Genomic DNA, 144,179 nt, shown 5'->3' with positions numbered 1-144,179 from the left:
TTTGGGAGTGACTCGTAGTCTACTCTTTTTGACTTTGCCCGTGCCGGAGAGGCGACCGGGTCTTAAGTAGTAATGTAGCCCGTAGGCTTTGGGAGTGACTCGTAGTCTACTCTTTTCTGAATTTGCCCATGCCGGAGATGCGATCGGGTCTTAAGTAGTAATGTGGCCCATAGGCTTTGCCTGTGAGGTGTTGAGATATGATTGTGCTGCATCAGCTTCGTAATGCCGGTCACCCACTCCTACAAGAAGCTACTAGGAGCTCGACCTTCGGGGGCAACACTACTAACTTTAGGTTGCCAGCTCACACGGGAGCCTTGGAAGGCTTGACCGGTAAGGGCACCTATGTAGTCTGTTGGCCGCCAACTCCTGTGGAAGCCACAAAGAGCTCATCTTTGTAGAAGGGACCTTGCGGAGAGGACTGATGAGGCATTATCTGAATTGAAAGTAAGGTTGGTAGAGCTACTTAGTCCGTTAGCTCCCTATATAGTCTTTGAGCTCAGAAAAAATGTAAACTATAAAGTGATAGCTTCAATTTCTAAAAAGTGAGGACTTAGCTTTGGTAAGATGAGAACTTAGCTTTTATAGGATGAGAACTTAGCTTTTTGTAGCGTGTTCCCACAGACGGCGCCAATTGATGTAACTGTTTTCGGCCACGTACCAATGTTTTGTGATGTAAAAAATTTTTTGGCTAAGTACCTCATTATTTGACCTAGTGGTGACATGCCTTAGTGATGAGCTACTTGGTGACGAACTGCCTAGTGGCGAATTGTCTGGTGGAGAACTGCCTGGTGGCGAGCTCCCTAGTGGCGAGCTCCCTGGTGGCGAACTGCTTGGGGGCGAACTGCCTGGTGGCGAGCTCCCTGGTGGCGAGCTGCCTGGTGACGAACTGCCTGGTGGCGAACTCCCTGGTGGTGAACTGCCTGGTGGCGAACTGCCTGGTGGAGAGCTACCACATGGCAAATTCCCTACTAGGCGGCCTGTGACTTAGAGGATGGTGGAGCTCCCTGGTGCAGCGCAATCCGACTACCCTCAACATGAGGTGTTCTTTCCTTTGTAGGCAGTGGGAGCTGAGGGACCTGCGAGAACTGAATCAGAGGACCCAGGGGTATTTTCCCGACGGGGGTTCTCCGACACTTAAGTTAACACTCTATTTGTAGAGTGCTTTGAAGATAATATTGGAGGAACGAGAGAGCTAGAGAGCAAGGATTACCTCCACCTTTTTTTCCCCCTCTCCCCTTTGGGGGGTGAGGTCTTTATATACCGGAGTCCTCGCGGGTTAGGTGGGTGAAAAGCTTCCAAACGGTAAGACTCGTCACATCCCGTCAGAACCGGGGTACGGTGGTGAACTCCTCGAGGTCATCAAGCTGGCGCTTGTGTTAGGTGGCCAGGTCGGCGCCTGGGCCAGGTTGTCAGGGCGGTTCCCGTGTCAGTCGGTGGGTCAGTGTCTGGGCCAGGTCGTTAGGCAGGAGATTTTCCTGCGATACGCCAAACTACTCTTGTACCGAGCTTCTCTATAAATGACGAACTGCCTGTGGAGAGCTGCCTGTGGCAAGCTGCCTATGGCGAGCTGCTTGGAGGCCATACTTAGTTGGCACGAGGTGCCACGTGTCACAATTTCACTAGAGGGCCAAATCTGCCCTCATCACTATCAATGAATTATTATTTATTTTGTCAATAAATCTTCAGTTAATTTATTTTGTCGATAGTTTATCTGTTAACATTAAAAATCTAAAAATTAATTTTAATGAAATATTATATAGTATTTGTTAAGACAAAATAAATTAATTAATTATACAAAAATAATAAAAAATTATACATATTGTTAACTACTGAGTATTATGGAATTTACTGTTAATTATGGATTTAATTATATTAGTTTCTATTCATTAACAATAATTGTAGGTTGAGTCAATTTTATTACCTTGAAATTTAACAGTAAATATAAATAATATTATTTAAAAGGGACATCAGTAATTAATAGAAATTACTGATAAATTACCAGTGAATTGATATCAATAAATTAACAGTAAATTCTATAATTAATTAATATCGGTAAATATGGAATTTACTCAATTTTGAATATTACTGTTAATTACTGATTAATATGAAATTATTGATAATTAATGATTTAATTTACTGTGATTTACTGCTTTAATCTTATTGTTAATTAGTGACTTAATTATATTAGTTTCTATTTATCAACAATAATTGTGGGTTGTTGGATCAATTTAAATACCTTTCAATTTAACGATAAATTTATTTGCTGTTATTTAACAGGAATATTAGTAATTAACAGTAACTTTACTAATTTGTGCATTTATTATTATTTATGCATTTACTGATAATAATAAGCGCTTTAAAAAGCGACTCAAAGGCTGAACCATTTTTGCCTTTGGGTTGAGAGCCAACAGTTCAACCATCCATATCGAATGGGTTAAACCATGATACATTAACAGCATGTATAATCAATTGCTCTATCTATTATAAGATTCCTTTTTCCTTCAATTTCCCTTAACAATGCCTATGCATTGCATTGGTCCCAACTAGTAAATGAATAAAGCATTATTTGCTAAATAAGTATGAATATTGCAATATGAACAAAACTCCCTTTGGATAAAAGTCATCACTTAGGGACTGTTTGTTTCATCTTAACTCTTATCTCTTAATAAGAACTTTTTAATTTTAAGAAAAAAAATGGATGTTCATTTCCTCTTATCTTTTATTTCTTAAAGTGTAATCATACAACTTTTTGTTTTCCAATGATACCCCCAAAAAAGACAAACAAAAACTACACACACACACCCCACTTATATATATATTTATATATATATATATAATGCATATTTGATAATTTTCAAAATTCAAAACAACATTATCTGCATTTAGAGTTTAGAGGAAAGAAAAGTTCATCAATACCAATATACCTCTTAATGTAATTATTGCACTTTTAGACCCAAAACAAAACAATTCTTTATCCAAGAGGTGGCTAAGCAATTCAATCATTCAAATCAAATTGATCAACCTATGAAATCATAATTAGGTAATAAAATTTTTAAAATATAAATAACTATAACAAATTAAACACATTTCTGATATTTTTATTAATCAAATTAAAAATAAGTGTAATAAAAAAGAATTATTTTTATTGATAATAAAAATGAAATTCATAATTTAGAACTGACAAAAATAAAATTATTTTACTATTTAGCAAAGATCAATAGTTCAACTTTTGGGTCAAATCATTTAACATTTAACGTCATAAAAAAATAATAAAAATCAATAAAATATAAAATATAAAAATAAGAAAATACATAAATTTTGCAAAAAAAAAGCACATGTCTAATATCATATAATTATCATATTAAACAAAAAGTAAGTGTGACATATCAAAATTATTTTTATACACAGAAAATACAAAAAAAAAATTATAGAAAAAAATGAACACATCTATAATTTTATATTTACACTACTATTAAAAATATGAATAAGATTGTGTAATTTTATTTTGACTAAAATATTCATTTTTTTTTTATTTTTTGTCCCTATTTAATTGTGAGGTTTAAATTATAAATCAAGTTATTACTTTTCACCTCATTCAATTTTTTTCTATTTAAATCTTATATTTCTTTGATAAATGAACAAAAAAAAAACAACAAAAAGATAAAACATTACAAAAAGAAGAATGTAGTTAAGCAAGTAGACCTGCCAATGATGGTTGAAACTTAACAACTTGATCTAATTATCACATATTTGGATGAGGTGTTTATGTAATCAGATTTGAATTATTCAATTTGCATATGATTAGTAATAATAAACAAAAGATAAAAAATACATATTTATAGAAAATTTTTGATACATTCTTCTTCTTCTTCCTCCTCTTCTTCTTCTTCTTCTTCTTCTTCTTATTATTATTATTATTATTATTATTATTATTATTATTATTATTATTATTATTATTATTATCCATCATCATCTAAAATTACCATATACATGCTTACTAATCTAATAAAAAATGAAATAAATTAACATAGGATAGCCCCTAACAACAGGGGACAGTCCTCCAACAGTTCATTAACAGCACTAACAATCAATAAACTTCAATTGAGGTTTGGAAATTGGCTTTGTCAAAGCCATGCATTATAATGATGGGTAGATCATGCATGAATGAACCATAGACAACCCCTGGCCAAAACCACTCCTAGTTGATTCTCAATCTTAAGATCAAAGGGGGATCCACATTCTCAAACTCTAACATTCTCGGAATACAATGATTGGAGGCTCTAATTTGTAATTCACCACAACCCTTGAATGATTGACCAAAATCAACGGTTTTGGCCAAAAAACAGTTTTAGGGAGAAACGGAACTGATTATCTGACCAGTTCCCAATTTTTCAGGTCTAGTCCGATTTTAAAAATTATGCTAAAAGGAAAAATAAACCAAACCGATGAAATTGAGCCAAAAATTCTAGCTATTTCAGTTAATGAATATGAAAAACTGACGATTAATCAAATCAAATCGATCGATATATTTAGATATATTATGTTATATTATAGTATATATACACACATTATATATAACTATATATTTATAACATAAAATAAAATATTATATATATATATATATATAATTCTAGTGTTTATTTATAACATATTTTCTAAATATCAAAAACCGGACCAAGCTGATGGAAAATGGAATCGATCAACCAATTAGCTGGTTGGTTTTGATTCACGACTTCTCAAATACCAATCGTATTTAGAAAATAAGGCCACGATTACCGAACCATGAGCACCCCCAAATATATTTGGTTAACCCAAACCAAGTTGAGGGCATCATAATTCACGGTAGACTTCAAAAATGGAGATTAGTTGGGCCAGCACTCACACCCACCCGGAAATATGATGATATGGTGCATGATCTTTTAGGTGGAAACCATCTAAAAGCGGTCCCGATCCTCTGAACCAAGGACCCATGACACTCCATTATTTCCAGTCTCTACAGAACTTTGCCTTAGATCAATAAATCAATGTTATTCCATCTATGATTTGTTTTTTTTTAGGCCCATAAACACAATTAGTAATCATCACAGACAGCCGCACCATATTTGTCCAATCTTTCCTCCACATTCCTTTGAATTGGTGAACTGTAGTGCTGTTTCTCATTGATTGGCTTCTTTTCTTGGCCAATCCTCTTCAAACTTCCTTGCTGGGCCAACCATGAAAGCTTGGTCCAAACTGTTTGGACAAGTTAGGAATATTTGCTCTCAAAGCAAGCTTTTACTAATCGCATTTCCATTAATAACAAAGAAAGCAATAAACTCCCGGCTTTTCTTTATTTTATCACACAATCCATCAAAGGTTTCAAAATTTCCACCTTTATTTTTTATTTATCACATCACAATTTATTACTTACTATTTAATTCTTTTTCGGTGAGTGTTGGTAACTTTTGATCTGGTGTTTGTGTGTGTTTCATGGCTTGGGTTGGGCTAATGTTGGGCTTGAATTGGCTGTCATGGACCAGCAGCCTATTATGTCGTGGGTCCCAACATTATTAGTATCTACGGAAAATGGGCCTTAAAGGTAGACTTTTACTGGTTCCCTATCATCATCAAGATAATGTTGGTGTCACAAATTAATGAAATTGGTATGATCACAACCATTTGATTTTTTATTAGGGGTGTAAAGGTAGCGAATTCAAAGCGAATTAGGTCATATAGGGTTCTTAGAAAGGTTGAATTCGAACTTGACTAATTAATTTGAATACTTAAATCTGAATCAGATCGAATTGATTTTTGCACCATTATACCCTTTATTAAGTGAAGAAATAATTAGGTAGAGTTAAAGGGTCTTTAAGTTTTATTATCTTGAATATGTGAATGTTGCAATGATTTAGATATTTATGGAATCGAATCAGATTATATTCAAATTTGATTTGATAAATTAAACTATATTATTTCATATCTACCATTACTATATTATCCGAATTCAATACATTAATGCCAAAATCTCGAATACAAATTCAGATACCATTTACACTCCTACATTTGATTTCTTCCATCTGATAATTAGATTAGAAAGCTAGCAAATTGTTTTAATGGAGTAGAGATTCATTCTTAATGCCTATCAAACGGTGGATCATGACCATTCCAATATTACATATACAGTTGCGGTTCCAGACAGTTATTTCCATCTGTATAATGAATCTGGAGTTGTACCAAGTTCCGCATCGTGATGCTTCATTATCAGGAAGATCATGTGAACTTTTAAACTAACTGAGCCGGTGGGAGCCTGCGAGCCTGCGACCATTTGTGGCGTTTTCCGTAAATATTAACAAATTGGGGGACAAAGTTGTATTATAGAAAGTAAAAACAAATCAGCCGAAACCAAAAGTATAAGCAGCAGAAAATGAGAAAAGGGCATGCAAATCACGTCCACGTCATCACTCATCAGGGCATTTACGACATTACGTAACAAGTCAAGGACATTCCCGTCAAAACAAAGAAAAAGAAAGCTGACCAGTGACCACTTTTCCTTCTCGTCGACTGCTTCGCTTTGCCTCCCTCCCCTCTCTCTCTGCTACTTTGCGTCTCTGCAACTACGTCTAAAGAATCTCTCTCAGAATAAACGAAGGAAGATTGAAGAAAGAAGAAACCCTAATCCTAATAATAAATGAATAAGGAGATGACAAGAAACGGGGACCGATGAGGAGTCACGATGGGGAATCGGATTTGCAGGAAGAGTACGGTGGAGGAGCGGTTCACGAGGCCGCAGCGACTCGTTCGGAACCCGTCCATTCTCGACTACAAGAAGCTCCGGAAGCTCATTCTCTCCCAGAAGCTAGCACCTTGCTTTGATGGCGTCGAGGATTCTGATAATAATCCTGATCTCGAAGAATGCCCGATTTGTTTCTTCGTAATAACTCTCCTATACTGGTTCTCTGTCTTTGTAATATCATGCTTTTCAGTCTCTTTTTTCTTGGTTTTTTGATGTTTGTTCTTGGGTTTCCTCAGTATTATCCGAGTTTGAATCGGTCGAGATGTTGTATGAAGGGTATTTGCACCGGTATGCTACATTAGTTTTTCTTTTTTCCGATTTTTGTGAACCAGAGGTTTCGAGCTCCAAATGAATTTTATTTCTAATTGGGTTGTTTCTTTAATTGGTTTCATTGCAGAATGTTTTTTGCAGATTTGGCCTTACAATGCTATGAATTCAGCTCAGTATCCTCTTTAAGACGCGATTACTTGGACTATATTTATTTATCTATCAATTGATATTCTGTGGATTGGGGTTGGTTCTTTCATATACATCATTTATTTGATTCTCTTGGTTCTTTCTTCCTTAATTGAACTGTTTCTGTATTTCAAATACTGTATTTTTCCTTTTTTTTCCCCATTTCTTTTCTTCTCTAATAGTCGTGAAAGATTCTTATTTTTTTTAAGATAAAGTAAAAATTTTATTAAACAAAAGAAGGTACAAGGAAAGGTGATAAACAATCACCCGAGGAAAGGTGAAAGGTTCTTATTGGATTTAGTTATTATGAAAATAGGGGCTGATACTCCTATGCTGATTGCTGAATAAGCTGGAAATTTGCAGAAAATCTAGCAGAACTGAAAAGCTAGGGAATTGAGGGATTCCAAGTAAATTTCCATGGACTGTATTACCATTTTCTTGGACCATGAGTTTAAATAAGTAGTTAGTAACCATAAGAAACTCTGAATTTACTCATATATGACCATTATTACATCAATTTCAATACTAAAAGCAATGAATAGCAAAATGAGCTGGGATGAACATGACCCTATTTTCATAAAAGCATTATCAAATACAAATATGTCTTCTTTCACCTCCTACTTTGAAGTTTTCAGTCTGAGAGCACATTGAATCATTTCTACTCAACGAGTCAATGTAGCATCCTCATGCCCAATTTGCCCATTAACATCTAGTAATGATTGTAACTGTCTTTCTTTTATTCATTTTATCTTTTCAATGTTAGGAAGATACATCTTTCTTCTATCAAAAAAAAAAAAAAAAACAAATAATTCATTAAGCTCTTTTAAATTGTAACCTTAGCTAATAAAAGGTGCCCATTTTGTAAAACTCCAAGCTATGCTGTTGAGTACCGAGGTGCCAGGACACAGGAAGAAATAGACCTAGAGCAAGCTGTATGGCTCCTTAACTCTGATTGGTGTTTTTCTCGCTCTCTCTCTCTCTTTTTTTTTTCATGCTGTAGATAGTTATAACTCACTTTGAGGGGTTGGGGTATATGCATTGGGATGCTATAAATCTTATGTGGTTAATTTTTGGTGGTTCAGGAAGAACAGAGGGTAATTGAGGCCAAAATAAGAATACAGTTGCGTGAATCACAAAATACTGAACGACTTATCCTGGGCAACCAAAATTCTTCTTTGGAAATCCAACCTTCAGCCATAGGCTCCCAGCAATTGTGCAATGTTGCATCTGCTGATATTGACTTACAATGTTTTGGTATATATTTAAGTTGTAGTTCTTAAAGGTTTATTGATATTGGTTTAGTTCTTGTTATTTTCTCCATATCTTATTTTAGCTAATATTTGTTTGATGGAATGAGCAGGTGGATTGCAGGACATAAACAACACAGGTCTATCTTTTGTGGGTGGAGGAATCCAAGTTGTTGGATCTCCTGGAAATGCATGGAGTGGAAGGTTTGTGATATTCTTTTCCTTCTATTTTATACCACCTTGTCCTCATAAAATGAAATTTTCTATATGAAATGGTTAATAGTGTTTTAGAGATGCCAAAATCTCTGTTACAATTTACTTGAGAAAATCACCTAATACTAATAGCCTTGATCACCTAATACTAAAACCTCAGGCTGACAAGCATGTGAACATTGGCTTGAGTGTTCAAGTGATCTTTTTTTTTTGATCAGCAAAAAACTTTCATTAATAACAGAGAAATTAAGTTACAATAGATAAAGATTGCAGAGGGACAAACTGCAATCTCCAGCAATTAGTTACAATTCTGCCCAGTACAATGAAGATCTATTTGCCCCTTGTTTTGCTAGGGTATCTGCCATCCCATTTGCATCCCGTTTGACCCAACCAAACTGAGAGTTGAACTTCCTTGCAAGTATGTCAATTTCTCTGAAGATAAATTTGAGCTTCCAAGGTATTGATGTGATGCTTTTGGCCCAAGAGATGACCAATAGTGAGTCTCCTTCTATTTCTAAGTTTGTTGTTCCTATCTGCTCAGCCATCTTTAGACCTTCGAAGTAGGGCTAGAGATTCAGCCTGTATTGAGTCACCAAAACCTATTGGTCCTGAGTAGAGTGCCACCACCACACCTAGATGATTTCTAAACACACCCCCTATGCCTGCACTTCCTGGGTTGCCAAGAGAACTCCCATCAAAGTTCAGTTTTAGTTTGTTCAGTGCTGGTGGCTTCCATTCCATACTTACAAGTACTTTGGGTACATCTGTTTGTGCTACTTCAGCCCAATTTCTTAGGATCTCATTCGTGGAGTAGTTTCTGTGTATCTCCATGATCTTCGCCCAATGTGCAGTTCTGATTTTTATGGCTTCAATAACTTCCTCCTTTGTTTTGCTTTTTCCAGAAAAGATTCTTAGGTTTCTTTCCTCCCATATAGTCCATACTGTAGCCTACTCTTACCGCCTTCCATAAGCACTTTCCTCTTTTCTTTTGTTGACAAGGAAAGAGGGCTGAATAAACTTGCCACATCCTGTGGGGGAACCCATCTGCATCCAAAGAGAGAACAAACAACATTCCAAATACCAGAAGCAACAGAGCAGGATAAAAGTAAGTGGGTTAGGGTTTCACCACATCCCAAACAAAGGACACACATATGAGGAGAGAGGCAATTGTTTGGCCTCCTTTTCTATAGCACATCACAAGTGTTTACCTTCTCTAGAACACTTCCCAACAGAAAGCTTGTACTTTTGGAGCGATCGGTTTAGACCAGATTTCTCTCACTGGGAAGTTCAGCCCCCTAGAATCAATGTGAGTGAGCAAACCAAAGAAAGATGCACAGGAAAAAGCAGATGGGTTCCACTCTTCCAACATAGGTTCATATCTATTATACTTTACCTTTTGCTAAAAAGAAAAAAGATCCTGGATAGCCCAAACCAACATTGGGCAATGTCCCCTTTTAAGCTTAGGCATGGCTTTCTAATGTTAGCCCCATTAAACTAGAATGGGCTATCAGCTCCTATTCTATCTAATTAATTAGGTCATGTTCGCTTGCAGGGGCAAAGCCAGGATTTTTCTATTATTATTATTTTTGGAAATTTGGGTAAATTTCTTAAACTACCCTTATGGTTTAGGTAATTGACTAAGTGTACCCTTACTGTTTGAAAATTGACTAACACTACCCCTACTGATTCTGACAATTGACTAATACTTCCCTTACCGTTAACGTTCCATCATAAACCACTCAAATGTGCATCATGTTACTGTTGTAACTTTCAAAACTACCCAACTTACCCTTGTGATAACTTCCAGCACTGACACCGGCATCTGCGAAACCCTAACCTTTCAAAGCCTTCCACATTTGAGGAACCGAAGAAAGAGGGAGACGAGAGGTGGTGAAGAGGGAAGTACCAAATTAGAGTTAGTCATCTTCTAATCCGTCATCTACTTGTAGAATCATCGATTTAATGTTTCATTTGAATCTAGAGCTTTCTTGTAGAGTCATCGAACTAGACAAAATTTGATGATGGGTTGAAAGCTTTTGGAACAGAAATTGAGGAGTGATTCCTGCACCTGAAAACCCCTTTGAGAATGTCGGCAAAAAACCCCTCTACCACCATTAACCGCCCACCACTTCGGGACGAGGAGTCACGTCAAGTTCAGCGGGTTGTGGAAACACTCACCTTAGCTCACATAAGATGACGTAGCTGAAGAGGAAGGTACGGTGGGATCTGTATTACCGAGGTTATCTCACAATAAAGTGAAGGAGGAAGGAGGAGGTTGGAGCTCTGTTTTTCCGAGGTTATCTCACTGCAAGTGTGAGATATCGTCTTCGGCTTAGCTCGCATAAGACATGTACTCTCTCTCCCCTTTTCTGTCTCCGACGGAGCTCTGTTTTATCGATAGCTCTGTAAGACGTCGATAATGGCTTCATCTGACATACTCAACTCCTTCGGCTGTAACATACTTGACTCCGTCGCCTCCAATGCTTTGATCCCTTGGTATGTAGGAATAGGACAAATTTCTTTTTCAGATCTTCTCTTGGTTGGTCTCCGGTAGTTGCAGCTGGGAAGAAAAAGTATTAGTGGAACCAAAGAGTGATTTCAATACTGTGAAAACCAGAGAGAGGTAGAAGGCGGTATTTGGACATGTACTCTCTCTCTTTCCCCCCTTTTCCCTGATTTATTTTGAAAATTTGAAGAAGAGTAAACGGTAAATATAGTCTTTTTTGTCTTGTTGTTAATGAATATTAAGGGGTGTTAGCGATATGGGAAGTATTAATCAATTGTTAGAAACAATAGGGGTAGCGTTAGTCAATTTTCAAACAGTAAGGGTACAATTAGTCAATTAGTTAAACCATAAGGGTAGTTTAAGAAATTTACCCTTATTTTTTTTGGGGCGGGGGGAAGCTAATACGATGAAATAAACATGGATGGAGCTTTGAGGCATAGGGGGAGACCAACTCTCCCCCAGGACCCCCCTCTCTACACCTCTGTTCACTTGTCGCTTCTTCTTGTTGGGATTGGCCTATATCATAAGCAACACTTAACATGTGGTTGAGTGGTCAATTTAAGATGCTGGACTTGTGATTATGAGGCATTTATTATATGGTTTTAGTGACAATTTTACTAGAAAGTCCTTAAGGTAATATTATAGGGCTATGTGATAAGTGGAATCCATTACAAGGACATCTAATGACCTAGTTTCTTATAAACATGAAACATCCCAACTAAGGGTGAGTATGGGCAACAAACTTATATGGTTTGTCATTGGATGTGGTGGTGATATCCTAGCTACTTGAGTTGAGTGATACTCTACACCTAACATGTGGGCATATTTAGGATATTTTTTTTTATCAATAACTGTCAAATTTTATTATTATAAAGCAATGAAGTCTAATATTTGTATTTGATTAATTTATTAACTATCCCATGAATTGTTCAGATGTAAAAGTAATTATAGCCCTTAAGACTTGAAAAGATTTTAAAGTCTTACAGTTATGTCTACTCATTTTATTATACTAAGGATGAGGTTACAATATGACCAACATTCTTCATGTTTCAGGTAATAAAAGGTGATTGTAGGATTTTGGGAATGTTCAATATATAACCCATGCCCTTAGACAAGAGGAAAGTGTAATTACCAAAAATTCTGATTGAATTAGGACACTTGCCAACAATCCTAATTGGCTTAAGGTTATGTTAGGAAATCCTAGTTGACATAGTTAAAAGGAATATGTGGTTAAGCATCGTTTTTGAATCTGAATTCCATGGCTTTTATAAAAAAAGGTGTCTAACTAGGCAATAAAGATCACAAGGGTGTCTTATTATAATTTGTTTACTATGGCTACACAATATTACAATGCTTTCTAAATACATTCTCTTTTTTATATATTATTTATGTTTTGTTAAATGGTTGTACAATCAAAGCATAAAAGATCCAAGGGTTTTAATAAGAAGAGAAGGTTAAAATAGTTTCCTTGTCTTCTCTCTTACATTAAATAGAAAAGGGCTCTACACCTTTTTCTCCTCCCTTTTGTTACTCTCTCTTAATTTTTTATTAGTATATAATTATAGCCTTTTTTAGTAACTAATATTTTTTGGCATGCAATTGTTTTAACTAATTATTATGTTAGTGTTGTGTTTGAGATATTAAAATTAATTGGTTTAAATTGCTATTGTCTTTTAGATATGATGATTTGCTATTTTTGAGAAGAAAATTAATATTTTTAGTAAATGCTGTTGCTAATTTTTTCCATTTAAGTGACCAATCAGAAAAAATCTATTTAAGTGCATACTCATTGTTGAGTTAGGAATCTTGTTGAATTCCATATTGCCTAGATATATGCAGAAGCCTTGACAACTATGCTGGTTTGACTTGGACTCCTGTGTAAGTCCCTCGATAAAATCTTAGATGAGTTAGGAATCTTGGTGAGGAATCATAGTTGTACTAGGACAATAGGATTCTTGTATTTTGCCTTAGAAGAACTCTGGGGCAGTATGAGAGGAATCTTAGTTGAACCAGAACATTCAGAAAAGTTTCCTAGGGTTTGTCCTGAAGTGTCCAGACCTTACTGGGATTCTTACTACACCCAAGTGGACACTTTCTAGTGTTTTCTTTACAAGGATTTTAAAGCTTGTTATATTTATTTTCGCAACATGTATTCTGAAATTGTTTTATGAGGTGTCTAGTAGTGATAGGATTCTTTCATAAAACCCATGCGATGGTGATTGGGTAAGACTAGGACTGTCAAGTGTCAATGGGTTGGGTAGACCTGATGAAACTGAAATGAACTGACCAAATTATATAGGGCCTTGATCTACATCATCTCTCCTGCTTATAATTGGGTTGGGATCAATTTTGTTTGTATTAGCGTATTAAAAAGAGATTCCTCCAATCTAATACCTGTATTTCTCATGGTATACTTATAAAATTATCATGTTATGTGTTCTAATGTGTCAATTTAACTAAGTTGCAGGTTTCTTGTCAAATTACAGGTTAAAAGTAGAGCTGTCAATTATAATCGGGTCTTATCAGGTTAGACCTGGTGCTCATGATTAATAATTGAGTTGGTTCTAGGTCTGTTATCTTAGGCCCTATAGGATCTAGTTGAGGAATGGTTCTGCACAATTGTTTATCGTTTTAGGACTAGGTTTACTTTGATCCAAACCAGATTCAACCTGTTGACAGCACTAAATCAGGTAGTTATCCTACTACACTCATCATCACCCATGCTTTATCCCAACTATATGTGGTCAGCTACACGAATCCTGTTTCGCCAATCCATTCTATTTAAAGCTATATCCAATGTTAAATTATTAGTGCTTAAATCATTTCTTACTACTACTCGTGTCCTTTTTGGTTGTGTACCCCTAGCTCTTCTAGCCCCTTCCACTTGTAACAGACCACTTCATCTAACTGGAGCTGTTGGTGGTCGAATACACATGACAAACCATCTTAGTCTACTCTAACCGGAACTATGTTTCTACATTGATTTCCCTGTGACTGGAGTTAAGTAGGGTCGTAGGGGTGTAATTACAAATGTCTTATTGGGCTTCTTTGCAATTCTAGGAAGTTTTCTAATCATGACTACTGATTAGAGAGAACGAGATAAAGATTTTATAATAAAAGCTAAGAGATAGTATTTCTGTGCTATTTCTTTTCCAAAAGGAAACATATCTCTTTGATAAACCCTAACCCGAAGAGGTAGATACACTAGTAGGATCTGAAATCCCCTAGGAATCTTTTGAGATTATAAATACTTGCTATAACCCTCCAAAGAATGTCAGGCATCCTACCCTAACAAATTGTTGAGCCTTATTAAGACTATCAATAGGCCTCATTTTGGAACCAGATTGCTGAAGACTAAGAGAGCATTATGAATTCCTTTCAGCCTAGATTGAACTGCAGCTAGACAGTGATTTAAAAGGCGTGCCTTAGGCACACAGACAAGGCACATTTTAGGGTAGGCACCTTGCCCAGGTCCTAGGCACAACCCTTTTAAAAGGCACACGCCTGGTGCGCCTTGTGCCCCAGCCCAGGCGTGCGCCTTTTGAAAATTTGACGTGCTCTTGTTCATTCATTCATCCTAATAAGGTATCTTCTTAAAAAGCAATTAAAACTATAAAATCATTAATATTTTTTTGTGTGAGAACTAAGAATTTAAGATCTTAATGTGGACTTGTTTGGGCTTGCCTAAGGGGCATGGCACAAAAGCAGTTGTAGAATCAGGAATGTATGTCGCATTAGCTACTTGAAGTAATGTAATTGAGAAAAAAAGAGATTGTGGGTTTTATATGCTTGAAAATGTTTTATATGTTTGATTTTATTTTTAAATTCTCATTTGGATATGCTTTACATGTTATGTTTATGTATTTTAACTTTCGATAATAGGTTTTTTAAAACATTTATTTTAAAATTGAAGTTTATAGTTTTATTAATATTATTTTTAATAATTTTTTGAATTGTTTTTTTTTTGCATTTTGGCTCTTTTTTTTGAATTTTTGACATTTTTTTTTTATTTTTAGCATTCTTTCTTTATTTTTTTGCGCCTTGCTTAAAAAGGCATGCGCCTTGCCTTGTGCCTTGCGCCTTTTTTGCGCCTTGTGCTTTTAAAACACTGCTGCTAGATCTATCATCTTCATTTGGTGATTTCTCAGATCTGATTTCTTTCTAGAACATGTATATCTATAAGAATGAGGTATAAACAAATTAGAAAACAAAAAAAGATAATAAAACCACAAGTTTTGTTTGTTTTTATGTACATTCTACATGTCATATATCTGACAAAATCCCCGATGTGACTGGAAACAAGTTTTTTCTTGTTTCTTTTTTTTTTCAGATATATTTGTTTCATTTTGTTAAAGGTAAAGGAGCACATACTTGCTTCGGTTAGTAGCTAATACGGGGGATTTCTATTATGCAGGTATGATGAATTTGATATAGATCTTGAAGAAATAATGATGATGGAAGCTATATGGCAATCTATTCAGGTGGGCATAGTTTTAATGTATGCCATAAATTTTATTATATAATGTATATATGAATTTAAAATATATATTATGCCACTATATTTTATATTAAAGTCATAGGCCCAGTACCCAGCTTGGCCCAGGCTTGGGCTTATGACTTTTTTGGGTCCAGGTCAGTAATTTCTCTCTTCATTATTGTGCCTCAAGATCCTCTCAAAATTGTCAGATTTTTGGTTTTCTGATAAAAGAACAATGACATAAATACAATAAGATTAGCATTAAGTATCCCATTCACCTTGGAAAGTAAAATATGGAGTGCTCATTAAAATGTTGTCAATTTTTATATTCCTACTTCACACTATCTTTTTTTTTCTTTTTTTTTTTTTTTTTTTTTCTTTTGGAGGTAATTGAAGTCTATTAAGGGCCAAGGCCCAAAAGTATGCTGTATACAGCTCCTCGAGCAGTAAGGGCATGAATCAACTATATCACTGCTATGTACATAATTACATAATAGTGAGTGGAGTACATGAATTAACAAATATCTCCTCAATCTTCTGTTGACCAACTAGTCCATTAATTGCCAAATATAAGGTGTTTTAACTAAGGCATTGAGTAGAGTAATTGACATGAAATCTGACCTGTGTAGTCTCCATATTTAGTGGGCTTAAATTGATAAAATTACTGAATCCAAAATGGGATGGAGTGTATATGGGTTTGCTTTCGTGTGCCTCATTTAGAATAATAACAAATGTGGTGTGATTAATAATAGACTTATGTGGGCCTACAGATCCATAGACTCAAATGTTGATAAAGGTACATAAAATTCTCATAAAAGTTATTTTCAAGTCTATTTCTGATGTATAAATATCAAGTCTTTAGTTTATTTTGTTAATAATATATTCTGATTGTGTTTAGTTTAAATTGTTAATGGTATTCAATTTTCATATCCAATCCAGTTCAATCTAATGCCGATGAATACGATCATATCCAATTATTAAAATGTCAATTTTGGAGCTAGGTGTATTTGGTTTTTTTTTTCATGTCAGCCCAATCTTTCCTCCTGGCTTGAAGGACCCTCAAAATTTAATCAATTTCTTACAATAGAAATTATAAAAATATGACTGAATGCAAAAGCTCAAGGAAACCATTTAGAAACAATTGATGCTTTTGTTAATTGATAAATAAAACTAAAAAAATCTTTAAGATTAATAAAATTCTCTCAATTTTTTGATCCTTAACTGTAAAATTCTCTCACATATGATACACAGAATAAATATTACTGCAGAATATGGGGATGTCTTTAATACCAGTCTGTGCATTGCATGGGTCCCTTGTAGTTTCTCATATGTTGATTTGAATTGTATTTTATCCTTGCTTCTTTCTCAGGATAGTAGACTACTTGGTGGTCTAGCTAATCAATCTTCAGGATCAATTGGCACAGTTGGTGAATTCTATATCTCAAACCAAAGTGAGTCATCTTTGGCAGTAGTTGGCCAAACAGGAGTACCTACTTCGGATTCAGTAACTGGTGCAGTTGCAGTTGCCATTGCAAGTCTGGCAGAAGATAACACTTTTCATTCAGAAGGCCCTCAATCAATTCGAGATAATAGCGAGGTCAACCAAGGGGAAAATCAAAATGCTGTAGTAGGAAACCAGAGCTGTATGCTTGGGACCACATGCTGTGGTGGAGACTCACCTATTAACTCTGACAAGGAGGCAGAGTTTGATGATACAGAGTCAGAAAATTGCTGTCTGGTAAACCGTTGTTCCATGACTGAGGATGATTCCCGGGGATCAATCTCTGCCTATCCTCTAAATGTAAGTCAATGCTCATCAGAGGGGTTCATCTCCGGTGAAGATCCAACAGCAGAGGAGGCTAATGATGTTGAATCCTCCTGTTTAAGCAGTCTTCACACAATCTCAGATTCATCATGTGAAAGCACGAGCGCTTCTAACATTGGTGGGAGCCCTAGCTATTTGTCGCATTCAGGCCCTACCACAATTGAAAGGCAGCTTAGACCATTTTCCAACTTCTGTTCATGATCCTCTCACACATTCACACTTTCATCAGACACCTCATAAATGAAACATAAGGTGAGATCATGCACAGTAGGTGGAATCGTGACATCATGGTGTTTGAATAATTTTTGCTACCAATCATTGCTATCCAATGATAGCCAGAATCCAAGCACCTAGGGCAGGCGTGATCATAAATTATCACTTTTATGAACTTTTGGCCCTATTCATTCTGTAGGGTCAACTCCTATTGCTTCCTGTGATCAATCATACAAGCATAAAACAGGGGAAGGACTTGATATTTAGTGCAGATTGTACCATAAGGTGTGTGGGTTGTGCTTGTGCATTTATACAATTTTGATATGTATACAAATAGTAGTCCCAGCCTCCCAGTTCTCAAAATAACTTTGTGAACCATAAAATTGGTGATGTTTAGTGGTTGTCTTGGGTTGCAGATGAAGGGGAAGTTGGAAATATGGATGGAAACTATTAGATATTCTTAGCACTTAAAATGATGTTCTTGATCACCATGTTATGGCAGCATTTAAATTTTCTGATTGTATTTCAAGATGTCTTCTTTAGAGGTTATTTTAAGGTGCATTTCCTGGTTGAGATTTAGTCATTATCTGACTCTTCTGTTCGATTAGAATTGCTTCTCAACTTGGCGTCATCACTTCCCTGCAATATTACTCCAACGGTATGTTTTGAAGGACAGACATTGTTGTCAAAAGGGATAAACTGCCCTCTATTGAGAGCCGGAGGATTTAGATTGATTGTCCAGATCAATTATGACAATTATTTTATTGTGCTGGTTAATGGTTTGAAGCGTTTGACCATGCTAATTTAAACAATAATTGCATTGTGGTTGTTTTGATTCCATGTGTTTGTTTTATTTGAACCCAAGATTTGTATATTTATATGTTCAAGTGTTTGAAATGCATGGATCAGTTGATCTCATATAAAAAATTTGATATTTTTCTATGTATTAAGTAGAGCAATTGGTTTTAGGAAGGTAAAGTATCAGAAACGTAAGGTGTATTGGAAAGATTAAGAGACGTTTCGGGATACACATGTGAAAATCAAGATACACATTTTTACATTAGGAAACTTGTATAAATCTTAAAAAATCCATTAATAACAATAAACATAAATTTTATATGACCTTAAATAAGTTATTTAAACACTTGTAAAGAAAACAAGTTATTTAAACATGCAAACCCATACTTCAATAGTTCATATAAAATGTGAGATATAGGGACAAATTGGTAATCGTTGAAGATAATGGTAATTTTCAGAAAATCAATATAATTTATATTAATGCTTATTAGTATATAAATTTTAATAATCAATTTTAACATTAATTAATCAACATCCATTAAGAAGAAAAATATTTGCTTAAGAATAATAATACATACAATTATAATCAACAATTGAATATGTAGTGGTTTGTTTGTTTATTACAATCAAATTACCAGGGTTCAATTCTCCTTGTTTTTCTTATTTGTAGTTTTAAATATGTTGGTTCAATGACAAGTCAACTTCGAATTTATTGCTTTAATGGCGGGTCAAATTAAAATTTGAGTTTGAATATTATCATAAATGTAGTTATTAATTATTAATTAAGAGAAGACAAGATTTATTAAGAGAGAGGTAATAATCATAGGGTATTAAAAGTTATTTAGGCAAGTTTCCTTAAATGTAGGAGTTATTAGAGAGACAGAATTATTAAATAGGCTTATTTATGAGAGAAAGATAATCTAATATTACAATATGTATTGGCTGATACATTCAAAATATCGGTTCATCGGTCTGATACAGACCCGAAATGACTTGATACTCCCCTATCTCATAACTTTATTGTCTTTGTTTTTATATCCCTTTTTGCAATCCCATCGCAATCTCAAAGCGGTCCCCAGCAATCCATCAAATTGGGTGATTTCTCTCATACAAATACTGTTCCCCCTTTCCGTTCCAAATGCAAGCAAGAAGGATTTCAAAGAATCGATGGGGGGACTTTCTTACCCTTTAATTTTCTTCAAATTTTCAAAAAGAACCACCGAAGCAGTAATATATTTTAGTTAAAACCTCATCCATAAGCAGTAATATATTTTCAAAGTAGCCCTCCGCTTTTGGCTTCATCTTCCTTATTTCTAAGAGTAGTGTTTCTGGTGCTACTAGCTACATGGACTAATGAATCAGACGATGCATTCACCTTTGTAGTCTCTTGAATAAGCTTAAACCTCTCGCCTTTATTGGGTCTCCCTTGTCGAGATGTAAAATTGGCAATTAGTGAAGCCTTTGACCTCTGTAGCTGATAAGTGATGACAGTGGAGCTGATCTTATCCAAGAGCTTGCCTTTGTTCTAGTGTTCAGAAAGATAGTATACTTTAATTACCCATATTTGCGACAATGAAACTACTTTGAGTGCATTGACTAGTCTAGATGACACAAATCATTAGCCATGAAATTCCACCCACTATAATCTATGGGTGAAAAAGCTACCGATGGCCGGGTGAGCCAACACCTCCTCCAGGGGAAACCGTCCCACTACCCTCTCTCCCTCGTCCCGTTCCACCAAATCTGTCAGGATCTGACCCTTCCTTTCTTTAATTTCCAACTAACAGGTCCGATTCCAAAACCAACATGATCAAAAATATGTTAAAAAGATTAGGAAGATGCATCTTTCTAGCATTCGCCAGTTTTGAAACTATTACTAGCAGACGGTGGAATAGGGGAGAAAGGAGGCAGGAGAGAGAGAGGCAGAAATCTCTTCAATGTTGGCCATGGAAGAGAAGCTCGTTTTTTATTTCCTTCTTCTTTCTTCTTCGTCAGCTTTGTCCCATTCGATCTGATCTTATTTCGTCGTTGACATGGGTACGTTTGGATCCACTCGAACTCCTTTTTGAACTCGTCTTATATTTCGAGTGGGATTATTTTGAAAATCTCTATGTTTTTTATTAAATTGAGAAGATATAAAAATCTTTTATTCAATATTTTATTTTGAAAAATTAAAGAAAATGATGGATAAAATAGTGCGAGAAAACTTAGAGTATTTTAAGTTTCCAAACAATAGAGGTGAATAACTCAATTTATTAAAACTTATGGATAGTTTAAAAAATTTGCCCATTAAAGAGAAGTCAGATGCCATGCCAATACAATTGGCTATTACTTCAATTCCTTGAAGCCCACGGCTTTTGTACGTGCCAAAAACTCGTATGAGTGACCAATGAATTGCGTTCAACTCTCTTTGGCTAATATTCAAATTGGGTCTCTCTCTCTCTCTCTTCTTCCTCGCTCTTCTTGAAGCTCTTCGTATCGGTCAACTGGATCTGCAGATGGCGGACGAGGTAAGATCAACCATAGAATCTTCTCGGCCATCTGTATGTGTGTTTAATCGAGGGAATGAAATCCCATCGGTTGAACCGTTTCTTTTGAAAATTTCATGGGCTTTCTCTCTGGAATGCTTTGCAATCACTTTGTCATGGTTTCGTATTTCAAGACACTATTTATCTGATAAAAATGATAAGTTTAGAGTTTCGTTTTCTAATCATTTCTTTTTATATCTATTTGTCTGATTGACTATTTGTGTGTTTGTTTGATTTCTCTTTTCAATAAAAATTTCATTTTTTTTTGGTTTTGCAAAACTGATCAGGATGCTTAAAATTTTGATGGAAGTTGATGAGAGATCTTCTAATGCGAGATAATATTTTTAGAGGTGTGTGTATCTTTTTAGAGTGTTCTATTTTATTGTTTGCATTGAGTGGATCGCATGAAGAAAGTTGAAATTTTTTTTTTCGTTGGGGAGTAGGGTGATCAACTTTTAGCACGGTAGAAATTTCAGAGATTTATAATCAAAAGGGTTGGGTTAGATTCTTACAAATTTGGGGCTGTTCATGTTTGCTGGACTCGTAGAATGGAATGCTACACATTGTATAATCATTCAAAATATGTTTGTTGGGACATATTACAAATCCGATAATATCAAGGTGGGTTTGGAATTTTAGGATTAGTATACCTACTGAAAACTAAATCTGGTGTGGCACAACCCAACTAGAATATTTCTGCATGATGTGAGTTCTTAATAACAAGTTAAAATTGACAGGGTTAATTCTGGTTAACATGGATTTAATTGGAGTTGTCAGCTAGATTTATTGGTGGTAGAGATTCTGGTTTCTAAAAGGTGGTTATTTAATTATAAAGGGGGTTGATCAAATGGGAACTAGAATAAAAAGGAGGGTTAAGGTTTTACAGTCAACAAGAATAAAACCATAACTTGTTTTGAATGAGGAATAGGGTCTAGAAAGCAAAAGAAGTTAAAAAATTAAAGGAAAAGTAATTAGAGATAGTGTTTAACCACTCACGATCAAATGGGAACTAGAAAAAGGGAGGGCTATGAATTGGATATTAGAAAGAAAAGAATTTAAATGAAAAATTAAAGGAAAAGTAATTAGAGACTTAAGTTACTGTTGAGCTTCACAATGTGGGACGCTTGGCACAACCCTTTGTATATACAATATTTTTTTACATAAATGAGTTTTTTTTTTTTTTTTAAACATTACCAATAAAAAGAGGGTCTTACTTAAGTCTCACTGTTAGAAAGGAGCATGTAGTTGTACTTGCATTAAAAAAGAAATTTCAAAACAAGTGGATTCATCCAAGAATACATGTAATTTCATAGTTTGCATCTTTTATTTATTACTAGAAGAGACCCATATGATACATGGTCTGGTGATAGTAAAGGTATTTGTTATAAAATGTGCATCCCTTGAGAAATGTATAATAAATTTTCCATGGTATATTTGTTATCTGTTTTTTATCTAATCATTGACCTCAAAACTATAATAACTTAAATATGAATTTGGATACTATTGATAAGAGTTGTCATCATCATCTTCTAAGCCTTGTCCCAAGTCCCAACTATATAAGTAATGATAGAATGGTCATAAACAAAATATGTTATTCCAATGTTATAAATATTTGAAGTGCTAGCATCCCCCACATAGCATTTAAATCACAAAAGAATGTAATTGTCTGTTACATTTTCTTGTTCAATTTATGATGGAGTGCCTATTCCTCATCCTATCAATTTACAGTGTTCATTCAAAAACCCGAAATGTAAATAAAGAGGTATCATCATTGCGATGCATGTTACAATGATAAAACTAGGGTATCATGCATGAGAATGCAAGTTTGATTTTGAGAATGGACACCTTGTGCAAAAAATTGCTGGGGGTTGGGTCAGTGTCCAGTTTCCATTCCCACTACACTGGATATCTGGGACCAGCATTTTGGTAGTCCCAGTTTGAGTAATCAACTGGTACAAAACTTTGTTTTGAGTAAACAATTACTGAATCATGCCAATTCATGTGTACTACTTGCATATTAGGAACTTTAGTTGGGTTGATAAGGAAAAGAGAAAGCACAGAGAAGGATAAAAGAAACAGAAAAACAGAACAGTGACCTGCAATAATATATTAATATTGTTTTGTTGCTTTGTCAGATCAATTTGGCTCTGGAAAACCTCTTCTTGTGATGAACGTGCATGCCTATTTAGTTTTTCTTCATTAAAGGTTGCTACAAAAGATGAAAGAACATGTAAACTGTGTCAAATACTCTGTTTCATGGTCCACAAACTATCATTTGTTTTTCTTGGTTTAGATGTTAGAAGTTTATGTTGTTTCTTTTCTATTTTGATACTATCTTGTGGATTTCTCTCTCAGATTGAGTTGAAAACAGCACCAGCTGATTTTCGTTTCCCTACTGCAAATCAAACCCGGCACTGTTTCACTCGCTACATTGAATTTCACAGGTTGGTTTTTCATGGTTGAGGCATTGGGGTGTGTGTGTATCACTGCTCATCATGCATGTCAAGGGTCTTTATTTATCTATTTATTTTCCCAAGTGGTTGCCCTGGAAATAATTAATAAGCTCAAATTTTGATATCAAACACAGGTGTTTGCAAGCAAAAGGTGAGGAGTCTGGTGAATGTGATAAGTTTGCTAGATATTACCGTTCCCTCTGCCCAGGTGAATGGGTAAGTTGTATGTTTAGTTAGCCAACTTGATTTTTTTCTTTTAGTATCAGTTTGTTGTTTAGTTTTTATTTAGATGCAGATGTCTACCTACCTTTTATAAAATAAATTCAGTATAAGAGGTCTTTAGTCTCAAAGGGTCCATAGGTTAAATCTCATACTGTTCTTGATCTAAAACTATGATACCTGGATACCTATGCATGCCTATCATACTGGTGTTGGACATGATACGTACACAGGATACTGCGTCAACCCTTCTAGGTATATTCTATAGTATAACATTTCTAAAATATTTAAAACAGACAGTTTAACAAAATATACTATAACAGAATAAATGTCTTGTTTTGATCCTCGGGCTGTTGTGCACTGGGGTAAATATTTAAAACAGTCAGATCTAAAACAGCCAATTTAACATTTCTAAATATTTAAAACAGTCTGTCCCTCCATTGGTGGGAGCCTCGTGCACTGGGATGCCCTTTTATCTGTGTGAATGTTGCCATCCGTATATGGACATCATTAGATTGAAAACAGAATAAATGTCTTGTTGTAAATAAGACTCATTATCTTGGATTTTTCTTATTTTTCTGTCATTTATCATAAAAAGGAGAAAAAAATGAAGAGTAAGTGATACAATGTGCATCTAGGAAATGGTGGTTGGAAGCACCAAAACTTATAAAAGAAAGGATGCAGTGATGCACAATGCAGTGTACAGAAAATTGTAACTGTGAGAAGAATGTTGCTTCACCCATCCAAATAAAACTTGACTTTGTGGTGGGGAACAATAGGTGAAGGGAGTCAAACTTCTTTACTAATAGTTTAGTTGAATTTCAGGCTGCAACTCGTGTATATGAATGAGGAGTTGCCAGTAATTGCTGTTTAGCCAGAGTGGTTAAGTTGTCTGCTAGTGTTTAAATATGCATACAGGATGTACATTCAATCTTTTATCCATCCTACTAAATTTTTCATTAATTATATAAGATTCTTTTCTACAAGTGATACAACATGGTACTCATTAACGTTTAGAAGAAAGGAGTGCATTAGTAATTATGTGTTTAATGGTGCAATGGTGTGCTAAAATATGTAGGAGAGAGACATCAAAATTCCCAAATACAATGGAACTTCATGAATGATCTACATTTAGCCCTTATTATTTTGCACTAGTCATGGATGAATTAATTAAGCATGTTCAGGAGGAGGTTCCATGGTGTATGTTGTTTGTTGATGAATTGGTTTAGGGCCATTTTAATACATTGGGCCTAATGGGCCTACATAAGCCTAACTGACCAACTGTAAGGTGCCAACCAACTGGTTGTTAAGGGTCTCCTGTTGGTCGTAGCGGAGACGTGGGATCGAATCCCGCCTGCACCTGGGTTGGGAGGTGGGCTACCCCCATTGTGTAGCCCTTAAGAAATAAAAAAAAAAAAGCCTTACTGACCAACCCCATGCATTACCTGGGGCTGAGCCCAACCCCAGTGTATCAAATTTTAATTTAACCTGGGACAAGGTTGGGCAGATTTGGGGTTGACCTCAGGCCAGGCTTGGACCTGGATTGACATTAAGTCCAGCCCACCCAAGTTGCAGCCCTAGTCAGTTTAACTTAAAAAGTATTTTGAGATAGTTTTCCACAAAAGCATGAAAAATTCTTTCTGTGAGAAAACTTTTTAAATTAAAAAACTATGATGGTTTAGGTGAAACGAAAAGGGCTGATTATCCTCATCTGGGCACTTGTTACAGCATTCATATGGGCAACTGTATCAAACTAAGTTGGTAAAACGTAAGAGGCATAAGCCTCCTGAACACAAGGAGGCATAAGCCTCCTTAAGAGGTGGGGGAGGAGGAAGAAGCAGAAGGGAGGATCTCATTTTTTTTAATGAAGATGTTTTATATTAAAAAGAAAGAAGATGCATTACACCAATTGTTTCTTCTTTCTTTTATCATTTTTCTTTTATTTCGTTTTTTATTTTTCTTTCCCTTCCCTTTCTTTCATTTTTTTCTTCTTTCCTTTTTTTTTTTTGTATGAGGTGTGCGTGAGATGTAAACCTCTAGCACACCTCATGCAAAAGGTGTATGAAGTGGCATATGCCTCAAGGTGTTTTGGGGGCACCTCACCTAGAGGTGTACGCCTTTCAAAACACAATCTATTTTTTCACACACAACTACACACTCCAATGGTTGAAGAATAATAGTGTTAGAGCTAGCCGAATAAGGGTAGATCAATCAATTTATTTCTGTTAAGTTATGTGCTTATGTGGCAGTCTTAATAGAGATTTCCTGTCTCATACTTAAGTGGGGGCAGTTTGGTCTTTATACCACTAATTAGAGGCTAATCCATATTAAGGGTCGACTGATAGGGTTTAACCTATTTGGTTCGACTGTTCTCTTCATCATCATCATCATCTTCTTCTTCTTCTTCTTCTTCTTCTTCTTCTTCTCCTGGTTCGGACTACTATAGCTACAGAAAAAAAATGGTATCAGAGCCTACACTATGCCTTCCAGTTGCAATCGTGCGGCGTAGGTGGTGACGTCGGTATTGCAGTGTTCGGCCGGGACTAGATGGACTAGTGAAGCATGGTGGAATGTTACGATCCATTTGTCCCATGTTGGTAGTATGGGATGCTAATGTGAGGTATCCCACATCGGTAGAATGGGATGCCGTTGTGGGGTATTTATGTGCTTGGGTTCCCTCCCTCTAATAGCTAGCTTTTAGGGGTGCGTTTTCCTAAGGCACATAACAAATGGTATCAGAACTTGGTTTGGGAAGTTTAGTGAAGTGGTAAAGAATTTTGGAATGAAACAATGCCAAGTTGACCACTCAGTGTTAAGCTATGATTCAGAAGTCGGAAAGATTTTATTAGTGGTTTATGTGGATGATATTGTCATAACTGGTAGTGACAAATTGGGGAACAATAAACTAAAGGTCTTTTTGCAAAATCACTTTCAAACAAAAAAACCTTGGAACATTGAAGTATTTCTTGGGTATAGAAGTTGTTAGAACAAGACAAGATGTAAACCTGTGTCAAAGAAAATATGTTCTTGATCTGCTGGATGAAACAACACTGTTAGGTGCAAAACCAGCTGAAACTCCCATGGAACCAAATGCTAAGTTGAGCAGTGACACAGGGGAAATGTTTGATGATCCTGGAAGGTATAGACGGCTAGTGGGGAAGCTGAACTATTTGACTATCGCGAGACCAGACATCTCCTTTGCAGTCAGTGTGGTGAGCCAATTTATGCAAAACCCTCGGATACCTCACTGGAATGCAGTTCTTAAAATTGTTAGGTACCTGAAGGGAGCTCCAGGCCGTGGGGTATTGTACAAACCAGGAGGAAAACTTGAAGTAATTGGGTATACAGATGCAAATTGGGCAGGCTCTGTGTCTGATAAAAGATCTACTACAGGTTACTGCACATTTGTTGGAGGAAATCTTGTGACATGGAGGAGTAAGAAGCAAACGGTTGTGGCAAGGAGTAGTGCTGAAGCCGAATACAGAGCCATGACACACTACATGTGAATTAGTATGGCTGAGGAATCTCCCATAAGAAATCGGGTTCTCCATGGATAGACCTATGAAATTGTACTGTGACAATCAAGCTGCACTCCACATCTCATCCAACCCTATCTTTCATGAGAGAACAAAGCACATAGAGATTGATTGCCACTTTGTGAGGGAGGTTCTTACTGGAGAGATAAGCACAGAACATGTGGGCTCAGGTGATCAGTGGGCAGATTTGCTTACAAAAGGCTTAAGCTTAGGGAGAGTGAACTATATATGTAACAAGTTGGGATTATATGACATATATTCTCCAGCTTGAGGGGGAGTGTTAGAGCTAGCCGAATAAGGGTAGATTAGTCAATTTATTTCTGTTAAGTTATGTGCTTATGTGGCAGTCTTAATAGAGACTTCTTGTCCCATACTTAAGTGGGGGCAGTTTAGTCTTTATACCACTAATTAGAGGCTAATCCATATTAAGGGTCAACTGATAGGGTTTAACCTACCTGGTTCGACTGTTCTCTTCATCTTCTTCTTCTTCTTCTTCTTCTTCTTCTTCTTCTTCTCTTGGTTCGGACTACTGTAGCTACAGAAATAACAATAAGAAAACATTAATGTAGTGTTCCAGAGAATGCTTTGAATGGTTGCTTATATATATGGGGTGACTGAAGATGTAGTGCAAATCATCAGAATTATAAGTGCGTATCTTTTGAGCAGGATCCACCAATAAATCTCTAGATTCTTTACTGGTCGTTCATGTTCTCATCCAGTTCCTTTGTTTTGTTATCCTTGCTAATTACATTTTTTTAGAAACTTAAGGATCCATCCAACTTTTTTTAACTTCTTCCCTTGGTGGATCGCAGATATCTGTTAAAAAATGAAGAGAAATGTTCTGCTTCTGTTAGTGTCAGGTATTTCTGGTTGATTGGTTTTCTCTTTTACATGGCTGCAGATTGAGAGATGGAATGAGCAGAGGGAGAACAGAACTTTCCCAGGTCCTCTTTGATCTCACAGCAGATTTAGCTTTTTAACTGCTGGCAGTTGGTCTTCTGCATGGAACTTTAATGCTTCTATGTTTTATTTGATCTAATGGTTGCTAAACCAAAGAACAATAACTTAATAAGGCAGACAACAAAAGTACATTGAGTCTGGATTTTATTGCTTCACTCTTCTAAGAACCATGGTGCTAATGCACATAGAAATTGATCAAATGTTTATGTTGTTCAATATATGATTAATTTTCATTAGTGTTTTCTTTAGAAGTATGAGTTCCGTTTGTTCCCAAACTTAGGTGGCATTTGATAAATCTGAAATCTGAAAAACTGGACACGGTTTTTAAGGTTTTGAAAACTGGACTGAACATGGAACCGTTTTGGGGACTGGTTCCTGGGTCAAACGGTCTGACCATCTGGTTCGAACAGACAGACCATTCTAACTTAAAAAATAAAAAATAAAAAAAAAATAAATAAAATAAAAAAATGGTTAAAAACCGTTGTCTGGGTCGACGGTTTGACTGCCTGGGTCAGTGGGTCACTGACCAAATCAACAGTTTTTGGCCAAAAAGCGATTTCAGGGTGAAACAGAACCAGTTACCTGACCAGTTCCTAGGTCAACTGGCCCAACTGTCCGGTCCAGTCTGGTTTTCAAAACCATGGTCCAAACCTACTCCTGTTCTGCCGTTCATATCTGCTATTTTCTTGCAGTGACTTCTGGTTTTCAAGTATTTTATCCCCTCAATGACTATCCATCCTTTGTCATTAGATTGAATATGGCTGTGATAGACGATAGATGCTAGTGCTCTACAATTGTAGAGATGACTTGGATGGCTGGTGGTGCTTATGTCCTTAATCGTATAGCCAAAGGGAGTTTTCTGGACCGTCTTCTATGGTTGGTTGAAGAGATGCTCTGTTCGGTTGGCCTTGAAGAGGTGTTAACCGACTGTGGTTTGGCATTTTTCAAAAACCGAAAAGATATATGCCCATAGTTTGGTTAACTGAACCCTGAGAACCCGTATTACCTGTTAGGTTCTCAATATCTCATTGGAAGTGCATAACAGTTGAAATGGGTATAGCCAACTTTTTAGCCCTACAGATTTAAGAGCCTATCTTTTTCAGTAGCTAATTGAACATCAACTTCTTAATTCGACTAGACCATATGAAAAGCCTACCTGCCACAAAGTTTATTTTATAAAAAATGTGGATGAACTTAGGCTCCGTTTGGTTCACAAGAATAAGGATCTGGTTGGGTGGAATCAGAATCCTATTCTCATTCCTGTTGGAATAGAACTCCATTTGAGGGAATGATCATTTCCTATCCAATCCTTGGGAATGAAATCTCATTCCTGATGATTCTAATCTTTATTTTCATTCCTGTTTAAGTCAAACAGATTATGCGAATAGACTATTCCGATTTCGACTATGAACCAAATAGACCCTTAGATTCTTCTGCCTGTTTCTTCAGTCAAGGTTAGAATGCCTTTAATGATACTCTCAACGATCCACTTGAATGGTGATATCTTTGTCACTGAACTTGAGGACTTCCAACACAGCCTCTATTTAGTAAAATAAGAAAGTCAATCCATTAAAACTTAAGAATTTCTAGGGATACAACCAAAAAACCTGTGTAGACAAAACAAACTCGAGAAAACTTGGAATAGCATGGACCCATTCACCTTTGGGACATTAGAAGATCTATTAACATACCACCAATTAATAAAAGGTGATGTTTGGCAAGTCCTTCCATGTGATCTTCTTCAGTAAGCTTGGAAGACTAAAAATCGGCTTTTTTCCGTTTGGTATCTTAATGTTGGTAAAACCAGAAGACACGTGTAGAAATACCCACAAAGATTGAAAATACCGAATTTCAGGGAGTTTCAAATAAAGTTTTTTGATATTTTTATGTGATAAATAACCTGTAAACTTGTTTCTAAACACTTGGTAGACTAAACCGTTTTTTTCTTTGAAGACAAGATCCCAGAAAATCTTTTTAAAAAGACTTGCCAAACAGCAACATAGTTTAAAATTTCAGTAATGATTTCTTCTAAAACAAAGTTGCAGACATTATAATTGGCTATGGACTGAGAGTTCAGAAGGTTGATTATCTGAAGGCAATCACTGTTGATTTTAAGGTTAAGAAAACCCAAAGATTTTATGGAGAAATATGGATTTGCCCAATGCAGATTTTTTATTTACACTGCAGAATTATAAACATTCAAAAGGATCACAACCCACACTCTATGCACTAAGGCCCACCGGTGAATTAACATCAATTTTGAGCTAGCACCTACTCTGACATACTTTGAGCCTACAAATTCTGACCCTGAACTGACTGGTCATTCTCCCAAGATTTTATAAGATGGATGCCGCTTTAAAATTTCCTCTGGAATCCAAAATCAAGACACCAAACACCAGCAAAACTATTACGTCTACTGCTAAGCTTTGGGACCGGATGAGTCTGTAGCTGAGCCTGCAACTAAATCGAATCCTGCATGAGCACCAGTAAACATAGGGCCCTCCTTGCAATTCTCAAAGACCAGTCTATTACGTCTTATCCAAATACTCCAGCATATAGCAGCAAAGTTACAAAAGAAAAGATGAAAAGAATTGTTACGAATACAGTGAAGCAACAAATCTTTGAAAGAAAAGTTTGTGCCATGATCCATCCTCAACCTTAGGGCATAGGGGTGAGCATTATTCGGTTGAAACCGAAAAATCAAACGAAAAATTTTGGTTTTAGTTTTTCAGTTTTTGGTTAAATTGGTTTGCTTAATTTGATTTTCAGTTTTGGTTTTTTGATTAACCGAATTAATCAAACTTTTTATTATTATATATAATAAAATGAAATTTGATTTCATAATATGTATTTTATAATATTATATGTTATAATAGAGTATATATTATTAAAATTCGATTTAAAGCAAAAACCGAATAAAAAATTCTGATTTTGGTTATTTTGGTTTTTCTATAATTCAGTTTTGGTTAGAAAGAGTGAAAAACCAAACAAATTTTGACTCCTAATGCTCATAGAATGTTAGGATATTGCGTGCCTTTTTTTTCTTTAAATGTAACAGAAGAAACAACATTCTTAGTTGACATCTTGATGCATTCATTTCCAGCAAATATGGATATACACCATTGAATATTCATAAATCTATTTCCAAAACAAAAAGTTATGTTTTACTTTATGCTTCTAAAACCATTGTATTTGCATCTAGATGTTGATGATATATGTAACCAACCATTAGACAAAAAAATGAACTATTCAGAATATAATGAAATGCCATTTAGATATTTCGACTTGAAAAGGTACTCCCAAGCCCCTAGAAGACATCAAGTCGTTGTAGTATAGTGGTGAGTATTCCCGCCTGTCACGCGGGTGACCCGGGTTCGATCCCCGGCAACGGCGCAATGTTCAGTTTTTAACCCAATTGGAGGGTGAAGCTGTGACAGTGAATCTCGGTTTGTTTTTGGTTTGATGCCTGAAGTTATTAAGCAGATGCCCAAGTTCTTGTTTTTGTTTTATTTGTCTTTTTTTGGGGGGGTGTTTGGCTGTCTTTTGTAGGGGTTGATTTCTTTTGTTTGGACTTTTTCTTTTGTCCTGTGGTTCAACTTGGTGAGTGGTGATCTCTTGTCACTGGTTGCATGCTTCTTCTCTTTTGGCAAACTTCATTCATTATTAACCTTTAGAAAGCAAAAATGGTGCTAAACAAAGCTAAATGGATGCTCAATAAGTGGATGGGGGTTTCGAAGTCTATTATGGGCCCGAGAATTGGATATCGTCACGGATCGGTCCATAGGGAAAACCTCCTGTTTTCCTTTGTTCCTCCATTTTCTTGAAGAATCTATCTTGGCGCCCTAAAGGTGATTTATTCAAGAGATCACCAACTCTCCTTTGCTCTCTTTCTTGACTGAAATTTTCGATGCCTTTATTGAATAATATCAGCTCTTTAAATAGGAAATTACAAGAGATAAGAGTCCTACTTTTAGGAAGACTCCCTACTAATCTATCATACTGAACTGATAAGATAAGATAAGATTCCCTTAATTTATCCTACTGAACTAATAAGATAAGATAAGACTGAACTGATAAGATAAGATAAGATTGAACTAATAAGATAAGATAAGACTCCCTTAATCTATCCTACTGAACTAATAAGATAAGATAAGACTGAATTGATAAGATAAGAATTGTATCTAGCTAGAGTTAGATAAGATGAGAATAAGCAAATCTTGCTCTCTTTACTGTTGTTGGCGGTGGTGATATGTCTTCCCAATAAAGCGTCCACATCAAAGTCATTCATGGATGGTTCCTATTGCCCCTTTATGAACCAGTGGAGAAGTATCAATCATCTATTATGTTTTTGTGGCCATTCTATATGCTTATGGAGGGTGTCTTGCCCTCTTTTCTTTTCAATACTACACCATTTTTCAAAGAAAAAGATCAAATGCTGATTTTGTATTACCATATTGTGCTTTTGCTGCTATAATCATGATCTTTCCTTGAATTTAGAACTGAAAAGTATACATTGAGGAATTAAAACTCCAATTCTAGCGACTTGCAGTCTAAAATTTGGGAAAGACACTTAGCATCTCTTTGACATTGATGTCGTTGCTCCAGAAAATGGTGACACATCAGTGCCACATCAGAAAACAATATTCTAGGAAACGTTTATTTGTTTGAAATTGTTTTTCTATAAAAAACGATGCTCCAAACCATGCCTTAGAAATTGAGAAGGTGTGGTTTGGAGCAATACCAAATTTGACATTTTCTTAAATTGAAGCTCGTTTGTATTTTGTCCGTTTCTCAGATATTATCTTTTGGGAATATGGTCCGTGGAAACACTTTTTGTGAATGTGTATTTTGTCTGCTTCTCTAGTTAATGTGTACGTCATCACTCATCAGGGCATGCAAATCACGTCCACGTCATCACTCATCAGGGGCATTTACGACATTACGTGACAAGTCAAGGAAATTCCCGTCAAAACAAAGAAAAAGAAACCTGACCAGTGACCACTTTTCCTTTTCGTCGACTGCTTTGCTTTGCCTCCCTCCTCTCTCTCTCTGCTACTTTGCGTCTCTGCAACTACGTCTAAAGAATCTCTCCCAGAATAAACGAAGGAAGATTGAAGAAAGAAGAAACCCTAATCCTAATAATAAATGAATAAGGAGATGACAAGAAACGGGGACCGATGAGGAGTCACGATGGGGAATCGGATTTGCAGGAAGAGTACGGTGGAGGAGCGGTTCACGAGGCCGCAGCGACTCGTTCGGAACCCGTCCAAAGTCGACTACAAGAAGCTCCGGAAGCTCATTCTCTCCCAGAAGCTAGCACCTTGCTTTGATAGCGTCGAGGATTCTGATAATAATCCTGATCTCGAAGAATGCCCGATTTGTTTCTTCGTAATAACTCTCCTATACTGGTTCTCTGTCTTTGTAATATCATGCTTTTCAGTCTCTTTTTTCTTGGTTTTTTGATGTTTGTTCTTGGGTTTCCTCAGTATTATCAGAGTTTGAATCGGTCGACATGTTGTATGAAGGGTATTTGCACCGGTATGCTACATTAGTCTTTCTTTTTTCGGATTTTTGTGAACTAGAGGTTTCGAGCTCCAAATGAATTTTATTTCTAATTGGGTTGTTTCTTTAATTGGTTTCATTGCAGAGTGTTTTTTGCAGATGAGGTCTTACAATGCTATGAGTTCAGTTCAGTATCCTCTTTAAGACGCGATTACTTGGACTATATTTATTTATCTATCGATTGATATTCTGTGGATTGGGGTTGGTTCTTTCATATACTTCATTTATTTCATTCTCTTGGTTCTTTCTTCCTTAATTGAACTGTTTCTGTATTTCAATTACTGTATTTTTCCTTTTTTTTCCCCATTTCTTTTCTTCGCTAATAGTCGTGAAAGATTCTTATTTTTTTTTTAAGATAAAGTAAAAATTTTATTAAACAAAAGAAGGTACAAGGAAAGGTGATAAACAATCACCCGAGGAAAGGTGAAAGGTTCTTATTGGATTTACTTATTATGAAAATAGGGACTGATACTCCTATGCTGATTGCTGAATAAGCTGGAAAGTTGCTGATAATCTAGCAGAACTGAAAAGCTAGGGAATTGAGGGATTCCAAGTAAATTTCCATGGACTGTATTACCATTTTCTTGGACCATGAGTTTAAATAAGTAGTTAGTAACCATAAGAAACTCTGAATTTACTCATATATGACCATTATTACATCAATTTCAATACTAAAAGCAATGAATAGCAAAATGAGCTGGGATGATCATGACCCTATTTTCATCAATTTCAATACAAACTGCCCATTAAACCATGAAGTGGAAACAAAGTTATCTACTAATTTGATTGAACACATAGACAAGGATTTTAGTCTACAAAACGGTGCATTATGGAATCTCATGTGGCTCCTTAAAAGCATTATCAAATACAAATATGTCTTCTTTCACCTCCTACTTTGAAGTTTTCAGTCTGAGAGCACATTGAATCATTTCTACTCAACGAGTCAATGTAGCATCCTCATGCCCAATTTGCCCATTAACATCTAGTAATGATTGTAACTGTCTTTCTTTTATTCATTTTATCTTTTCAATGTTAGGAAGCTACATCTTTCTTCTATCAAAAAAAAAAAAAAAAAAACAAATAATTCATTAAGCTCTTTTAAATTGTAACCTTAGCTAATAAAAGGTGCCCATTTTGTAAAACTCCAAGCTATGCTGTTGAGTACCGAGGTGCCAGGACACAGGAAGAAATAGACCTAGAGCAAGCTGTATGGCTCCTTAACTCTGATTGGTGTTTTTCTCTCTCTCTCTCTCTCTTTTTTTTCATGCTGTAGATAGTTATAACTCACTTTGAGGGGTTGGGGTATATGCATTGGGATGCTATAAATCTTATGTGGTTAATTTTTGGTGGTTCAGGAAGAACAGAGAGTAATTGAGGCCAAAATAAGAATACAGTTGTGTGAATCACAAAATACTGAACGACTTATCCTGGGCAACCAAAATTCTTCTTTGGAAATCCAACCTTCAGCCATAGGCTCCCAGCAATTGTGCAATGTTGCATCTGCTGATATTGACTTACAATGTTTTGGTATATATTTAAGTTGTAGTTCTTAAAGGATTATTGATATTGATTTAGTTCTTGTTATTTTCTCCATATCTTATTTTAGCTAATATTTGTTTGATGGAATGAGCAGGTGGATTGCAGGACATAAACAACACGGGTCTATCTTTTGTGGGTGGAGGAATCCAAGTTGTTGGATCTCCTGGAAATGCATGGAGTGGAAGGTTTGTGATATTCTTTTCCTTCTATTTTATACCACCTTGTCCTCATAAAATGAAAATTTCTATATGAAATGGTTAATAGTGTTTTAGAGATGCCAAAATCTCTGTTACAATTTACTTGAGAAAATCACCTAATACTAATAGCCTTGATCTTTTTGTAATCTCTCTCCCTCTCTTACTTTTATTAGATGATTTTAAACAACAAATATATATATATATATATATATATATATATATATATATATATATATTTTGAAAAAGGGAAAGTGACTTTTATTAGAATAACACAGACTGATACTAGAGAGGGGGGGGGGTTCGATCAGCTGAACTCAATCTCCAGAGAAAATGGATGTAATTTGAGGAAGTAATTATGGATGTCTCTAGCATTGTAAATGTTAGAAAAATTTACCCTTTAGCCTAACATGCTCTGGTGTAGGCATGATATTTTAATTCCTAACTAACTAGACTTGAAGGAAATTCATGCTTGTGTTGTATTGTCTTCTGACTTTCCTGATTTTGAAAGTTTTAATTGTTGGACTTATGATATTACTTTAGTGGATTATGACTGCTAGAACAAGAATTTCAATTTTAATTCTTTTGCTTTATTAAAATAGTTGTGGCCTATGCAAAGAGGAAACATGATCCTTTATCAGATGCTAGATTTTACTAACCATTGTGTCTCATAAAATCAAATTTATGATGAACTCCAAATATTTGGAGAAGAATTTTCTGGTATTCCGGATTCAGCAAAAGTTTTATTTCTTTCTGTTATTGTTATTGTGCAACGAATTTTTTTATAAGCCACAGTCAGCTTGGTCCATGGTAAAAATGTAAAACCTCAGGCTGACAAGCATGTGAACATTGGTTTGAGTGTTCAAGTGATCTTTTTTTTTTTTTTTTTGATCAGCAAAAAACTTTCATTAATAACAGAAAAATTAAGCTACAATAGATAAAGATTGCAGAGGGACAAACTGCAATCTCCAGCAATTAGTTACAATTCTGCCCAGTACAATGAAGATCTATTTGCCCCTTGTTTTGCTAGGGTATCCGCCATCCCATTTGCATCCCGTTTGACCCAACCAAACTGAGAGTTGAACTTCCTTGCAAGTATGTCAATTTCTCTGAAGATAAATTTGAGCTTCCAAGGTACTGATGTGATGTTTTTGTCCCAAGAGATGACCAATAGTGAGTCTCCTTCTATTTCTAAATCTGTTGTTCCTATCTGCTCAGCCATCTTTAGACCTTGGAAGTAGGGCTAGAGATTCAGCCTGTATTGAGTCACCAAAACCTATTGGTCCTGTGTAGAGTGCCACCACCACACCTAGATGATTTCTAAACACACCCCCTATGCCTGCACTTCCTGGGTTGCCATGAGAACTCCCATCAAAGTTCAGTGCTGGTGGCTTCCATTCCATACTTGCAAGTACTTTGGGTACATCTGTTTGTGCTACTTCAATCCAATTTCTTAGAATCTCATTCGTGGAGTAGTTTCTGTGTATCTCCATGGTCTTCACCCAATGTGCAGTTCTGATTTTTATGGCTTCAATAACTTCCTCCTTTGTTTTGCTTTTTCCAGAAAAGATTCTTAGGTTTCTTTCCTCCCATATAGTCCATACTGTAGCTACTCTTACTGCCTTCCATAAGCACTTTCCTCTTTTCTTTTGTTGACAAGGAAAGAGGGGCTGAATAGACTTGCCACATCCTGTGGGGGAACCCATATGCATCCAAAGAGAGAACAAACAACATTCCAAATACCAGAAGCAAAAGAGCAGGATAAAAGTAAGTGGGTTAGGGTTTCACCACATCCCAAACAAAGGACACACACATGAGGAGAGAGGCAATTGTTTGGCCTCCTTTTCTATAGCACATCACAAGTGTTTACCTTCTCTAGAACACTTCTCAACAGAAAGCTTGTACTTTTGGAGCGATCGGTTTAGACCAGATTTCTCTGACTGGGAAGTTTAGCCCCCTGGGATCAATGTGAGTGAGCAAACCAAAGAAAGATGCACAGGAAAAAGCAGATGGGTTCCACTCTTTCCAACATAGGTTCATATCTATTATACTTTACCTTTTGCTAAAAAAAAAAAAAGATCCTGGATAGCCCAAACCAACATTGGGCAATGGCCCCTTTTAAGCTTAGGCATGGCTTTCTAATGTTAGCCCCATTAAACTAGAATGGGCTATCAGCTCCTATTCTATCTAATTAATTAGGTCATGTTCGCTTGCAGGGGCAAAGCCAGGATTTTTCTATTATTATTATTTTTTGGAATTTTGGGTAAATTTCTTAAACTACCCTTATGGTTTAGGTAATTGACTAAGTGTACCCTTACTGTTTGAAAATTGACTAACACTACCCCTACTGATTATGACAATTGACTAATACTTCCCTTACTGTTAACGTTCCATCATAAACCACTCAAATATGCATCATGTTACTGTTGTAACTTTCAAAACTACCCAACTTACCCTTGTGATAACTTCCAGCACCGACACCGGCATCTGCGAAACCCTAACCTTTCAAAGCCTTCCACATTTGAGGAACCGAGGAAAGAGGGAGATGAGAGGTGGCGAAGAGGGAAGTACCAAATTAGAGTTAGTCATCTTCTAATCCGTCATCTACTTGTAGAATCATCGATTTAATGTTTCATTTGAATCTAGAGCTTTCTTGTAGAGTCATCGAACTAGACAAAATTTGATGATGGGTGGAAAGCTTTTGGAACAAAAATTGAGGAGTGATTCCTGCACCTGAAAACCCCTTTGAGAATGTCGGCAAAAAACCCCTCTACCACCATTAACCGACCACCACTTCGGGACGAGGAGTCACGTCAAGTTCAGCGGGTTGTGGAAACACTCACCTTAGCTCACATAAGACGACGTAGGTGAAGAAGAAGGGACGGTGGGATCTGTATTACCGAGGTTATCTCACAATAAAGTGAAGGAGGAAGGAGGAGGTTGGAGCTCTGTTTTACCGAGGTTATCTCACTGCAAGTGTGAGATACCGCCTTCGACTTAGCTCGCATAAGACATGTACTCTCTCTCCCCTTTTCTGTCTCCAGCGGAGCTCTGTTTTACCGTTAGCTCTGTAAGACGTCGATCATGGCTTCATCTGACATACTCAACTCCTTCGGCTGTAACATACTGGACTCCGTCGCCTCCAATGCTTTGATCCCTTGGTATGTAGGAATAGGACAAATTTCTTTTTCAGATCTTCTCTTCGTTGGTCTCCGGTAGTTGTAGCTGGGAAGAAAAAAGTATTAGTGGAACGAAAGAGTGATTTCGATACTGTGAAAACCTGAGAGAGGTAGAAGGCGGTATTTGGACATGTACTCTCTCTCTTTCCCCCCTTTTCCCTGATTTATTTTGAAAATTTGAAGAAGAGTAAAGGGTAAATATAGTCTTTTTTGTCTTGTTGTTAATGAATATTAAGGGGTGTTAGTGATATGGGAAGTATTAATCAATTGTTAGAAACAATAGGGGTAGCGTTAGTCAATTTTCAAACAGTAAGGGTACAATTAGTCAATTAGCTAAACCATAAGGGTAGTTTAAGAAATTTACCCTTATTTTTTTGGGGGCGGGGGGAAGCTAATACGATCAAATAAACATGGATGGAGGGGGGGGGAACCATAAAGACTATTAGTCCATTATATTAATAGGTGGGGAGCTTTGAGGCATAGGGGGAGGCCAACTCTCCCCCAAGACCCCCCTCTCTACACCTCTGTTCACTTGTCGCTTCTTCTTGTTGGGATTGGCCTATATCATTAGCAACACTTAACATGTGGTTGAGTGGTCAATTTAAGATGCTGGACTTGTGATTATGAGGCATTTATTATATGGTTTTAGTGACAATTTTACTAGAAAGTCCTTAAGGTAAATGTCCTAGTTTCTTATAAACATGAAACATCCCAACTAAGGGTGAGTATGGGCAACAAACTTATATGGTTTGTCATTGGATGTGGTGGTGATATCCTAGCTACTTGAGTTGAGTGATACTCTACACCTAACATGTGGGCATATTTAGGATATATTTTTTATCAATAACTGTCAAATTTTATTATTATAAAGCAATGAAGTCTAATATTTGTATTTGATTAATTTCTTAACTATCCCATGAATCGTTCAGATGTAAAAGTAATTATAGCCCTTAAGACTTGAAAAGATTTTAAAGTCTTACGGTTATGTCTACTCATTTTATTATACTAAGGATGAGGTTACAATATGACCAACATTCTTCATGTTTCAGGTAATAAAAGGTGATTGTAGGATTTTGGGAATGTTCAATAAATAACCCATGCCCTTAGACAAGAGGAAAGTGTAATTACCAAAAATTCTGATTGAATTAGGACACTTGCCAACAATCCTAATTGGCTTAAGGTTATGTTAGGAAATCCTAGTTGACATAGTTAAAAAGAATTTGTGGTTAAGCTTCGTTCTTGAATCTGAATTCCATGGCTTTTATAAGAAAAGGTGTCTAACTAGGCAATACAGATCACAAGGGTGTCTTATTATAATTTGTTTACTATGGCTACACAATATTACAATGCTTTCTAAATACATTCTATTTTATATATATGTATATATATATTATTTATGTTTTGTTAAATGGTTGTACAATCAAAGCATAAAAGATCCAAGGGTTTTAATAAGAAGAGAAGGTTAAAATAGTTTCCTTGTCTTCTTTCTTGCATTAAATAGAAAAGGGCTCTACACCTTTTTCTCCTCCCTTTTGTTACTCTCTCTTAATTTTTTATTAGTATATAATTATAGCCTTCTTTAGTAACTAATATTTTTTGGCATGCAAATGTTTTAACTAATTATTATGTTAGTGTTGTGTTTGAGATATTAAAATTAATTGGTTTAAATTGCTATTGTCTTTTAGATATGATGATTTGCTATTTTTGAGAAGAAAATTAATATTTTTAGTAAATGCTGTTGGTAATTTTTTCCATTTATGTGACCAATCAGAAAAAATCTCTTTAAGTGCATACTCATTGTTGTGTAAAATTATAGAACTAACCTAGAATTTAGTTTTTCTTTTTGAAATTCCGGGCAACTAGGAACTCCACTATTGCCTAGATATATGCAGAAGCCTTGACAACTATGCTGGTTTGACTAGGACTGCTGTGTAAGTCCCTCGATAAAATCCTAGATGAGTTAGGAATCTTGGTGAGGAATCATAGTTGTACTAGGACAATAGGATTCTTGTATTTTGCCTTAGAAGAACTCTGGGGCAGTATGAGAGGAATCTTAGTTGAACCAGAACATTCAGAAAAGTTTCCTAGGGTTTGTCCTGAAGTGTCCAGACCTTACTGGGATTCTTACTACACCCAAGTGGACACTTTGTAGTGTTTTCTTTACAAGGATTTTAAAGCTTGTTATATTTATTTTCACAAAATGTATTCTGAAATTGTTTTATGAGGTGTCTAATGGTGATAGGATTCTTTCATAAAACCCATGCGATGGTGATTGGGTAAGACTAGGACTGTCAAGTGTCAATGGGTTGGGTAGACCTGATGAAACTGAAATGAACTGACCAAATTATATAGGGCCTTGATCTACATCATCTCTCCTGATTATAATTGGGTTGGGATCAGTTTTGTTTGTATTAGCATATTAAAAAGAGATTCCTCCAATCTAATACCTGTATTTCTCATGGTATACTTATAAAATTATCATGTTATGCTGTTCTAATGTGTCAATTTAACTAATTTGCAGGTTTCTTGTCAAATTACAGGTTAAAAGTAGAGCTGTCAATTATAATCGGGTCTCATCAGGTTAGACCTGGTGCTCATGATTAATAATTGAGTTGGTTCTAGGTCTGTTATTTTAGGCCCTATAGGATCTAGTTGAGGACTGGTTCTGCACAATTGTTTATCGTTTTAGGACTAGGTTTACTTTGACCCAAATCAGATTCAACCTGTTGACAGCACTAAATCAGGTAGTTATCCTACTACACTCATCATCACCCATGCTTTATCCCAACTATATGTGGTCAGCTACACGAATCCTGTTTCGCCAATCCATTCTATCTAAAGCTATATCCAATGTTAAATTATTAGTGCTTAAATCATTTCTTACTACTACTTGTGTCCTTTTTGGTTGTCTACCCCTAGCTCTTCTAGGCCCTTCCACTTGTAACAGACCACTTCATCTAACTGGAGCTGTTGGTGGTCGAATACACGTGACAAACCATCTTAGTCTACTCTAACCGGAACTATGTTTCTACATTGATTTCCGTGTGACTGGAGTTAAGTAGGGTCATAGGGGTGTAATTACAAATGTCTTATTGGGCCTCTTTACAATTCTAGGAAGTTTTCTAATCATGACTACTGATTAGAGAGAACGAGATAAAGATTTTATAATAAAAGCTAAGAGATAGTATTTCTGTGCTATTTCTTTTCCAAAAGGAAACATATCTCTTTGATAAACCCTAACCCGAAGAGATACATACACTAGTAGGATCTGAAATCCCCTTGGAATCTTTTGAGATTATAAATACTTGCTATAACCCTCCAAAGAATGTCAGGCATCCTACCCTAACAAATTGTTGAGCATTATTAAGACTATCAATAGGCCTCATTTTGGAACCAGATTGCTGAAGACTAAGAGAGCATTATGAATTCCTTTTAGCGTAGATTGAACTGCAGCTAGACAGTGATTTAAAAGGCGCGCCTTAGGCACACAGGCAAGGCACATTTTAGGGTAGGCACCTCGCCCAGGTCCTAGGCACAACCCTTTTAAAAGGCACACGCCTGGTGCGCCTTGCGCCTCAGCCCAGGCATGCGCCTTTTGAAAATTTGACGCGCTCTTGTTCATTCATTCATCCTAATAAAGTATCTTCTTAAAAAGTAATTAAAACTATAAAATCATTAATTTTTTTTTTGTGTGAAAACTAAGAATTTAAGACCTTAATATGGACTTGTTTGGGCTTGCCTTAAGGGGCATGGCACAAAAGCGCTTGTAGAATCAGGAATGTATGTCACATTAGCTACTTGAAGTATGTAATTGAGAAAAAAAGAGATTGTGGGTTTTATATGCTTGAAAATGTTTTATTATATGTTTGATTTTATTTTTAAATTCTCATTTGGATATGCTTTACATGTTATGTTTATGTATTTTAATTTTAGATAATAGGTTTTTTAAAACATTTATTTTAAAATTGAAGTTTATAATTTTATTAATATTATTTTTAATAATTTTTTGATTTTTTTTTTGCATTTTGTTTCTTTTTTTGAAAATTTGACTTTTTTTTTTATTTTTAGCATTTTTTTTTATTTTTTGCTCCTTGCTTGAAAAGGCACGCGCCTTGCCTTCTGCCTTGTGCTTCAAGCGCAAATTGACCCCTGCGCCTTTTTTGCGCCTTGTGCTTTTAAAACACTGCAGCTAGATCTATCATCTTCGTTTGGTGATTTCTCAGATCTGATTTCTTTCTAGAACATGTATATCTATAAGAATGAGGTATAAACAAATTAGAAAACAAAAAAAGATAATAAAACCACAAGTTTTGTTTTTTTTTATGTACATTCTACACGTCAGATTTCTGACAAAATCCCTGATGAGACTGGAAACAAGTTTTTTCTTTTTTCTTTTTTTTTTTCAGATATATTTGTTTCATTTTGTTAAAGGTAAAGGAGCACATACTTGCTTCGGTTAGTAGCTAATACGGGGGATTTCTATTATGCAGGTATGATGAATTTGATATAGATCTTGAAGAAATAATGATGATGGAAGCTATATGGCAATCTATTCAGGTGGGCATAGTTTTAATGTATGTCATAAATTTTATTATATAATGTATATATGAATTTCAAATATATATATATTATGCCACTATATTTTATATTAAAGTCATAGGTCTGGAACCCAGCTTGGCCCAGGCTTGGGCTTATGACTTTTTTGGGTCCAGGTCAGTAATTTCTCTCTCTTCATTATTGTGCCTCAAGATCCTCTCAAAATTGTTAGATTTTTGGTTTTCTGATAAAAGAACAATGACATAAATATAATAAGATTAGCATTAAGTATCCCATTCACCTTGGAAAGTAAAATATGGAGTGCTCATTAAAATGTTGTCAATTTTTATATTCCTACTTCACACTACCTTTTTTTTTTTTTTTTTTTTTTTTTTTTTTTTTGGAGGTAATTGAAGTCTATTAAGGGCCAAGGCCCAAAAGTATGCTGTATACAGCTCCTCGAGCAGTAAGGGAATGAATCAACTATATCACTGCTATGTACATAATTACATAATAGTGAGTGGAGTACATAAATTAACAAATATCTCCTCAATCTTCTGTTGACCAACTAGTCCATTAATTGCCAAATATAAGGTGTTTTAACTAAGGCATTGAGTAGAGTAATTGACATGAAATCTGACCTGTGTAGTATCCATATTTGGTGGGCTTAAATTGATAAAATTACTGAATCCAAAATGGGATGGAGTGTATATGGGTTTGCTTTCGTGTGCCTTATTTAGAATAATAACAAATGTGGTGTGATTAATAATAGCCTTATGTGGGCCTACAGATCCATAGACTCAAATGTTGATAAAGGTACATAAAATTCTCATAAAAGTTATTTTCAAGTCTATTTCTGATGTATAAATATCAAGTCTTTATTTTATTTTGTTAATAATATATTCTGATTGTGTTTAGTTTAAATTGTTAATGGTATTCAATTTTCATATCCAATCCAGTTCAATCTAATGCTGATGAATACGATCAAATCCAATTATTAAAATGTCAATTTTGGAGCTAGGTATATTTGGTTTTTTTTTTTTTCATGTCAGCCCAATCTTTCCTCCTGGCTTGAAGGACCCTCAAAATTTAATCAATTTCTTACAATAGAAATTATAAAAATATGACTGAATGCAAAAGCTCAAGGAAATCATTTAGAAACAATTGATGCTTTTGTTAATTGATAAATAAAACAAAAAAAATCTTTAAGATTAATAAAATTCTCTCAATTTTTTGATCCTTAACTGAAAAATTCTCACATATGATACACAGAATAAATATTACTGCAGAATATGGGGATGTCTTTAATACCAGTCTGTGCATTGCATGGGTCCCTTGTAGTTTCTCATATGTTGATTTGAATCGTATTTTATCCTTGCTTCTTTCTCAGGATAGTAGACTACTTGGTGGTGCAGCTAATCAATCTTCAGGATCAATTGGCACAGTTGGTGAATTCTATATCTCAAACCAAAGTGAGTCATCTTTGGCAGTAGTTGGCCAAACAGGAGTACCTACTTCGGATTCAGTAACTGGTGCAGTTGCAGTTGCCATTGCAAGTCTGGCAGAAGATAACATTTTTCATTCAGAAGGCCCTCAATCAATTCGAGATAATAGCGAGGTCAACCAAGGGGAAAATCAAAATGCTGTAGTAGGAAACCAGAGCTGTATGCTTGGGACCACATGCTGTGGTGCAGACTCACCTATTAACTCTGACAAAGAGGCAGAATTTGGTGATACAGAGTCAGAAAATTGCTGTCTGGTAAACCGTTGTTCCATGACTGAGGATGATTCCTGGGGATCAATCTCTGCCTATCCTCTAAATGTAAGTCAATGCTCATCCGAGGGGTTCATCTCCGATGAAGATCCAACAGCAGAGGAGGCTAATGATGTTGAATCCTCCTGTTTAAGCAGTCTTCACACAATCTCAGATTCATCATGTGAAAGCACAAGCGCTTCTAACATTGGTGGGAGCCCTAGCTATTTGTCGCATTCAGGCCCTACCACAATTGAAAGGCAGCTTAGACCTTTTTCCAACTTCTGTTCATGATCCTCTCACCCATTCACACTTTCATCAGACACCTCATAAATGAAACATAAGGTGAGATCATGCACAGTAGGTGGAATCGTGACATCATGGTGTTTGAATAATTTTTGCTACCAATCAATGCTATCCAATGATAGCCAGAATCCAAGCACCTAGGGCAGGCGTGATCATAAATTATCACTTTTATGAACTTTTGGTCCTATTCGTTCTGTAGGGTCAACTCCTATTGCTTCCTGTGATCAATCATAGAAGCATAAAACAGGGGAAGGACTTGATATTTAGTGCAGATTGTACCATAAGGTGTGTGGGTTGTGCTTGTGCATTTATACAATCTTGGTATGTATACAAGTGGTAGTCCCAGCCTCCCAGTTCTCAAAATAACTTTGTGAACCATAAAAGTGGTGATGTTTAGTGGTCGTCTTTGGTTGCAGATGAAGGGGAAGTTGGAAATATGGATGGAAACTATTAGATATTCTTAGCACTTAAAATGATGTTCTTGATCACCATGTTATGGCAGCATTTAAATTTTCTGATTGTATTTCAAGATGTCTTCTTTAGAGGTTATTTTAAGGTGCATTTCCTGGTTGAGATTTAGTCATTATCTGACTCTTCTGTTCGATTAGAATTGCTTCTCAACTTGGCGTCATCACTTCCCTGCAATATTACTCCAAGGGTATGTTTTGAAGGACAGGCATTGTTGTCAAAGGCATAAACTGCCCTCTATTGAGAGCCGGGGGAATTAGATTGATTGTCCAGATCAATTATGACAATTATTTTATTGTGCTGGTTAATGGTTTGAAGCGTTTGACCATGTTAATTTAAACAATAATTGCATTGTGGTTGTTATGATTCCATGTGTTTGTTTTATTTGAACCCAAGATTTGTATATTTATATGTTCAAGTGTTTGAAATGCATGGATCAGTTGATCTCATATAAAAAATTTGATATTTTTCTATGTATTAAGTAGAGCTATTGGTTTTAGCAAGGTAAAGTATTAGAAACGTAAGGTGTATCGGAAAGATTAAGAGACGGTTCGGGATACACATGTGAAAATCAAGATACGCATGAATACATTAGGAAACTTGTATAAATCTTAAAAAATACATTAATAACAATAAACATAAATTTTATATGACCTTAAATAAGTTATTTAAACACTTATAAAGAAAACAAGTTATTTAAACATATAAACCCATACTTCAATAGTTCATATAAAATGTGAGATATAGGGACAAATTGGTAATCGTTGAAGATAATGGTAATTTTCAGAAAATCAATATAGTTTATATTAATGTTTATTAGTATATAAATTTTAATAATCAATTTTAACATTAATTAATCAACATCCATTAAGAAGAAAAATATTTGCTTAAGAATAATAATACATACAATTATAATCAACAATTGAATATGTAGTGGTTTGTTTGTTTATTACAATCAAATTTCCAGGGTTCAATTCTCCTTGTTTTTCTTATTTGTAGTTTTAAATATGTTGGTTTAACGACAAGTCAACTTCGAATTTATTGCTTTAATGGCGGGTCAAATTAAAATTTGAATTTGAATATTATCATAAATGTAGTTATTAATTATTAATTAAGAGAAGACAAGATTTATTAAGAGAGAGGTAATAATCATAGGGTATTAAGAGTTATTTAGGTCTAGTTTGCTTAAATGTAGGAGTTATTAGAGAGACAGAATTATTAAATAGGCTTATTTATGAGAGAAAGATAATGTAATATTACAATATGTATTGGCCGATACATTCAAAATATCGGTTCATCGGTCTGATAAAGACCCGAAATGACTTGATACGGGTCCATATCGATCTGATACAGACAAAATGGAACGGAACTACTGGTCCATTTGATCCACCCAACCCACTTTCATTGAAGCCCACCCATATCCACTCGTCTCTTTTGGAGGTGGGTCAAGGATCAAGTGAAAAGGATTGGGGTGGGTTGGGTCAAGGGTACCCATTCTGTCATAACATTGAGGTTCCAATAACATAGGAGATAGATCAAAGGATGGAATGAAAGAATAGGGAGATGCAGCAGCAGCTGGCAATTAACGAGATCGGATTCGGTCCTTATAAGACCGTGATCATAGAGCCCAGATTTCCTACTCACTTTTCCTATCCACTTTCTACCTGCAGTGAATTGGAGTCATACATCTCTCAATTCATAAAAGAAATGTGTGGCTCAAATTCATGGCGGGTAGAGAATGGGTAGGAAAAGTGAGTAGAAAATCCTGAGTGGTGATCATACCATATTCAGCCACTTAAATTTGTGCATTGAGAACATTTTCCTACGAATAAAATCATACAAGTACAGAAATTGATTCTAAGTTCTCAATTGACAGACTGAGGTTTGAATAGCTCCACTGGCAACATCCCTAACGTGTTTTTCTTCTGCACCACCAACGGAAGGAGAGAGTAGGGAGACACCGCAGCGGTTGGTGACTGACATACTAAGGTTTGAATAGCTCTACTGGTGACCAACTTTCATAACATGTTTTTATTATTCACCATCAGCACTCAGCAGGAGAGAGTAGATCTCTGGTTGTATGGTCTTTCCCTTTTTTTTTTTCCTACCATTTGCAGCGATTGGGTTCGACAGCCAAATTTTGTGTTTTGTCTATAAATTTTGTTGATTTTTAATTTCTATTTTTTGTAATTTTTATATTTTTCTGCAATTTACGCATGTTCTTATATTTATGTTAATTTTTATTTTTTGTAATTTTCCTTTATATTTTTCTATGTTTTGTACATTTTTGTTTTCTTATTTGAAGAATATTTTCGAATTTTATTTTTTTTGTTTTTCTATAATTTCTAGGTTGAAATATATAGTTATTTTGAAAATTTGTCAACTTACATGTTTTATGCAGTTTCTACTTTTTAAAACCCATAATTATTTTCCTTGATATTTTTTATAAATTAGGTTTTTTCCCTGCAAATTTATATCAATTTTTTGTGTTATTATTATTTTTTTTTTGCAATTTTTGTGTTTTCTATTTATATTGGTGTTTTTCAGTAATTTTATTAATATCTGAATTTTTGTTTAACTAAAATATTTGTATTTTCTTAATATTTATTAGGTTAACGGGTTATATGAGTGGGTTAGAGTGGGTCACGGTCAAGATAAATTATGATAACACCCAATAAATATGGGTGGCAAATGGGTCAGCAGGTCAATATGGGTGGGTTGAATTCATATCAATCCTCACTCAACCCAACCCAATCCACTCATTTGCCACCCCTAGCGTTTGTGTCCATAGACTTACCGATCAATCATTCTTGTCCATCTCCATCCAATACATTTTATTATTAAATTTGTATAATTTTCTTCAAATGATAATTACTAATTAATACAATATAAAATATTAATGGGTTAATATTTTCATTAATTTGTAAAAAACTTTTGTAGCATACGTATTAAGATTCAGTTGACTGAGATTTGTGGGGCTTCAATTGGATAAGTCATAACTGTAATGTACCCATCTATAAGCTGACATAGGTTATTGCAGTTAGCCACCCTCTACGGTAACTAAGCCCCCCCAAAACTTTGCTTTTCAACAAAGGTCCCCTTCCAGCACTTTGGCCCCGGCACACTTATGGGATTGACAATAAAAGTAAAATCAATATTAAATTGCCTATATATTCAAGATTGAATTCACAACTACAAATATTCAAATGATGAAACTAACCATTTTAAAGTACAAATCATTGTTAAAGCATTCTCAAGAGAGCTTTATTGAAAGAAAAATACTGAGTCAAAACTCATGAAATAAGTGTTAATTTGGTGTTTTAAAATGTTTAATGAAATATTCAATGAAGTTGAATGATAGAATGACAACTTTAGGGGAATGGTGCTGAAATTCATAAGTTTGGGGGGGGGGGTCTTTGTCACAAAAGGGCTAAGTGCCATTACCCCTTAGGCTGTGTTTGGAAATGATGCAAATAAGTGTTAAATGCAAATTTGTAGAGTGTAAAATGGTTCATATAAATTGAAAAGTTGGGTTAGTTTTGCACCGAAAAATTTACCTTCTTACCAAACAGGCTTTTAACTGTAATGGATGCAAATATGAGTTCCAATAAAGCATATGTTTTTTTTTTTTTTTATCAAAAACCCACTTGAATGCAAATTTACTTCTTTTTTATTGATGTACTTTTACATCTTATTATCAATGTAAATATGAATTGGTTTGTCATTTGTCAATGTATAAATATAATGTTGTCAAACACAAGTAAAAATGAACCAGAGTGCAAATTTACCCTCAACGGGATTTACACTCCATTACAAAATAATATAAAATACAAGGCTTTACACTCTACATATTTATATTTATACTCCCTCGAAACCGAGCCTTTTTGTACATGGTGGCAGCCTATAATGTACTCTTTTATACTAATAACCAATAATTCATGTTATAAATAATGTATTAATTTATTGTTTTCTATATGTCTTATATATTTGATTCCAATACATTCACAAAACCAATATTAACGGGTGTTTGCTGACATGGCAGTTGAATCCGGATTTGAAGTGATCATCAAACAAACATATTTTCCACATTTAACAGAGTCATGAGAGTGGCCAAAAAATTAACTGACCACAGCCCTGGGGTTGGGCATGCGGATGTTAGGTCGTTTTGGTAGTGATGGCGGAGGTGGCAGGCATCATTTCATTTTCATTGATAGAAATTATTAAAAGCCATATATATGCAAGGATTGTGGCAGTTCCACTCACTCTACTTTTTTGTGCACAAATGCACATCCACAGCCACAAACCTAAGTTGCCATTCTTTCAAATTCAAGCAAAACAACCAAAGCTTTGTCCCTTCTGCAAGCCTGCAACCCAATTGAATTGGATTTCACACTGCTGCCAAGACATTAGATGAAATGGGGACAGTGCTCAACTATATATATATATATATATATATATATATAACACTCATATACATTGATTGATTGAATCAATGTCCATATAGCTCAGAATTGAAGAGAGAAGAATAGAGCAAAGGATGTCCTTCAAAGCCTTGTCTCTGTGCCTTCTTGTGCTTTCACTAGCCTTTTCTTGTGAAAGCCGTCCAGAAAGAAAAGACTTGGGTCTTGGAATTGGCCTGGGACTTGGCCTTGGGCTTGGTCTAGGTGGTGGTAGTGGCTCCGCATCTGGGTCTGGTTCTGGTGGAGGTGGTGCAGGGTCTTATGTTGGCTCTGGTGCTGGGTCGTATGCTGGTTCTGGCGCAGGTTCAGGCTCTGGTCATGGCTCGGGTCAAGGCAGTGGCCAGGGATATGGTTCTGGGTCTGGTTCAGGACAAGGTGAAGGCTCTGGTTATGGATCTGGATATGGTTCTGGTGGTGGGCATAATTAGATATATACCCTACCAATTGCCTTATCAGTTGTATATGAATAAAGGACATTTCTTACTACATGTCCCCATTTAATCAATGGATTACCTTTTTATTTTGTTTCATAGGCCATTAAACAAAATAATCACACACTACGTGAAATGGATACACACATAAATTAGTGGCATTTATTTACGTAGCTATGGCTGCGTTTGGTTGCAACACAAAATTATTTGCACTAGTATAAATGTATGAGAGTGCAAATGAAAATAATGCAAATTTTGGTTTGATATTGTTCTGGGTTTTGGTTTATTCTAATTCATATCTTATTTTATTGTATTTATACTACAATCAAAGAAAATAAGGTAAAATTTGAAACGAAAATAAATCAGAATTTACACACAAATTATTTACACTTATAACTTTGCATCAATACAAATTTATTTATATTACAACCAAACACAACCTATAGATCATATTATGCACCATTATAAATTTATAGCCACGTATCTGTGTTGCTTTAAAATGAGGGTAAAAGACTAATAGCGTATTCCCTTGTTGTTTTAAAATGGACTAATAGCTCCCCTGTTGGATGACATTATTGGACAAAATACTCCCCTGGCCCAGGAATCCGTTAAGATCCGTTTGTTTGTAACCTCACATGCCGCTAAATATTTTCTTAAACCTAATGCTGCCCCTTTTGCTTTAGGAAACCAGAAGAAGCATTTATTTATAAGAAAGATTGGATTTTTGAAAGGAAAAAAAGCGTATTCTTTCTTCATCCTATTTTTCAAATCAACAGACAACAGCTTTCTTTTTTCTTGTTTTTTTATGATACTCATGCTAAGCTATGAACATCAAAGGTGTAAAAATATTGAAAGCTGGATGCTGTAAAAATTTAGAATTAGTCCAACACCAAGACGATAGAGAACAATGAAGTGTTAACTGAGAATAGCCACTGTAGGGTTGAAGTGAAAAAATGTATTATGCATTCTTTACCCAACTGTACGTAGGCCAACGATGAGTGTTGATTTTAACAACTTGAAATGCCAAAGGGAGCTGTTGGGTCCCTGAACGAATTAAAAAAAAGAAAATGTAAACACTAGGAAAATCAGTTGAGTGATCGTATGAGAAGGGATCATAGGCAGGAAGAGAAACCCATGTAAATTATAATGATACCGGTCTGGAAGAGAAACCCAACTTAAAAAATAATTAAATGAATACGATGAAATAGGGCAGAAGAAGATAGTTCAATATGTATGAATTTTCACCTACAACCGAATCCCACTTAAATGAAATTGTGAAAATAGGTACATTTCAAATAAAATTCATACGTCCCTGTTTTGAAAACATGTTCATACCAAAAAGAAATAAGTGTATAATATCAACCTGAAAAAAAAAAAAAAAATAGAGTGGCCATTTATAACAAGAATTGAGATTAGAATAGAATTCAAACACTATCAATCATATAATTGTTAGGGCGAAGTTGGATTTGTGGGATATGAAAAATATCAATATGCATGGATTCTTTAATTTTGGATCTTTCACTGATAGCTGTTAATTACCTTCTTGCAAGGTGAAGATGAATGTGAAGCGGAAGATAAGAGGAATGGAAAATGTTGAACTATCATGCGGAAGTAGTGGATTTCTCTTCGTGGGGTAGGTATTTCGATGGAATAGTTCTAAAATCTTATTGATATATATATATATATATATATATATATATAGTTGTAGTAAGCTTATTGTTCGGCCTTACATTATTAGCATGGAAAACTGTTACTTTTAACTTTGGCACAAATGTTTCTGCAGGTAGTGAACTAGTACTGGTTCGATCGAGTTGGGAGGGAAAGTGATTACAAGTCAGACCACATGATTATAGATGAAGAACCCCATATTGAAGGGTGGGGATGGGGTGCCTTCGTCTATAGAGAATGATGATCAAAACATGATGTTGAAGAAAACGGTCCCAACACTAGCAGTGTCTGCAACTGACTATAGAAGTGTTATTGATGTAGAGAATGTAGAGAAAGTGACCAGTGAGTGTAGTGGTGGAAAGCACTCTATCTTTGAAGTCGGATTTCCTGCACTTGGTTATGTGTGTGCTGGGGTGTACTTCCAATTATATTGAAACACGTCACACTTCACGTGGTATCCTAAGTCACATGTGCGAGTCATTTAATGGGACCCTTTGCATTTTTTTTAATATCTCATTTTTTTAAAACCAAAAATTTAAAAGAAAGAATAAAAATAGATACTTTGACCTCCCATTTTTTCAATACTCATTGGCCGGTCAAGATTCCATATGCTTCACAAATCCCTTGAGAGTTTTCTGTAGCAGTGTTTTCATGTATGGAGACAGGCATTTATGGAGTGATAGATTTGTACCAATCTCTATTTGGAGTTCTGATTTTTATTTCCTTCATTCTCTGCTAAAGGAAGAAAAAGCTATTAGTGTTTTATAGACAATATTATTAAAGTTTGTCATGGAATAGTCTTTCAGAATGTGTCACCTACAAAAACCTCTCCTAATCATAAAAACATCCCCTTTAATTTCATTTTAATAAAAACCTCTCCTAAATTTTTAAAAAATTCAACAAAAACTCCCTTCTGTCATTGATTAAACAGAAAACGTATAAAATTACAAAAATATCCCTAATTAATCGTCAGGGCATCCTACATCCGAAAAGAATTCAAGAAAAGGGAATGGCGTTCTTTTGTCGATGATACACTTCTAAACCCAGAAAAGAAAGAAGAAAGAACAAGAGCCATAAATATAAAAAACCATAGTCCATTAAACAAGGAAAAAAAGTAGGAAATTAAAGAAAACTGATGCGATGTATGCCAGTACTAAACTGATGGAATCGAACATCATCCAATCTTTGTCTTCAAAAGAGAAATTGTAATCAATAAGCCAAAGCTTGAAGTAGATGCATGGCGATCCCCATAAACAGAAGTAACACCAAGCCAATAAAGATGGGGCCTTTCACATACACAGCCATTGGTTATTTGTCTGCTTGTCTCTCGTTTGCTCGCTCGCTCGTAAGCTCAGAAAGAATCACATGGGAGTCCATCTTAGGCTTCACCCAACCCCAAGTGAATGGGAAACTACAGATTACAGACTAGTGGTGCAATTAAAGAGACAAAGAGAGAGGATCAGGAGCTTCTATTCAGGAAGTGAATTAGAAAATGGCATGTAAACTGTAATGGGCAAGCCCTGAATTGAGAAAGAATTTTGGCCCAGTCGATACTCAATACGTGTGTTTATTAAAAGAGCACCTTTGTTACTTTTAGGAAGACGGACAAATGGTAAGAGGCATTTTTTCAACTTATCATCTAAAATGCAGCGTTGGTCGGGACTCTTCCTCTTTGTCTTTTCAAAACCTCCCAACGCAAAGCCTATGAAAATAAAGAACATATGATATATAGCAGGTAGGCGTGGCCCACTTGGGGATTTTAGATAGACTTTTTATCCTTGTATTGAAATGAAAGAGCTTCAGAGACACTGGTTGCTTCCATTTAACAGAACAAAATTCTACCAGCGGCCAACCGATGAAGGGAGATAGAGAGAGCGTGGGAGAGAGAAAGAGATGATCGAATTCATTCACATCTGCCATAACCATAGCCGCAGCGATTCATTGACACGATCCTGTTTGCTTTGTATTATTAAAACACCTAGCGATATGTTTTTTCTTAATCATTTGTGTGTCTGTTTTAAATTTTAGCAATTCTTGGTATCCCGAGCAATGGCGCCGCTGCAAGTGTTTGTTTAGTGGTGTTATTTTCTTTTGCTCTGAAAAAGAACGGTAACCAATTGTGGAAGTGTTGTAGCTCAAATAAGGGCAATTTGGGATTTTAAAAAATTTTAAATGACGCCGTGCAGATTAGTCAGGGGTAATTTCATAAATTATAACATTTTTGGTCCGGGTAAATGACCGAAGGGAGGTTTTTGTTTAGTTTTCTAAACATTTAGGGGAGGTTTTTATTAAAATAAAACTAAAGGAGAGATTTTTATGATAATCAGAAAATTCAGAGGAGGTTTTTGTATTTTATCCTATTTTTTAAGTATTAAAAAAGCTAATAGAGGCAAACTGACCGTTTAAATGGCTCGCATATTTGAATTGGAGTGCTATGCAAATTTTAACGTGTCCCAATTTGATTGGGAATGCACCCCTATACACACAAAACTGGGTGCAGGAAATCCGAACTCTCTATCTTTGGGTGAAGCAACAAATGTTGTGTTGTCAAACCGGGTCATGGTCACGATTGAAGTTGCTCTCCCCATAGAACCACCAGGGTCTACACCTATGGGGAATGAAGAATTAAATAAAGAGAATATGGACGTTGCAACTTTATCATACAGGAGGCCTACTTCAATCATTTGGGAAAGTTAGGTTCATGAGCAATCAAGGGGGTGGAGTCGAATTCACATCTTCGCCCCACAATGCCCCATAGCACATCCCCACCGTGTATTAGGAACATCTATTGATGATAGTACAAGAATTGATGATATCATCATCGAGAGATGATCTCAATATATGGCAGGAATGTACTGTGGGGCGGAAATGTGATCTCCGTGGAGTCATAGGAGACATACTTTTTAATCCTCAATTATAATAGGGGTTAGGAGTAGTATTGTTGATGAAAGGCTCCGATACAACAAGATGTGTCTTCTACGAGTACAACAAAGGTAAGGAAAATATGTTCCTATGGTATTTTACTAATATTTTATGCTATGTATATATTTGGTTGCCCATTTATGGTTTATATAGGCTTCTAATGCAGGGGGTGGAGATAGTGAGTGTTGGTGTACCTGTCCTTGATCTTGATTTCATTGGTGCTGACTTAGTTATATTGAGCATTGACTTGAAGAAGCCCATTGGGATAATGCTCTACACGACATCCAAATATATTCCACTATAGAGTCCAGATTTGAGGATTCAAATGAGGTGCTCTACTCATTGACAAAGAGGAAGTTTAAGGTGCCCCATAGAATACAGAAGTGATGGTAAAATTGCACGAAGATGGTTTTGTACCAACTACAACGCTCTAGGGGGCCAAAAGTTGGTGTCAGTGTTGTAAGTACCTTATAAATCAAGATTTTTAAAATTGAATCAAACTAAGAATCGGTCAGGGGTCCAGTTCCTGGTCGAACGGTTTGATTATTCAAACCAAATGGATGGCCCGTTCTAATAAAAAAAATAAAAAAATAAAAAAAATAAAAAAAGTGGCCAAAACTATTGGATGATTTGAATGGTTTGACCACCTAGGTTAACGATTTGCTGACCAAATCAACGGATTTTAGTGAAATTATGGTTCAAGGGCAAAACAGAACCAGTCACTTAACCGATTCCCAATTTTTCCAGTCCAACCGTTCAGTCCAATCTGGTTTTAAAAATCATGCCATAAATGATCTTGAAAATATCAGTAGTGAATCCTTCTTGAGCAAAGTTTCTCTCTTGGGTCAAGACTTTTGACCACCTTCGAGACCTTGGGTTTAATACTAAGGACTTTCTGAAAAGGCCAGTGAGCATATGTGCCTTCTCGTTGTTGCAATGCTTATTGTTGGATCATAAGGCAAAATTTTCTATTCTGCAAAAGAGGCTAAAAGCTCATCAAATGGAGGATACCAAACTTGTTGGTAACTTGACTGCCTTGTATCTTTAGCTAGCAGACCTGAAAGATAAAACAAAAGGGGTAGAGGAGAAGTTTTTAGGACTAAAGATTGAATGTTTGCCTTCTCCTTAAATTTGTAATGAATAATTTTGTTTTCTTTCTTTCTTGTATGAGAACAATTTGTCTTGTATAAAAAAATTCATGTTGAATTTGTTGTTAAATTTGTCATTGAATTCATGTTACATTTTCATTGTTGCTCAATTTGTTATAAATACTTTGCCTTGTGAAAGAGCCATGAGAGGCCTTGTGAATAATTTGCCTTAATGAGAGGATCACAAGGGGTAACGCCCTCAGGTGGGGCCACAAAAGCCTAACAATAAAGGAGCTAGGAGGGGTAACACCCTTGAGTGAGTCACAGAATATAACACTTCCCATGGATGGTGCCTAGAGGATTACCATCTAGGACTTGAACCTAGAGGGTTACCCTTGTGTGTGTACTAACAATCATAGCCATTTGAGGTACCTACCATCTTTATTATTACAGTCATACATTGTATGGTTTCCCACAAACCTAATTCAGGGAAGACCATACATCCAAGGGTGTCACCCCTCTATGTGATGACACTAGCCCAAGGACATTATCCCTCATCAGCATTGCTTTGATGGCCTTCGCAGCCTGCTCGAGGGCAATTACCACTTCATAACTTTCGTATCATTGGGCCTCAATGGCCTAGGCCTCCCATTGCCTAAATCCCAACAACTCTAGGTTTGGGGGGGGGGGGGGGGGGCTCCGATTCGATGGTAATCCTCTAGGCATCATTCATAGGGCCTCAATGGCCCAGGCCTCCAACGACCTAAATCCTAATAACTCCCGGGGGGGGGGGGGGTGTTCTAACTCCTCTATGTAGGGTTGTGTTGGCCTAGGCCTCCCACGGCCTAAGTCCTAGTAACTCCAGGGGGTTTCAATTAGATGGTAATCCTCTAGGCACCATCCTTGGGAAGTATTATATTTTGTAACTCACTCAAGGGTGTTACCCCTCCTAGTTCTTTTAGTTTTAGGCCTTTGCGGCCTTTCCTGAGGGCGTTAACTCTTGCAGCCCTCTCATTAAGGCAAAAATATCCATAAGGCCTCTCATGGCTCTCTCACAAGGCAAAGTGTTCACAAGTCAAATTGAACAACAATGAAAAGGTAACATGAATTCAATGACAAATTGAACAATAAATTCAACATGATTTTTTTTTTCATACAAGGCAAATTGTTCTCATGCAAGAAGGAAAGAAAACAAAATGGTTCGTTACAAATTTAAGGAGAAGGCACAGAAAGACAAATTGTAGTATTAAAATATTCATTGTAGAATGGATTACCATATAACAATTGAATTTTCATAGCATTAAAGATTGAATTCAGTTATAATCCTTATGTATAGTACATTTTCAACCATTGCATAATCAGTGCTTCGTCCTACTATTCGGTTATTGGGTCTAACAGTATGTAGTACCTGCTTCATGGATTTGCTTGTTTGATTCCATAAGGTCCTTACAAACCATGGTGAACTCTTTTGTTGATCTTCCTTGCCTTATGTGTGGTGCGATCTTTAGCACAAAATCTCCTTCCTTAAACTCTCTTGCTTGAATGAGTTTATTATACTATACTACCATTTGCTACTTGTAATATATTTGCTTAAACAAGCTTAATTTGATCAATCTCTTCTTTCATCTAGAAGTTCAAGTTGTGTATCTAGTGCTCTGTCCATGTGATCAAAGTGATGTTCCTTTCTTAAGTATTGTGCCACTTGTGCAGGTGCTAACTAGATTTTTGTAGGTAAGACAACCTCTTGGCCATAGACTAAGTTATATAGGGATGCCCCTACTACTTTCCTCTTAGATGTCTTATATGCCCAAAGTGTATTAGATAGATACTCTATCCAATCTATTTAATGTTCATTGAGCACATTTTTTTAGCATCTATTTTATTGTCTTGTTTGTAGCCTCTGCTTATCCATTACCTGGGGGTAGTAATTTGTTGAGTGCTTATGAATGAAGTTCTGACTTACGAAGTTGGCTACATTAACCATAGTGACCTTCCTAAGGGGCACTAATTCTACCCATTTTGTGAAATAATTTGTGCCCATGAGGATCCATGCCCCATGTATGGAATGATCATGGTATGAGGATGGGATTAAGGGATTGTACTGGTTTATGTATGAGTCGAGGATGAATCTGGCATTGCCTACACTTTTTTTATGTGTACCACAACATCCTGCAAAATTGTAGGTCAATAAGATCTCATTTGAATAATGTGGTCACATAAGGCATGTTGGCCTTGATGGGTCATAAGTTCTTAATTAATTGTGTTCTAAGGTGAAGGCCTCTTTTTCCTTTTCTTTCCCTAAACATTGTAAATGCTTCTTTGTAAAACTTCTTCTAAATAGTATCCTATCTACTAGGTAATACCTTTTAGCTTTGTGATCTAAGGTTGTTACAACTTTTTTCCTTGTGTAGAATGCCTTCACCTAGATAGGCTATATAAGATTGCCTCCAATCTTTGGTTTCTATATGTAAGTGCTTATGCCTATTGAACATAGGCAAACATTCAGCATAGTTCTTTTGTCTTTCTTTAGCTTATTTTTTCATATGTTGCCAATAATACCCCAACCTCTACAACTTTTTATACAATATAGTTAGTTGATTTCCACAACACTGAGTATGAACTTACATCTTGTGCTCATTCCATCTTCCATTTTTAATATAATACATTCCCAAGAATTTGAAATTCAGTAAGAAAATGATTCCCCTCTAATGAGCCATTAGGTTTGCCACCTTATATCACCAATCCCCCTTGGTTATGTTATTTAGGAGTTATATAAGTTGTGTTAGGGTATCCAAGGCTAAGTTTACTTTTTTGTTTATTTTTATTATGGCCTTGTCTCCTTCAAACTGTATTCATAAGCTTAATGTGGCAAGATAATCCATGAATCTATTTTTGGCTCTATTTATGTGGTGGAAGGTGACATTTATGGCCTGGTAGAGTTGATTGAGAGGGGCTCTGTATGGTAGTAGTGTGATCTCTTTCATTTCCATTTCTTTATTTGATTGTTGTATGACTTGGGGATGAATCAATTGCTAACTTTTTAACCCTTTGTTAAGCTAATAGTAAGCTTGGGGTTATTGCTTTACACTCTATTGCATGGTGCAACCTTAGGAATTACAACTTAAAGTCTTTGGCTATCTTAGTACTATCTTGGGGATTGTAGGATAATACCAATACCTCCTTTTGTGGTTACAGCTTTATCAAGTATAACTTTCATTCTACTTCCTTTATATTGGCAACGTCGAGTTCTCCCGATGTGTCTTTGTTTGCTTCTAGGGTGTCTAAGGTGGGGAACATGGTCAAAAGGTCTATAAACGTTTGAGACTTGATTGCTTTTGGGGGTATGCACCTAATGAAAAACTCACTTAGTTACATCAACCAACACACTAGTCACCCTAACAAAGGTTGTTTGAATAAAGTACTTTATGGGGTCGCTTTTGCTTACTAACAAGATCTTGTGGCCTAGGAGGTAATTCTAACTTTTTGCACTACAAAGACTATGGCTAGACACTGTTTTTCCATGTTATAATAGCTTATCTCTAGACCTATTAACACTCTAATGGCATAATAAATGGGCTTCTCTATGGCTTCCTCATTTTCTTGTGTTAAAAGGCACCCTATGTCTTGAAGGTTTGCAACAATGTAGACAATGAAGGGTTTTCTATTCATTGGTGGCACCATAGTCTATGCATTTTCAAGGACCTATTTGATTCTCAAGGAGTTTTTGTGTTCTTTCCTTGCACAAAAGATACATTTTCCTTTGTCAAGTCCATTAAAAGTTTTGCCATGAGTGATAGGCCAAGTATGAATTTTCTCAGATTTGCTATTGGCTCTACACCATAGGAACTTCCTCATCCTCACTCCAAAGTCACATTTCATAGGGTTTAATCTTAGATTGTATTTTCCTACATATAATGAATACTCTCCTTAATACTACTATGTGATCTTCATTTTTCCTTACTTAATGATTATGTCATTTATATAACACTCAATGTCCTTGTGCAACATGTAGAAAATACACGCCATCTTCTTTAATCAAAAGGTTATTACTTTATAATAAAAGTTTCTAGTAGATGTTCTAAAAGCTTTGTGCAGTGCATCCATGGGGTTCATAAGGAATTGATTATAACTATTGTAGGCATCTAAGAAAGGGGATCATTTTGTGACCCATAGGAGTTATATGCTTGACAACGGGAATTCATCTTTTGGGTAGACCTTATTGTGGTTACAAAAATTGACGTATATAGAATGTTAACTATTATAGTCTTGGTATGTAAAAGAGTGAGGAAAGTCATGCTACAAGTATGTTTCAAACTTGAGTTGTTCATCTTCTTCTTCACTAATACTACATTGAAAAACCACTATGGGTATGCAATATGCTTGATGAATCCTATTTTGAGCAATTTCTTTATTTCCTCTTTTATTTTGATTTGTATAATTGGATAAAGACCCATAGGGTTTGCTTAGCTGGGCGTGTGATAAGATCTAAGTGTATTGAATTTGTCACTATCTTGAGGTTAAGGCTAAGCATCTCATTGTATGACTAGGCAAAGATGTCTCTAAACTCCTTTAGGAGATGGACAAGGTCAACTTTTTTTTTTATGCGGTGAAGTTTGTAGAGATAAACAAGTCTCATTATTTTCCTATTTGTGGTGTGCTTCTCCATCGCATATGTAAAGTTATTACAAATTTAAGCTATTGATATTGCAATTATTGAATTTAGAATGATCAAAATTTTCATTAAATAGATACCATTAGAGTTAAGCATAACATGCCATTTTGAAATAAAAAAAGTCATAGTTTTTTTATACAAATCACGACCTTTGCAGATATCATTACAAAATATTCATGTAGATTTGTATCTAACTTGGTGTTGAAGCTACCCTTGTCACATGATACCAAAAGTCTCCAAGAAGTCTTGAAGAAAAAAAGAAAGGGGTTGGAGAAGGAATCCTAAACTAACAATTCATCAAAATATTCTAAGAAGCAATCCTAGCAAAGGAGGTTTAGAAGCATGGTGTTAATTAGCAGGGTGGGTTGGTAGGGCACGTACCTCATCTAGAGTTGGGGTAAAAGTAGAAGCCCCATTTTGTAGTTTATGTAGGGAGATAATGTTGTGGACTTCATAAGCACATTTTGAGACCATTGGTGTGTTACAACTATCTATTCCTGGTGTGATTACCTTTACACATCTTGTTGCTATGAGGTTTTGCTTTTTATTTGTCGGTTCCCTTATTGCAGCTAAGTTTGTAAAGGTATCTAGTACAATTTTATTAAGATCAGTTTTCAGTTTTAGGTGTGCTATTTAGAGGTTTGGTTAACTAATAACTAAACTAACCAAAGTATTAGGGGTAAATAAGTAATTATGTTAACCCTCCTTAGGAAACCCAAAACCCTCGAGTCTTCTTTTATTCTACTCTTCTCTTTGTCTTTTCTACATTTTCTCTTCGAGTCTTCATCTTCTACTTCTATTAATAGTGAATACTATTATACTAATAGGCTCAAGAGAGTGGTGTGGGTCAAGGATGTGTGGAGTCAACCATCATCTGCCGTCGCTGATATTGCTATGAGGCTGTTGGTAGTGGTCAGGTAATAAAACTGGAGGTGCAGGTGCTGACTGAACAGATGTTGGCTAAATTGATGGAGGCACCATAGAAACAGGAAGAGGAACAGGTTGTGAGTTCTCCTCTGCAAAACTCTCCCCCTGAGGAGAACCATTCGAGAAGAAGAATGTGGATTCAAAAAAGGTAACATCCATAGTGACAAATCTGCTCCTCGATACTGAGTCATAATAGCAATACCCCTTTTGGTTTTGAGCATACCCAAGAAAAACACATTTCTTGGCCTTAGGATCCAATTTCTTGCGATGAGGGCCAAGAATGTGAACAAAAGAAGCACAACAAAAAACCCTCAGAGGTATATGAAATATCTTTCCATCTGGAAAAAGGAGGCTAAATGGCACCTTAAACCCTAAAGTCCATGAAGGAACATGGTTAATCACATGTACGACTGTAAGAACTGCATCTCCCCAGAACTGCACAAGAACTGAAGCACACACCATGTTCTAAGAGATACATGGTTAGGTCCTTTTCAAAGTATTCTCTGACATTATCTGATCTAAAAGCCTTAGTTCTCACTCCAAATTGTGTGAGAACCATCTGGTGGAATTGTCGTACTAAGTTAGGAACCTCATCATGTGATCTCATCAAATATATCCAAGAATATCATGTATAATCACCCACAAACAAGAGAAAGTAACGGAATCCTCCCATGGAAGGGATTTGATATGGCCCCATACATTAGTGTGAACAATATTAAAAGCAGAAGTACTTCTTTTATTACTTGGTTTAAAAGACTGTCTACAATGCTTTTCTAACTAATAACTCTCACACTCCAAACTAGATAATTGAACAAACTCAAACAGCTTTGGGAAAAGACATTTCAAAGAACTAAAAGAAAGATGTCCCAAGCGATTGTGCCAAAGCATAATCTGGTTCACTGACTCTAACCCACTACTACTGTTGCTGCTAACATGATGGCCCTGATGTCTTGGAATCTCATCCAGAAGGTAGACTCCATTCACCTCATGACCACTCCCAATCATCTTCTTTGACTCCAGATTCTGCAAAACACAATTACCAGGAAAAAATGTCATAGAACAATTCAATTTTTTTGTCAATGAACTAACAGACAGTAAGTTGGTATGAAGTTTAGAGACATATAAAACAGAAGACAGAGTTATATTATTGGTCACTCTAACTGTCCCCTTCCAAGCAATGGGCATATGTGAACCATCTACTGTAGAGACTCTGTCTCTACCATAGCACAATTGATAGGAACTGAAAATGGTAGGGAGGTAGTGAGGAAATGCAACTGCAATTGGACAAAAATTGTGATGAAAAAGCAACCGCAATTTTTGATAATGCTAGTTCAACTGAATAAATTTCTTGTTAAGGATGTTGTGTATGATTTGTACAATGAATACAAGAATATGATTGCACTTCGAAGTGCACATATTAGTGATAAACCTCAAATTTCAACTTCAAGCAAAATAGAAGGTGAGCAACCATCACAAGTAATTGTTCCAGATATCCTAGGATGGTGGAAGGTTAATTGTTCTAGATTTCCCATCCTTTCACAAATGGCTCAGGATGTGTTGTCAGTTCCTATCTCTACAATTGCTTCAAAGTCTACTTTTAGCACTGGAGGACGAGTGCTTGATGCATTTAGGAGTTCTTTGACTCCTAAAATAGCAGAAACACTTGTATGTGCTCAAGACTGGATTTGATCATCACAATATGCCATTAATGCTAAAGAAGACCTAGAGGAGCTTGATAAACTTGAGAATGGTAACAATCTTTTTTATTTAAGTTTTATATCATTTATCATTTTTCTCTTGATAATTTCTTAACTTTTGTAATTTGTAAATGGGGTTTTCTAATTTTCTTCCTTAATTTTCAGATTTACCAAATGTTGTGATTACATTAGAACCAATAGTGATTGATATTTGATTCGAGGCCTATTATTGCAGGATTATTCCTACAATCCTACTCCTATTTTTTCTTTTTTTTTTATTGTTATAGTGTAGCGAACTAGCCATATTTCGGTATTACCAATTGCCAGTAGTTTACAATGAATTCAAGTACATTTTGATGAACTAAAAAGAGTTAAATAAAGAACTTGACTTCACATTTCTTTCCCAATTCTCACTCCCATCAACTTGGCCTATTATATATTTATATTTTTACATTTAGTATGTGGTTTATAATGCTTTCATAGATTTGGATTTTTTTTTGTTGTTGAGGTTTTAAAGAATCTATTGTTGATTTGGATGCTGATCTACCTAGCAAGAAGCTACGTATGAGATCTAGATCAAGGTCAAGGTCACGCCCACCTAGTGATGTTGTTCCAGGAGCGGGCTTTAAGGATTCTGCACATAAAGTGAAAGATGTAAAACTTGCTAAGAAATCTGTTAAGAAAAGGGACAAGGATGCTCGGGGAGAGGTAGAGAGGGTCATTCAAACTTTGAAACCGAAGCACTTATTCTCTGGGAATCACTCCATTTAGTCCATTGGAAAAACAAGTAGACGTTGATATAATTTAAGCTAAGGTAACTGATATTTATGTTTGTTTCTTTTTGAACCGTTTTTGTTGTTTTTATTTGTGCATTGGCACTACGGGCTTGTTTTATCTTTCTTTCCTTAAGTCTTTTTGATTTTAATCCAATGGAAAGTTTCCTAGGGACCTGAGTATTATCCTATTTTCTAGTTAGTGGTAAATAGTTTTCTATTAAGCATTACCCTTGGTAAATAGGGTTGTTACTCTTCTTCATAGCTGGTATTTTTTTTATCAATAATACTTTCATTAATTCATCAATAGAAGATTTACAAAAGGAAGACAAACACACTTATCTTCCAAGAGCAACAAAGAACCTCAAGAAAAGGAAAAAAGAAAGAGAAAAGAAAGAAAACACACTAAAGTTACAGCTTGGCCCAAAAAAGTGAATCCCTTTCTGCCCCTTGTTTAGCTAAACCGTTAGCTAGGGAATTAGTCGATCTTTTAACCCAACGTATCTTAACTTCAATCTCCCGCACCAGCCACTTGAATTTCCTCCTCTCATTATTGTACTTCGATAAGCCATTGTGATCTTTAAGCAGCCACCTATCACCACCTCTGAATCCCCTTCAATTAAGAGTATCCTAATGTTCAACTCCTTAGCCTTTTGGGCTCCTTCCATAACTGCAAAGATCTCAGCTCTAAGGGAGTTACCCACTCCAATTGGGCCTGAGAACATGGCAGAAATGACTCAATTTCCATCCCTAAAAACACTCCCAATCCCTGATTGTCCCGGATTTCCCCTGCTACACACATCAAAGTTTAGTTTCACGAATCCACTAGGTGGAGGGGTCCAAGCCACACTCATTACTGACTTAGTTTGTGTGCAACTTGCAATTTCACCCCACTTCCTCAACATGTCATCCACAGTGTAATCTGTGAAAAGCTCCAAAGATTTCAGCCACTGTATTGCCCTAATATGAATGATAGCCCTCAGTTCTACCACTCCTCTCTAAGCTTCTAAGAATATCCTAGAGTTTCTTTCTTCCCAAAGTATCCAACATACTGCAGCCCTTAGTCCTCTCCACATTGTCCTTTGCCTTTTTATCAGCCACCTGAAAAAAGAAGGGGAAAAAAGGCTTTGCAAAGCTGATGGGGGGTTCCAGTAACAACCAAATAGGGACACAGCCCATTCCCAAATTGACCTCGCAAAATGGCAAGACACCAGTAGGTGAAAACCAGTCTTCCCATCCACTTTATAGAGAACATACCACTGAGGTGACAAACAAGTATTGGGTCTCTTCTTTTGGAGTAAATCACTAGTGTTGATTCTTTCCAGATAGGCTTACCAACAAAAACTACCAACCCTAGGAAGCATTGCTCTGCACCAAACCTCATCAACAGGAAAAGGAGGAAAGGTAGGACTGGTGGACTGACTTAAGACTTTAAAGAAAGAAGCACAAGTAAAAATGCCATTGGTAGAAGGTGTCCAAATTCTAGAGTCCGGCCTAGTGGGGTCTAAGACAACATTATCAAGAGTTGTAATAAGGCTCAAAATAGTGTCAAAGTCTGAGTCCCTCAAATCCCTTCTTAGACCCAAGTTCCACCCAATCCTAGAAATGGAAGAGGACAGGGTGGTAAAAGACGAGATTGACTCATTTTTCAAATCAGAAAGAGCAAACAAAGAAGGAAATTGATCCTTTAGAGGGGCACACCCCACCTAGGTTTGTTCCCAAAATTTTATGGAGTTATCGGAATTCAAATCATACCTGATATTAGGGGAGAAAACTGAAAGTAGGTCATAAATGGCTTTCCAATGAGAATTGCTTGTGGTCCTAGCTCTGATTCCAGCGTCCCATCCATTATGCTCCAACCCATGAATACTTGCCACTATTCTAGCCCAAAGCTTCTCATTCTCTGTTGGGAATCTCCACAACCACTTTCCCAACAGAGTCATATTCCCTCTCCTAATATTCCCAAGCCCCAAGCCACCACATGTCTTACTCCTACAAACTATCTCCCAGCTCACTCTATGATCCCTCTTTTCCTCGACCGGTTCCTACAGGAAATATCTCATTAACTTCTCTAATCTATTAGCAACCTTCACTGGGATTTTAAACACCGACAGGAAAAAGATAGGTAAATTAGCAAGCGTGGCCTTAATAAGAGTAATTCTCCCACCAAGAGAGAGGTAGTTATTGTTCCATGACACCAGTCTTTTTTCGAACATTTCCACCACCGGGTTCCAAAAGCTCTCTCTCATGGGATTATCCCCTAAAGGCAACCCTAAGTAGTTCAAAGGCCAACCCGAGACTTCACACCCCAATACTTCAGCACTCTCCCTGATCTCTCCCTCCTCCAAATTCACTCCACAACACAACTTTTCCCAAGGTTAACTTTCAAGTTAGATATTTGCTCTAACAGTTGTATCACTGACTTCAAATTCCTAATAAAGCTCACATTACCGCCTTCACAAAACAGAATCATGTCGTCAGCAAACTACAAGTGAGTAAGAAGGGTTTTCGCCCTCCCAACTCTCCAGCCTCTAATGAGCCCCCTAGAATCTGCTCTGTGAATCAATTGCTGGTATTTTGGGCGCATACCTTGGTTTCTTACCAATCCAATTGCAATGATGGTGCCACATCCTTCATGGAAATTTTGTAAACCTTAAGGATGAGTATGATGGTGTTTCTTCATGAAGAAATGCAGTTCTCACACAGACAAAAAAAAAAAAAAAACAATAACATCATGAAGTAAGCTTAGTAACTGATGAGGTAAATGTCTTCATAATCAATGCTTCTATTAGAGTATATCTTTCTTGATATACAAAGCTTGATCTATAATTCTTTATATATAGATCCTTCAATATTCATTTATACCCTATAGGTTTTTGTCTTGATAAAATCAATTAATTCTCAAACACAAGGGATTGCTTATTTAGATGTAATAGTCCATTATTCCTAACTAAGAAAACCTTTTTCTTTGAAGAGGTAAAGTATTGTATCAATGGAGAGTGAAAGAATGCATTTTGCCTTTTGTCTTTATTCTCAAGAAGTCAAGCTATAAAGGAGACGGTCAACTACTCAACTTCCCCTCTTTTCTTGATCTGGGTAAATTAGAAGTTGGGAGTGTCGTTTTCCTGTTAATTTTATTTTTTCTTGCTTCATCTTGATACTGGAAATCTTATTTTGACTTTAAAGGCCACCTATAAATTTCAGCAACTCAGAAGATACCATGGTATTTTCTATGTTATTTATAATTAATTTTCTTTTGTAAAGTTTTATTCCCTGGTAAGGGGATGGTAAATCTGTTTGACAACTGGTTAATCAGGCACATCAGTTTTTCTGCAATTATGCTAGTGGGGCATAGTGCCTGTCTGCCGTGCCATTTAGGATTTAGTATTTGTTGCCAAGTGACCAGAAGGCCCAGAACTACTTGACTTTTACATGTTTTTTTAATGCAAATTTCTATTCTAGATTATGTTATTATATTTGCAAACATTTGTTATTTGACTTTTGTTATGGATATCTCAGGTTCGCTTAATTATGTTACTATATTTGTAAACATCTGTTTATTTGACTCAGCACAGTGAATGTATTTCGGTTATAACCAAATCAACTGAAATAACCGAAAAAAAATCGGTTTGGTTTTGAAGAAGTTCAGTTCTGGTTCGGTTTTCAAAAATACTATTCGGTTTTTAAAAGTTTGGTTTGTTTGGTTCAATTTTTCACCGAACAAACTGAATGCTCACCCCTAATGCCTCGTACCGATTGAGACATCTTATAACATATAACATGCAGTTGTGGTGCGAGTCCTTTTCCATCATGTCCTTGGGGCCAAACATAACTACCCTAGACTGTTGTCCTATTCCTTCTCTGCCAATTTTTTATAATGCTCTCACTATTCTATGTTGTACTTCCTCTAGTATATTCTTCTCTTGAAAGAACTTCTACGAATAACTATTTTGAAGAAACCTTGTTGCCAAGACTATCAACGAGGATAGGTTGATGACTACTCTACTGACCACATTAATGGTTCTTACCAGAGGGTGGGAAGGTAGTGGTTGGTCTTCCCTTACGCCTGAAGTGGACATCTTTTTGAAGTCCTCCAACCTTACAAACTCTTTAAAGTACCTCCTGTACTTGTAACAATCCATGATATTGTGTGGCACTGTCTAATGACACTCACAGTAATACCTACTTTGCTTCTCTTCCTCAATAAGTGGTTTGGAAATGTGTGGCCTCTCAATCATTCCATCCTTCACCAATTTGTTCGTGATTGTAATGACCTCCCTCTTTTCGCATGGGAAAGGTGGGTAGGGGATAACCACAATGAGTGGTCTTCCTTAACATCATCTTTTGCAAGATGGCAACCTTCCTTGTCTGCTCTTCACCATGTATACTTCCTCCAACCTTGGTTCCCACCTATGGTCTTCTCGTGTTTACTTCAAAGACCTATTGTTATTTGCATGCACTCCCATAACCTAGCAAGGTCTTGCATATTCGAATTCTCTAACTTTAACCTACTATATTCCTGATGCATTCTTCTACCAAATCAAACTCCAATACTTGGTCATCATGCTACTCTTGGGTGACACATCTAAATCTTTAAACATACTCATGCAACTCCGTCGTCGTCGTTGTCTCATGTTTCTCAAATTTACAATAGTTAGTTGTCTCCATGACAAATCACTTTTCCAAGAACCTTTCTACCAACTTGTCCTGGTTTTGGAAGTTTTTCGGCACAAAGTTGACAAACCAAGTGTAAGAGAAACCAATCAGAGTATTGGAAGACTCCTTTACCTTTAGAGCTCCGTTAATGGCATATGGTCCAAGTATGTCCACAAACTTTCTTACATGCTTTCGAGCATTCCTAGTTGTTCCATTGTATTGTTTCCAAGTAGAAAGTGGAAAATAGTCTAGAGGATAAGGTTCCTTGTACAAGACCTAATATGATTTAGTGGTGAAACCTCCAATAATAAACTACAAATAACCTACTGTCTCTTCTTTAGATAGCTGCTGGATCTTTTTGCATTACTTTTCTCCCACCATGAGAACTGGATCTAAGATTCCTACATCTGGAACATGGGATGTCGAGGTGGAAATTGCAGCTATCACTAAGCCAGCTCAATCGGCAACTGTTATTTTTACTCTCACTAAAGATGTGGTGTGACATTCATCTCTGAATCAAACTACTAGTGGATAGATGCTTTTGTTATGGAAGAGGGTTCTCCTATAGTTGCTATTTTGGGCAACATTGAAAACTTTCTTTTAACCAGTCAAAGAGTTGGTCTTGCTTTTTCTTGATCTTGGCAAACTTCTGGTGCTACAAATCTTCCAACTTTTCATGGAGTCCTTCCATCCCATAGCCTTTACTAGCAAGATTGACTAAATGGTTGTGAAACATGTCATCTTCTACCTGCTCAGGAGGTGATTATATAGGTGACTATAGTGAGATTTCTCTTCTAGTAAAGGTTGTGTGAAATCTCTTTCCTAACCAGATCTTTTCTTTGCGGCATCTTCTTTTCAAGATAGAAATAATAGATTCTTAACGTAAGGCAGTAGTAATGGTTGTTTTGGCTCTAAAGTTGAGAAGGAAATGAAAATGATAATGAAGAGAGGTTAGGGTTCGATTAGGGAAACTTAAGGAGAAGGAATGATCCCCTCTCCTATCAGAAAGACCTCTATTTATAGGAGAGAATGGCTTATACATGCATGGAATGAAAGATTCTAGAATCTTCCTAAGTAAGTTTTTTTAAATGCCTAGGTTAATTTGATAGGGTGGGGACCATCGTCTCTTTTTGTTTACATGTTTCCATGATTGCATTCTTGTACCATAGTCCAATTTTCACTAGTGTTCTAATAAGAAACCGTGATTCTTTCAAGGAGGAAATGGCCATAGTCGTCTCTCGGTGAATGGCCCAGTTAATCTTTGATAATATCGTGGCAATAAACAAGTCCATCCTCTTGCAAATGCACTAGAATATATATATCTACATTGTCGCGTAGGATGCTAACTAAGTGCCAAGCCATTTTGATTGTTTCTTCAAATGTATAGTTGAGGGAAGCATCAATTTGATATTTTCCTCCAACACTCCCTATTTAGGAAATTGATACTAAATAAACAAATTCAATTTCGATAGGCATATATGATTATCATGTTGTTATTAATTTACAAAAGTAACTATCATGTTGTTAGTTATATTAATTAAGAATACAATTAGTCCTTAATAATAGTAAATAGATTAAATTTTTAATTCTTTTCATTGCCTATGGGCCAATACGACCTACAATATTAATAAAAAATGGAATATCATATGTTAGAATTACATATTTAGCATAACTACATATTTTTCTCCTTTGAAGGGCGATAATTAGGGATCTATTAGTTGCTATGACCACATAAAGAACAAAACAAAACCGTTTAAGCTAAGTTCACCAAATAAGATCTTGGTAATAGGTAGGATTATGTGGAGAGACCTCCTAAATAAAGCTATTGACGCGTTCTTATCTTGTAATCAATTCTCACCTTAAAATCCTTCTTCAATTTCAAGCAATAAAACCCAACACAATGCAGAACATATTCATTTCTTTTTGCAAATATTGTTTTAATTCTGAGCGTTCATTTGCTTTGCTCAATATCCCTTCTCTTTAAACAATTTCTTTCGCTCAACCACTTACATCAACTTCAGAGTTAAACTGGTAGGGCATTTAGAAAACAATTATAAAAGCAATACTAGTCCCCCAACAATCTCTTTAGAAATATAATTTCAGAAAATACAAATGGCATTGAGAGTGCAAAACTCAAAACCACTTTTATTTCACCGTAAGTTGGGCGCTTTCGAGGTAGGGTCACTTTCATATGATTCTTTTTTCTTTCTCATTTTATGTTTGAATTGAAGGCAATTAAGTTCAAAATATTTTATCTGAGCAGCTACTTAGAAATTTTGAACCACATTTTTAACTCTTATATAAGATCATTATTATTATTATTCATTATAAAATTGTACCTTCAGAGAAAGAAAACCAATTATACGTGAAGTGGTACAAAAAAGATTGGAACACAATAATTTCATTGTGGTTATCATTGCATTTGAAAGCATGGATTTATTATTTCAGGTATAAATGTTTTGTTGTTGATAATAAATTCGCAAGGATGCATGCTTAAGGATTTCAACTCATTTCTATATGCTCTTACTCATGGAAATGATTCAACTGATATATAGTATCATTTCTTTATAGGACAATTATACCTCTATTAATAACCAACATGTTTTACAAGTAATTTGTAATGTGTTAATGTATCCAAAAAAATTACTAATGCAGGCATTCAAGGGCATTAATGTATCCAAGAGTCAAAGGGAAATGATGAATTTGATGAAAGAGAGTTTGTGGATGGACAAGAAGCTTTCAGTTAATGGTTGAACTTCAAAAGAACATCTTGGCCTTTAGAGATATTATTGATCTTCCTCTTTGCAATGAATACAATCAGATCAATGAGGTACTCTTACCATTTCTCAAAATTTGACAAGAATTTGCACTATTAAAGTTCTATGGAGTTTATTTCCATTTTGTTTATTTACTTTGTATCTTCTTGTAGTTGATGATGGGAATTTTATATGACCTCCACAAGCTTTATCCTAAAGTCATACCCAATACTCCAATGGGAAAAACTTATGAAATGTCTATAAATCAGGTTTACCATTTGTTACATAAAAGTCTATTGAAAATAATTTAATAAATGTATTCTTCATAACTAAAAGCTAATAAAATAAACGTTGTTTGTATAGAGTTTGGTGTTCCTCTATAATGCTCTTAAATCTATTGGTGATTCATGGGTTAAGAAGCATGAGTGGTTGACCAAACTCAAATGTCAGAAAGACAATGACATAAACATCAACTCAGATAAATTAGGTACACCATTAATTTTCTTTTCTCTTTGGTACACTAGCTAGAAATCTCAATACTTCATCGGACCAATAGTAACTATTTTTTGATTTATCATTGTGTTGAAGGTGAAAGAGTGTTAAGGAAGCTTGATAATATGATTAAGGTGGCAAATGAAATGCGCAATTTCATAGATGAAGAAGAAGGGAAGAATGATAACATTATAGAGGACTCGACTTTTGGAGATATCTTGAGTTAATCTTATACAAATAATAAAAATCCTTATCTTTATCAATTACTACAATTTCATTCCTTATAAAAATAAGGGAATTTTCTGATTTTTCTTTATTCACCACCATTTCTTTGGCCTCTTAGGCTCACCGTCACAAATATACTAACCTAATATTCTAATCCTACGATCCAAACAATAAAAAAATCTGAAGAATCGAGCTGATCAAATACAAACTCTGAAATACTACCACTAGTAAGGGCCGAGAGAGAACACGAATATGACAAAGACAAAAACAAAATACTAAAGGTCCAAATGTCTTGTTCAAGTGACACAAGCAATAGGGCTAGAAGTAGTACAAAGAAGTGCGCTTAAAAAATGAGTATCCCTCCAATGCATGTGATTCAAACGAGCAAGAAATCTAATAAACTAGAGTCGAAGAGTTGCGAATCAAAGACAAATTCTGAAGCATTACCAATACCAAGAGTCAATAAGGAAACTGGAGATAGTAAACACACAAATGAAATGTCAAAGGTCTTAATTCCTTAGTCAAGTCAAACAACAAGCAACAAAAGTGATGCACCTTATGAAATGAGTGCTCCTCCCATGTATGTACCACCACTCCAACCTACTTTGAAACCTGACGTATTAACACAACCATCAACACTAACCACACCTTTTGAAAATGTATTACCACAACCACCACTAGCATTAACATCAACAGCCCTAAACCTAGCCCAGTTTGCCCCACCCATAACTCCTTTAGATATAAAAGTAACTCCACCACAACCACCACCAATCCCTCCATCAAAAGAATCTATGTTGATGCCACAATCATCATCCATGCCTCTAATAGTGGGAGTAACTCCCCCACCACCTCCTCCACTTAATATAACAAAATCTCTACAACTTAAGAAAGCAAATACCAAGTTAAAGAGGTCAATGCACATGGGGAATTTGTACCGACTACTCAAAGGAAAGATGGAAGGATCTTATTTGGGTGGAAAGCCATCTCAAGGGAGAAATAATCAGATTGAGGGTTCTATAGGTGGTAAACAGGGAATGGCTGATGCAATAGCAGAGATGACGAGGAGGTATGAAATCATAAGCAACTAATTATTATAAATTGCAATGAGTGAATAGAGATATTAAAGAATTGAGTTAAATTTCTAAGATATTTTTTCATTCCCTTTTCTCATTTAAATTCCTTATTATCTTAGGTCAACATACTTCCAGCAAATTGAAGAAGATGTACAGAAGTATGCAACATCAATCATTGAAATGAAATCTGCAATCACTTCATTCCAAACAAAGAACATGGTTGAGCTGCTTAAATTCCACCAATACGTGGAGCTTCATCTTGATGACCTAACTGATGAAACTCAGGTCACTTCAACACTAGCATGTTGTTTTGATACATTTCTCCATCATCAACTTTTGTTCTTTGGTCACTTTAACTTTTGTCTCAAATTACTCAATTCTTTAAATATAGGTATTATCAAGATTTAAAGATTTCCCTATAAAGAAATTGGAGACGCTAAGGATAGCAGCAACACTATATTCAAGGTTGAATGCAATTGTTGTGAATCTAGAAAACTGGAAGGTAGTGGCTCCTTTGAGTCAATATCTTGACAAGGTTGAGTGTTACTTCAACAAGGTAAATTCTCATCATCAATGAGCGAAAAACACTCATATGTATGATTATCTTCCCCCATTGCAGAATCTTCATCAATAACTAAAGATGTAAAAATACAGATTAAGGGAGAGGTGGATGCATTGGAAAGAGAGAAAGATGAAGAATCTAAGCGATTTCAAGATCACAATATCCACTTTGACTTCAATATTCTAGTCCGAATCAAGGAACTGATGGTGGATGTTTCTTCTAGCTGCATGGATTTTGCACTTCAAGTAGGTCCCTTGAACAGATATTGCATGATTAATTGATTTTACTAAGACCAATTCTTTACTCTTTTCTGAGCATCTATCTATTGTTTTAGGAGAGAAGAGAAGCAAACACAACAACTAATAGAGAGACCATATCAAAGAATGGCAACCAATCTAGTGCATCTATTAATATGCTTTGGAGAGTTTTTCAGTTGGCTTTTCGGGTGTATACCTTTGCAGGTGGACAAGACAATCATGCTGACAGGTTGAGCAAAGAGCTGGCTCATGAAATACAGGCTGTTCTCAACACTAGTAATATATACCCTTCAAGAACTTCATTACCAAATGAGCATATATAAGCAATATAAATTTAATAGATTAGAACCACTTCATCACACCAATGCAGGTATTGGCATGTGGATTGTGTGCTTAGAATTAGATTTTGTAAAGTTAATGGTCTAATACAAGGATATTTAGAGAAAGGTAAAGGCCAAGTAAGGACCAACATGCAACTAAAAATATGAGCTTATGATCTTAGTAAACCAAAGGTATAATGGTTTCATTTATAATAATTCCTCAAAGGGGTCACTGGAGCACAGAAAAGCTTATCCATACTCCTACTTTCTGATCTTCTTTTTCAATTATTTGATTGTTGTCCCCTACATATTCTCTCATACTATTATAAACATATTTGGTGTTGCTTACAACTTGTTAGAAAGTTCTACTTCCACTAACTTTAATCCTTGTCCACAAGTTAGAGGTACTATAGTGAAAACCTCAATGGGTGCTTTATGATATAGGTAAAATCTACAATGTAGAAATTGCAGCATGAAGCGAAAAGGTGAACCAATTATAAAGTGAAATGTCATAGTTGGGATCTTTAGTGTTTTTAAAATCTTTAATATGATTGATAAGTACACCTCTGGATCTTCTATCCACTACTTGTTCCCACATCTATACCCACCGAACACCGCTATCATGTAATGGGAACATCTCCCTATGAATGAAAAGGGAGATATTCCAAATGTGCAATTGTCATGTCCCCTGGGTAGAGATGTGGGAACAAGTAGTGATAGCAGATCCGAGCCCGATAGGTACACCTAATGTTGTTAATGTGGTTGGTTAATATTGAGATTTAACGTGTTGCAAATATTAGTTTTTGCACCATAGCGAGACAAATCTAAGATATTCATATAGAAAATCAAGTTCTCAATTTCATTATGGAGAGTAAAAATAAGCGACCAACCAATTTCTTTTTGCTTGTAAAGGATAGGGAATTTTATTATTTCCAAAGAAAAATTAAAGCCCATATCTTGGTTTTCAAAATACATTGGATGCTATGCTTGTCCATGATACCCAAAAATCCACAACCCAATTTGACATTTAATCTGATTATCTTAGATTTGGATGATGTGTTTATGGATTTGACTCCATTCGATCCGATTAAAATTCAAATCCGATTATATTTGTAATATTTATTGATTTTAATATATAAATTTTATATATTTATATTTAAAATTATAAAAATATATTTTTATATTTTTATTATATATGAATTTACATATATAATAAATTTAGTTTGTTATATTTACATTAAATTATTATTTATAAAGGTTGAAAATTAATTAACTTCTTAATTTATTTTTATACTTTAAATATTTAAAGTGGAGTCAGATTAAATCTAAATCCTACCTAAGTCATTATGATTTGAATTCGAATCCTTGGTCTTCAAATCCAATTGGATTCCGAATCGTATTTGGATGAATGTTTTCAATAATCAGATCGGATTTGAACTTTGTTGAATTCAATCCGAATCCGATCTATTACAACCCTATTTAACACTAAGGTAAAACTATAATGCAATCTTTTTACCTTTCAATGGACAAAAAGTTTTCACCTACAAGCAAGATAATAGTGTCAAAAACTCTAATTTTCTAGAACAGTGCTTCCAACAATATTCAAAAACAATAATGGGAGTTCCATAACAGACCACATTAATGCTTCTCTATAGACGGTTGAAAGATACTTTTGAATCTCAATTTATAGGAAGAGAGTTCTATGCATGAGAAACTATTAACAAATTGGGAAATTGTCTTCAGATCGTATAATACAAGCAATGACATATCTAGTTCAGGAGCATACTTCTAAGTTTATGTTACATAATTTTGAAGTTCAAGTAACCAATAAGAAGTAGAACAAGTTAACTCAATTTTGGTTACATAAACGTGTTCGTTATAAAGTGGAAGAAAAAAAAAATTGCACAATTCCTTTGGGAAAAATCTCAAACAATTACACAGAAGAAGTTAAATACAGTCGCCACAATAATTACATATGATTAAATTGCAACCCATATTCTTCTACATTTTTTATATGGCTTTGAGTTTGTTATCATTTTCGTCATAAAATAGAGAAAATCTCTGTCCCTAGAACATGGTTGATAAGTGGAATCAGAGAAAAATATTTACAAAGAAATCAAATATAAATATTCTTAAATCTTAGCATAATGGAAATTGGGAAAAATAGAGAGCATTTGGCCATTTGTAAGATCTAGAGTTGTAGGTGAGTGTGGTTGTGATTCCATCCTAATTATTGGGCCAGTTGGATCAGATTAGGTCCACCACAAACCAAGCTATAAGAGTAGAAAGCTAATACAAGCTAAAAGGCCTAAGCTATTGTTTGTGAACAAGCAAATCCCAATGTAATGATAAATAACCCACCTGAAGTCTAGCCCAAGATTTAAATCAACATGATGTGCATTACTTAGCCATAGGGGTGTCAATTGACCAGTTTTGGGTTGGATCCAATCCGATCTAAACCTTATTAAATCGGATTTGGACGGTCCATTATAGTTGTTGGATTGGGCCAATCCAAAATAAAGTTGTCCATATTCTTATTGGTTCAAGTTGGCCCTAAACCAAAACCCCAATAGTTTTTTTTTTTTTTTTTTTGCCAAACCCTATCAATTTGAAACCATCGAAAGTCGAAACCAAAACCATCTAGACTCTAAAAGAAACCTTCAAAGGCTTAAAGTTTAGAACCTCTGTTCGAGGTTTGGAGTTTTGAAAATCCTGTTCAAACGTTCAAACCAGCTCCTCTCCAGTAGTTCTCTATCAGGTGGCTCTTCTCTTTGGTGATTTAAAGCAACTTTGCGAATCTAGAAGACCAGAACCAGGATTCACTCACTCTCTAGCAAGTATTATCTCTGGTGGCTCTTCCTCTTCGACGGTTTGAAGAAACTTTAGAAATCTAGAAGACTGGAACTAGGATTCTCTCGCTCTTTGGCAAGAATTCTCTCTAGCAGTTCTCTATCAAGTGGCTCTTCTCTTCAGCGATTCGAAGTAACTCTGGAAATCTGGAAGACTAGAAGCAGGATTCTCTCACTCTTCTCTATCAGATGGAAATAGTTTGCTTAATAGGTAATAGTTTGGTTTTCCTTGTAGCATTGACATCCTTTTTTTTTTCTTGTGGGGTTGACAGCATTCTCTAAAGTAATACCTATAGAATGTTTAGTACAGTCCTGGTAGCATCTTGATCCTTAAGAAAATCCACACTCTGGCGTGTCCATCCTATGATTTCTACCCATTTTTGGAGAATAAGCTCACTTTCGATTTATAGTAGAAGTGAACTTTTCCTTGACTATTATACTGATAGAGGGGGAAAAGGGGGGTTATTAGAAACGTATCTTCTACTAAGGTTTTTGCCCATTTTATATTCAATGTATCTTATGTTGAGGTTTTCAAATTCTATAGCATTTGCATTCTCATTTTCATCTTCTTAGTTGAATATTTAGTTGTTACAATTATGTATCTTATTTTTTGTTGTTTTTTATCTTTATGTATCAAGGATGAATTAACCTAGCATTGAAAATGTAAGCAATTCTTAAGATGTCAATGAAACATCTATGGCATCAAGTTCTAGTCAATGGAGGACTAGATCTAAAGCTTGGGAGCACTTTAAAAAATAAGATTGGATTATGGGGAGGAGAAAGTTGTTTGTATATATTATGGAAAATAATATATGGGAGGAAGTAGTAAAGGGACAAGCCACTTGTTGAGCCATTTACCAAGATGTCCTAAAATGAAGGAAATGTGCACTAGTGAACAACAAGCTGAAGTGAAGTTTAGATTTGACCAAGATAGGAGTAGAATGGACTTAGCAAAAATGATAATGAAGCATGAGCATCCATTTATCATAGTTGAAGAAGATTTTTTTTCAAATATTTGTCAATAATCTTCAACCATCATTTAGGTTTTTTTTTTCTAGAAATACAATAAAGAGTAATGTCATGCAGATTTACTTGGGTGAAAAGGAGAGGCTGTAAAAATATTTTGATGGTTTGGATTGTCAGATTAGCTTAACCACTATATGTGGACTTTGGAACATAATTTGGGGTGTTATTGTTTAATAGCACATTTTATAGATGATGGGTGGGAGCTAAAAAAGAATGTTATTGTATTTATGGTAGTTGATTGTCCCCATAATGGAAACACTCTATCTGAAGTTGTTATGGAGAGGTTGTTGACTTGGAACGTTGATAAAAAAAATGTTCTATAATAGTTGACAATGCCTCTAACAATGATGCTATGGTTAGGGAGCTCAGGAATTGGCTTTGTGTCAAGGGTTTGCTCCTATTGAATGGTAACATATTTCATGTGAAATGTATTGCTCACATCTTGAATCTTATTGTGCAAGATGGATTGGGAGAAATATCAACATTGTTGCATAAGATTTGAGAAAGTGTTAAATGTGTAAGGCTGACACCCCATAAGAAGCAACAATTTGACAATGCAAAAAGCCAAGCAAAAGTACAGTATAAGAGAATGGTGGTTGTTGATTGTCCAATGTGATGGAACTCCACATATGACATGTTGGACATAGCTTTAGAGTTGAAGGAAGCATTTTGTCGACTAGTCGAGCTTGATCATGACTATAAGAATCTACCATCTAATGAGGAATGGAAGATGGGGGCAGTGGTATGGGGATTGTTTGCAAGTTTTTTTACATCTACACAAGAAACTTTTCAAGTACTACTTCCCCAACCTTAAATGTATTTTTCCTGATATTTGAACAATCAAGCTTCTGTTGCTTCAGTGGCTAGAGAGTGAATATGAGTATGTCCATTCAATGGCAAATAGAATAAAGAAAAAATTTGATAAATATTGGGGTGAATGTTCTTTGGTGCTTGCGATTGTCATTGTATTTGATCCCAGATTCAAGATGGAGATTGTAACATATTACTACAATCTCATTTATGGAGAGACTACTGAGAGACATGTTACAAGAGTTAGAGAGGCAATGAAATGACATATATTCAAAGTATGTGGGTTTTGATATAAAGGATAGGTTACTTGCAGGCTCTAGTATTGCATCTTAGCTATTGAAGATTCATAATGCTATAGATTTTTTGAGTGGTTTTGATTGGTGGTTGATTGAAGAGCATCCGGAATGTTGTCTAGGGACTTAAAAGTCAGAGTTGGATTTTTATCTTGAAGAAAAACTATTTCCTAGAGGTGAAGATAGAATTTGATATTTTGAGATTCTAGCGAGTTGATGGTCCCAATTTTATGAATCTCTCTATATTGGCATGTGATATTTTGTCAATTCCAGTATCAACTATAGTGTCCAAGGGAACATTCAATACTAGGGGTTGAATAATGGATCAATAGTGTACTTCATTACTTTCAAAAATAGTGGAGGCTCTAGTTTGTGTGCAAGATTGGTTAGAAGCACCAACTACAAAACTTAAGTTAAAAATTGGATCTTCAAGAAGTTGTTCTCTCTCCTATATGTTTTTGTTTATTTATATGCTTTTGTTTCTAATATGTGCTTTTGGTTGTGCATTATTATGTTTTAGAATTGGATCTTGAAGCAGTTGCTACCTGTCCTGTATGTGTGGCTTCTACAACTAACATTAACTGAACATGTAAGTTATAACAAATAGTCTACAATTAGCTTATTTGATTTGCAAAGTGTTCATATTTACATAATTTGACTAGCAAATGATTTATTTTAGGAAATTGGAGCATATGCCATGCATCTAGGTTGGACACAATCTGAACTAAATTGTTTTACTATTTGTATAAGGGGAGGAGCCCCTTTCCCCACCCAATAGAAAATAAGCAAAGGATCATATAGAAAAATACCTCAGGGGTCCTCTGGTTTTCTATTTTCTTCTATTATTCTCCTTGTCTTTGAAATCCATTGACATAACAACCTCCATGCATTAAGAATGCCACATTCCTTTAGAGATTGGACATATTGTATTTATATATGGTATTGATTAATACACATCAAAGCTTCTCCAGAATGGATCGAATTTATGTGCCAGTAACATACAATAGGTTTGTTGATGTATGGAAATTGACAAATGGGTTGAAGTGAAAGAGTGAATTATATGTCATAGTTTTCTAGTTTCTTGAAATTAAAAAAGATCAAGGACTATGGGTTACTGAGGTGTGATGACTGATCTAATGACAAGATCGATTTAGTGTCATAGTTTTCTGTTTAAACTTCACTCTGTACATCTACTGCTATAAGGGTTTTTCTCTATGAAGCTCAGTCTTGGAACTGTTTATATACTCTCTTTCTCACTCCCAGTCTCCTTATCTATCTCTCTCCCTCTCTCAATATCTCTTTAACTCTCTCTCCACATCTCTCTATCCCTCCCTCTATCTGTCAACCACATACTAACCCTCTCTATCTCAATATCTCTAACCCTCTATTAATATATCCTTACTTATCTCTTCATCTCTCTCTCCCCTCTCTCTCCATCAGCCACATACTAACCCCCATTCAGTCATGATATAACATAATAACAGTCTTTGTGCTTCTAGTATCATAATTGATTTTTGGTTCTATGGCTATAATAACAAACCTCATGCCCACTAAAATCTTTCTAATTAGGTCATATTACTAATGAAAATGACACTCATGCCCAATTATTTCACATTCAGTCAGTATACTCACTTTTCTATTAGTCATTTGGTACACTAGCTTGATCCATGCAAAACTAGATTGACCACTCATCATAGTTGATGTTAATGGAATGACTGAAGAGGGGTAGCCAAGTCAACAAGGTCCCTTCAGTTATGGTAAAAGATAATGAACATGATGGGATGTGCAAGATCAGTTATGGAAAATGAACATTCATGATAAATTATACATTGATGGGAAGGTTTATCATTGATGAGTAGCAATTACCTTATGAAGGTCAGTTATATCATTGCCACTCATAGCAATTATCTTATGAAGACCAGTCTAGGTTATCTTTAATATGTTACAAGAAGTTTTGGGCCTAGAGGCAAATTTTAGCATGATTGCATATTAGTTTTGAGAAATCCTGATAAATTTATGGTTAGGTTGGATTTTTCCATAGGTAGTTTAAATTGCATGTATATGGGATGAGGTGTTTCTTGTAACCTTGTTTCTCCTAACAAACTTTGTGGCAGAATATCTGATTGGAAATAGGTAATTATGTAGAGAAAAGAGTGAATGCTAATGATAATAACTTTTGAACATTTTCTACTTCAAGTGCCAATTAGGTACACCACAGAAATCCAAAAAAACTGTTTGAGGTTCATTTTCTATCTCCCCGATGCCTAATACTGAAGCAAAACCTATTGGTGCCATTACTAACACCTGGAATTACATGCTTTTCTTTTCTCAATTATACTTTTTGTTATCTTACCTCCTAGTGGCATTAACCCATTCACTTTCTCAATAGAGTGGATAGATATATGGTATATCTTGATACATCTGATAAATAGTAAAAATTTTATTGAAGTTTGCTTAATATTATTGATGTTAGTATCCATAATGATTTTCTAGTGATAAGGGTGATTCACTAAATTTTTATGAAAAAGGAATTTAAAAGGGTCACCATGGATTCCATTCCATGGGGATGTGGAGTGATAACTGCTTTTTCTCAATCTCATTGTCTACATCCATGAATGCCACTAGAAAGGGATAATTGAAATTGAATTTTGATGATTGTTCGGTTGGAAATCTAGGTCTATCTTTTATAGAAGAGGTAGTCAGACATCAAAGATGGTAACAAGAAAGTTATACCCATTAGGATGGGAAGATCTGGTAGTTGGAGACTTGAAGGAAGCTCTCCAAGAACAAAACTTTTTCTTGTTACTTTTTGCAAGGTTTGGAGTTGGTATATATACCCACCAGGATGGGAAGATCTAGTAGTTGGATGTCCTCTAGTTGTCCTTGGACACTTTCACATTAAATTCAAGAAGCAAGGCCACCAACATATTAGACTGAATATCTCACTCATGTAGACTCCAAGATTGGAAAATGACCTTGTTGACTCTCTTGTATGGGGAGGTGTAAAAGGACACTTAGATGCTATTTCTTTTTATCTTTCTTCAGATTGTTAGCCTTTGTGCTGCATTTTAGTCCCTTGATCTTCATAAGAGGAAGGCTTATCATTTACCATAACTGATCTTCATAAGATAATTGCTATGATGAGTAGCAATTATACGTAAGAAAACAGGGTTCCTTCATAAGATAATGAACATGATGGGAGGGTTTATCATTTTAGTCCAATAGTCGATCAAGACTACAATCAATCTTGAATTCAAAAGAAAAGAAAAAAGAAATTTTAGAAATGAAGAAGAAGAGAGGGAGAAAAGAAGAAGCACATGAAGAGATTTTGAAAAGAGAGAGAGGGTTGATCAGTTGATCTGTCGACCCACTCTTAATATTTATATATGTTGACTAATTGTAAAAGGGTTGAATTGCCCTTATTGCTTACATGGCAAATAAACTAATAATAAAGCTGAAATAACAAACTATAATAACAAACTGAAATAACTACCAACTAACAGTGACATAACTAACAAAAATTAAACTAATAAAAAATATGCTATGCTGCCATAGGAACATAGTGGGGACCATAGTAGTGGGATCCACATCAATGTTCTCTACACTCCTCCTCAAGTTGGGAATAGATATTTGTCATTCCCAAATTGCATAGGTCTGCCTCTAACTTCTTCCTTGGAACAACCTTGGTGAGAAGATTTGCGAGTTGCATGCTAGAGGTGATATACAGGAGACATACTTCTTGAGACAAAACCCTTTCTCTGAAAAAATGTCGGTTGAATTCGATATGCTTAGTTTTGTCATGATGTACCAGATTATGAACTATATTAATAGCAGCCTGATTATCACAATACAACATTAAGGACTTCTCATAAGCAATACCCAACTTCTCAAATAATGACTTCAGCCATAGGATTTCAGCCACACCATTAGCCATAGATCTATATTCAGCTTTAGCACTAGAACGAGAAACAACATTTTGTTTCTTACTCCTCTAAGAGACAAGGTTACCTCCTACAAAGGCACAATATCCAAAGGTAGACCTTCTATCATCAACACTCTCAGCCCAATCAACATCTGTATAAACCTCTATCTTCATGTAATCATTATTCTTGAATAATATACCTCTACCTGGACATCTCTTCAAATATGCTAATATCCTCTCAACTACAAGGAGGTGAGTAGTTCTAAGAGAGTGCATATATTGACTAACAACATTAACTGCATAACTGGTGTCTAGTAATGTGAGACAAAGATAGAGGAGTTTTCCAACCAACCATTGGAACATAGCTTTGTCTTCAAGTGGCTCTCCACACTCTGCACTGATATTGTAATTCTGTTCCATAGGTGTATCTGCAGGCTTAACACCCAACTTTTCAGTTTCTTCTAATAGATCTAGAACATACTTCTTTTGAGAAATAAAATTCCCATGTTTAGATCTAGCAACCTCAATACCCAAGAAGTGTCGTAACTCTCCCAGATCTTTCACCTCAAACTCTTGATGAAAGAATTGTTTAAGAGACTCAATCTCACTGTTATCATTCCCTATCACTACAATATCATCCACATATATAGCAAGCAAAGTCAAGGAAGAGTCCACTCTTGTAATGGACAAGGTATGGTCTGACTAGGCCTGTACATAGCTAAATCTTTCAAGGGCTTGTCTGAATCTATCAAACCAAGTTCTAGGGGACTGCTTTAGTCCATACAAGGCTTTATTCAACCGGCAAACCTTTTTTCCTGTCTCTGCATCATAAAATCCAAGAGGTAACTGCATGTAGACTTCTTCTTGTAAATCTTTATTGAGGAAGGCATTTTTAACATCCATTTGGAACAATGGCCAAGAGTAACTGGCTGCAAGGATAGCAAAACTCTAATAGTGGACATCTTTGCTACTGGAGCAAAAGTCTCCAAGTAGTCTATACCATAAGTCTGAGTAAATCCCTTTGCAACTAACTGGGCCTTATACCTTTCAATGGAACCATCAACATTATGTTTCATAGTAAATACCCATCTACATCCAACCGATTTCTTTCTTTTAAGCTAGTCAACTAGCTCCCAAGTATTATTCCTCAAAAGAGCATCCATTTCAACCTTTGTTGCATCTTTCCACTCAGGAACTGACAAGGCTTCCTACACAGTTTTGTGAATAGGAATATCAACAATGGATGTGAGAAATGACCTATAAGAGGTGGACAGGTGATCATAGGATAGGAATTGGGAAATGCAGTGAGCTGTTGATGTGGTGCAATGATGTTTGCCTTTACGAACTACAATGGGGAGGTCAAGGTCATCCAAAGGAGGTAAAGTAGCAACAGTGGAAGGTATCTCAGTGGGACCTGGATTTGATAAAGAGACTATGGTACTTGGATCTAGACCTGCAGAAGGAACTGGGGTTGACCTGAACTGCTGATGACCGAAATCAACCTACCTCCAGTGCCTGTGATAGGCTCTCAAATCCTAACACCCCTAACAACCCTCCCCATTACATCCCTCATCACTCAATGGAACAGGTAAATGAACTTCTTATGAGTTAACCCCACTCTCACTACTCTCCCCTTGAGGAGAAACCTTAGGGTAATAGGGTACCTCCTCAAAGAAAGTAACATCCATCGAGACAAATCTCCTCCCAGAATTAGGTTCATAGCAGCAATAACCCTTTTGAGCTTGTGGATAACCGAGAAAAATACATTTAGAGGCCTTAGGAACAAATTTAGAATGATGAGGTCTAAGAATCTGAATAAAGCAAGTGCAACCAAAGGTTTTAAAGGAAACAATAAACAATTCTTTATCAAGGTATAGAAGGGTAAATGGAGACTTCATGTCAAGAACCCGTGAAGGAACTCGATTAATGAGATACACTACTGTAAGAATAGCATCTCCCTAGAAATGAATAGGCACATTGGAGTTAAACATAATGCTTCTAGCCACCTCCAATATGTGTCTATTCTTCCTCTCAACAACCCCATTCTGTTGTGGTGTATAAGGACAAATACTCTGATGGATAATCCCATGATCAAGCAAATAAGAGGATAATGGGTTGGTAAAGTATTCTTTCGCATTATCGGATCTGAAAATTTTGATTTTAACCCCAAACTGAGTTAAAATCATCTGATGAAAGATCTAGGTCAAAGCAGGAACCTCATCTCGAGAACGCAAAAGGTAAACCTAAGAAAAATGGGTATAGTTATCAACAAACAACAAGAAATATATGTATCCCCCCATAGAAGGGATGTGATATGGGCCCCAAACATCGGTGTGCATAATATCAAAAGAATTACTACTTCTTTTATTACTCAAGGAATAAGATGTTCTAAAATGCTTTGCAAGCTCACAACTCTCACATCTCGAATTTGACATCTGAACAGACTCAAACAAATTTGGAAACAAACTCTTCAAAGACCGAAATGGTAAATGACCCAATCGATTATGCCAAAACATAACCTGACTAACAGACTAAGAAACAAAAGACTTCCTATCTTCATGATCTCCCCAATGAGAACTCCAAGCAAATAGATCCCATTCGTCTCACGACTAGTCCCAATCACCTTCCTTGTCTCCAAGTCCTAAAAAACACATTAGTCAAAGAAAAAAGTTATTGAACAATTCTGATGTTTTGTAATACTACTGACTTAAAGCAAATTAGTATCAAACTTAGGAACATGCAAAACTGAAGATAAGGAAATAGTATTAGACAACTTGATGTCTCCCTTGTCAAAAATGGGAACAAGGGAACCATCAGCAATGGTCGCTTTATCTCTACCAGAAGATAAGTGATAGGTGATGAACAGTGATAGCAAGCTAGTCATATGGTCAGACGCACCTAAGTCTATTACCCAACAATGTTTAGTGTTACCTGGAGCTGAAGCATGGTAAGATGAGGCCCGAGTACCTGAATGAGCAAAGGCTAATGTGGGAGGAGCTGATGGTGGCTGAGATTAGGGTTGTTCATAAGAAGGCCCAACCCGACCAAACTGACCAATCCGGACTGACCCAACCCGAGTCGGCCAGGTTTTCATCAGCACCGGTCTGTTTTGGGTTGGGCAAATTTATAAACCGAAATATCAGGTCGGTTTCGGTTTTCTTGTGTAAAAACCAAAACTGACCCGAAACCGAACCAAACTAGTCTTCTACTAGTTTGGTAGTTCCTAGTTTCCTACTTAACTAGTCTTCTACTAGAACTAGAACAGTTTCCTACTTAACTAAATTATATTTATCCTAGTTTCTATAGTCTTTTACACCAAATAGTCAACCCATTAGGCAATTACAATTAGAATTAGGTGTCCTCTTTTACCTAGATTAGAATTTAGAAAGTTTCTTTAAATATAAATGTTTTAGCCTTCTTTCTATAAAACAATTTGACTTTCTATTTCATTGTCTTATTGAATATTGATAACTTTTGTCTTTTGTCTTCTAACTTTTGTCTTATTGAATATTGAATATTGATAACTTTTGTCTTCTATAAAACAGTTTTGTCTTTTATCTTATTGAATACAAAAGCTTTTTGAGTGGAATAGGGGTTAGTAAGGTTGATACTGGACCAAAGGTGAGACAAGTTTCAGAAATAAGGTTTGACTACATGAGCAAAACCCAAACCGACCCAAACCAACTCAAACCGACCAGGTTCGTTTTGCCTATCAGTGGGTCGGTTTCGGTTTCCACCTCAGGTAACCCGACCAAGTCGGGTCGGTTGGGAAAACCCCAGTAAACCGACCCAACCCGACCCGTGTACAGCCCTAGCTGAGATGGCTGAGCTGAATTCCCAACTTCCTTTTCCAACTGAGTTAGGGTAGCCCAGACAACAGCTAGGGTGTCTAGAGGCGTGGCTTTTGTGCCCGATGAGGATGCAGAATCGGTATTAACAGCCATATGAGCATTACCCCTTTTGTTCCTCAGTTTTGCTGTAACTAGATGATGGTGTAGCTTCCAACATGTGTCTTTAGTATGCTTAGGTTTCTTGCAATGTTCACACACTAGATCCCGCTTATCTCCTTCTTTATATCCCTCTCTGTATCACCCCCAGACTTAGGTTTAACTGCTGCCAATCCTGGTGGGAAGGGCTGATGCTGCATCATAACATTTCTCCAAGTCTCTTCACTATGCACCAAGGAGTAGGCTTGAGATAAGGTCACTCTGTCCCTTGTTAGTATTTGTTGTCTCACAATATCATAGTCATGATTCTGACCAGTTAGGAAATCAAAAGCCCTATTAATTTCAACTTGCTTTCTATGAGTATGTGCATCCTTCTAACTTTCCCACTCAAGTATTTCTAAGTGGTCAATTTCATGCCACAAAGATTTCAAAGTAGAGAAGTAAACCGATATTGATTTCTATCCTTGCTTAAGGTTGTTAACCTCATACTTCAATTCATATGCCCTAACAACATTAAGGGGTTAGGAGTAAGTCTCTTTCATGACATCCTAGATTTCCTTGACTGTTTTTGCCCACAAATAGTTCCAACTAATATGTGACTGCATAGAGTTGCACAACCATGTCATAACCGAATAGTTATCCTGAACCCATTTGGTATAAATTTGGTCCTCCTTAGTTAGTTCTTTCACATCTCCCAACAAGTAGATGAATTTTCCTTTACCCCCAATGGCCATCATGGCCGATTGAGCCCATTCCGAGTAGTTAGATCCATCAAACTTCATAGTTGTAATCTAAAAGGCATTCCTAGACATGTTACCATAACTGCTAGTCCCAAAAACACCTTCCCCCTGATTCTTGAACTCCATTCTTGGTCAATAATTAATAATAAAAAACCTTTTAATCTACTATAATAGAAAACAACACCCAAACATCTGATAACGGCCAGCCTAGGTCTTCCAAAGAACAAGGAAAATAGAATTATGTATGAAACCAGTTCAAAATCTTATCTGAAACCAACAACAGTTCTAAATTTTAGGGTTTTCTCTCAAAACCATAAAAGGAAAAAATAGATTTTCCAGCCGCACCTCTCAGAATAGACCAAGATGATTTTTTCCAAAGTTATTCTCAAGAAGAAACTTACTTTATGAAAGAAAAATCTCTGGTCGCCACCTTTTGCCTTATGCAAAACCCTAATCTTGAAGATCTGAAGCCTTTTCCGATTCTTCCTGACTACTGGAACTCTCCCAACCTTCTACAATCTTCTTAGTAGTAGCCACACACTACCGGTAACCTCCAAGAATCAACTGATCATTCTTTTTTATTGAAAAACTTCTAAGCCTAGGAAATTCTCATGTAGTCAATCTAATTAGACTAACATAAGAGCTCCTAGGTTGGCTTTGATACCAAGTAGTCGATCAAGACTACAATCAGCCTTGAATTCAAAAGAAAAGAAAAAAGAAATTTTAGAAGAGAAGAAGAAGAGAGGGAGAAAAGAAGAAGCACACGAAGAGAATTTGAAAAGATAGAGAGGGTTGATCAGTTGATCTGTCGACCCACTCTTAATATTTATATATGTTGACTAATTGTAAAAGGGCTGAATCGCCCTTATTGCTTACATGGCAAATAAACTAATAATAAAGTTGAAATAACAAATTGAAATAACTACCAACTAACACTGACATAACTAATAAAAAATATGCTATGCTGCCATACGAACACAGTGGGGACCACAGCAATGGGGTCCACATCAGTGTTCTCTACAAGTCCCTTGATTTTCATAAGATAATTGCTATTAATTGCCAATTTATCAAGAGTCCTTCAAATTTCATAGATAAATTATACATCTAAGAATTAAAATTTTAGAATATCATTGAAACTTTCTGATATTTTGTTAGAATCTATGAAAATTTTTGAAAACCTTTTCTTGAAAGAAAAATGGGGATTCTGCTTTTGGATTGTTGGGACAAGGCTTAGAATACATACACAAGCTTGTAGATCGACATTCATTTTCTCAGAACAATAGAGATGCATAAAAACACAAAAAAATCAGTGGTTGCCTTTTCAAACCACAGAGCACAAAAAAAATTGGAACGGGTCTATTCACTTTAATCCATACAAAACACACACAAAAAAAAAACTAGTTTGAATTGTAAGAAAATGGAATGGATCTATTCACTTTAATCCATATCAAACCACAAAAGATGAAACCCTAACAAGCCAGATGGTGATGTGAGTTGTACCTACGCAAACCCCGAACCGATGGACGACCTCCACCATGAGAAAACCAAGTGTTGAGGGATGTGTAAGAAAGTGGAAAAAATCAATGCATGAGGAAGTGGTAGAGTTGTCAGTGGAAGAGAGAGGAAGCAGGGAGGTTGTGATAGAGGAAGGAAGGGATGAGACGGAGGAGAAGGAGGAGAAGAGGAGAAGAGGAGAACAAGGAGAAGAGGAACCTGTTGTGGTGCGAAGTGAGAGTGAGTGCACCAAACGATGTGCGAACGAATTAGAATCGAGGGTTTTGGGTCAAAATGTTCATTTGGGTGCGTTCGTGGACATTTGCACGTATGACGAAGCCCCGTGAAGGCATAAAAGCTAGGAAGCTATAATTAGAGCTTTTTGAAATCAGCGCAAAATGGGATTTTCATGTCTTTTCAAGACGTGCACTAGATCTACCATTAACCAAACCAGAAAAGAGCGAGTCAGTCTGTAGACGGGCTCTAAATTAATCCATCCTAAGCTCTAATACATTTTAAACAGGAACTCAGTCCCCTATCTCATAACTTTATTGTCTTTGTTTTTATATCCCTTTTTGCAATCCCATCGCAATCTCAAAGCGGTCCCCAGCAATCCATCAAATTGGGTGATTTCTCTCATACAAATACTGTTCCCCCTTTCCGTTCCAAATGCAAGCAAGAAGGATTTCAAAGAATCGATGGGGGGACTTTCTTACCCTTTAATTTTCTTCAAATTTTCAAAAAGAACCACCGAAGCAGTAATATATTTTAGTTAAAATCTCATCCATAAACATGTACATATTAAAACCTTCCAAGGGTAAGCATCTGGCTACCTGTACAAAGTCCCTTGTGTGTTGTCCTTAAGGGTTCGAGTTATGTTTTCATGGAGTCCAAGTGTAGACAAGTAAAGAAATGCAGCTCCATTGTTCATTCAAACTAACAGAGAATCTGCATTTTTGGTTTTTTTTTTTTTTTTTTGCTTTATTCAATACTCTATTTTATTGGTTCATAATTGATGAAGCTCAAATCCTGATCGTTGTTGCCTGTTGATAAATATTTGGATTAATTTCTTGAATTTAGGTAATAAACACTACAAAAATAGAAATTGTAACGGTACCTATTTTACTAAGCAATTAAATACAAAGAACTTTGTTTCATTTTTAGTTTTAATTATTCTTTCACTCCTTATGATTCTTGCGAATCAAGAAAAGAGAAAAATTAAAACTAAATTCAAGAAACCCTGTAAAAACTGGTGCGCTTAAGATTCAGGATCTATGCTTGGCCGACATGCAACTATTCTTTCTTCACATGGTAACCAGTAACCACCTTGTTGTCGTTAGATGATTGAGGACAATGAGAACAACAAGCCGGTTGTTCTTCCCATGGTAAAGCCCTTCGAATGCCATCTCTTATTCATTTTTCACAGAAAACTCTCATCATTTTATTTACACCTAATTTTGGAATAATATATGGTAAGCTAGAGTCACAAATACATTCAGTAGGAAAAACTGGGTTTTTGAAAGATTTTAACCTCATCTAATGTCACATTTAAACCAATCTTATTGTTAGGCGAGGTTTTGGACTGATAACAAGGGAGGTCTTAGTCCAATTCGAAATAGGAGGGGATGTTTTAGTATTTACGATAAATTTCTGATACGGGTTCTTAACGGTTATTAAAAATGTCAGGGGTAATTTAAATAATATAATGCCGGACTGGTGTAATTTTACAACTATTTGGATGGAATGTAAAATTTGTGTAAATCGTTCTTTTTGAAAGACTTTTACATAGATAATCGATGTAAAAAATACATTGAAAAAATCGATGTAAAATCTCTTTGTTTATCCATCGAAGTAAAAGTATTTCCGCTTGTAATGTCTCTAAATCTCTTCTCCCTCTTCTTCCTATTCTGTCTCAGCCCCGTGACGATGTCTCTTTGCCAATGCTGCTGCTTCTCCAACCGAAGCCATATCTATAAGGTGTCGGTCAAACGTAATACTGCTCACATACTGATGGACTCAAGGTTCTACATCAAGGCTTTGGTTCAGGAGGAGATTTTGAGGTTTTTTTACGGGAGGGAACAAGGTCGTCTTGGAGGCCTTTTGCGGATTTTGAGTTGAGCGGTATTCCTTAGGCACATAGAGACTATCAGATTATGATTGGGGATTTCGGTTTTGGGTTTTTTTAGGGAGACCTTATAAACTTTTTTCTCAACTTTGCCATGAGAAAGCAAGCTGACCCAAATACATAAAAAATAAAAAAGATAGATGATTAGATATAAAAATCAAAATGTTGTTGAGCAGCGGCACCGGCGAAGGTGGTTGATATTTGTCTTGTGGAGCTGGTGTTAATGAGATGTGGAGCTAGGTGCTTGCATAGGGCTGATATTTCTCTTGGGCTGAAAATGAATGATCATTAAACCATTTCTTCATCATCAGTTAGAAGGAAAATGATAACCTAGCTTACATAATTTCCTTCCTTATACCCAAAATGCAGGCACAACACAAGCAAATAGTAGTTCCCTTTGCCACATGGGTTGCACAGATGGGGCCTCGAAACCTCATGCTATCTCGCCAACAACCTAAAAGCTTTGGACTAAGTGTTTTGTGAGAAGAGGGATGAAGATTTACATTGATGGGTATTCTCCAAACATGAGCAAAAGGGCAATGTTACTTTTACATTAATTATCCAAACACATGAGTGTAAATGGGTGTAAAAGCCGGCCGCAAACAAAGGCAGCCTTAGGTATTTAACCCAAAAAATAATAGGACAAATTTCTTAAACTATCCTTATGGTTTAGCAAATTGACTAATTATACCCTACTCTTTGCATATTGTCTTAAAGTGACACCACATGAGGCAAAAAAAAAATTGTAAAATTCAATATTACCCATTTATGGTCAATTTTTCCATCAATTATTCTTCAAATTTTCAAATTGAAACTAAACGTATGTAATAGTTGTTGGTTATCTGATATGGATCGTATTTCTAGCAAATGAAACATACGGACAACCAGAACCTATAGAAGCGAAGCTGTCAATCTAGCACTTATTAGGCGAGAACAAACTTCTAGAAATGGACACCGACACATTCCCTGCTGCTGGATGTTACCAAAGATAGACAATGCCGGCAGTTGTCGCGAACGCAAAGCAGAACGTCCCCTGTGAGTCCATCGGAACCAAGTAGTTCTTTGCCATTCCCGAGTCGACTATTCACTTTGTGTCTCACTCCCCACTCTGCCTTGCCGGCCTCAAATACAAGCTTGATTCCTAGTGGATAAGGCAAGATGAAGAAGAAATAAGTGAGTATGCACTTCAAGTTTCAACACTGAAGACTAGTTAGAATTCTGAACCATACGAGTAGGCAATACAATCATAGCATTTCCATGGTGATCAAAGAAGAAAAAGGAAAGTCTTACAATCATAGCTGCCAAGGAGCTTGAACGGAAGGGAGTCACCTCCGGTTAGTAGCCCTCCGCTTTTGGCTTCATCTTCCTTATTTCTAAGAGTAGTGTTTCTGGTGCTACTAGCTACATGGACTAATGAATCAGACGATGCATTCACCTTTGTAGTCTCTTGAATAAGCTTAAACCTCTCGCCTTTACTGGGTCTCCCTTGTCGAGATGTAAAATTGGCAATTAGTGAAGCCTTTGACCTCTGTAGCTGATAAGTGATGACAGTGGAGCTGATCTTATCCAAGAGCTTGCCTTTGTTCTAGTGTTCAGAAAGATAGTATACTTTAATTACCCATATTTGCGACAATGAAACTACTTTGACTGCATTGACTAGTTTAGATGACACAAATCATTAGCCATGAAATTCCACCCACTATAATCTATGGGTGAAAAAGCTACCGATGGCCGGGTGAGCCAACACCTCCTCCAGGGGAAACCGTCCCACTACCCTCTCTCTCTCGTCCCGTTCCACCAAATCTGTCAGGATCTGACCCTTCCTTTCTTTAATTTCCAACTAACAGGTCCGATTCCAAAACCAACATGATCAAAAATATGTTAAAGAGATTAGGAAGATGCATCTTTCTAGCATTCGCCAGTTTTGAAACTATTACTAGCGGACGGTGGAATAGGGGAGAAAGGAGGCAGGAGAGAGAGAGGCAGAAATCTCTTCAATGTTGGCCATGGAAGAGAAGCTCGTTTTTTATTTCCTTCTTCTTTCTTCTTCGTCAGCTTTGTCCCATTCGATCTGATCTTATTTCGTCGTTGACATGGGTACGTTTGGATCCACTCGAACTCCTTTTTGAACTCGTCTTATATTTCGAATGGGATTATTTTGAAAATCTCTATGTTTTTTATTAGATTGAGAAGATATAAAAATCTTTTATTCAATATTTTATTTTGAAAAATTAAAGAAAATGATGGATAAAATAGTGCGAGAAAACTTAGAGTATTTTAAGTTTGCAAACAATAGAGGTGAATAACTCAATTTATTAAAACTTATGGATAGTTTAAAAAATTTGCCCATTAAAGAGAAGTCAGATGCCATGCCAATACAATTGGCTATTACTTCAATTCCTTGAAGCCCACGGCTTTTGTACGTGCCAAAAACTCGTATGAGTGACCAATGAATTGCGTTCAACTCTCTTTGGCTAATATTCAAATTGGGTCTCTCTCTCTCTCTCTTCTTCCTCGCTCTTCTTGAAGCTCTTCGTATCGGTCAACTGGATCTGCAGATGGCGGACGAGGTAAGATCAACCATAGAATCTTCTCGGCCATCTGTATGTGTGTTTAATCGAGGGAATGAAATCCCATCGGTTGAACCGTTTCTTTTGAAAATTTCATGGGCTTTCTCTCTGGAATGCTTTGCAATCACTTTGTCATGGTTTCGTATTTCAAGACACTATTTATCTGATAAAAATGATAAGTTTAGAGTTTCGTTTTCTAATCATTTCTTTTTATATCTATTTGTCTGATTGACTATTTGTGTGTTTGTTTGATTTCTCTTTTCAATAAAAATTTCATTTTTTTTTGGTTTTGCAAAACTGATCAGGATGCTTAAAATTTTGATGGAAGTTGATGAGAGATCTTCTAATGCGAGATAATATTTTTAGAGGTGTGTGTATCTTTTTAGAGTGTTCTATTTTATTGTTTGCATTGAGTGGATCGCATGAAGAAAGTTGAAATTTTTTTTTTCGTTGGGGAGTAGGGTGATCAACTTTTAGCACGGTAGAAATTTCAGAGATTTATAATCAAAAGGGTTGGGTTAGATTCTTACAAATTTGGGGCTGTTCATGTTTGCTGGACTCATAGAATGGAATGCTACACATTGTATAATCATTCAAAATATGTTTGTTGGGACATATTACAAATCCGATAATATCAAGGTGGGTTTGGAATTTTAGGATTAGTATACCTACTGAAAACTAAATCTGGTGTGGCACAACCCAACTAGAATATTTCTGCATGATGTGAGTTCTTAATAACAAGTTAAAACTGACAGGGTTAATTCTGGTTAACATGGATTTAATTGGAGTTGTCAGCTAGATTTATTGGTGGTAGAGATTCTGGTTTCTAAAAGGTGGTTATTTAATTATAAAGGGGGTTGATCAAATGGGAACTAGAATAAAAGGAGGGTTAAGGTTTTACAGTCAACAAGAATAAAACCATAACTTGTTTTGAATGAGGAATAGGGTCTAGAAAGCAAAAGAAGTTAAAAAATTAAAGGAAAAGTAATTAGAGATAGTGTTTAACCACTCACGATCAAATGGGAACTAGAAAAAGGGAGGGCTATGAATTGGATATTAGAAAGAAAAGAATTTAAATGAAAAATTAAAGGAAAAGTAATTAGAGACTTAAGTTACTGTTGAGCTTCACAATGTGGGACGCTTGGCACAACCCTTTGTATATACAATATTTTTTTACATAAATGAGTTTTTTTTTTTTTTTGAAACATTACCAATAAAAAGAGGGTCTTACTTAAGTCTCACTGTTAGAAAGGAGCATGTAGTTGTACTTGCATTAAAAAAGAAATTTCAAAACAAGTGGATTCATCCAAGAATACATGTAATTTCATAGTTTGCATCTTTTATTTATTACTAGAAGAGACCCATATGATACATGGTCTGGTGATAGTAAAGGTATTTGTTATAAAATGTGCATCCCTTGAGAAATGTATAATAAATTTTCCATGGTATATTTGTTATCTGTTTTTTATCTAATCATTGACCTCAAAACTATAATAACTTAAATATGAATTTGGATACTATTGATAAGAGTTGTCATCATCATCTTCTAAGCCTTGTCCCAAGTCCCAACTATATAAGTAATGATAGAATGGTCATAAACAAAATATGTTATTCCAATGTTATAAATATTTGAAGTGCTAGCATCCCCCACATAGCATTTAAATCACAAAAGAATGTAATTGTCTGTTACATTTTCTTGTTCAATTTATGATGGAGTGCCTATTCCTCATCCTATCAATTTACAGTGTTCATTCAAAAACCCGAAATGTAAATAAAGAGGTATCATCATTGCGATGCATGTTACAATGATAAAACTAGGGTATCATGCATGAGAATGCAAGTTTGATTTTGAGAATGGACACCTTGTGCAAAAAATTGCTGGGGGTTGGGTCAGTGTCCAGTTTCCATTCCCACTACACTGGATATCTGGGACCAGCATTTTGGTAGTCCCAGTTTGAGTAATCAACTGGTACAAAACTTTGTTTTGAGTAAACAATTACTGAATCATGCCAATTCATGTGTACTACTTGCATATTAGGAACTTTAGTTGGGTTGATAAGGAAAAGAGAAAGCACAGAGAAGGATAAAAGAAACAGAAAAACAGAACAGTGACCTGCAATAATATATTAATATTGTTTTGTTGCTTTGTCAGATCAATTTGGCTCTGGAAAACCTCTTCTTGTGATGAACGTGCATGCCTATTTAGTTTTTCTTCATTAAAGGTTGCTACAAAAGATGAAAGAACATGTAAACTGTGTCAAATACTCTGTTTCATGGTCCACAAACTATCATTTGTTTTTCTTGGTATAGATGTTAGAAGTTTATGTTGTTTCTTTTCTATTTTGATACTATCTTGTGGATTTCTCTCTCAGATTGAGTTGAAAACAGCACCAGCTGATTTTCGTTTCCCTACTGCAAATCAAACCCGGCACTGTTTCACTCGCTACATTGAATTTCACAGGTTGGTTTTTCATGGTTGAGGCATTGGGGTGTGTGTGTATCACTGCTCATCATGCATGTCAAGGGTCTTTATTTATCTATTTATTTTCCCAAGTGGTTGCCCTGGAAATAATTAATAAGCTCAAATTTTGATATCAAACACAGGTGTTTGCAAGCAAAAGGTGAGGAGTCTGGTGAATGTGATAAGTTTGCTAGATATTACCGTTCCCTCTGCCCAGGTGAATGGGTAAGTTGTATGTTTAGTTAGCCAACTTGATTTTTTTCTTTTAGTATCAGTTTGTTGTTTAGTTTTTATTTAGATGCAGATGTCTACCTACCTTTTATAAAATAAATTCAGTATAAGAGGTCTTTAGTCTCAAAGGGTCCATAGGTTAAATCTCATACTGTTCTTGATCTAAAACTATGATACCTGGATACCTATGCATGCCTATCATACTGGTGTTGGACATGATACGTACACAGGATACTGCGTCAACCCTTCTAGGTATATTCTATAGTATAACATTTCTAAAATATTTAAAACAGACAGTTTAACAAAATATACTATAACAGAATAAATGTCTTGTTTTGATCCTCGGGCTGTTGTGCACTGGGGTAAATATTTAAAACAGTCAGATCTAAAACAGCCAATTTAACATTTCTAAATATTTAAAACAGTCTGTCCCTCCATTGGTGGGAGCCTCGTGCACTGGGATGCCCTTTTATCTGTGTGAATGTTGCCATCCGTATATGGACATCATTAGATTGAAAACAGAATAAATGTCTTGTTGTAAATAAGACTCATTATCTTGGACTTTTCTTATTTTTCTGTCATTTATCATAAAAAGGAGAAAAAAATGAAGAGTAAGTGATACAATGTGCATCTAGGAAATGGTGGTTGGAAGCACCAAAACTTATAAAAGAAAGGATGCAGTGATGCACAATGCAGTGTACAGAAAATTGTAACTGTGAGAAGAATGTTGCTTCACCCATCCAAATAAAACTTGACTTTGTGGTGGGGAACAATAGGTGAAGGGAGTCAAACTTCTTTACTAATAGTTTAGTTGAATTTCAGGCTGCAACTCGTGTATATGAATGAGGAGTTGCCAGTAATTGCTGTTTAGCCAGAGTGGTTAAGTTGTCTGCTAGTGTTTAAATATGCATACAGGATGTACATTCAATCTTTTATCCATCCTACTAAATTTTTCATTAATTATATAAGATTCTTTTCTACAGGTGATACAACATGGTACTCATTAACGTTTAGAAGAAAGGAGTGCATTAGTAATTATGTGTTTAATGGTGCAATGGTGTGCTAAAATATGTAGGAGAGAGACATCAAAATTCCCAAATACAATGGAACTTCATGAATGATCTACATTTAGCCCTTATTATTTTGCACTAGTCATGGATGACTAAATTAAGCATGTTCAGGAGGAGGTTCCGTGGTGTATGTTGTTTGTTGATGAATTGGTTTAGGGCCATTTTAATACATTGGGCCTAATGGGCCTACATAAGCCTAACTGACCAACTGTAAGGTGCCAACCAACTGGTTGTTAAGGGTCTCCTGTTGGTTGTAGCGGAGACGTGGGATCGAATCCCGCCTGCACCTGGGTTGGGAGGTGGGCTACCCCCATTGTGTAGCCCTTAAGAAATAAAAAAAAAAAAGCCTTACTGACCAACCCCATGCATTACCTGGGGCTGAGCCCAACCCCAGTGTATCAAATTTTAATTTAACCTGGGACAAGGTTGGGCAGATTTGGGGTTGACCTCAGGCCAGGCTTGGGCCTGGATTGACATTAAGTCCAGCCCACCCAAGTTGCAGCCCTAGTCAGTTTAACTTAAAAAGTATTTTGAGATAGTTTTCCACAAAAGCATGAAAAATTCTTTCTGTGAGAAAACTTTTTAAATTAAAAAATTATGGTTTAGGTGAAACGAAAAGGGCTGATTATCCTCATCTGGGCACTTGTTACAGCATTCATATGGGCAACTGTATCAAACTAAGTTGGTAAAACGTAAGAGGCATAAGCCTCCTGAACACAAGGAGGCATAAGCCTCCTTAAGAGGTGGGGGAGGAGGAAGAAGCAGAAGGGAGGATCTCATTTTTTTTAATGAAGATGTTTTATATTAAAAAGAAAGAAGATGCATTACACCAATTGTTTCTTCTTTCTTTTATCATTTCTCTTTTATTTCGTTTTTTATTTTTCTTTCCCTTCCCTTTCTTTCATTTTTTTCTTCTTTCCTTTTTTTTTTTTTGTATGAGGTGTGCGTGAGATGTAAACCTCTAGCACACCTCATGCAAAAGGTGTATGAAGTGGCATATGCCTCAAGGTGTTTTGGGGGCACCTCACCTAGAGGTGTACGCCTTTCAAAACACAATCTATTTTTTCACACACAACTACACACTCCAATGGTTGAAGAATAATAGTGTTAGAGCTAGCCGAATAAGGGTAGATCAATCAATTTATTTCTGTTAAGTTATGTGCTTATGTGGCAGTCTTAATAGAGATTTCCTGTCTCATACTTAAGTGGGGGCAGTTTGGTCTTTATACCACTAATTAGAGGCTAATCCATATTAAGGGTCGACTGATAGGGTTTAACCTACTTGGTTCGACTGTTCTCTTCATCATCATCATCATCATCTTCTTCTTCTCTTCTCCTGGTTCGGACTACTATAGCTACAGAAAAAAAATGGTATCAGAGCCTACACTATGCCTTCCAGTTGCAATCGTGCGGCGTAGGTGGTGACCTCGGTATTGCAGTGTTCGGCCGGGACTAGATGGACTAGTGAAGCATGGTGGGATGTTACGATCCATTTGTCCCATGTTGGTAGTATGGGATGCTAATGTGAGGTATCCCACATCGGTAGAATGGGATGCTGTTGTGGGGTATTTATGTGCTTGGGTTCCCTCCCTCTAATAGCTAGCTTTTAGGGGTGCGTTTTCCTAAGGCACATAACAAATGGTATCAGAACTTGGTTTGGGAAGTTTAGTGAAGTGGTAAAGAATTTTGGAATGAAACAATGCCAAGTTGACCACTCAGTGTTAAGCTATGATTCAGAAGTCGGAAAGATTTTATTAGTGGTTTATGTGGATGATATTGTCATAACTGGTAGTGACAAATTGGGGAACAATAAACTAAAGGTCTTTTTGCAAAATCACTTTCAAACAAAAAAACCTTGGAACATTGAAGTATTTCTTGGGTATAGAAGTTGCTAGAACAAGACAAGATGTAAACCTGTGTCAAAGAAAATATGTTCTTGATCTGCTGGATGAAACAACACTGTTAGGTGCAAAACCAGCTGAAACTCCCATGGAACCAAATGCTAAGTTGAGCAGTGACACAGGGGAAATGTTTGATGATCCTGGAAGGTATAGACGGCTAGTGGGGAAGCTGAACTATTTGACTATCGCGAGACCAGACATCTCCTTTGCAGCCAGTGTGGTGAGCCAATTTATGCAAAACCCTCGGATACCTCACTGGAATGCAGTTCTTAAAATTGTTAGGTACCTGAAGGGAGCTCCAGGCCGTGGGGTATTGTACAAACCTAGAGGAAAACTTGAAGTAATTGGGTATACAGATGCAAATTGGGCAGGCTCTGTGTCTGATAAAAGATCTACTACAGGTTACTGCACATTTGTTGGAGGAAATCTTGTGACATGGAGGAGTAAGAAGCAAACGGTTGTGGCAAGGAGTAGTGCTGAAGCCGAATACAGAGCCATGACACACTACATGTGAATTAGTATGGCTGAGGAATCTCCCATAAGAAATCGGGTTCTCCATGGATAGACCTATGAAACTGTACTGTGACAATCAAGCTGCACTCCACATCTCATCCAACCCTATCTTTCATGAGAGAACAAAGCACATAGAGATTGATTGCCACTTTGTGAGGGAGGTCCTTACTGGAGAGATAAGCACAGAACATGTGGGCTCAGGTGATCAGTGGGCAGATTTGCTTACAAAAGGCTTAAGCTTAGGGAGAGTGAACTATATATGTAACAAGTTGGGATTATATGACATATATTCTCCAGCTTTAGGGGGAGTGTTAGAGCTAGCCGAATAAGGGTAGATTAGTCAATTTATTTCTGTTAAGTTATGTGCTTATGTGGCAGTCTTAATAGAGACTTCTTGTCCCATACTTAAGTGGGGGCAGTTTAGTCTTTATACCACTAATTAGAGGCTAATCCATATTAAGGGTCAACTGATAGGGTTTAACCTACCTGGTTCGACTGTTCTCTTCATCTTCTTCTTCTTCTTCTTCTTCTTCTTCTCTTCTCTTGGTTCGGACTACTGTAGCTACAGAAATAACAATAAGAAAACATTAATGTAGTGTTCCAGAGAATGCTTTGAATGGTTGCTTATATATATGGGGTGACTGAAGATGTAGTGCAAATCATCAGAATTATAAGTGCGTATCTTTTGAGCAGGATCCACCAATAAATCTCTAGATTCTTTACTGGTCGTTCATGTTCTCATCCAGTTCCTTTGTTTTGTTATCCTTGCTAATTACATTTTTTTAGAAACTTAAGGATCCATCCAACTTTTTTTAACTTCTTCCCTTGGTGGATCGCAGATATCTGTTAAAAAATGAAGAGAAATGTTCTGCTTCTGTTAGTGTCAGGTATTTCTGGTTGATTGGTTTTCTCTTTTACATGGCTGCAGATTGAGAGATGGAATGAGCAGAGGGAGAACAGAACTTTCCCAGGTCCTCTTTGATCTCACAGCAGATTTAGCTTTTTAACTGCTGGCAGTTGGTCTTCTGCATGGAACTTTAATGCTTCTATGTTTTATTTGATCTAATGGTTGCTAAACCAAAGAACAATAACTTAATAAGGCAGACAACAAAAGTACATTGAGTCTGGATTTTATTGCTTCACTCTTCTAAGAACCATGGTGCTAATGCACATAGAAATTGATCAAATGTTTATGTTGTTCAATATATGATTAATTTTCATTAGTGTTTTCTTTAGAAGTATGAGTTCCGTTTGTTCCCAAACTTAGGTGGCATTTGATAAATCTGAAATCTGAAAAACTGGACACAGTTTTTAAGGATGGGCATGGTACCATGAGAGGGATCATTTTTGATAAGTGAAGTAGCCCAAGAGGTGAAGACTTTCCAAACCAAGGTTTTGAAAACTGGACTGGACATGGAACCGTTTTGGGGACTGGTTCCTGGGTCAAACGGTCTGACCATCTGGTTCGAACAGACAGACCATTCTAACTTAAAAAATAAATAAATAATAAATAATAAATAAAATAAAAAAATGGTTAAAAACCGTTGTCTGGGTTGACGGTTTGACTGCCTGGGTCAGTGGGTCACTGACCAAATCAACAGTTTTTGGCCAAAAAGCGATTTCAGGGTGAAACAGAACCAGTTACCTGACCAGTTCCTAGGTCAACCGGCCCAACTGTCCGGTCCAGTCTGGTTTTCAAAACCATGGTCCAAACCTACTCCTGTTCTGCCGTTCATATCTGCTATTTTCTTGCAGTGAATTCTGGTTTTCAAGTATTTTATCCCCTCAATGACTATCCATCCTTTGTCATTAGATTGAATATGGCTGTGATAGACGATAGATGCTAGTGCTCTACAATTGTAGAGATGACTTGGATGGCTGGTGGTGCTTATGTCCTTAATCGTATAGCCAAAGGGAGTTTTCTGGACCGTCTTCTATGGTTGGTTGAAGAGATGCTCTGTTCAGTTGGCCTTGAAGAGGTGTTAACCGCCTGTGGTTTGGCATTTTTCAAAAATCGAAAAGATATATGCCCATAGTTTGGTTAACTGAACCCTGAGAACCCGTATTACCTGTTAGGTTCTCAATATCTCATTGAAAGTGCATAACAGTTGAAATGGGTATAGCCAACTTTTTAGCCCTACAGATCTAAGAGCCTATCTCTTTCAGTAGCTAATTGAACATCAACTTCTTAATTCGACTAGACCATATGACAAGCCTACCAGCCACAAAGTTTATTTTATAAAAAATGTGGATGAACTTAGGCTCCGTTTGGTTCACAAGAATAAGGATCTGGTTGGGTGGAATCAGAATCCTATTCTCATTCCTGTTGGAATGGAACTCCTCCATTTGAGGGAATGATCATTTCCTATCCAATCCTTGGGAATGAAATCTCATTCCTGATGATTCTAATCTTTATTTTCATTCCTGTTTAAGTCAAACAGATTATGCGAATAGACTATTCCGATTTCGACTATGAACCAAATAGACCCTTAGATTCTTCTGCCTGTTTCTTCAGTCAAGGTTAGAATGCCTTTAATGATACTCTCAACGATCCACTTGAATGGTGATATCTTTGTCACTGAACTTGAGGACTTCCAACACAGCCTCTATTTAGTAAAATAAGAAAATCAATCCATTAAAACTTAAGAATTCTTAGGGATACAACCAAAAAACCTGTGTAGACAAAACAAACTCGAGAAAACTTGGAATAGCATGGACCCATTCACCTTTGGGACATTAGAAGATCTATTAACATACCACCAATTAATAAAAGGTGATGTTTGGCAAGTCCTTCCATGTAATCTTCTTCAGTAAGCTTGGAAGACTAAAAATCGGCTTTTTTCCGTTTGGTATCTTAATGTTGGTAAAACCAGAAGACACGTGTAGAAATACCCACAAAGATTGAAAATACTGAATTTCAGGGAGTTTCAAATAAAGTTTTTTGATATTTTTGTGTGATAAATAACCTCTAAACTTGTTTCTAAACACTTGGTAGACTAAACCGTTTTTTTCTTTGAAGACAAGATCCCAGAAAATCTTTTTAAAAAGACTTGCCAAACAGCAACATAGTTTAAAATTTCAATAATGATTTCTTCTAAAACAAAGCTGCAGACATTATAATTGGCTATGGACTGAGAGTTCAAAAGGTTGATTATCTGAAGGCAATCACTGTTGATTTTAAGGTTAAGAAAACCCAAAGATTTTATGGAGAAATATGGATTTGCCCAATGCAGATTTTTGATTTACACTGCAGAATTATAAACATTCAAAAGGACCACAACCCACACTCTATGCACTAAGGCCCACCGGTGAATTGACATCAATTTTGAGCTAGCACCTACTCTGACATGCTTTGAGCCTACAAATTCTGACCCTGAACTGATTGGTCGTTCTCCCAAGATTTTATAAGATGGATGCCGCTTTAAAATTTCCTCTGGAATCCAAAATCAAGACACCAAACACCAGCAAAACTATTACGTCTACTGCTAAGCTTTGGGACCGGATGAGTCTGTAGCTGAGCCTGCAACTAAATCGAATCCTGCATGAGCACCAGTAAACATAGGGCCCTCCTTGCAATTCTCAAAGACCAGTCTATTACGTCTTATCCAAATACTCTAGCATATAGCAGCAAAGTTACAAAAGAAAAGATGAAAAGAATTGTTACGAATACAGTGAAGCAACAAATCTTTGAAAGAAAAGTTTGTGCCATGATCCATCCTCAACCTTAGGGCATAGGGGTGAGCATTATTCGGTTAAAACCGAAAAATCAAACGAAAAATTTTGGTTTTAGTTTTTCAGTTTTTGGTTAAATTGGTTTGCTGGTTTTTCGATTAATCGAATTAATCAAACTTTTTATTATTATATATAATAAAATGAAATTTGATTTCATAATATATATTTTATAATATTATATGTTATAATAGAGTATATATTATTAAAATTCGATTTAAAGCAAAAACCGAATAAAAAATTCTGATTTTGGTTATTTTGGTTTTTCTATAATTCAGTTTTGGTTAGAAAGAGTGAAAAACCAAACAAATTTTGACTCCTAATGCTCATAGAATGTTAGGATATTGCGTGCCTTTTTTTTCTTTAAATGCAACAGAAGAAACAACATTCTTAGTTGACATCTTGATGCATTCATTTCCAGCAAATATGGATATACACCATTGAATATTCATAAATCTATTTCCAAAACAAAAAAGTTATGTTTTACTTTATGCTTCTAAAACCATTGTATTTGCATCTAGATGTTGATATATGTAACCAACCATTAGACAAAAAAATGAACTATTCAGTATATAATGAAATGCCATTTAGAGATTTCGACTTGAAAAGGTACTCCCAAGCCCCTAGAAGACATCAAGTCGTTGTAGTATAGTGGTGAGTATTCCCGCCTGTCACGCGGGTGACCCGGGTTCGATCCCCGGCAACGGCGCAATGTAAAGTTTTTAACCCAATTGGAGGGTGAAGCTGTGAGAGTGAATCTCGGTTTGTTTTTGGCTTGATGCCTGAAGTTATTAAGCAGATACCCAAGTTCTTGTTTTTGTTTTATTTGTCTTTTTTTGGGGGGGTGTTTGGCTGTCTTTTGTAGGGGTTGATTTCTTTTGTTTGGACTTTTTCTTTTGTCCTGTGGTTCAACTTGGTGAGTGGTGATCTCTTGTCACTGGTTGCATGCTTCTTCTCTTTTGGCAAACTTCATTCATTATTAACCTTTAGAAAGCAAAAATGGTGCTAAACAAAGCTAAATGGATGCTCAATAAGTGGATGGGGGTTTCGAAGTCTATTATGGGCCCGAGAATTGGATCTCGTCACGGGTCGGTCCATAGGGAAAACCTCCTGTTTTCCTTTGTTCCTCCATTTTCTTGAAGAATCTATCTTGGCGCCCTAAAGGTGATTTATTCAAGAGATCACCAACTCTCCTTTGCTCTCTTTCTTGACTGAAATTTTCGATGCTTTTATTGAATAATATCAGCTCTTTAAATAGGAAATTACAAGAGATATGAGTCCTACTTTTAGGAAGACTCCCTACTAATCTATCATACTGAACTGATAAGATAAGATAAGACTCCCTTAATTTATCCTACTGAACTAATAAAGATAAGATAAGACTGAACTGATAAGATAAGATAAGATTGAACTAATAAGATAAGATAAGACTCCCTTAATCTATCCTACTGAACTAATAAGATAAGATAAGACTGAATTGATAAGATAAGAATTGTATCTAGCTAGAGTTAGATAAGATGAGAATCAGCAAATCTTGCTCCCTTTACTGTTGTTGCCGGTGGTGATATGTCTTCCCAATAAAGCGTCCACATCAAAGTCATTCATGGATGGTTCCTATTGCCCCTTTATGAACCAGTGGAGAAGTATCAATCATCTATTATGTTTTTGTGGCCATTCTATATGCTTATGGAGGGTGTCTTGCCCTCTTTTCTTTTCAATACTACACCATTTTTCAAAGAAAAAGATCAAATGCTGATTTTGTATTACCATATTGTGCTTTTGCTGCTATAATCATGATCTTTCCTTGAATTTAGAACTGAAAAGTATACATTGAGGAATTAAAACTCCAATTCTAGCGACTTGCAGTCTAAGATTTGGGAAAGACACTTAGCAACTCTTTGACATTGATGTCGTTGCTCCAGAAAATGGTGACACATCAGTGCCACATCAGAAAAACAATATTCTAGGAAACGTTTATTTGTTTGAAATTGTTTTTCCATAAAAAACGATGCTCCAAACCATGCCTTAGAAATTGAGAAGGTGTGGTTTGGAGCAATACCAAATTTGACATTTTCTTAAATTGAAGCTCGTTTGTATTTTGTCCGTTTCTCAGATATTATCTTTTGGGAATATGGTCCGTGGAAACACTTTTTGTGAATCTGTATTTTGTCTGCTTCTCTAGTTAATGTGTACCCACAATTTAATGACTTACTCTTATTCGTTAAGTCATGGACTCCATTTAGGAGTTTTTAGTCGTTAATGGGCGGTCATACCTAGACCTGTTCATGGGCCGGGTCGGGCTTTCACTCTGTATTAACAAATTTTTCTAAGGCCCGAGCCTGAGCCCGGCCCGACCATCGGGCCTACAACTTGGACCCGAGCCCGACCCTCATAAAAAGCCCAAAGCCCGGGCCTGGGCCCGAGCCCGAAATTTATCCCATGTTGTTATTACTACTGAAGTGGCTGAATAGAGAGAGAGAGAGAGAGAGAGAGAGAGAGAGTGAGTGAGAGAAATTATAAAGAAAAAAATAAAAAAAATGTATATATTAAATTATAAATATATATATATATATATATATATTTCAATAAATATTATATTATTTATATATTTTATATAATATATAAAATACATAAGGCTTTTTTGACAAATCCCGAGCCTGACCCGTAACACAATCGGGCTTACTGTATTAGGCCCGAAATCAGGCCCAGGGTGTAGGCCGGGCCATTGGGCTACCCCTGCCCATGAACAGGTCTAGTCATATCCAAATTAATCCCCTCGAAAGACTTAAACTTTAAACCTTGCACCCAATTTTATATCACATAAGTATATCCCTCTGAAGTAGATGGTGTGGTAGGGACTAGTGCTAAAGATGTCTAATTGCCCTAAGGTCAAACCCTAAAATCCCAACCCTACACTGTTTTGTTAAGCAGGTCCTGTCAAAGTCGATGTAGACGGCTTACATGTTTGAAAATTCTCACAAAATTGTCATCCCTAAACATAACTCTTGACATGAATACATGTTTTTAATGATATTGATTGAAATATTGAATTAATGTGCCATAAAAATTTCAGAATGCATAGTAGTATATTTTATACCTAAAAAATGCTAAAGAATGCTTGTTTTGTTTAAATATAAACAAAATTACTATTTACTCTTTTTATTGAAGTTAGATTATAAAAACTGAAGTTTAAAATTGTTATATATAATCTGGTGTTATCGTGTTTAACTCGATCAGCCCAATTAATAATCGGTTTGGCTCTGATCTGGTATTATAAGTCCTATAGGTCTGCTAGCAAACCCAAAAAAGCCCTAATTTCCTATATTATAAATTCCTTCCCTCCTTAGGTTGTCAAGGTTCAGGGCAGGGTGTATCAATCTTGAATGGATTATTAATGGGTACAATGACATATACTCAGAATCATCCCAATTATTAATTGGGTCTGATCCGATTAAATCCAATTATGCTTGATATTTATAATTCTATTTATTTATTTTTTGGCTCCATGGAATAACAACCCTACAATGGCCCATATATAAATAGAAATAAAAAATGAAAAATAAAAATAACTGAATAGAACAATTCAAGACTCTTGACACAATTAAATAACAAAGTAAAAATTCTACTAAAGATGGCAATTTATTTATTCTTGGAATTAATTCAAATTCAGATTGCTAGCAGTTGTAGGTATCTGAATGCCCAAATTACGAAATAAGCCTTTTTAGGGATTTTTTTTTTTTTTTTTGATTTCCTAACTCTTAAGAATCAATGCCAAATAGATTCAAAGTCGATTTCTCAAAAATTGGTTTACATGGTAGAAAGGGAAAATTCCCAATTAGTATCTTATATTTTGGGCCTAGTGCCACATTTTGGTCCCTGAATTTTAAAACGTGACTATTCAGTACTTGAACTTTCAAAATTTATCAAATCAGTATCTATTATTAACCAGTCCGTTAATTGACATTTGAAAAAAACAAAAATACCCTTTGAGTGTCATCTAGTTTTTTTATCAACCATCAAAACATTGACAAAAAATTAACAATCCTAAATCCTTGCTACTTCTATTGAAAAAAATTAAGGTCATGTCTCAGTGGGCACTCTCAACCCCAACTTCTTTGAATAAAAGAGGCAAGGATTTAGGACCGTTAATTTTTTTTTTGTTAATGTTTGAATTGTTGATAAAGAAAATTAGATGACAATTGAAGGACATTTGTATCTTTTTCAAAGGCATTTAATGGTTGGTTAACAACTGGTTAACGATAGGTACTGAATTGACATGTTTTGAAAGTTCAAGTACTGAATTATCACATTTTAAAGTTTGGGGACCAAAGTGATAATAGCCCCAAAGTAAAGGGAACTAATTAGGAATATACCCTGGTAAAAATGATACCAAATAACCAAAGTTACCAATTTTTAGAAAACACTGATTTCAAAAAAAAATGAAAATTTGGTTAAGAATAATCAACATTGACGCCAAACATCACTTAAATCGTTCTCTACATCCTAATGAACAAATCATTCTGGATATTAATTTTATTGAAAGAAAATTGAGAGAAATTAGGATTTAAGAAAAACTGTGCTAAAATGTAATTTGGGGTTTCAAAAATGTTTAATAGAATATTTTATGAATTAATTGATAGGATGCTAATGAGGGGCAAAATATTAACTCAGAGAAATTCAGGAGGGGCCTTTATTGTAAAAGATAATTCATGTCACTACTTTAATATTTCCCCCATAATGAATTATCTGAGAAATGGAGCCCCAAGATACGTAATATCAAACCATTTAACACGTCAGATAAGCTAAAATGGGCCCCTACGTATACAGATCTGACGTGGTGCGTCATGAAGGAAAACTACAGCCAACAGACTTGCTAATAAAACATCAGCGTTACGTGGCACGATCAAGACGCTGATGGAAACATTCAGTGTGGGCCTGCGCCGGAGGTTCGATTTTGACGGTTTAACGAGATCACATCTACAGGAACCGCCCCACAACGCCTTGCAGTACATTCCACCCGTATATTAGAAATATCTTCTAAAAATAATATCAGTGTCGATAATGTCATCCCCAGAGATGTTCTCAATACACGACGAAAATATTTGGTGAGGCGACTCCTTGTGGAATCGGTTGACGTATGCTCATGACCTGCTGCTTACGCGAGCGTAACGTAATCTGAAGTAATAACCACAAATAAATAAATAAAAGGATAAAGTGGTGGATGTTGGTTCAGGTGGGCTGAACTTTTCAAATACTACATATGGACAGCACAGAAGAATGAAGATCCATGACCCATGGGCCACCTGTCTCTTTTGTTGTTGACTCGTAGCACCAACACTCTTCAGGTAACGCGTGCTCCGCCGACAAACCTACCAAAACAAAATTTGGATGAATTCTCCCTGGATCTCACCGTGAGGAAGTGAGAACGTTCTCGTAGCCAGATATCACTTCATCACAGCTGAGTTTGGATCTGCTGCCCAGAAGATACTACACCTGTATATTATGAATATTTTATCTTGGATGATATTTAACGAATCGAATGTTTGATTCAATCCTCTTCAGTTGAATAAGGGTTCATTGGAGATGAATACTTTGGATCATTTTGGAAGGGTTTAGTTTAATGTTTGAAACATTCAATCTGGTTTGATTTTAAATTAGATTCAACCCAGGTAACACCTATATTTTTTTATTTTTTGTCAATAAAATGCATATTGGTTCAATATTTCAATTAGACCTAATTCAATGTAAATCTATTATAAATGTATCAGTTCTAATCCAATTTAATAAATATTTTAGATCATTAAGAATATGTTTGAGAATGTTTATGTAAAAAATAATTACTTAAAAATAAGTGTTTATTGAAATAAGTATTTATTCTTATTTAACGCTCAGTTTTTTTAAGTGTTTATTTTTATTTTATATTAGGCTTTTAATAATTTTTTCTCCAATAAACATTTATGATTCTTTTATCCTTCATTTTTTTTTTAAATTTCAAAATGTATTCTAAGTCTTTTTCAAATTTATGTGGGTGGTGGGTTCTCTCTCTCAAGGTTTCAGAGATGTCCAAGTAGCATGTCATCGTTCCGATCCAGGAAGTCACCGGCGATGCCACCAGTTGTGTCGCTTCTAGCCAAGAGCGGCGGCAAACCGACTATTTCTTCCTCATCTTGGCCTTTGGCCCTTTGCTAAAAACTCTCGGTCTTACCTGCTACCTCTATTAACTCGATGACGACGCCGGACTGGTTTGATTTTACTAAGGCCAAGGAGAATGTCATAGTCACCGTCAAGAGGGAATGTCAGCCAATGGTTTGATTTTTCTTTGATCGGTCTTGCCTAGAGGGAATGACACAGTTATGGCACAGTCTATAACTGTGTTATTCTCGCTTCGTCAAACGTGGGAGTTGGTTGCCAATGACGGATTATAATTGGTATTCGAAAAATTAAAAAAATTTTGAATAAGGGTTTATTGTATAAATACTTTAAAAACTTATAATTTTGGGTTTATTCAATAAACATTTATTTTTAAAATATTTATTTCAGGCTTGCTTTCAAACGTTAATAAGTGTTCAATGGTGTGGTCCTGGACTAAAATAAGTGTTTATTCAAATAAGTACTTATTTTTAAACACTCTCAAACTTGGCCTAAGTTTACTTTGCTATTGACTCTTCGAACAAGTTCAAATTGAATTTGATTCAAACATGTCGAACCCAAGCCCAATGTATATATATATTGCCTCTCCTTTCTCTAAACCCCCTTTCCTAATTTCCTTTTTCTGATTTTTTTTATTTTTTTAATTCTACATAATTATCCATTAAACCAATAAGAAATAATATGGGCTTAACTATTTCTAACAACCATAAAGAAAAAGTAATTTGCTCTTCTAATGTTTAGTAGGGCTGTTCACAAATAAATCCAAACCGACCAACCCGGCCCGGCCCGGCCCAACCCGAGTTGGCCGGTTTTTCTTCATTATCGGTCGGTTTCGGTCTTCATATGTGAAAACCGAAACCGAACCGAGTTATGTGAAAAAATATATATTCTGAAAAAATGTGTTAAATATAGATATTTTTAGTTTTAAATAATAAATATATATCTGAAAAAATATATATTCTGAAATATATCATATATATATAATATTTCCTGAAATTAGAAATATATATATATATATATTGATATATTTGTATATATGTTTTGGTTTTAAATATATATTTCCAGAAAAAAAAATATATTCTAAAATATTATATATAATATTAACACTTTGATTTCATGTGCATTGTGCAAGCTTGGAGTTGGTTGAAACCCAAACCAACCCAAACTGACCCAAACTGACTCAAACCGACCATGTCAGTTTTACTTAATAAAGGGTCGGTTTCGGTTTGGTCTATAGGTAACCCGACCAGGTCGGATCAGTTGAAAAAGCACTACTAAACCAACCCAACCTGACCCATGAACAACCCTAATGTTTAGCCAATTGGTACAACTTTCCCCCACTTTCTCCTAAGTTGTCTCCAATTCCTATTTATCTCCTAAATTATCTCTAACTCCTATTTATCTCTTAAATTATCTCTAATTTAGTGGAGAGATTCTCTCCTAAGCTATCTATAATTCCTATTTATCCTCTCCCCCACTTTTTATCTACATCTATCTAATGAAAGTTTCAATTAAAAATTTTCAGAATTATTTAAATATTAAAATTAAATTATATACTAACTTTAAATTTTTTATTCAAAACACAAAAAATAATTATAATAGATTTAATAATATTCATATTACTAATAGATCTATATTTTTACAAAATTCATTATGAAATTATCTAGTAACAATATAAATTATAATTTTACAAATTATTCAATTTAAATGCTATTCAAATAATAAAAATTTAACATTTAAAAACAAAACATTATTTAAATATTTCAATAACTAAATATCTTAAATAACAGAACATTAAAAATAGTTAAATAATTATATAACAAACTATTTAATATTATGTAAAAACATCAAAATAAATAAAATTCAAACAACAAAAATATTAAATATTTTACATATTATTTAAATATTTAATATGACTAAATTTTAAATAGTTAAGATTAAAATATTATGTAATAAATTTATAAAATTGCTTCAAAGTAGAAAAATAATTATAAAAGATTGCATAATATTCATGTTAATAATAATTTAATATTTTACAAAATTAATATCGAATTATGTAATAATAGTACTAAATATAATTTTACGTATTATTAAATTTAACAAATAATCAATATTTTGAACATTTAAACAATATTATTTAAACAACTAAAGAATATTTGTAAACAACTAATTTCACTTATATCAATTAATAATTGTAATAACTTTCAAAAAATTAATATTTATTAGTAATAATTTCACAATAATAGTGTACTTTCATTATATATTTATATATACTAAATTAATATTTATTGTATTTTTTGATAAATATATTTTCAATGATTATTTATAAACCTATTTTTTTTTTGTTATTTAATAGAAAATTATCAATAACTATTGGACATTAAGCAATTATAATTTATCGTTTGATTTTTTTTTTGTATTTTTGTGAATATTGTATTTTATTAGATATCTATTGTATTTTCATTATAAATTTATTTTCAATAATTTTGTACTTTTGGTATAAATTTTCAATAGTTATTGGATATTAAACTATTGTTATTCATTAGAGATTAGACTATTATTTAGCTGAAATTAGAAGTGTTCAAGGATTGGTTCATTTCGGTTGCAAGCTATTTTTCCAACAAAATCGACTTCGTCAGGCTAGGAGTTTGTCACCCGAAAACTGACTAACCATTAGTGTAACCCCGCCAACTCGGTTTGTATCAGTTTGGGTCTATTTTCGGTTTGATTTGTTCGTTCAAAAGATTTAAACTTAAAAATTAAATTTAAATTTAATAAACTATAGTGGTATTATTAAAAAACTAAATTTATGATATAAATATTAATAAATTATATATATATATATATATATGATTGAGTTGATTCAATTTTGGTCAATTTACAAATGACCAAATTAAAACTAACCTAACTTGATCGGGTTGAAAAATTGTTGAACCAAAGCCGATCGATTATATCAAAAAATAGACCAACTCAGGTCGAATTTGATCCAATTGATTATTAGAAAGTTAAAATATAAAACAATTATATATTCTTATATATTTCTATTGTTTAACTTTCCCTTAAGAAAACATATGCATCATACAAGTCCGTACATACATATATAGAAGAAAGAGTTCCCAAAAACAAGTGTTTCGAAACCCATCAGCTATGAAAAATGTATTATATCAATAATTTTGATCCTTAAATATACGATGTCAGATCATGTTAGAAGATCATGTTAGAAGGGCATTGGAACGTGTTGACAGGTGATCCAACTTGATACATTGACACTTCACACACACTATAAGTAGATTTAAGAGAATTGGAATCTTGTACCAATGGAACATATTCTAAGGGATCCACCATAAAAAAATGGAACCCGCCGTGCGGTGTGAGATCATATTGGTAGGTTGTTGGAATGTAATTTATTTACAGGTAATCCGGACTCGAATTGAGAGTAGTTTTGTGTGGTGTGGGGGGGGGGGGAGCAGATCAATTATAAGCGCTACGCGCAGACGCAACCGCGTGTTATTAAATTTACACGGAAAATTATGGAAAAATAAAATTAGCGATAATAGTTTCCGTAAATGAATAAAAAAATAATAATAATTTCCGCACATTTACGGTTTTACCCAAAAAATGAAAATCTTAACGCGTTGACGGTAGTTGTTATGTACGTGCACCTAATCTGAGTCTGATTCCCTTGAGCCTTGATTGACCGTCTCTCTCACTTGGTCGCTTCCCGTGTGGCCGGTTCCCGGACGCGGTTCGCCGATTCGCCGACCCTAATCATACTCGGGTCCGGTGTGGTCAATAATTTGAGAATTGCGAAATAATGGAATCGGGTCGATGGGGTATCTGGTAATTTAAGAAAGGATTGAAGTTGTTGAAAGGAAAAAAATTAAGTACATTGCAACTTAATGCAGAATTCTGAAAGTTTTGACTGAACTGATCAGTCATTCTCCCAACAATTTATATTCTATCATACCAAAAGACATGTACCGGAAGAGTTTTGCTGCTTTGGCCAATCAAAGCATCATGTGATTGGTCATACGATTGATTGGCTATAAGTTTTTGGGAGAATGACGGTTCAGCCCTCTTCTCGGACTGAAAAAGGGATTTAGTGACTCGGATCATCGGTAATTCGGTGTATTACTGACCCGGTTGATTTAGTGTTCTCTACCCACTATCCTTCATTTGATCCCTTTAGATCGACACCATCCACTGAAAACTTCAGCCTCATTTGAAGCGTTCAACGAGCGCTGGTCGTTTAATGTCGGCATTTTCTGTGGATCCATTAGTGGGTCCCGATCTAGTAATTGCAACACGTTCTGAAAAAGTGAAAACACCGTAAATTATTGATTTATTCCACCCAAATTTTAATAATTAATTGAACTACCGAAAAGAATCTTCTATGAAATCACTGTATGAACAAACTCTGCATCGACGAAAGTCCCGAGTCCTGAACAGCACCTATATATATTCCTTTCAATCGGTCGTTGATCTCATCAGTGATTCTCTCTCTCTTTCTCTGTTTTTATTCTCAGCTGCTTAGTAGCAAATTGCTTTTCTGTAAACCTTTGTAGTAGATAGATTGATATTTTGAGAACGAAGGAAGATGTTCCGAGTGAGTAACAACTTGATCGGAATTCTGAACTTCGTGGTCTTTTTGTTCTCGATTCCGATCTTGGGAGGTGGAATATGGCTGGCAAACAGAGCGAGCACCGACTGCGAGAAGTTCCTCGACAAACCCATTATTGCTCTGGGGGTGTTTCTCATGTTGGTGTCCCTTGCCGGACTCATCGGTGCGTGCTGCAGAGTCTCATGGCTTCTCTGGGTTTATCTCTGCGTGATGTTCTTCCTCATCGTTCTTCTTTTCTGCTTCACGATCTTCGCTTTCGTTGTGACTAACAAGGGAGCAGGAGAGGTTCTGTCGGGCAAAGGGTACAAGGATTATAAATTGGGGGATTATTCAAATTGGTTGCAGAAGAGGGTTAACAACAACAAAAACTGGAATAAGATCAAGAGTTGCTTGATGGATAGCCATGTCTGCAATAGCCTTAGCGATGCCACCGACACAGTTGAACAGTTTTATGCTCGGCACTTGTCTTCGATCCAGGTGTGTAACATCATACCCTTGTTTCCTTTCGTTTTATTTATTCTTTATGTATGAATCTGAATGTGGGTACTTTTATTTTTTCCAGATGTTGGTTTTCATTTTTTGTTTTCTGAGTATTTGTCATAATTTCTCAAAGAAACAGAATCGGATTCATCTATATTTGCTTTTTTTTTTTTCTTCCTTTTTCTTTATCAACTTTGGGGATTTTCATCTTGAAACTTTTTGGTAGATACCTCCCATTTTTGGATTTCCTACTTTTCTCTTCCTGTTTGACAGCATTATTCCTTGAAACAGAGATTAGAAAATTTTTCCTTCAGTTCTTGGTAGAAATCACAGATGGGTTTGGGTATCTACCATCTATCACCACAACTGTATGACTGAATTTTCACTACATTTTTTTAACTTGGTTTATTAGAAAACTACTGATTTAAGCATGGCTTTCTTTTTTATTGATTGCTCAACATTGGGGTTGTAAAACATTGGTTTCTGTTTTTTTTTCTTTCTATTCAATTTTGATAGCTCAGTCTTTTCTCAGATCCCGTTTAGATTAAAAGTTCAGTTTTTTACAATTCATTTTTGCCAGACTGTTGTTCTTTCTTTTCAATTGAAGCAGAACAGTTTGGATTCTTATGTTTTCTAGTTGAAAATTTGATATCCACCATTACATCAAAATCTGATGCAATCGTTTGCTTGTGATTGCAGTCGGGATGCTGCAAGCCTCCAACGGCATGCAATTTCCAATATGAGAGACCAACGGTCTGGAACAAAACAAACACAGCAAGCACCCTAACTGATTGTACTGCTTGGGACAACCCCGCCGGAGAGCTGTGCTTCAACTGCGACTCTTGCAAGGCTGGAGTGCTGGACAACCTCAAGAAGGATTGGAAGAAAGTTGCCGTTCTCAACATTATCTTCCTCATCTTCCTCATCATTGTCTACTCCATTGGTTGTTGTGCTTTCAGGAACAACAGAGAGGACAATTACTATTCTGGATGGAGGAAGAGATACCCTTAGACCACTGAGCAGAGATTAGACCAGTGTAGAGACTAGACTAGGAAGGGAAGGATTTGCAGTATATCTTCATTTATTTCACTAGCTTCTTGATGTGTTCATCTACCTTATTTTGCTTATTTCTTCATTTCTTTTCGTGTATAGACATCTGTATATTAGTTTGATCAGACTTGTCATTTGTTTCTTAAGCTTCTACCCATATTGGTGCTTGAAATTCTTTCAATCCAAATAACTGCTTGTTTTGTTCAGAAGTTGCTTGCAACCCTTCTTTCTGTTAAATCATTTCTCAGAAGAAAGCTTCTGTGTGCTGCCATGGTTGGTGACTTGGTAGACCTTCCCGCCCATGAGAACGTCTCTGTGACTGCTCCAGTTGGCAGGGTAGAGGTGTAAAACGTGTCGTGCCAGGCCGCCTACAGCCCACGCAAAGTGTGGGCCATCCTGGGCTGTGTTGCCCTCTCAGGGATAATTTGGGGGGGTCGGCCCGGCATGGCCCATGGCCAAGCCCATGTGGGCCCATGCCGCGGGCCTGGCTGGGCCAACTGCAGACCGTGCTATGGCTAGGCCTTGGGCGTGGACTCAACCGGGCCAAACTATTTTTCGTTTCTTTGTTTTTTGGTTTTTTGACATTTTTTATTTTTTATTTTTATTTCTTTGCTAAGTAAAACTAAAATATTTAATTTTTCTTTGGAAATTATGTGAAAAATAAGAAATCTAACAAAGAAATAAAAAAAAATACTTAACCATATGAGAAGTCAAAGAGACTAACTCATTGAAAAAATATAGGAATTTTATTTCATTTAAATTTGAATGATACAAAGCATACAATGGTTGGATGAATGAAATATGAAAATTGAAAAATGAAATAAATTAATAAAATATAAAAAATATAATATAGTTACAAATTGAAAATAAAAATTATGTTATTAAAAAATCAAATAAATTAAATAAAATTGAAACAAATTTTACAATAATTTGAAAAAAAAAATGCTATAAAACTATTGAGTATACAAAAGATGTTGATTTTATCATTTTCTCCTATTGTTCTTGACTTTGATCATTTGCTTCAAGTGAAACATCAGGTATAATGTCATGCCTTTCTTTGTATTATAATCTATCTTCGGCATCTAGTCAATTTTTAAAGCAAATACACATCTCTAGACTTTCATCATTCGTACAACTTCTCTTGTTGTCCAACTCTCTAGTACCTTTATTAAAACAAGACTCCGATGGAATTGTTGACACTGGAGGAATTAATAGATCATGTGCTACGAGAACAAAATAATTTTTTTTATTTTTTTATGTTCACTCCACCAGGCTAGATGCAGTTGTACAAGTTATAGAAAGTTTTATTATTTCATGTTACTTCAGATTCATATAAACTATACATTTTAAATAATAAACTATTAATTTCTTCTTTTTTATTTCCAATTTCAATATTCATATTTTCACAATATGTTTCAAGTAAAATATCTAAACCATCTTCTTAATCCTAGGATTTAATATTGTAACTAAGCAATAAAGAGGAGAAATATTCTCCCAATATTTTTTAAATTTATTTTCAATTATTTCAACAATACTTTTAAACTGTGGATTCTTTCTATATTTTGCAAAATAATCACTAATCATCATTAATTGATAAGCTAAATTACAACTAGTTAGATAATAAATACCCGATAATTCATTAGTTGCATCATAAAACTGTTAAAATAATCTCTTATACAAATTGTCATTTCCCAGTCTTCTTCAAATATAATATCAATAGGCACTTTTGCTTTATTAAAATCACTAAGAATTTGTTTGTGGGAAATACAACTTTTTAATATAGCATAAATAGAATTCCTTCTATGTTTAACATCTAATATAAAATGTTTATATTTTAAATCATAATCTTGACATAAATATTTAAATTCTTGTTTTCTTGCTCTAAAAATTTTAATATATATATATATATATATATATAATACAATTTCTAATTTTAGAAATATGAGTAGAAATAATATTTAAAGCATCCTGAATACATGAATTTAAGATGTGACATGCACATCTGATATAAAATTATTTAAACGTGATTTTAATTGAAATTTTAAACTATTTATTGTTAATCATTATTACTAGATTATCAAAACTAATAGAAAATAATTTATTGTCAATTCCATAAGCATGTAAAGTATTTAAAATACTTGCAACAATAGCTAGGCTAGTATGTAGCCATTCAAGCCTAATAAAACTTAAAATTCTTTTACTTAAAAGCCAATTTTCATCAATAAAATGACCGGTAACACAAATATAACTTATGTTAATTTAGAAGTCCAAATATTAGAAATAATTGCAACTTTAGAATTAAGATTTGATAACATATAAATTAAAATTTGTTTATATGAATAAAAATTTTTTAAAGCATCTAATCTAATAGTATTCTTAGAAACTTTTTTAAATTGTGGATTTATAAAATTATGTAACCAGTTTTCAAGTTTAATATCTTTAGCTAACAAAAATGGTTGTTCAGCATGTACAATGTATTTTGCTAATTCTTGCCTCATTTTTTTGAGAATATTTAAAAGTACCAAGACCCCCTGCTCAATTTATGTTTGTGTTGTTTTTGTCCCTCCCTCCTCCTCCTCCTTCTTATTCTTCTTTCTCATGGGTGAACAAATGTTTACCCAAATGGTCAGTACCACTTTTGCTATAATAGCTAAAGTCTTTCCTACATTTTTGGCAAACAACTCTTTTTCCCTTCCACTGAACCTCCTCTGTTTTAAATATTTTTCAAACCAAGTTAATCAACTTAGTGGCCTTCTTTTTCTTTCCCTTAGTATCATTACTAGGGGAGGAAGTTCCATTAATATCAATAACATCCATATTGGTGTTAATACTACCATGCTACAATTGAATATTGTCGACATTAAACATATTAGGAATTGGTTTTGGTCATTGTAAAGTTATTTAACACTTTACCCAAAATGCCTCCAAACTAGGTGTTATATAGCTATTGGGGGGCATTTGTGTCATTCTTTCTCCACCCCAAAACTAAAATACATAAACACCCCTCCTTTATAGATATTTATAGTTGTTGGGAGGAGGGGGGGTATTTCTATAAACCCCCCCCCCCAAAAAAAAAAAGTTGAAACTAGTCGTTGGGGCATTGGACAGGCCGAGCACGGCTTGCTACAGGCCTGCGAGCCGGGTTGTGCCGCGTGCTGTCCCAACCCATGGACCTAGAACCCCAGGTCCAGCAAACCCAGACCATTGTGTCAGGCTTGACAGGGCTCGCGTACCGTGCCGAGGAGGCCCGACACTGATTTGCACCTCTATGGGAGGGTGCCAAAGCCTAGAGGCTAGGCCATCCATTTGCGTTTTGTTCTTAGTGCATTGATTCGGTGTCCACCTCTATCCTTTTAGTAGGTTCCATCTTCTAAGTTTGAAGTAGACCTATCAATGGTCTAGGCCATCCACACAGGCCCTTAAACCTAACTTCTCAAACCTCGTTACACAAGATAAATGATTCTTCCAACATTATATATATATATATATAAGACCTGAACCAATTTTATATATTTTCACATGATAAATGATTCTTCCAACATTATATATGTATATATATATATATATATATATATATATATTAAAATAAGGAAGTCTAAAAATTTTATCCTTTTTTTGAATTCTTGAATTTTTTTTTAATTTATGCCATTTTCGAAACTACCAATTAGAAACTCTACTTTCTCCAAAAAAAATCTTCCTAAAATCTCTCTCTCTCTCTCTCTCTCTCTCTCTCTCTCCACTCTCTCTCTTATCCTAAAATTTCTCTTAAACAACCTCCCCCACTATCCCCAACTTTCTCCTAAATGATCTATAATTTAGTAGAGGGTTTCTCTCCTAAATTATCTCTATTTCTTATTTATCTTCTCCCACACTTTTTATCTACATCTATCTAAATAAAGTTTGAAATAAAGAAATTAAGAATTATTTAAATACTCTAACAAAATTATATAATAATTTTAAAATATTTATTTAAAAGACCAAAAATCATTGTAATCGATTTAAAAATATTCATATTATTAATAACTATATATTTTTAAAAAATCATGAAATTATGTACAAATAATATAAATTATGATTTTCTGGATTATTCAAGCTAAATATTATTCAAATAATAAAAATATAACATTAAAGATGAAAATATTTCAATAACTAAATATCTTAAGTAACAAAATATTAAAATTAATATTTTAAATTAATTATAATATATTTTAAATAGTTACTGAATAAATTTCAATTATAATAAATAGATTAAGAATTTAAATATTTAGTTGAATAACTAAATATTTTAAATAATGAAATATTTAACATAACTAGATTTTAAATAGTTAAACTAAAAAAATTAAGTATTAATATTATTATAATTTTATGGATTATTAAATTCAACAAGTAATTAATATTTTAAAATTTAAATAATGATAGTATTTTAATAAATAAATAATATTATAGATAACTAATTTCTTTTATTCCAATCAATAATTCCACAAAATAACTTTCAAAAAATTTATTGTTTATTAATAATAATTTAAAATTTTAATCTTTATTTATTACATATTTATCTATAATAAAATTAATATTTATTATATTTTAGTAATTATTTGATGTTTTTTGTGATAAATATATTTTCAATAATTATGTATGAATCTATTTTTTTGTTATTTAATAGAAAATTTTCAATAACTATTGGAGTTTAAACTATTGTTATTTAGCTTTTTAAATTAATTTATTATGTATTTTTTCTATAAATTTGTAATAATTATTGGAGATCAAAATATTGTTCACGGGTTGGTTTGGCTAAATTGTAGGTTGTTTGGCCAACCAAATTGACATGGTTAGGTTGGGGGGTTGGTCAGTTAGGTTATATTAGTTTCGATCAATTTTTTGTTTGGTCAATTGGTTCAAAAGATGTAAACTTAAAAAATTACAATGGTATTATTAAAAAATAAATTTATGATATAAACAATTTTAGCCTAAAAATATTGAAATTTTCTCATTTTCCCATATTAAAAAGTATATTTAAAATATAAAATATTAATATATATCTATGGTCAGGTCGTTCGATTTTAGTGAGTTTACAAATTGCCAATGCAAAATTGATCCAACTTAGTAGAGTTGGAAAATTGTTGAACCAAAGCCAATTGGAAATAATAGAAATCAAGTTGGTTAATTTAATTAGTTTGATTCGGAATGGTGACGGAGCAAGGCGGGGACGAGGAGCCTCTCCCCATTCCCATCCCCGTGAAAATCCCCATCCACGCTAAAAGGGACAAAGTTTTCCCCATCCCCATCTCCATGGGAATCTCCACTTCTCGTGATTCTTTATAATGTCAACCATTATGTTTTTGTTTTCTATTTTATTTCAAAAATAAAAATAAATTAATTAAAATTTACAATACTATTAAAAAAAATTCAAACATATTCAACCATATTCTTTAAAATTTACACATACATAAACGTATGTGTACATATATACATATATAAACGTATGCATATAAATTCATATATATTAGCGGGGACCCCATGGGGCGGGGATTGGGGTCCATGCGGGGCAGGGAGTACTCTCCTCATCCCCACCAATGGGGATGAAAATTTCTCTATCTCCATCCCCATGGGGGAAAAATCATTGCCATCCTTGCCCCATTCAGGGCAGATCCCCACCAAAGTCAAGGGAAAATGGGGAAAATTGTCATCCCTAAGTTTGATAAACAACCTTATCTAAACGTAATTATTGTTTTATATTGTAAAAAAAATTATTAAAAATAATATATAAAATTTAAATAATTATTAATTAATATATAAAAAAATTGTATACTTTTACTTATTTCTGTTGTTTATCTTTAACTTAATAAATCACATGTATCGTATAGGTTCCACTAGTACCTTATAAATTAAAAAAGAGAAGGTAAGAGAATCAGTAGATTTGTTAATTAATAATAGAGTTGGTTCAGCGGTTCTACTTCGGTTTGTGTCCTTAAAGAATTGAGACTGCGTTTACTTTAACCCGTATTGGTAGGTTTTAACATTGACAAAATGGAAAATTGGCAATTGCAAGGGAAGATTCGTTTGTAAAGAACCATTGCATAAACAAAAAGCATGCTTTGGAAAATAAAAACAAAAAGCTCCCTTGGATTCTTCTGATAAAAGAAACAGAGAAATTTCATTGGATTCCACTTATGGAACAAGAAAAAGTTATAAAAACAAAAAGAACCCAAATGCAAATTGGGCCATCTAGAACTAGAACTAAAAGTAGAGTAAAACAAATTAAGCCAAGCTGGACAAACAGTGGGTCATGCTAATGTTTCTTTACAAACAAATTAAGCCCTTAATTGCTCATGTTCTGTAAACAGTGAGTGGTACGGTACATAAGAGGTTTAAGCAAAATGATGAACATAGGTTGCTTTCCGATCTTGGTTGTGGAAAGAAAATATGATTTGTTAAATTTATTGTTGATTAGAAATTAAAAGAAGTAGCAGTAAGAATCAAAGATAAATAGACATTAATCAATTGAAAACCAAGTATTCGAAATTAAGGAATAAATAAAACAATTAACAAGACTAAATTGAAGCGGACTGATGCAATTGTTTATCATCTTTAGATAAAATTAAAATAACATCAATCTATATTTTAAAAGGAAAACCGTGAGCTTTTGTAGACTGATTCTTACTTCTTTCTCCAGTTAAACCTACCTACCTTAATATGTTGCTACTTTATTCCTCTTTCTACAGCTGCCTTTGAATGATTCTGTTGCCACTTCCACCCTTTACTCACTCAACAAGGGTTTGATTGAGTTCCTTGTCTTTGTTCCTGCCTGCTGGTTCTCTCTCCCATGCTTGAAGGTTCAAGGCTTATCACTTGGATTGCTTGTTTTAGAGTGATGGTTTAAGTATAAAGGCAGATTCAACGGCCTTGTGTGGATATATCTCTCAAATGGTTCATGGGAATACTTTCCCACCCTCTCTCTCACAGCCATGCCATAAGCAATGCAAGAAACTATGTAGTGTTATCATAAAATAATGCTCTTTTTTTTTTTCTTTAAAAATGATGGAACCATTTTCCCCTCTGGGTCAATGGGTCAGTGATTCAACCATCTGGATTAAGGGGTCGGGTCAACCTGTGATGTCATCAACCCGGTAAACCCTTGTTGGTAACAAAATGTTTTCTTTTTGTCATTAATTGCATCCTATTTTTCTAGTTCAGTCATATAAATTGATTAATGGTTGTTAAGCTCTCTGCCTTATTTCTGTAAATTTTATTGCTAAATTTGCATCAATTGGTAGTCCAAGTACATAAATTTCGAAACAATTAAACATCAATCAATCAGTATCTAGCTACACATGGTAGAAAGCTCTCTTGATAAACATGGCACACAGACACCCCGGAACTGTACTATGCATGTGCATACAAGGATTCACATAAAGCAATTCAATGCATGTGCATATAAGCCAAATGCCCATTGTCTTGACTCTTGACAAGCTGGTACTGGAGAGAACCAACATTCTCCGTGGGAGGAGAATGCCACAAAAAGCAACACTCCTACTCTCGAGAAAAGGTGACTACACATGGAGCAAGGCAGGCTCAACCACAGATACCAGTTTAGCTAGCTAGGCTAGGCTATATCAAATTTGGGCCCTAAGATCATATGACCCTTTTGTGAATCAAAGAAGCAATTATCTTCAATTTTGGGCTAACCCTGGAGGCAACTGATTCAGTTGGTGGACCCAACCTCATTTAATCACTTTGAGCTATAGCCTTCTTTGGACTCTTTGGGTCAGTGTCCCAGGCTTCCAGGCTTCCAGCCTCTATAGGTGTAATGTAGGTTGTGCCCAGCCGCCACGACGCCACGACCCACTTTGTCATGCCGCTCACACTGTAGCAGCCGTGTTGGCATGGCAAGGAAGTGCAGGGAAGGCAATCCGAAGTTGCAAAGCAAGTTCCCATGTCTATTTACCTTTTCATTGATTTATGTTTTGTAAAACGTAATAAGGCTGTCTTTGATTTGAGTATAAATGAGAACTGGGATAAATTTTACAGCAATTTTTTACATGCACGGATTATATTTTTTCACTTAAATGGTTCAATATTGATGAGGGCAGATTTGATCCTTCAGTGGAATTGTGACACGTGGTATCTCGTGACAACTAGGTAAATACCCAGTCAACAAACTTACGAAGTTGGTGACCCACCCGGGCACCAGTTTGGCCGGCCTGGCGCGACCTACATGAGGCCTGACACGCGCCTGCGCGAACTGCGCGCGACTTGGCGCACGGCCTGCGCGAACTACGCACGGCCTGGCACGCGGCCTGCACGAACTACGCGCGGCCTGCGCGACCTGGCCGACCTAGACCAGCCTAGCACATGATCCGGCCAAGCCGCCCATAAGGCGCCCACCGACAAACCTGGCCTAGACACTGACCCGCCGACTGACACAGGCGCCAACCTGACGACCTGGCCTAGACATCGACCCGCCGACTAACATAGGCGCCAACCGGACGACCTGGCCTAGACACTAACCCGCCGACTGACACAGGTGCCAACCTGACGACCTGGCTTAGACACCGACCCGCCGACTAACACAGGTGCCAACCTGACGACCTGGCCTAGACACTGACCCGTCGACTGACACAAGCGCCAACCTGACGACCTGGCCCAGACACCGACCCGCCAACTGACGCAGGCGCCCCCCTAACAACCCGGCCCAGGTGCCGACCTGGCCGCCTGACACAAGTGCCAGCCTGACGACCTCGAGGAGTTCACTACCGTACCCTGGTTCTGACAGGATGTGACAAGTCTTACCGTTTGGAGGCTTTTCACCCACCTAACCCGCGAGGACTCCGGTATATAAAGACCTCACCCCCCAAAGGGGAGGAGGATGGAAAAAAGGGAAGTAACCCCTGCTCTTTAGCTCTATCATATTATCTTCAAAGCTCTCTACAATAAGAGTGCTAACTTAAGCGTTGGAGAGCCCCCGTCGGGAAAATACCCCCGGTACCTCTGATTCAATTCTCGCAGGTCCCTCAGCTCCCGCCGCCTACAAAGAGGAGGAAAAGATGGAATTCTCACAGATCTCTCAGCTCCCGCCACCTACAAAGAGGAGGAAAAGATGGAGTTCTCGCAGGTCCCTCAGCTCCCACTGCCTATAAAGGAAAGAAGACCACCTCATGCTGAGGGCAGTCGGATTGCGTCGCACCAGGGAGCTCCATCATTCTCTAAGTCACCGGCCGCCTAGTAGGGAGTTCGTCGCCGAACAGCTCGCCACCAGGCAGTTCGCCACCAGGCAGTTCACCACCGAACAGTTCGCCACCAGGCAGTTCGCCACCGGGCAGTTCGCCACTAGGCAGTTTGCCACCATGCAGTTCGCCACCGGGCAATTTGCCATCGGGCAGTTTTCCACCGGGCAGTTCGCCACCAGGCAGTTCGCCATCAGGCAGTTCGCCACCAGACAGTTCGCGACCGGGCAATTCACCACCAAGCAGTTCACCCTCAGGTAGTTCTCCACCAAGCAGTTCGCCAGTAGGCAGTTCACCACCAAGTAGCTCATCACTAAGGCACACCACCACCGGGTCAAATGACGAGGTACTTAGCCAAAAAATTTTACATCACAAAATATTGGTATGTGGCCGAAAACGGTTACATCAACTATGTTTAAATCGATCGTTTCACTTTTCAATTGATGTACCTTTATATTGTAAAAACTTTACAGCCTAATAATTTTCCTAAAGATATCAATTGTGATGTTGCACTTTATCACTGATTCACTTTTCTGCTTCATTGTACAGTTTGTGCATTCGTATATTTTGCCTGTCTATTTGTTGTTCTCTCATAAGAGTTTAAGCTCCAACATTGAATTGCAAGCTGTAAAAGCAAAGAAGTACTTCCTTGTTTTTATTACAACTCACTATAATGGGTGCAACCAGCTGGATCAGGTTGGGTTGAGCATTTGTTAAAATTTGAATGGCCCGACCCAATAGGGTTTGAGTTGAGCCATTTTTTGGATTTTGAGAGTGTATCCATTCATCAAGAAAACCCATGTTTTTTTCCAAATTTATGTAGGGTCTATGAAAAATTGTTTTTCCTAAGTATCACTTACTGAGATCATATTGGCGCCCCATGATAAGTATGGAAGAAATAAAAGAACATGAGTAAATGCAATTATCCAAATAAGTAACTCCGTGCAAAGGGAATGGGGCCTATATGTAACCATACGGATAAAGTTAGGATGCTTTATGTAATTGCAATCCAAGGAGCACTGGTATGACAAGTAATTGATGCAGTTAGATTTCATATCCTCTTGGTTCTATGTTTATTAGGGGGCTATTTGATAACATCTGAAGTGGCTGAATTGAAAAGCTTATTGTTTTGTCTTTAAGTGAATATTTTTTAAGGTCTTGTGCTTCTTAATGGTTGATGATGGTGTACAATCTGGATGCTCTTAGTTGGAGGGTAGCTCGAATGTCAGTCTGCTTTGTTAGTTGGTCGAACTACAAAAGAGGAAGGCTCAGAGGACTTGGGGTGGCTTACCTAGTGTGGGTGCTCCAATGCTTAAGTTAGTATTCGTTAGTGCGAGTTGAAAGCTTGTATGGTAGTAGGGTAGTGAGCAATAAATCTAATGTACCTTATGTCGTTGGGGTTGATGCCATTATATAGATGAGCTACCATAAGTCTTACGAAACACCTCTAAGATCTTCAGCCTGTGCTGGTAGGAGTTCGTTCCACACTAAGATGTGAACTTCATACTAGCTGATAAAACTTATCAAGTTTGTCTGATCCGGGCGGAATAAGGATAAGACCTGTAAATGTGTGGCGTGATCCCGAAGAGGTCGGAGACAGCTGACTTGCTTCTAGAAGTTAGCTACGTATCACTCGATATGTTGGACCATCACGAGCTACTCGGACCTTGGTCTTGGCCAAGGTGCTCGAGGTACTCGAGGTGACCTGGCTCGCTGAGGTGGCAGAGAATGCCAAATCAATATCCAATCATTAGGATGCTTCCATGTGTCCGTGCATGAATAGATCGGGCCAAATCAACCCCATAAGCTGAACACTTGAACTGAAGTTGGGTAAATTATTATAACCTCAAATTATTTTGTTATTTAATTATTTTATCTTGTAAAAGACAGAAAAATAGGATATTCAGTCTAGCAACTTCAGCCGTTACTAAACAGCCGTCTGAATGGATGATCCATGTTTCTAAATGGATCTGGCTGGATAAATGGGTCCCACTACAATTGAAATCAGATTTGGTGTAGAATCTCATTAAGATCAACCTGGATCCAATAGGCTTGTTATCATTGGGACATGGGTTTAGCCATAACAAATCCGGATCCGATCCATGCTCGAAACAATATCACAACGTGCATCACATTTTGCAAAAGCAAGTACATAAACCAAGGTTTTCAAATCATAGTTGACATGGATGATCGGACCATTTGGCACAGAAACCGGTTAGGGTATCAGTTCCGTTTCACCCTGAAGGCTCGAACCATTATTTTCTCAAAAAATCACTGAATTTGTCAGTGACCTGTTTATTCAAGAGATCACATGATTTACATCAGCGCCTTACAGGGCGCACCCCGCAGGCACCCCACGTACACATCTCAGTGTGCATTGTGAAGAACATCTCCGGTACTAGCCATTGGGAGGGCATGATGTTAACTTCTGATTCAAGCGTTCAAATTGTCAACTTGTCTGACAATGGTTTTTGGGCCAAATTTTTATTTTAGTTATAAAATTTTTAAAATGTCATGGGCTTATCTATTTAAACCAGATGGTCTAACTGCTGACCCAGTATTTAAAACATTGATATATAAACCAACACAGGAAGACACTTCTGCACTTAACTAGAGAAGCAAGAGGACCATCGTTTCAAATTATGACAAGTAAGAACAAATGGACCGATAGCTGATGAATGGACTCTCTTGACCATATCAGATACAGTTACAGACCAACCAAAGCATCTCACTGGAGCCTCCAATTCCTCCAATTCCCCAATAAAAAAGAATAATCATCTGCTAATGCCTTCACTTCCATTGCCATCAGATGATTTCCCATTCAAAAGGGGTTCCTTCAGATCTGTTTTGCAGCTCTTCTCCAATGATTCATCTTCATCTATCACCACTGTTACCATCTTTGAAGGATTATCTCTTGGACCCTTCTTTTGTTCCATCTCTTCAAGATCCTTAGCTTTACTCCAGAGGACAGCATATAGACCAACCACTACAGCAACAGATCCTGCCATGCTGAATGCAAACAGTAGCAATTTAGCAGACGCTAACATTAGACCCCTGAAAGAAAAATGATCCTGATAGAATTGTACTGTTTGACTTCAATTGAGGCCTTGAGACCTATTACCTTCCAACGTAGAGTTTTTCATGAAGAAGCAAGCAAGCAAAGACGGTTATTATAACTGTTCCCAAAGGATTGAACATTGCAGAGAAGAGTGGGCCTCGGCGCGAAATGCACCAGGATTGAATATAGAAAGATACAGCAGATCCTACAATACCCTGTTGCATCAAGTTCATAGGAAAGAAATCTCTCAATGCAAACATTTTAATAAGCAACTGAATAGATAACTTATTTGAACTATGAAAATAAATACTTACTGCATAAAAGCAGCATAGAAGTTCAAAACTTGAGTGCAGTTTCCATACTGTAAGGTCTGGTTCTAGGATGAAAGCCAGGATTGCTGATTGTAATGCCCCAAAGAAACACATCCAAGCTGATAAGGATACATGGTCAGGATAGCTTGCAGACATGGGAACCTGATTATTAGATCCAAAATGCATTCAGTGATCCAAATACTTGAACAGTTGAAGAATTTTGAATTCAAGATACCTGCAAAATGAGCCAAATTGACCAGCAACAACTGCTTCCAAAGAGAAGGAGACAACCCATCAGCCAATTCTCACCTCCCGAGTGCGAAACAGGGGTTGGCTGTGTGGCATGAAATAGCTTTGGCCCTTTGATCAATGCAATGGATAAGGCTCCTCCAACACAGACAAGTGTTCCTACCACCTTTGCAATTGTTCTAAAGCTACTTATGTCAACTTTTTCTAATCTGAACAATTTACAGAACAGGATAGAGTGTTAGTTCCTGGAATCTAGAGATCTACTTTGTAATTATAGATTTTGGTGAGCTAAAGTCCAAGCATAAAACATGTTTATCTTCCCATAGATCTAAAGGACATCCAATTTCTTGTTCAAGTTTTAGTAGGGTCTGAAGAAAGATGAATAAGGTGCATTCTCTCATCTGAATTTTTAAAATTGTATTTGATTAAATGATGATAGTCCAAAGCAGCAAAATTGACCTCAGACCTGTTTTAATTTCTGCATAACTGGTAGCAAGACCGAGTTAATGAACCCAAAATTCTTTTTTTTTTTATAATTTTAATAGCCCACTAATTTTTAGATGGCCTAGGATCAAGACTAGAACAGAGATTTTACTCTTGAAGCAAATTAAGCTGGGTCAGGGAGACACAACAAAGAATTTGAGGTCTGTAGTGTTAACTGGTTTGACTTAATTTGGGATCTACCAAAATGACTTGTCAATTTCCCACTTGATCTGAAATCAGACAACTGATATTCACACACACAAACACACATACAGAGTTTATTCCCACTAAGATTACTTCAATCATTCACTAGAATTGAAATCCCTTTCATATTTCCTCAGAAGTCATCAATCAATTGCAGAGCCAATTATAGATATGGGTCTTGAGCTATTTACCCCAAAATGGCTGCGATCAGAAAGGTGACTGCAGGGAGTAGATTACCCATTGCACTTGCTATTGATGCAGAGGCCATGTATAGACCTTCAAAATAGACGTTCTGATTGATTGTTACACTGTCGAAGGATGCAAAATACGAGTCATCAACATATAGAGCAAACACCTTTTATGAATGAATTATGAAAAAAATCTATATATAAACTCACCCAACAAGAGAAGCAATAAATATCAAAGAAAAGCTCCTTATCCCTAAAGAAGACCTACTTCTCATTGTCCTGTCAACACATCCACTCAATCATATGAGAGAGAGAGAGAGGGGGGGGGGAGAGAGAGAGAGAGAGAGAGAGAGAGAGAGAGAGAGAGAGAGATGATGCACCAACCTTCGAGAGAAGTAAGCTATAGGTGCAATGACCAAAGCAGCTATAGCCTGCCTGTAAACTATGAACACCCTGGGACTCATTCCTTGTAACAGAGCATATCTAGTGGATATAGAAAGCCCAGCATAGGTAAACTGCAATACTACCAAAGCTATAACAGGTTTCAAATCCTCGAAGGCACCCATGATTCCTTGAAGCAAGATCCGTCTATTTCCAAGTTTTGACAGACCAACTTTCTAAGCATAAAAACATAAATCTAGCCACATACACAGAGAGAGAGAGAGAGAGAGAGAGAGAGAGAGAGAGAGAGATTCACCCTCAAATTTCTCTAATCTCTATTGATATATTGGCCGTGATATGTGAAAGAGCTATCTAGGTAGTCTGTTCTTGTCTGAGATGTTATTTGGTGCAGATGCAGGTATTGGCTGATTACACGTCTTTTCCACGTCTCCATATCGTGGATGATTGGAGTTTTGCAAGAGTGGGGAAGTTTTAGAGTCCGCTTCCAAGCAATCTTCACACTTAATATGCTTCCATCACGCAGAGCACCAAGACCCATCTTGTCTAGGGTCCACAGAGAACTTTTCTGGTCGTTCATGCAGATAAGATACAAGTGAATGATACAAACCCCTTGATTATAGAATCTCAAGCACCAAGATCTAGAGTCATCCAATCATGGTGACTGGTCACTGAAGTGGGGTCATGTAAATCTCTGCGAGCGTCCCATTTCAGAGATTTGTCTTAGATTTGTAGTATGAGTTGGCATCTTTAACCTCTTGCAGAAGTAAATGACAGTGAGCATTTTAATATGGAAGCACAATTGTCTGAGACAGCTAATGAGTCCATGTGAGTCGTATGGGATGAATTCATTCTTAATAGATCTTTACATCTTTAAACCCTGAAGTATTATTTATTATTATTGTATATCCTTCACATGAAAAGGAAATATTGTTTTGTTGTCCATATGGGATGAATTCATTCTTAATAGATCTTTACATCTTTAAACCCTAAAGTATTATTATTATTATTGTATATCCTTCACATGAAAAGGAAATATTGTTTTGTTGTATTAGCTTACATAAATTCTATTCCATTGATTTTGAACAAATGTTAGCCATGTACTTGGGCTGTTGGGATTGTTGATGGCCCATCATTTGCAATATCTGTTCGGTTGTTGGTATTGCTCATGGGCCAATAGAATCCTTTCAGTGCTGCCATTATAGGAAGCCCATTGGTTTGATTGTACACAATGATGGGGAAAGCTTCCACGTTTGATAAATCTATTAACTGTGGCCCTACTGTGAATTTCATAGTAATCATTCTCGTCCATCTCACACATTGGTAGTGTGCTGTTGAGTTGGGATTGGTCTGGGTCAGCGCAGACTTAGCCCCAATCCCACAATCCTATCTATATATATTATACAAAACAATACTGTCTACTAGTGGGGATCAGTGGGATGAACGGGCTTTTGATTATGTGAAGCAAGTTGAACCCTAGGACACTCGGGCCTACCCACGATCATTCCTAGTTAAACCACAATTAACTTGCACTCTAATTTGAATAACTAATGTAATTACTGATAATTATGCAAAACTAACAAAAATTAATTAATGCTGATTAATTAATTATTCTTAATTATTACTAATTAGTGAAGTTAATATATTCAATTTTTGGGATATTATCTAAAAATCATCATGACTTTTTAGCATTTCTCTTATATGCAACATGATTTTATTTTTATTTTTTTTTTTCAAAACCTCTAGAGAAGCACCATATCAGTGAATTTTATTGTCTAAAACTCACCTTCTATTAAATTTTGTTAATTTACCATTAGTGGTTATTAATGTAAATTATTCACATAAGCATTTAAGTATTTTACATGACCAAATTACCCATGAATGGCCAATCAAGCTTATTAAACATTTTTCATGACAAAATTACTCTTGACTTTAGCTTGGGCCCACATCATGTCTATAAATTTTAGTATTAATCAAGGTTCAAAGTACTGATGCGTATCGGCCCATATTGGCCAATACATATCATTTCGGGAGCTTCCCAATACGCCCCTACAGAGGGTGTATCGGAGTTCTGACCTGCTCAGGGGGCTAGAGGAGCCTTAAACCGTCCCCTGAACCAGTTTTGAAAAGAAAATAAAAAAGTAAAAAAAAGTACCGATATAGCCCAATACGCCCCTATAGAGGATGTATCGGGTGTATCGATATTTTGAACCTTTGTATTAATAGTTTTTGTAATTTTTGGTAATTTTTACAATTAATTAACAGGATTTATTGGATTTGTGTTTATTAACCGCGTTTATTTTAAAATTTATAAAAAATGACCAAAAATACTTAAAAATATTACCCAAATTTACCAAAAATAATTTCAAAGTAACCAAAAATAAATACTGTTATATTATTTTTTAAATTAATAGTTTCCAAAAAGTAAAGTATTTATGGTAATTTTTTCAACAATATTTATTATTAAGATATTTTTGGTAATGTTTACTCTTACTTTATTAATTATATTTATTATTAAAAAGAGATTTGGTAATTTCTACTCTTATTTTTGGTAAATTTTACTGTTATTTTTAGTATTATATAATAATCATCATAATTTTTTGTAATTTACTATTAATTAACAGTATTTATTGGATTTGTGTTTGTTAATAGTATTTACTTTAAAATTACCAAAAATGCATTAAAATTTACCAAAGCTACAAAAAATTTTCAAAATTAATTTAAAAATAACAAAAAAATAAAAACTGTTATATTATTTCTTCAGTTAATAATTGCAAAAAAAAAATCAGTATTTGTTATACTTCCATTTCTTAACACTATTTATTAGTAAAAATATTTTTAAATTTTACCAAAAGACTTTAAAAATACTCAAACAGTATTTACCCAAAATACTTTGAAAATTACCAAAAATAAATTCTGTTATCTATTAATAACAGTGTTTATTAGTAAAAATACTGTATTTTTATTAATAATAGTATTTATTACTAACCATATATATGTATTGAATATGGGTCAGATTAGTTAATTAATAGTATTTATTACTAACCATATATATGTATTGAATATGGGTCAGATTGTTAACGATATTACCAACTTACAAAAAAAAAATTAAAATTACAGTAACTTTATTTATAAAAAAAAATATTTAAAATTTAACACGACAATAAAAGGATTGAATATGGGTCGGATTACGATCATATCCGCATCGTATCCGATCGACCGGGTATGATATGGATAAGTCTACCAACCCGATCCATACCCTATCCACTTTGTTGTCTTCTTCATGATCATATCCGCATCGCATCCGATCCATTTAACATAAGGCATATAGCTTCAGTTAAATGGACCGGGTATGAAGTGGGTAGATATAGCAATCCGACCTATATACCTGATACGCTAGTTCTCCTTCCTCACCCAAATATATGTCTACAGTGTTCGTTCTTGAGCGAACAGTAGATTTAAACTCCATGAAAATTATAATAAATCAGTTTTACAGAAAAAAGTACAGACTTCTAAGATCCAAACTAATATATCAGACAATATATCGAGTTAAAATATTGCTTTTAAGAGAAAAAACGGTGAGAAAAAACAAAACAGGGCATACCTGGTGCCTTGCAAAGAGAGTTGCAACTGCAACTGGGAAGTCTATTTCGTGGTAGAACGATGAAAGGTGAAATCTTCAAAGAGAGGCGTTCCAGAGAAATCCAAGGAAAAAGTTGTTTCCCAAGTACTGTTCTTCGGTAGATCAGTGAAGCTTTCTCGTGGTATCTCCACTCTGGTCCTGTTTTTCAACCAAAACAGTGAGCCTATGTCAAGAAATGATAGAAGGGATTGCTTAGAGGCAACCAAAAGTAGGGCTGTTCACATTAAATATCAAACCAATTAAACCGATTCTGCTCGTCGGTCAGTTAAAACTGCTTTCTTAAATAGCGATTTAAATGAAGAGGTTTATATGGAACAACCAGAAGAATTTGTTCTTCTTGGAAATGAGAAGAAAGTCTGTAAACTGGTTAAATCACTATATGGATTAAAACAAACACCTAAACAGTGGCATGAGAAATTTGACTCTTGTATTCTAGCTTTTGGTTTTGAACATAATAGTACTGATAGATGCATCTACTCAAAATTCACTGAAAATTATGGAGAAATTGTGTGTCTTTATGTGGATGATATGCTTATTGTGGGTACAAATATGGTTGGTATAAATAAAACTAAAAATTACTTATCCTTTGTTTTCAAGATGAAAGATTTAGGAGAAGTAGATACCATATTGGGAATAAAAGTTAAAAAGCATAGTAGGGGCTATGCATTAAGCCAATCACATTATATTGAGAAAGTACTTGAGAAATTTAAGCATTTAGGGTTTAAAGAATATAGCACGCCATATGATTCTAGTATAAAACTAGTAGAAAATACTGGTAGAGCAATTGCACAACTTGAGTATGCTAGTGCAGTAGGGAGCTTGATGTATGTTATGCTTTGTTTCAGACCTGATATTGTATATGCAGTAAGTAAACTCAGTCGGTTTACAAGTAATCCCGGTGCAGAGCACTGTAAGGCAATTGGGAGAGTTCTTGGGTATCTCAAAAGAACCCTGGAACTTGACTTGTTTTATTGTAATTATCCAGCTGTACTAGAAGGGTACACTGATGCAAGTTGGATAAACGGTAATGGAGATAACAAGTCCACATCTAGATGGATTTTTGTCCTTGGTGGGGGTGCGATCTCTTGGGCATCCAAGAGACAAACTTGTATATCTCACTCGACCATAGAATCCGAATTCATAGCCTTAACAGCTGCTGGAAAAGAGGCTGAATGGATTAGGAATTTATTATTGGATATAAAACTTTGGCCTAGGCCTATGCCTCTAATTTCCATTTACTGTGATAGTGAGGTAACTCTGTCAAGGGCCTACAGTGGTACCTACAATGGTAAGTCCAGACATATAAGTTTGAGACATGAATTTGTTAAGCAACTGATTCAAGATGGAGTCATCACTATAACCTATGTGAGGTCAAGTAAAAACTTGGCTGATCCTCTTACCAAGGGTTTAGCCAAAGAATTGGTAAGAATGGCAACCAAAGAGATGGGATTAAAACCCTTTACTTAATCGCCTTTAATGGTAACCCAACATGAACTGAAAATCCATCAGTATTGGGTTTAATGGGTAACAACAAGTTACAGCAATGTGACTGTTAACACTGACATTGAGAAATTTCCCATCACAACATAAACAGTGTTGTCCGTTATGATGAGAGGTTGAGATAAACTCTTAATGAAGTTCTGAAATGTGTCAAATAACGGAGCACATAGTAGAACTTCACCTATGTGAACATAGAAGTGGTGCCGCTTCTCATGAGGGTTTGGGTTTGCTCTCGGGATTGGTCATGAAACCAGGAAAGAAGCACATGACCATAACAGTGTTGAGCAAAATTTGAAACTCTTGCAAAGACTGAACATTTTTATGTGTATAGGTGTCTCCGGTCTGTCTTGAGAGTAGTTGGTTTAATGTCTTACCACCAATAACTTTGACAAGGCTCTGAGATAACTATACTAACAAGAGGTTTAAGTTGATAAACACCTTTTGTATGCATAACTGTGTCATAGTAGTTTGGATTGAGAGATAACTATGTAATTGATCAATCAATGTGGGGGATTGTTGGATTTTAATCTCATAAGAGATTAAATCCAATGGGTTTGATTGGTCAATTACATGAGAAATTGCACCTGTACACTTGTTTGAAAAAATCAGTTTTTCTCTTACAAAAAACCCAGTTTTGAACTTGTCCCACATTAGAAAATTATAAGTTTTGTTTTCAATATTTCAATAGGAGCTGATTTACACTCCTTAGAATTAGTAGATGAGAGTATGGGGATTCAATACCGCGCAACGTGCGCGCACACGTGTGTGTGGTGCAATGAGGCGCTTTAGAGGCGCACTTTACTCGCACTTCACGCGCACCCGCGTGGCTTGCGATGGGCAGCTCTGGTTTTGGTACGTTGATGACCGTTGATCACCATTGATGAGATCAACGATCACAATTCGATCGGGTGTGATCAAGAGGCACAATTCAAAGTTAACAGTCACCAACTGTTAACAACTTTTTAAACAATCGTAATGGTTGAAATTGTGACTGTTCAAGGTGCTTTCTCTAAACCAGCACCTACATTTTCCTCATACCTCTTCACAAGTTATTTAAGGAGCATGAATCAGACTCCAAAAACACAATTTCGAAATTCACTATCTCTCTCTCTCAGTCCGGTTTGCTACAGTCTCACAGAAGGTTTCTTTAGAGACTCTTCAACTTTGCTGGTTGCAGGTTCTCGCCCAAGGCTCTGTTGTATCCTGGGAATGAATTTACCTGTAACCCAACAGCAAACTCAGTAAAACTGAGTGGGGACAAATAACGTTCTAAAGATAGTGTCTTCAAACGCGCCTCAGAGATTCTCCTCCTAAATTACAGTGACCTCATCTTCACCAACACCCCTAACCAAAAGGATCCAAAGAGAGTCAAATTCTTACCTATTCCCAGGTACATAAAATTCTAGAAGGTCTACCATCCTTACAGAGCACACACATCACTAAACTATAAGCATGAGGATGAATTTCCAACTCCTCTTCCATTTCATGATGAAAAAACCATTACAGAATTGAAGTCCCCCATTGAAAGGCCAAAGGTGTTGTAGGTCTCATACTTGAAACCATTTGATAAAATATGATAAAGTTGGTGTAGGTCTCATATTTGTGCTGCATTAAGAAGACCCATGTACACCTACTGTTATCATCAACAATGGTAACAAAAAAAAAATGATGAGTTCCAAAATTTGAGGTTTTTCTGTAGCCACCCTAAATGCCAATGTATAGCAGTTCAAAGGCTAAAGTTGCCTAGGAAGTGCTGAAATGGTGAACAAGCTAGTTGGCTCGATGACACGTTTCACGGCACATATTGTTCTCAGAAGGTTAAAAACCAAAGATGGTGGTGATGCGGGATGGAGCAGCATACAATGCCAAAGAATGTAATCTAAAGAAGACAGCAGTAGCTATTGCATGTGTCAGTTTTATTGAGGAAATGGCACTGAACATGGTATACTCCTTGATGAAGCCTACCTAGACCGATCGACCTCTTGGAGGCATGGCCCTGTAGCATATAGAAACTAGAAGAAAATACTCACGGAACAATCCAATTGTGAAGTAAGTTTACTAATAGACAAGAGATAACATGGAAGTTTGAAACACATAAGACGACATTGTCGATCAATATGTCTGTGCCAGTAAAACCAAACCATGATGGGTTACTGGCAATGTAGATCCATCAGGTAATCGTACAAACTTATGTTCAGCATGAGTCATTTGTCTTTGAGACAATATAGTCGAGGTGGGGGTCATGTGATCCTACGCCCCACTGCCTAGTATCCATTTCAAGGATGGAAATGGAAAGTATATAGACTTGGAGACATACAGACGAAATTCACGATGGCAATTGATCATAGCATGGGTGACCTTTGGGTTCTCCTAAATTCTTGGTCATCCTTGATCACCTGCGATGGCAAGTGATCTCACGTTCCCTTTCAGCCAAGACTTCTTTCCTTGCATCGCAATTGATGCAACCAGGGATTGGAGATAAGGTGGCTAACTCATCCCATAGACCTTTAAGTTTAGTGAAATATGCTGCAATCGACTTATTTCCTTGTTGAGCTTGGGAGATTTCTTGTTTGATTTCATATATTCTTGGAATATTTCCTTGTGAGAATCGCTTTGCTAGATCAAACCAGTAATGTAGACTACACTCTCATGCAATTCTCTTGCTACTGATTTAAAGAGCTAGGCAATCACCATTGAAATACACTTAAGCCAAGCTCTGATTGAGGAAGTGTGTCATCAGTGAAAGCGAGCTTATCCTTTGTCTGTAGCGCATTCTGGTTGAATCGTTCTCCCCTATAAGGGGCAAGAAACAAAAATGACACTTGGATTATTGGAAGCTTGCAGAAAATACAATGACGAAGGGGCATTCTCCACCAATATCATCGATCTTGCAATACCACCGGCGAAAGAACACGTATGCATTCCCTCAGAAGTCATATTGGAAGGAGAGTGCAAGAATTAGGAAAAGGTAATTTTTTTATACTATTTTGAATAAGTGTATCCTTATTGTTTGAAATTTGACTAACATTATCTTCCTGTTTCTAATAATTGACTAACTCCTGTCATTAACATCCCTTAATACTCCATTACGATCTCTGCGCACATAACCCCACGTGATTTATAATTTTTTTTCAAAACCCAATATTACCCTCGTTATAAATCCCCACTCTCTCTCTCTCTTCATTCTTAGATCACCCCTTCCGCCTCTGCTTCTCTCTCAGACCTCCCCCTCCGCCTCTGGTCTCTCTCCCCTTCCTCTGGAAGAAGAAAAAGAAGTGGAAGGAGAGAGAATAGAGAAAATACCCCGCGAATCAGAAACACAGAAGCTCTTCCAGTTGACAGAACGGAGCAATTTCCGAAGAGGAATCCTGAAATTTTCAAAATTTGAAGCCTAACAGTACAGAATTCCACTACCGCGATGGAAGAAGCACCAATGAATGTCAGAATCTCTCCGAACTCGACCAGTCAAATCTATATCTGCACCGCTCATCAATTCAGTACTAAAAAGAAATACTAAACGAGGTTCAAACTTCAAAACGGACAATAGAACAAGTCCAAATGGTTAATCTGCCTGAATTTGGGCTGATTTCGGGAAGCTCCAAATGAAGCTTCTCACTTATTTCGTGTTTTAATCTTGTGCAGAAAGATTCATGTCTGCCAAACGTACTTCAACCTGTTCAGATTTTCGTGCAAAAGCTCAATACATTTTTTTTATGTCAGATCTACTAGAAGATCTTCCCAAAAAAATATGCCAAACGGGCCCTAATTCTATTATCAAAATGCTATAAAAATAATGATTTTTTTTTTTTTTTTTGTAACCAAATAAGATGTTCTAGTGATAATTCATTTTAATGAGATTCTTTTATCTAATAAGAGTATTTCAAATGCAAATATATAGGTATGGTTCATGAAAATGCAAAGTTGGTATGGTTTTGCATTTATAAATTTTTCATTCTTACCAAATTATTGGTTGTGATGGTTACATGAATTCCAAGTTTTACATTTACTTTGAGTACAAAATTTGTATCCATTTTCTGAAAACAAACTTTGCTCCCATTTTGAATACAAATATATTAAAAAAAGTTATTATTATCATTTTTAATACAAAAATATACTCTTACCAAATGCTTGCAAAACTGAACTTCCTGATTACACATTCATTTCGGTTCAGCAATTGCACTCTTACCAAATGCAGCCAGGCACTGTTTGGTCCAGAATTTAGGCCACGTTTCCAGACATAGAGATTTAAAGAATTTGTTTCCATTATCATTTACAGTGAAAAACTTCATTTAACAACCGATCTTAGGAAGTCTTGGCCTTTCAGTTAAATTGTGAAAAGATGTCAGATTAATTTATTTATAGATTATATTAGAAGAACTATGTGATTATATGTGAGTTTAAATAGCTGGATTTTGATTTTTTTATTTTCAATAAAAAATTACAAAATTCAATTCTAAGGGGGTTGAGAAGCTATGTGAATTGTAAGTTGACATGGAGAACTGTGAATTTTAAAATTGTAAAGTGAGAATAAATTCTCAATGGGCGTGTGTTAAAATAGGGGTTGGAGGCTAATAGCAAATGCTTGGGGAGGGGGGGGGGGGTTTTCATTAGGGGTGAGAAAATTGATACCATCCGAAATCAAATGGGACCAATTCTGAATCGGCCTCGATCTGATCTTACTCAATATATTATTGGGTAGGGTTTGGAATCGATTCCCATCCAAACTGGTTCCAAGGTCTAGGGGTTCGTCCTACCTGAACCACCTTTAGAATCGGCGTTGGAACTTAACTTAAAATAAATCTCAAAATACTATGTTGACATGAAGAAGATGGTATCACTTGACCGTGAAGCCACTTAATTGAATTGAAAATTTTCTTCAATTTAATATTTGAATATGTATAATTAGTAATGTAAAAGATAATATTTATAAAATTTTAACCATAATAGGTTTGAACTATATATCAATATATTATAAGAATCTATAGATTAAAATACTTAATTTAATTATTTTAATCAATAAAGATAATATATAAGTTTTGAACTATATGTTACCATTATCAAAATTCAAGTTTAAATATTATATGATTGTGATATCATGATTATTTTTATAAAGAATAAGTTTCACGGATAGACCTTAGAATTGAATTTGAAACCATTAAGGCCATAACTGACCCTAAGACGATCTTGATAGGATAAGTGAGGGGGGCATGGCCCCACCTATGGCCTAGGAATCTCCATTTATAGTAAGTACACCCCACCCCCCAATGGCCTATCCACGTTTATTCTCACCCCACTGAACCGACTTGACCCGACCCACGACCCATACAGCCACACTCACCCCTACGAACTCGTGTGCTTTATCATTCACTCGTACCAATCTAATATATATATTAAAGTAATGATTCCGGGCCAAATCCCCCTACAGTCAAACATGTGGCTCATTTACATTTAAACACCTGTTATTCCAAAGATTTAAAAGAAATGGACACGTGTCAAACTCTGATTAGTGGTAGTTCAAGAACAGAACCCACTAGACATGTATCAAATTCTGATTAGTGGTAGTTCAAGAAAAGAGCCCACTAACATGGAGAGTAGAGCCTACTACCATATCGAGTTGTGAGAATTGGGAAACTCTCACTTTCAATCATTTCCTAAAAAAAAGGAAACTATGTTATTAATTAATGTGAACTATTAAACTAATTAATTAATTACAGTTATTGATTACTAATAATAAATACTGTTAACTATTTCTAATTAATTAATTACAACTATTAATCTATAATAATAATTGTTAATTATTAATTAATTACTGTTAACTAATTCTAATTAATTAATTCCATCTATTAATTACTAATAATAATTACTCATTGATAACAACTAATTATCAAAAATTATTTCTTATAATAATTACTGCCAATACTTAATTGCTAATAATTTATTACTCACAATATTGCTCATTATTAATTCGAAATGATGACTAATTAATGATAATTAACAAATATTTTCATAATGGTAATTAATATTTCGGCAATAATCATTTCATATTTATATTAATTCATATTAATTATTTGTGAAAATAAATATTTAATGTTAATTAGTTATCTTATAATTATTATTAGAAATTAAAATTCATACATTTATATGAAATAATTAATTATATTATTATAAGTAATTATAATTAATAATATTACATTAGTTAATATAATTATATTATTATTATTATTATTACAAATAATTATAATTAATTAATACTAATACTAATACTAATGATGATAATTATTATTTTAGAATGTTAATTATTATTTGGGATATGATCATTTTATATTAATATTAATTCATATTAATTATTTTACTAAAAATCATATTTATAACAAATTAATTACTTAATAAAAATAATAATAATAATAATAATAGTAATAATAATAATACTTTAATATTACTGATTTCAAAATCAAAACACACATAATAAGAATATATTATTAGTTAATAATAATAATAATATACTTATAATCATTACTGAATTCATATTTATCAATATATTATTAATCTATTAATAATACTAATTATTATTAAAAAATGTTAATAGCAAAATTTAATTACTTAAAATTATTTGTTGAAATTACCCATTTTAATTCGGATAGATAACTAATTAATAATTTTAACTTCTTAAAATTATTATTTATTGAATAGATTTAAATACTCTTTGATTAACAACCTTATTTTTGAATGATTGGTTTTTTTGTGTTCAATAATGTGTTTTGCAAAAATCCAAATAATTTTTCATTTGCAATGCTAACTGATGGAGGGTGATTTGGCCCGACCTCATAGAACGGGTACACATGGGCATGACCTTGCTCAAGCGATGACTCAGCGTGACAGCATAGCAGGCACAGCCGCAACTCGATTGGAAAGTCACACCAAGTTTAGTCCGGCAACTCAACGGGATAGACTACTCACCGGGAGCCGCCTAGCCCGTGCATCCTCCTCGGGGATAAGGCACCCCGAGCTACCTCCGAGCTCGAGGCCCCCTGACCTCTCCTAATACCCGAGCCCCTCCTAGTGGATCTCAGGCCACTCCCAGACAGGAACACACTGATCCGCCTCTAGACGCCCCGAGGTGAAGACACCTCGGGCCAGACAACTCGGCATAGCTTGCCACAGGCAGCTCGACACTTACAGGATAGCCCGACACAGGGTAACTCGTGAAAGAGTAGTTTGGCATATCGTAGGAAGATCTCCTGCCCAACCACCGTACCCGACAAATCTGGGGACAGCAGCCATGTCCCTCGTCAAACAGCGTTGTTCCTGCCACTTTTAGAGGGTGCCTTACACCTAATAGGCACATACCCTGCAATGACGGCCCCGTGCCTAACACCTCAACCCTGCCTATAACGGCTATGGTAGGCTGACCGTTGCAGTTATACTTGCCCTGTCAGAGGCCAGTGGGCCTGATGCAACAGAATTTTGTTATAAGGAGCATATTCTCAAAGAACAGAGGTATCTTCTATCACTCGTGCCATTTGCACTCTTAGCCTTCACCTTCTCCTTGCTTCTTCCACAGAATACTAACTTAAGCGTCGGAGTGTTCCCGTCGGGCAAGCCCCCACGGATTCTTCTTCTTCTTCATCTCAGGTACCTTTCAGGAGCCACGCAAGTGCCAACTAGGAATGACTGGACTACTCACCATCATTTGGCGTCATCTGTGGGAAATGCTTCTAAAAGCCTTCCCCTAAACCTTCACAGTTCTTTCTTCTCTGAAAACTCAACACTCATGGCTTCCTCAAGCAATATCGGATGAAGGATGGAGATGGATAATGCCAGGGAACAATCCCAGGTTCCCATGGTCTGCATTGGGCAGTTCACCATTCCCCTCTTGGTGGATGGAGTCCCCAGCCTGAACATGCCGCGGGCAACAGTGTCGTGGGTGTTCCCCTTCCTCCCTCTGTTGAAACGACCTTTGCTGAACCGAATGTCATCCCTCTGGCGACCAGCCAGAACCAGCTCGACAATTTGATGCAGTGCATGCGGGCCATGCAAGCCCAAGTGCAGCAGCTCCAACAACACCAGCTTTACCAACAACAAGTGTTGCACCACGTCTCCCAATACCACTACCAACAGCAATTCCCTCAACTGCCTCAGCCTCAGCTTCAGCAGCCACAATTCCCTCCTCGACGTCCAGCCTCACAGTGAGCTAGGACTCGCTGCTAGGATGAACGCCC

At 35.8% G+C, this 144,179-nt stretch overlaps 7 protein-coding genes, 2 long non-coding RNA genes, 2 other non-coding genes and 1 pseudogene across 20 annotated transcripts; 9 read left to right on the top strand and 3 right to left on the bottom strand.

The window, feature by feature from the left end:
* Positions 1–6,518: 6,518 nt before the first annotated feature.
* Positions 6,519–18,232, top strand: LOC148869861 (E3 ubiquitin-protein ligase DA2L-like). The gene is made up of 8 exons (XM_088973245.1): positions 6,519–6,910; positions 7,009–7,060; positions 7,170–7,215; positions 8,079–8,160; positions 8,311–8,482; positions 8,589–8,679; positions 15,609–15,675; positions 17,041–18,232. Exons 1-8 carry the CDS (start codon positions 6,713–6,715, stop codon positions 17,695–17,697), a joined length of 1,365 nt encoding a protein of 454 aa, XP_088829371.1. The 5' UTR covers positions 6,519–6,712; the 3' UTR covers positions 17,698–18,232.
* A 1,900-nt stretch (positions 18,233–20,132) lies between these two features.
* LOC148869860 (cytochrome c oxidase subunit 6b-2-like) lies at positions 20,133–28,454 on the top strand. 4 transcript variants are annotated; one of them, XM_088968904.1, is made up of 6 exons: positions 21,005–21,203; positions 21,323–21,385; positions 23,171–23,265; positions 23,391–23,479; positions 23,623–23,704; positions 28,145–28,454. In XM_088968904.1, exons 3-6 carry the CDS (start codon positions 23,254–23,256, stop codon positions 28,196–28,198), a joined length of 237 nt encoding a protein of 78 aa, XP_088825030.1. In that variant the 5' UTR covers positions 21,005–21,203; positions 21,323–21,385; positions 23,171–23,253; the 3' UTR covers positions 28,199–28,454. The 4 variants fall into 4 exon arrangements, with proteins under 4 accessions (XP_088825027.1, XP_088825028.1, XP_088825029.1 ...); XM_088968903.1 differs by lacking the exon at positions 21,323–21,385 and having other exon boundaries at positions 20,915–21,017; XM_088968901.1 differs by lacking the exons at positions 21,005–21,203; positions 21,323–21,385; positions 23,171–23,265 and adding an exon at positions 20,133–20,544.
* Positions 28,455–31,524: 3,070 nt separating this feature from the next.
* Positions 31,525–31,596, top strand: TRNAD-GUC (transfer RNA aspartic acid (anticodon GUC)). The gene has a single exon. It is a non-coding gene; the product is annotated as a tRNA-Asp (tRNA).
* A 1,572-nt stretch (positions 31,597–33,168) lies between these two features.
* On the top strand, positions 33,169–45,801 carry LOC148869858 (E3 ubiquitin-protein ligase DA2L-like). 2 transcript variants are annotated; one of them, XM_088968746.1, is made up of 8 exons: positions 33,169–33,591; positions 33,690–33,741; positions 33,851–33,896; positions 34,891–34,972; positions 35,121–35,292; positions 35,399–35,489; positions 43,168–43,234; positions 44,604–45,801. In XM_088968746.1, exons 1-8 carry the CDS (start codon positions 33,394–33,396, stop codon positions 45,258–45,260), a joined length of 1,365 nt encoding a protein of 454 aa, XP_088824872.1. In that variant the 5' UTR covers positions 33,169–33,393; the 3' UTR covers positions 45,261–45,801. The 2 variants fall into 2 exon arrangements, with proteins under 2 accessions (XP_088824872.1, XP_088824873.1); XM_088968747.1 differs by lacking the exon at positions 34,891–34,972 and having other exon boundaries at positions 33,851–33,891.
* A 25,131-nt stretch (positions 45,802–70,932) lies between these two features.
* Positions 70,933–74,845, top strand: LOC148869857 (uncharacterized protein At4g04980-like). 2 transcript variants are annotated; one of them, XM_088967630.1, is made up of 6 exons: positions 70,933–71,209; positions 71,690–71,864; positions 73,700–73,865; positions 73,972–74,136; positions 74,235–74,387; positions 74,477–74,845. In XM_088967630.1, the coding sequence occupies exons 2-6, from the start codon at positions 71,842–71,844 to the stop codon at positions 74,720–74,722; spliced, it is 753 nt and encodes a 250-aa protein (XP_088823756.1). In that variant the 5' UTR covers positions 70,933–71,209; positions 71,690–71,841; the 3' UTR covers positions 74,723–74,845. The 2 variants fall into 2 exon arrangements, with proteins under 2 accessions (XP_088823756.1, XP_088823755.1); XM_088967629.1 differs by lacking the exon at positions 70,933–71,209 and adding an exon at positions 72,379–73,573 and having other exon boundaries at positions 71,732–71,864.
* Positions 74,846–78,207: 3,362 nt separating this feature from the next.
* Positions 78,208–80,358, top strand: LOC148869856 (zinc finger BED domain-containing protein RICESLEEPER 2-like; annotated as a pseudogene).
* Positions 80,359–85,957: 5,599 nt separating this feature from the next.
* On the bottom strand, positions 85,958–90,278 carry LOC148869855 (uncharacterized). Its single transcript, XR_016106589.1, has 2 exons — positions 89,807–90,278; positions 85,958–86,260 (listed from the first exon to the last, which is right to left on the bottom strand). It is a non-coding gene; the product is annotated as an uncharacterized LOC148869855 (long non-coding RNA).
* A 2,376-nt stretch (positions 90,279–92,654) lies between these two features.
* Positions 92,655–93,776, bottom strand: LOC148869854 (uncharacterized). The gene is made up of 2 exons (XR_016107066.1): positions 93,216–93,776; positions 92,655–93,066 (listed from the first exon to the last, which is right to left on the bottom strand). It is a non-coding gene; the product is annotated as an uncharacterized LOC148869854 (long non-coding RNA).
* Positions 92,960–101,909, top strand: LOC148869853 (cytochrome c oxidase subunit 6b-2-like). 5 transcript variants are annotated; one of them, XM_088968868.1, is made up of 6 exons: positions 94,483–94,681; positions 94,801–94,863; positions 96,648–96,742; positions 96,868–96,956; positions 97,100–97,181; positions 101,600–101,909. In XM_088968868.1, exons 3-6 carry the CDS (start codon positions 96,731–96,733, stop codon positions 101,651–101,653), a joined length of 237 nt encoding a protein of 78 aa, XP_088824994.1. In that variant the 5' UTR covers positions 94,483–94,681; positions 94,801–94,863; positions 96,648–96,730; the 3' UTR covers positions 101,654–101,909. The 5 variants fall into 5 exon arrangements, with proteins under 5 accessions (XP_088824995.1, XP_088824991.1, XP_088824992.1 ...); XM_088968869.1 differs by lacking the exons at positions 94,483–94,681; positions 94,801–94,863 and adding an exon at positions 92,960–93,098; XM_088968867.1 differs by lacking the exon at positions 94,801–94,863 and having other exon boundaries at positions 94,393–94,495.
* A 3,128-nt stretch (positions 101,910–105,037) lies between these two features.
* Positions 105,038–105,109, top strand: TRNAD-GUC (transfer RNA aspartic acid (anticodon GUC)). Its single transcript has one exon. It is a non-coding gene; the product is annotated as a tRNA-Asp (tRNA).
* Positions 105,110–114,764: 9,655 nt separating this feature from the next.
* TET15 (tetraspanin15) lies at positions 114,765–116,907 on the top strand. The gene is made up of 2 exons (XM_088968745.1): positions 114,765–115,648; positions 116,351–116,907. The coding sequence occupies exons 1-2, from the start codon at positions 115,148–115,150 to the stop codon at positions 116,660–116,662; spliced, it is 813 nt and encodes a 270-aa protein (XP_088824871.1). The 5' UTR covers positions 114,765–115,147; the 3' UTR covers positions 116,663–116,907.
* An 11,519-nt stretch (positions 116,908–128,426) lies between these two features.
* On the bottom strand, positions 128,427–131,300 carry LOC148869850 (WAT1-related protein At4g30420-like). The gene is made up of 7 exons (XM_088973236.1): positions 130,803–131,300; positions 130,629–130,697; positions 130,422–130,538; positions 129,530–129,752; positions 129,298–129,456; positions 129,047–129,198; positions 128,427–128,934 (listed from the first exon to the last, which is right to left on the bottom strand). Exons 1-7 carry the CDS (start codon positions 130,982–130,984, stop codon positions 128,700–128,702), a joined length of 1,137 nt encoding a protein of 378 aa, XP_088829362.1. The 5' UTR covers positions 130,985–131,300; the 3' UTR covers positions 128,427–128,699.
* Positions 131,301–144,179: the final 12,879 nt, after the last annotated feature.

The sequence above is a fragment of the Nelumbo lutea genome, chromosome 2 (assembly GCF_056320005.1).
Source record: "Nelumbo lutea isolate HS-2025 chromosome 2, American lotus-T2T, whole genome shotgun sequence".
In the NCBI taxonomy this organism is placed as follows: domain Eukaryota; kingdom Viridiplantae; phylum Streptophyta; class Magnoliopsida; order Proteales; family Nelumbonaceae; genus Nelumbo; species Nelumbo lutea.
This window is presented reverse-complemented; position numbering and strand designations above follow the sequence as displayed.

Bases quoted from the DNA above. Each gene is read 5' to 3' on its own strand.
- LOC148869861 (XM_088973245.1), top strand. From the start codon at position 6,713: ATGGGGAATCGGATTTGCAGGAAGAGTACGGTGGAGGAGCGGTTCACG. The intron at 8,483-8,588 runs GTATATATTTAA...TGGAATGAGCAG, and splicing joins TATTGACTTACAATGTTTTG to GTGGATTGCAGGACATAAAC. The intron at 15,676-17,040 runs GTGGGCATAGTT...CTTCTTTCTCAG, and splicing joins CTATATGGCAATCTATTCAG to GATAGTAGACTACTTGGTGG.
- LOC148869860 (XM_088968901.1), top strand. From the start codon at position 20,314: ATGATCAAAAATATGTTAAAAAGATTAGGAAGATGCATCTTTCTAGCA. The intron at 23,480-23,622 runs GTTGGTTTTTCA...TATCAAACACAG, and splicing joins CGCTACATTGAATTTCACAG to GTGTTTGCAAGCAAAAGGTG. The intron at 23,705-28,144 runs GTAAGTTGTATG...ACATGGCTGCAG, and splicing joins CCCTCTGCCCAGGTGAATGG to ATTGAGAGATGGAATGAGCA.
- LOC148869858 (XM_088968746.1), top strand. From the start codon at position 33,394: ATGGGGAATCGGATTTGCAGGAAGAGTACGGTGGAGGAGCGGTTCACG. The intron at 34,973-35,120 runs GTATGGCTCCTT...TTGGTGGTTCAG, and splicing joins AAATAGACCTAGAGCAAGCT to GAAGAACAGAGAGTAATTGA. The intron at 35,293-35,398 runs GTATATATTTAA...TGGAATGAGCAG, and splicing joins TATTGACTTACAATGTTTTG to GTGGATTGCAGGACATAAAC.
- LOC148869857 (XM_088967629.1), top strand. From the start codon at position 73,071: ATGAGTGCTCCTCCCATGTATGTACCACCACTCCAACCTACTTTGAAA. The intron at 73,574-73,699 runs GTATGAAATCAT...TTATTATCTTAG, and splicing joins ATAGCAGAGATGACGAGGAG to GTCAACATACTTCCAGCAAA. The intron at 74,137-74,234 runs GTAAATTCTCAT...GTAAAAATACAG, and splicing joins TTGAGTGTTACTTCAACAAG to ATTAAGGGAGAGGTGGATGC.
- LOC148869853 (XM_088968865.1), top strand. From the start codon at position 93,792: ATGATCAAAAATATGTTAAAGAGATTAGGAAGATGCATCTTTCTAGCA. The intron at 96,957-97,099 runs GTTGGTTTTTCA...TATCAAACACAG, and splicing joins CGCTACATTGAATTTCACAG to GTGTTTGCAAGCAAAAGGTG. The intron at 97,182-101,599 runs GTAAGTTGTATG...ACATGGCTGCAG, and splicing joins CCCTCTGCCCAGGTGAATGG to ATTGAGAGATGGAATGAGCA.
- TET15 (XM_088968745.1), top strand. From the start codon at position 115,148: ATGTTCCGAGTGAGTAACAACTTGATCGGAATTCTGAACTTCGTGGTC. The intron at 115,649-116,350 runs GTGTGTAACATC...TTGTGATTGCAG, and splicing joins GGCACTTGTCTTCGATCCAG to TCGGGATGCTGCAAGCCTCC.
- LOC148869850 (XM_088973236.1), bottom strand. From the start codon at position 130,984: ATGGGTGCCTTCGAGGATTTGAAACCTGTTATAGCTTTGGTAGTATTG. The intron at 129,753-130,421 runs GTAAATAGCTCA...TAAATTGTTCAG, and splicing joins CTGATCGCAGCCATTTTGGG to ATTAGAAAAAGTTGACATAA. The intron at 129,457-129,529 runs GTATCTTGAATT...TCTAATAATCAG, and splicing joins CAATTTGGCTCATTTTGCAG to GTTCCCATGTCTGCAAGCTA.